Source organism: Ziziphus jujuba, chromosome 9 (assembly GCF_031755915.1).
Source record: "Ziziphus jujuba cultivar Dongzao chromosome 9, ASM3175591v1".
NCBI lineage: Eukaryota > Viridiplantae > Streptophyta > Magnoliopsida > Rosales > Rhamnaceae > Ziziphus > Ziziphus jujuba.
Window position 1 is genome coordinate 14,220,603 of NC_083387.1, and position 144,179 is coordinate 14,364,781.

At 31.7% G+C, this 144,179-nt stretch overlaps 6 protein-coding genes, 2 long non-coding RNA genes, 10 other non-coding genes and 1 pseudogene across 47 annotated transcripts; 6 read left to right on the forward strand and 13 right to left on the reverse strand.

Moving 5' to 3' along the window:
* The first annotated feature begins 387 nt into the window (after positions 1-387).
* LOC107426934 (endo-1,4-beta-xylanase 5-like) lies at positions 388-5,461 on the forward strand. Its single transcript, XM_048480319.2, is given in 9 exon segments — positions 388-613; positions 2,288-2,359; positions 2,665-2,711; positions 2,879-3,101; positions 3,202-3,368; positions 3,536-3,634; positions 3,719-3,749; positions 3,752-4,509; positions 4,845-5,461. Coding segments are annotated over 8 exon segments (1,734 nt in total). The 5' UTR covers positions 388-613; positions 2,288-2,292; the 3' UTR covers positions 5,187-5,461.
* Positions 5,462-13,210: 7,749 nt separating this feature from the next.
* On the forward strand, positions 13,211-42,700 carry LOC107426932 (endo-1,4-beta-xylanase 5-like; annotated as a pseudogene).
* Positions 42,701-47,737: 5,037 nt separating this feature from the next.
* LOC107426935 (ADP-ribosylation factor-like protein 8a) lies at positions 47,738-50,642 on the forward strand. Of its 2 annotated transcripts, XM_016037254.4 has the most exons (6): positions 47,738-47,898; positions 49,198-49,279; positions 49,382-49,414; positions 49,566-49,687; positions 49,917-50,078; positions 50,241-50,642. In XM_016037254.4, exons 1-6 carry the CDS (start codon positions 47,861-47,863, stop codon positions 50,356-50,358), a joined length of 555 nt encoding a protein of 184 aa, XP_015892740.2. In that variant the 5' UTR covers positions 47,738-47,860; the 3' UTR covers positions 50,359-50,642. The 2 variants fall into 2 exon arrangements, with proteins under 2 accessions (XP_015892740.2, XP_015892741.3); XM_016037255.4 differs by lacking the exon at positions 49,198-49,279 and having other exon boundaries at positions 47,782-47,898.
* Positions 50,643-55,480: 4,838 nt separating this feature from the next.
* On the forward strand, positions 55,481-70,307 carry LOC107426940 (uncharacterized). Of its 24 annotated transcripts, none has more exons than XR_009640864.1 (6): positions 56,018-58,053; positions 58,179-60,809; positions 61,687-61,736; positions 62,931-65,303; positions 65,872-65,954; positions 66,294-70,307. It is a non-coding gene; the product is annotated as an uncharacterized LOC107426940 (long non-coding RNA). The 24 variants fall into 24 exon arrangements; XR_009640865.1 differs by having other exon boundaries at positions 68,754-70,307; XR_009640868.1 differs by having other exon boundaries at positions 58,179-59,093; positions 59,461-59,527; positions 59,904-60,809; positions 62,931-70,307.
* TRNAP-UGG (transfer RNA proline (anticodon UGG)) lies at positions 57,705-57,777 on the reverse strand. Its single transcript has one exon. It is a non-coding gene; the product is annotated as a tRNA-Pro (tRNA).
* Positions 60,456-60,527, reverse strand: TRNAP-UGG (transfer RNA proline (anticodon UGG)). Its single transcript has one exon. It is a non-coding gene; the product is annotated as a tRNA-Pro (tRNA).
* TRNAP-AGG (transfer RNA proline (anticodon AGG)) lies at positions 61,232-61,303 on the reverse strand. Its single transcript has one exon. It is a non-coding gene; the product is annotated as a tRNA-Pro (tRNA).
* TRNAP-UGG (transfer RNA proline (anticodon UGG)) lies at positions 62,489-62,560 on the reverse strand. Its single transcript has one exon. It is a non-coding gene; the product is annotated as a tRNA-Pro (tRNA).
* TRNAP-UGG (transfer RNA proline (anticodon UGG)) lies at positions 63,303-63,374 on the reverse strand. Its single transcript has one exon. It is a non-coding gene; the product is annotated as a tRNA-Pro (tRNA).
* Positions 64,614-64,685, reverse strand: TRNAP-UGG (transfer RNA proline (anticodon UGG)). Its single transcript has one exon. It is a non-coding gene; the product is annotated as a tRNA-Pro (tRNA).
* TRNAP-AGG (transfer RNA proline (anticodon AGG)) lies at positions 67,072-67,143 on the reverse strand. Its single transcript has one exon. It is a non-coding gene; the product is annotated as a tRNA-Pro (tRNA).
* TRNAP-UGG (transfer RNA proline (anticodon UGG)) lies at positions 69,016-69,087 on the reverse strand. The gene has a single exon. It is a non-coding gene; the product is annotated as a tRNA-Pro (tRNA).
* Positions 70,308-70,384: 77 nt separating the features above from the next.
* On the reverse strand, positions 70,385-70,456 carry TRNAP-CGG (transfer RNA proline (anticodon CGG)). The gene has a single exon. It is a non-coding gene; the product is annotated as a tRNA-Pro (tRNA).
* A 400-nt stretch (positions 70,457-70,856) lies between these two features.
* TRNAP-UGG (transfer RNA proline (anticodon UGG)) lies at positions 70,857-70,928 on the reverse strand. The gene has a single exon. It is a non-coding gene; the product is annotated as a tRNA-Pro (tRNA).
* A 13,695-nt stretch (positions 70,929-84,623) lies between these two features.
* LOC132799395 (uncharacterized) lies at positions 84,624-86,127 on the forward strand. The gene is made up of 2 exons (XM_060811202.1): positions 84,624-84,922; positions 85,920-86,127. Exons 1-2 carry the CDS (start codon positions 84,624-84,626, stop codon positions 86,125-86,127), a joined length of 507 nt encoding a protein of 168 aa, XP_060667185.1.
* Positions 86,128-89,728: 3,601 nt separating this feature from the next.
* On the forward strand, positions 89,729-93,096 carry LOC107426938 (LIM domain-containing protein WLIM1). The gene is made up of 5 exons (XM_016037258.4): positions 89,729-90,003; positions 91,280-91,376; positions 91,850-91,896; positions 91,990-92,073; positions 92,726-93,096. Exons 1-5 carry the CDS (start codon positions 89,866-89,868, stop codon positions 92,960-92,962), a joined length of 603 nt encoding a protein of 200 aa, XP_015892744.1. The 5' UTR covers positions 89,729-89,865; the 3' UTR covers positions 92,963-93,096.
* Positions 93,097-95,717: 2,621 nt separating this feature from the next.
* Positions 95,718-109,070, reverse strand: LOC107426931 (uncharacterized). Of its 3 annotated transcripts, none has more exons than XM_048480377.2 (18): positions 108,662-109,070; positions 108,000-108,062; positions 107,090-107,183; positions 106,767-106,875; positions 106,647-106,685; positions 105,887-105,970; positions 105,709-105,770; positions 102,898-103,000; positions 102,498-102,638; positions 101,488-101,553; positions 101,312-101,368; positions 100,951-101,214; positions 100,084-100,167; positions 99,789-99,899; positions 98,400-98,470; positions 96,892-97,113; positions 96,616-96,709; positions 95,718-96,462 (listed from the first exon to the last, which is right to left on the reverse strand). In XM_048480377.2, exons 2-18 carry the CDS (start codon positions 108,058-108,060, stop codon positions 96,163-96,165), a joined length of 1,962 nt encoding a protein of 653 aa, XP_048336334.2. In that variant the 5' UTR covers positions 108,061-108,062; positions 108,662-109,070; the 3' UTR covers positions 95,718-96,162. The 3 variants fall into 3 exon arrangements, with proteins under 3 accessions (XP_048336334.2, XP_048336335.2, XP_048336333.2); XM_048480378.2 differs by having other exon boundaries at positions 101,485-101,553; positions 106,767-106,870; positions 108,662-109,069; XM_048480376.2 differs by having other exon boundaries at positions 101,485-101,553; positions 108,662-109,068.
* A 2,674-nt stretch (positions 109,071-111,744) lies between these two features.
* LOC125424344 (uncharacterized) lies at positions 111,745-112,705 on the reverse strand. The gene is made up of 2 exons (XR_007243195.2): positions 112,468-112,705; positions 111,745-112,259 (listed from the first exon to the last, which is right to left on the reverse strand). It is a non-coding gene; the product is annotated as an uncharacterized LOC125424344 (long non-coding RNA).
* A 1,034-nt stretch (positions 112,706-113,739) lies between these two features.
* LOC107426939 (telomere repeat-binding factor 1) lies at positions 113,740-123,260 on the reverse strand. Of its 4 annotated transcripts, none has more exons than XM_016037261.4 (7): positions 123,047-123,260; positions 121,524-121,706; positions 121,131-121,348; positions 120,702-120,786; positions 118,191-118,274; positions 115,053-115,403; positions 113,740-114,501 (listed from the first exon to the last, which is right to left on the reverse strand). In XM_016037261.4, the coding sequence occupies exons 2-7, from the start codon at positions 121,671-121,673 to the stop codon at positions 114,487-114,489; spliced, it is 903 nt and encodes a 300-aa protein (XP_015892747.1). In that variant the 5' UTR covers positions 121,674-121,706; positions 123,047-123,260; the 3' UTR covers positions 113,740-114,486. The 4 variants fall into 4 exon arrangements, with proteins under 4 accessions (XP_015892747.1, XP_015892746.1, XP_024933194.1 ...); XM_016037260.4 differs by having other exon boundaries at positions 121,524-121,711; XM_025077426.3 differs by having other exon boundaries at positions 121,524-121,719.
* Positions 123,261-144,179: the final 20,919 nt, after the last annotated feature.

Consider the following 144,179-nt stretch of genomic DNA (forward strand, 5'->3'; position numbering starts at 1 on the left):
TATATATATATATATATAATGGTTTTCCTCATTCTTTTTCTTTTTTTTTTTCTTTTTTTTTGGGGGGTTAGGAATACCATAATATTTTAACATAGGATAATGCCATAACCACCATCTAATTTATAAACAAATCTATTAAAAGTAGACATATAATTGATTAGTTTATATTTAATAATATTTATGAATTTTTTAAAATTTAATTATTAATTTTTAAATTATATTAATATATTATCTAATCAAATAATGACATGTATACTAATAGTAGCTTTGATAGCGCATGTAGTATTACTATTTCATTTTAAAGAAATGGGACATATAGCTTAAACTTATAACTTCAAAGGTGGTATGGATATAAAGGGCATATCCATAATTGGGAGATGATAATGGTCTGATCATTTTTTAGGTTTTGCATTTTTTTTTCAACCCCTATATAACAGTCTCTCCCTTTCTTCTGGCTGTGAAGTAGTTTTCATCTGCATGGTCTTCTATTGGTAGGTTCGAATGAGCTTCATCTTTTGGAAAAAAGTTTATGGCCAGCGACCGAGGTTCAACTTCTAATTTCGGGGCTTCGTCTGAAATCTGCTAATTTTTTCACTCTCCACTCCTTAAGCTGGTTTGTTCTATAATTTTGTATTTAATATATATAATCTTAATACATGGATTAAACTACTGAGAATATATGCTGTTTGGGATACTTTGTGTGCGTCAAATTGTACTGTATAAAGCGTTTTTTTTTTTTTTTTTTTTTGATAGAAGTATAAAGTGTTTTTGTTGTTTTTAAAAAGAAAAACTTTTTATATGAATATGTACTTTATCTTGCTTCTTTCTTAATTATGTGAAGCTATAGCTAGTACGTTTATAGAAAGAACTAAGAATATATATATATTTATTTATTACATAATATTCCCTCGAAAAATTCAGTTCCCATTATTTTATTATTGATTTTCAGTTTGTTGAAATGTTGAGCATTGTTGAAGTTTCGTTTAGAGAGTTTTATTTATTTATTTATTGGTAGATATGGAGAAATGTTTATACGGATTTTTTTTTTTTTTTGTTTAATCTTAGTAAACGATCTTATTTGTCTTCTAGTATAGCTAGTTTTACATTAGGACGTTTTGATATATTTCTTTATAGAAATAGGACATTTTTTATGTTATATATATTTTTAAAATTTTCAGTTATATGGATGTTATGCTGTCCTGCAGGAAGGAAAAAATAAATAAAATAAAATAAATATTGTATCATGCTCATTCACATATTCACATGTGGAGTTTATTTTTGTTACTATAAGTTTGTACACAAGGTCGTCCTGCTCTGCTCGTTTTATATGGCAATGTTAAATCTCTCAAAAACAAATAATATATATATATATATATAATTTTTCATAAATTTAAGTAGCAAATAATTATTTTATTTCTCTTTTTGTTTCTTTTTATTATTTATTTATATGATTTTGAAATGGGGAGCTAAAGTCCCGAGCAAAAAAACCAGAACTACACAAGAATTTCACGGGAGAACTACCTCAAATACAGTCATAAGGCAGCATGGAACCAGCCCCACTAGGAGTCTATGACTCAAATTAGCTAACCAATCAGCAGCCTTGTGAAAATAAACTTATACGATAAACCTGGTGATTTTTTTTTTTTTTTTTTCCTTTTACCAACCTGGTGAAATTTAAAATAAAGAATAATTACAAAAAATATTTTATTGTATTTGAATTATATCTCTCTCTCATTGTCCTTTATGACATCTTAATTAATTGCATTTTTTTTTTTTTCATTGAGACAATTAGAGTACTTTTTTGGGGGGTAACATTGATCAAAAACTTAGTGTCAGTTGTGCATAAAAGTAAATAAATTAATAATGCCACTTTATAAATAATAAGTTAAGATATATGTTCACCTTAAATTGGTATGGTAAGGGAAGCCTTAGCTGTTGCATAAATTTCTAAAGCACTATAAGGTAGAAAATAGCATAGAAAAGTCTATTAGAATATTAAAAGCCAAATTGTGGGGTTTTATTTTCATTAATTTTAGAAAAATGACCTTAAAATTTCACAGCAATATGTCTGAGGGCTATAAGTACGATATTAACAATTCCATACGTTGATCATGAGCCAAAAACAAGTCCATATGTTTGTTATTGTTTATACGACTTATATTCATAAGCCCCAACTGGTTTTTGAGTCTCTCTTCCACAAGTTTTCAATTACTATATATAGTCATATATATATATATATATATATATTCCTTCTCTAAACTTTCCTGTCTCTCAATCCTTTTTTCAGGAAAAATGTGTTTTGAACCATTAATGAAGGTTTTCACTGTATTATTGCTTTCATGTATTTTGCCTTTTTCAGGTATGCGAAAATCTCCCTGTTCTCACATATATGTGTATAAATATATATATATATATATATATATTACATACATATATATATATATATGGCAGAAAAAAAGATCTTAAAAGGTTAACAAAAAACAATATTCAATGCTTTAGGAAAAGTGAACTTAGCATTTTGATTATTAATTTTTTTTTCTTTTCTGTCAATATTTTGATTAGTAAGTTTAATAGGAATTTTCTTGGAAACTTTACTTTCCATTTATGGTTTTTACCTATTAATTGACCTTCTCTATAAACCTTTTGGGCTGATATATATTACAGGGCATGGAATCCATGCTTTCTCCTACAACTATTATGCTACAACAGAGGCAAGAAAAACTACTTTTTTTTTTTCTTTTCTTTTTTTCCAATTCATGGGCATAAGAAAGATTGATTTTATATGACTTTGTTACACTGATTATATGTTTGATATGTTAGAAATTTAATTTTAATAAACTAAGCTACTAATATTGAATAAAAGTTTTTTATCAAACAGTGTTTGGTAAAGCCCCAAGGAGCTTTTTATGGGGGGGGAGTTATAGTTAACCCAGAATTTGAACATAATATTGAAGGGTGGACGGTATTTGGACATGGTCAAGTCAAAGAACGAATAACAAAAGAAGGAAACAGGTTCATCGTGTCACACAGTAGAACACATCCATTAGACAGTTTCTCACAGAATGTTCAAGTTGAAGAAGGAAAAGTCTATAGTTTTTCTGGTAATTATGATCTTTATTTTCTCTTTTATAAATGTTCTGGAAAAAATTCATTGGACTTTTGGAACTACTCAGGATTTAAATTGGGAATCAAATATTTCAGCTTGGATTCAAGTCAGTGAAGGGAGTGAAAGTGTAGGTGTTATATTTAAACCTTCTAAAGGTCATGTGGTTCATGGTGGAAGAGTGGTAGCCAAGCATGGGTGCTGGACTCTGCTTAAAGGTGGCATGGTTGCAAATTTCACAAGCCCTGTTGACATTCTTTTCGAGGTGACAATGCATATTTATCAACTTATTTTTCTTTATTTTCTAGGAAAATCTTCAGAAATTAATTAACACCATTAGAATTTTCAAAATTTACTTTGTTTTCTTCTGCTAACAAAGTGTTATATATATATATATATATATATTTATATACTTTCCCCTGTATATCGCAGAGCAAAAATACAGCAGTAGAAATATGGGTGGACAATGTCTCATTACAACCATTTAACAAGAAGCAATGGAAATCCCACCAAGACCAAAGCATTAACAAGGTAACCAAAAAAAAAAAAAATAGCATACTAATGTTATACATATTTTGAAATTCCAAGCATTTTAATCAAGAATTAATCTTCCAGGTGAGAAAAAGCAAGGTGCAAATCCAAGTAACTATGCAAATAAAATTCCACTGACAGAGGCTGAAGTAACCATCAAACAAACGAAGTCCGGTTTCCCCTTTGGATGTGGTATGAACTTCCATATCCTCCATAGCACCGATTACCAGAAATGGTTTTCATCGAGATTCAAGTTCACCACTTTCACCAACGAGATGAAGTGGTACAGCACCGAGAAAGAACCAGGCCAAGAGAACTATACCGTCGCCGATGCTATGGTTGAATATGCTCAACAAAATGGGATTTCCATTAGAGGTCACAACATTTTCTGGGACAATCCAAAATATCAACCTTCATGGGTGAAATCCCTTTCTCCTGACCAACTACGAAAAGCAGCAGCCAAGAGAATCAACTCGGTCGTTCCAAGATATAAAGGGGAACTGATTGCTTGGGATGTAATGAATGAAAATCTCCATTTCAGTTTCTATGAGGATAATCTTGGTCAGAATGCTTCTGCAGAATACTACTCCATTGCTCAACGGCTCGATCCAAATGCGATTATGTTCTTGAATGAGTATAATACTATTGATCATAGTGGTGATGAGACGGCAAGCCCAGCTAACTATATGAAGAAAGTGCAGGAGATTTTGTCATTTCCTGGAAATGAAAATCTTTCACTAGGAATTGGATTGCAGGGTCACTTTGGTTCTTTTCAGCCAAATATAGCTTATATGAGATCTGCTTTAGACATGTTAGGCACAACAGGATTGCCCATATGGCTTACAGAAGTCGATCTAGATAAAATCCAAAATCAGGTATTTTTATCCCTTTTGGTGTATTAAAAGTATACAACACCACCTCTCATAAGTCCGACTTTTTAACAACAACATTACTAAATTGAGCTTTTAACATGGTATTGATCCAATTGCACGTGTTGGGCTCTCTTTTGTAGACAGCCTATTAAGTGGTTCACCCTATATTCGAGCCATACGTGAAAAGGATGTTGAAATATATAACGCAATTCCAGCTCACCTTTTAAAAGTTTAAGCTCTTACCAATGTTACCAGATTGTGGTTTTAACATGCTTTGTTTCGATTCAAGGAAAATTTTCCAACTTAAATTTTGTTTGAAATTTGCTTTTTCTTTGCAGGCTCAGTATTTGGAAGAGATATTAAGGGAGGGTTATTCTCATCCTGCAGTAAAAGGCATTATAATGTTTGCAGGTCCAGAAATAGCCGGTTTCAATGCCACCACTTTGGCTGATAAAAACTTCACAAATACTCCATCAGGAGATGTAGTGGATAATCTGATTGCCGAGTGGAAATCTGGTACCTCTGATCATAAAACAGATGGCGGAGGATTGGTTAGCCTGTCACTATTTCACGGAGATTATGATGTTATTGTAAGGCACCCTTTGACCAACTACTCAACTACTTTGAGTTTTAGGGTTGCAGAAGAAAAACCACAGAAAATTGTCCATGTTCATATTTAGAGCAACTGGAAAGTTTATGTATAAAATAATTATCAAGCATTAGTGAGACGTCATGGTAGAACGGACATCCACATGATATCTGCAAGTTAGTGGATGCACCTGATCAGCCTTATAATATATGTTATATGTATGCGTATGTATGTGCGAAGAAACATAATATTTACGTTAGTTGACACATTATCTAGCTATGGGTAATTTTATGTTAGAGTGAAAAATTCAAGCTTGTAAGAGATGGTGGGAAAATAAAAATATCTATTTGCATTTGGTGCTATTATATAATTTAAAAACTGATATGATATCGGAGATGGCATTGATATATTTATTTAATTCAGAACAAATGTTTCATATAAGATGAAAATAAGAAGTAAGAGAAGACTTTAAATAAATAAATAAAAAATAAAAAATAAATAAAAATAAAAAAAAGAAAGAAATGAAAAGGAAGAGTAAGAGAAGAAAAAAGAAAGAAAATGAAACTCGAGTCCATGAATTTGGGTAGACAAAATAAATCAAGAAAATTATTTTCTATGTATGATATATATTGCCAATGTCAGACGCTAAAAAAAAGAAATGATGGTGGGCATGTTTGACGTGGTTTTTGAAATGGTACTTATAGATTATAGATTTTAAAGTTTAAAAGAAGCTTCTAAAATGTTTGAATAATTTTTTTTTTTTTTAAAGTTTCAAACTTTCATAAAGCTTTTATCCAAAACTAGTAAAAATGCCACTTTATGTAAAACTTCACCAAAAATTGAGATACCACCTCCACAAGGTTTACTCAAGATGATAAACAGATCTCTTGAGCTTACAAAATAAATTCTTATTCTCCACTACTTGGAAGCCATATACACATTTGAATACAAAATTCCATTTACAAAGTAGTTCTAATATCCATATAATACAGCTCCAAATCAAATTATCCATAGTTACCTTAATGACTCTAAAAAAAATTTTTGTGGATTCATGAGAGAACATCTCTTTATAGTCAATTCCTTCTTCTAACTAAACCAATCGGTAACAAGTTCAATTTATACCTGTTAACTTGATTAAAGGAGTTTCTTTTGGTCTAACAGACCCATTTGCATCTACAAGTTTTGCTATCTTCAGGTAACTAAATCAAATATAAAACACTAAACTGCTTATTGGCTTCTTCACAAATAACTAGATCCAACTCATTCACATATACTAAACTAATGTTCCTACAAATAAACCTCATAATCACCAAATATAACAGATTTTCAAACCCTCTGTGACCTTCTCAAAAGGCACACATTACCTTTAGCTGTAACTAAAATATCTCATTTTATCTCAAGGGGTTTAATACTAACTACTAGTTACAAAATTATTGGATCAACAATACTTCTGGAATGAACATCAATAGTAGGAAGCAATACACTTTCCTTTCCCAAAAAAAAAAAAAAAAAAAAGAATTTTTGAACCCTTGCTCTCATCAAAACTAAAACACCTTTAAAATAAATAAACAAGTTTGGATTAAGGATACTGATTGTGAAAGATGAATAATAAAATCTAGAAACCTCAGATCCTTTATGAGAACCAACAAAATAATCATTAAAGGTTTTAGAGTCTAACTTCTTAATATCGAAATTATACATCATAACATTAACTTTATAAACCCATACACAAGAAAAGGTGTAAACTAGTTATAACTTACCATCCACAAGAAAAATTGCAAATTAAATTTGTCAACGCACACCACACTATATCCATCAAAGTGCAGTTCTTTCTTTTAATTACACCATTTGCTAAAGAGTGTTAAGTATTTTAAACTACATATTAATGCCACACTCAAACAAATAAATTACGAAAGATATCAGATTCTGTCTAATCTCATCATGTCTACCATAATATTCATCACTCTGTCAAACTTCATAGCCTTCAAATTCTTATTCTTTTAGAGCTTTATTTTCATCTTGAGCTCCTTAAAGACAACCAAGAAATCTAATTTCTCACTAATAATCTCAACATATCCATAATAAAATAAAGTTATCAATATAGGTAATGAAATATGTATATATATATATATATAATCTCTCAAAGCAAGTAGTATACAAAATACATAGAAGTTAATACTGTAACATAAACAATTATTACAAATGCTGGCTCATACTACTGCAACTATAGCGGTAACAACAACAAAACAAGGAAACTAACAACTTATAAGCCAAATTATCATAAAATATCACATAAAGTCTAAATAACTTATCATCTTCTATTAAGCCATCAATTTCCAACAGTTGATACTCCTTACCAAAATCCTTATCAAGGTCCATGAGATCGATATAATAAAAGGAAAGTTTCAAGATAAGCTCATTCACAACACTAACTCCATCATACATAATAGTGTTCAATAAATCCAAATAGTAGTGTTTTTCAATTTATCAAAATTGATTAATTTCCTACTAATCTCAAACAACTTAATAATGATATTCATAGAATATAATATATATATATATATATATATAATATAGAATCATGCATGTGATTGTCCATGACCATCACATAGCACTTATACAAGTGCTTGAGGTCCTTATACAACATTTAACCTCGGCAATATTATAAATATTTGGTATCTTTGGTGGAGCCAAATCTAAAGCTAAATCTAGCTTTACAAGGGTCAAACATTGTTTCAAAATTTTTAACAGCTTTTAATAATAAGTTTATTCAATTTTTATTATGGCATTCATAGGCAGAATATTAAAGATGCTCCCAACCATGAAATAGCAAATAACGAGGAAGTAATACATCATAAGAACTATGCAAATGCTATCTTTCTAACCCCCTTCACTCATATCAAAACACATAACTTCGCTAGGGTCCTTATAGCACAAAATACCCATACACAAGCCAAGGACAGTCCACCAAATCACCACAATCAAATGTATTGTACTAAGTCACCGATAGAATAACTTAAAACCTACAATTCATGGTATTTAATCAACTTTCACTTGCTATTCCAAGCATCCTACCAAGTAATTAAACCATCGATATAAAAGTCTAATCACCCGTATAGACCGTGGTTCGTAAGTGGGAGAGAATGAGTTACATTGGCAATTTCATGAAATAGGCAAGCCAAGTTTTTTTTTTTTATGATAGGTATATACTTAGCATCCTATCTACTATGCCAACTATAGGTTGACACACATAAATTAAACAAATTAAACCTCACTATAAGTGAGTATGTAAATTACATTTACTATGTCAACTTTTATTACTTGGCAATTTCATAATATGGACAAATTACATCTCACGACATGTGAATACTTAAAATTCCATACCATCATGCCTACTAAGTATTAAACCTCATGACAATTCATGGTTTAGACATACTAAATCTTGTGACAGGCAAGCACTTAGTCAATCCTCACCACTATATCAAACATAGTATAAAGCTTTTCAATGAGCAATTAACCAACAATATTTAATTCAAATCTTGGGCATTTTAATTAAATAAGCTGGGAATGGAGATAAGTTCATATAAAATAACAATAACCAAATAAATGAATGAATAAATAAATAACATAACATAACATGAAGTTTCAGAATGAATTAAATAAATAAATGAATTTTCCTTTTTTTTCGGTTGCTGACGTCAGCATACTGCATCAAACAATCTATCATTCAAGTCTTCCCCATTTTCCAAGTAAACAGGTTACATAACCTATAGTTTTGACCCACCGATTTCTCTCATATCTGGTGTCTGATTTCAATGATTCCACTGCTGTTTTATTTATTCGGACCGCTGCGACAGATTTCCAACATCAAATTGGCCAAGAGTAGCCCATAAGCTGATGGCCAAACTCAACAGTAGGTCAACCATGGATTTCACACTGTTGCCGAATTTCACATGATTTCAGGCCAAAATTTATGCCACTAAATCACTCCATTCAACCCAAAAATCAATTTCCAACGTAGCCTAGGTCATGAATTCACGCAAAACTGATTTTCCCAAAATTTTGCAAAAATACAATATACTGTGTAAACCATTTTATAGTGATCCCGATATTGAAATTTCGTAATTTTTTGCACAACTAATAATAATATGTATATGTTTATTTCAATTAAACGGCTTTAAAAGATCGAAAGCAGTTAATTGATAAAATCCAAAATTTAATTTTGATCAAATAAATATCGTTCATTATGCAGAAATAGAATCCCAATGTTTCCACAATACAAAACACATAAAATACATATAAAGATACAGTTTATTGATTTATGTATCTTGGCTCTTATACCAATTGTTAGTGCTACCATAACAATGAACAATTAATCATATATCAATTACAGTACTGTAAACCCAAAATCTATACACATACATATATTGTATTAGATGTACTAACCTTTTCTACACAACCATTGATTCATCATATTCTTTAAATCTTTTAACATGCAAAAAAAACATAGAAGTAACATAGGAGTAATGCTTAATGGATACACTCCTTTCTAACCTTTCTCGATTAAGTTTACACCAAAGAGGCATCATAGACGCCTTAAAATCCTAACCACACAAAATGTGTATCGTATATTATACTAGTGACTCATTCCCAATTTATTTATATATATACAAAATAATTAATAAATAGTAATAGTAATAATAATAATATAATACAATAGAATATAATAATAATATAATAATAATAAAGCAGGAAATAAGTCAATTGGGCTTCTAGAGAGAGTAGTTCTTTCAATCCAATGGGCCAACTGAAGTATTGAGAGTGTGTGCTCAAGGGCTCTCTTGAAAAGTTCAATATATAAGCCAGTCCCCGTACTGGTATAAACAAGAGTCATATGATTATGGCTAGTCCACACAAAATATCTAACACATCAAACCAATAAAACTGTTATTACCATAAAGATTCATTTCAAATCAATCCACAACCTATCAAATCATGAACTTTCTAGTATTCATTCCAAACTTTCCTTATTGAATCTCATTTTAATTATTTTATCTTATACAGTTAGCACCCCACTCTCTAAATATAAAGAGTTTCATTTTAGGAAGTAAATATTTGTTTCAATATCCCAGCCATATAACTTATTACCCCTTATGGTTGATTAAATGGATGATTCCCATTGCATAGTCATCAAGGAGCCATATATGCTTACTTTAAATCTAATCCGGTAGAACAATCTTAGCCACACATTCAAATTATATGTCTTAAATCCTGACCATTTAAAATAAGCTTAAAACCCTTACTTATTTTCATTTTTACTATTTTATTTTCATTTTTCACTAGTGGTTGATCCAAAAGGTTTCTCACAAATGCTCTCTTTGCTTATCTCTAAATCTCTCTTAATTCCTCACCTATGAAGAGATTCTCGTAGGACCAACTAATTTCCCTTAATTTGGTTGGAGTTTCATTCAAACCTTCATCCATCATTCTTTGAGTTCTTCATTTATTCCAAGTACATCTCTTTTCCAATCATGTTTGAAAATTTCCTATTTATGGTTTCCAATTATTTATGCTAAATTAGATGCTTCTAGATTAACATCATGAATGATGAAGATGCTAATTTAAACTCAGCCTCGTTAGGATTAAACAACACCATAACAAGAATCCATGGACCATCTAGGGAATCCTACTTGCTTTGTAAGTAACAATTGCCTAAAAAAAATTGAAATAGATATAAAAATCTATAACTTCTTCCATAGGGCAGAATGTCTCCATTAACAACTCAATCCTCGACCTAATAGAAAGCTATTGCAACGCACAAGTTTAGGTGACAAAAAGGCTTGGAAAGAGAAGTATTTCTTTGTCCTTACCCAAAATTGATAAGAACATCTTGGAATCGTTTAAGTATGATTTCTTGGGTAGATGCAATTTCATTCATATCATCCCTATCTATTTCATGCTCTCTAACCATTCTCAATTTTGATTTCATGCAAATAATCATTTGAACTACAAATTGAGGGGGCTAAATGAGACATAACATCAAATTATTTCGATACTCCAAGATTTGAATAAATCAAATCTAGTTTGAAAGAAATATGCAAAGAAATTCCCACAGGGTGTCTCAATCAAACCTCCTCCTATTATCAAAGTTTCTAAGATTGATTGGTTGAGACATTGCAACTTTATTGTTAACAACCCTCTTCCTGAATCGTGGACACAACTTTGGAGAAACCTAAGTCCCGATTTACTTGGCTTGAACATAAAACCCCACACATGAAAGGTTTAAACTGCTAAAGAAGCTAGGAGGAAAAAACAAATACAAGAAGAAAGAAAGAAGGAAAAGCTAACTTTAAAACCAGTGGCTAAGAAACCAAAGCTAAATCCTTCCAACTTTGATGAGAATCCACCCGTGCCCACACAACCGACAACCCGCTGGGGTGCTGACGCGATACAGATGAAAACCAGCCCGATCACTAGGGCTCAAGCTAAGAGATTTAAGGACAACCTAGATGCCTTTATAAAGGGAGTAATTAATTCTCAAAAGAGCTTCTCAATACTCAAAAATACAAGATCCGTTTTAAGCATCCAAGTGGTGGAGGCCAATACGAACCCGAGTAGCTGTTTTAGTACAATTATAGACTCCGGGCAGCGAGAAATGGTTCCAACACTTCATGGATTCGATGAATATCTTTAAGAAGTCATAGAATCAAGAAAAGGCAGCAGCTAAAGCATCCAAATAGGTGGTGTACGCATAGGAGGAAGTTTGGCCAATTTCACTGTATTTTGTTTCTGGCTTTACTGTATTTTGCTGAGTTGGCTTTTTCTATTTGTTCCAATCAAGGGCAACATGTGGGACTCAATGATAATCCGATTTGGCATCCTACAAGGCATATGGAAGCTAATTTGGAGCTTAAATTGGTCAAAGATTGGTCAAAGATAGCTTAGTCAAAAAGATAGTTATTTAGTTTCCTAATTTGATTTTAACTTTTCATTTTAGGAAATTAGTCTTTTATTTTATTTTTATTTATTTATTTGCTGGAAAAATAAACTTAGGAAAGTTACTATTTTATTATTTTCAATGTAAATGAATTAATTCCTAATCCAAAATAAAGGAATTAATTAATCCAAATTAGAATTACGAAAGGAGTGAGAATCGGCCAACAGTAGGTTTCCTATTCTTTGGTGGCCGATTTTGTCCTATCTTCTGAGGTTTTTTGTTTCAAGTCTTGAACCTATTTAAGGGTTATTTTTCAATGAGAATGAAGCTTGAATATTTTACAGAAAATCTATTATGAAGTTGAATTTCTCTTTGTTTTCTTTGAACACCTAAAACACCATTAGAGAGTGAATGTTTTAGTTTTGACTTATCAATAGGATATCCATCACTTATTGTGGCGTCTTTATTATACCAAGGTTTTTAATCACAAGTTGGTTAGGGGTTGAGGTCATTCCATTAAAATCTGAGATATCTGGGCTAATATAATATGAGTTTAGGCACGTGTCAACTTAGGTTCGTATCAAACTTACCCACCACTGACCAATATGTTGTCTATGCAAGAAAATTTTCCTACCAACAATCTTATGGCTAACCCAAATGGGGCAAATTGCCTCCATTTAAAAGAAGTAAAGAGAAAATTAATGAAAAAAATAGAGAAGATTAGAGTGATATGGCCGAAAGAAACAAGTTTTCAAGAAAACTTTGGAAACCATACATCCATTTAAAACTAGCCAGTGCCATCTTTGGATCGAGCTTCAATTGACTCAGTGAATGATCCAACTCTAAGGGGAAATTCTCTATCTTTGTTATTCATGGTGACTTCTCATCCTTTTTTACAGTTTGAAATATTTAATTGCATATTTGACAAATAAAAAAAGTCATTTCTTCCAAGCCTTCCAGAATGAAGTCATAGCATCTGAAAGACATGCCAAAACTAAGAAAGAATTGCAAAGAAAGAAAATGAATGTCAAAACCTTATTTGAAGGCTGATAACTTAGCTCATGACAAAGGTCAAAATGAAGAAGAAAAAGTTTAAGGCTAAAATCACTCATCAGTGAACCCAACTAGAAATTAAAAAGAAGAATGTGAAAAAAGCATTGAAGGCTGCTGATGATAGCATGGGAATTGGTGTCTTGAAAGGTCATCATGAGCTAAATAAGGACATCCTTATTCACAAGAAAGAACAATCAAAGTTAAACTGGTCCAAATTGTAGAACCAATCAGGCTTTCTATGATATCTTTTAATTTTGAAGATTCAAATGATGATAAGGTGACCGAAAAAAGGATTAATGATGGAGATGAAGTCTCCAAAGTGGCTAAAACAAGTGGTCCATCTAGAGCACAAGAAGTTGAAGAGATGATTAGCATTGATGAGGTTTTGGAAGATACAACCAAGGTTGCAATCAACACTATACCCAAATAGATTCTATTTTATGTTTTGACTTCTTTTTGTAGCCTTAATGGTTTTCTTTTGAACTCTTTCCTCAATTTAGGAACTAAATATCTAAAGTTATAATATGTCGTCATGTTATATATTTGGCAGTTGAAGTTGTTATATCAACCTTAATCTATTTCAATTTCATTATTTGGCTAAAACCACTTTGTATTGGCCAAAATGAAATGGTTGCAGCTTTTGTTCATGTTATTATGCTTCTATGTTATTTCCTATTGAAGCAAAATAGGAGCGACTAACATAGAATATGCCATGTTTTAATTCCTTATTTGTCTTCTTCTTTTTTTTTTTTTTTTTTTTTTGGCTAGAATCAAATTTATATTGGCCAAATAATAATATTTTATTTTTGCACTTTTTCCATCTTACTTCTAAAAAAATACCTAAGTGTCTTATGACTAATCTTGAAAGAAAGACCATCATAATGAACTATTATATGGCACTATGATTCATAGCTTTCCCAATCCAAGATCCCAATCTAAGATTAGTTCGCAGTTTTTCCGAATAACATCAGTATTCAGCTTATAGTCATTCCAACCTTAGGCCAGTTTGTAGTCATTCTGGTCTAAGATGAAATTGTCCTCTTCCTAAAATGCTTTCAATTTGAAGATTTTCCATTTTTCGTTTCAGACTAAGATGACACAACTTTAGCAATCACATATAAACAACCATAATGCAATGAAACAAGTATGAAATGAACAAGCATGTGACTACTATTTAAAAATTTGACAAAAAGTTTAAAAAACATTTATCAAATATTTAAAAAATAGGAAAGGTACTAGGATACCACTAGCCCCCCTTCAATTCCAAAAAAAAAAAAAAAAAAAAAGAAGGAAAAGAAACAAGCATGAAGGATGTAGTTGACCTTGTTAAAACCTTAGGGAAAACCTTAATAAGGAAAAAGAGTACCAACAGACACAATGAAGAAAAAAACACATAACCAATTATGTAGAAGAATATCTTCCAAGACATTCTAAATTCCAAGTGCAGGGGATCTCTTTCCTTTCTAAATTTTCTAACTATATGCTTTAGGATGAGGAATTTGAATGATACAATAGGGTCCTTCCCAATTGGGCCTAACCATCCAAAGTTGGTTTCCTTAGAGTTTTGAACACTTTTCATTGTATCAAGTCTCTGACTCAAAATTAACAAACAGATAGCAATTGCTTCTCTTTTTTCTTATGATTCGTCCAATGCATGGGCCATTAAAGTATCATTCTTCTTTTCGAGTTGGCCACTAGTTCGAACTGTGCTCTTAGAAACTTCTGTTGGTATATATCAAGACCCTCCTAGAATTCGCTACCAAAACTCTAGAGTAGCATTAACTAGTGGAACCCCATCAGAGGTTTTACAGAAAATCTAACAGCATCTCCCCTAAATGTTGGACTTAACCCAAGAATCTCTATACATAAATACACTCCAAAAATATAATTGCCTTATTTCTCCCACCTTAGTACACAAATTTTATATTTTTACATAGTAATTGTAAAAACATTATCATTTCACATGCATAAAAATAATAATAAATTTTCTTTGATTAATTTACACCATATATTTTAACAGAAATTAAAACAGCACAAATAACATAAATTTAATTCCCAAAAATATGTTGGAATATATATCACTCACCTAAATACATGGGTCACTCCAAATCCTCCATAGAACTGATCACTTAGTTAACACAGGTGCCTAAAATATCAACAAAAATACAATACCCATTAAAATAATACTTTTATAGGGTATTATATGCACTATTTATTCAAAGAAAAATTAACACAAACATTGACTAAAATTAGCAATCTATATACCAAAATGAAGCTTAGAGTATAAGGATTGCAAATTATGTTTTATTGTCAAAAAGATGGCCGGCGGTAGCCAGGATGTCACTTGGAAAATTTAGTTAATGCTCTCAAATCTCGCAAAGTAGCTGCAATTAAGCAATCAAACCTCAAATTTGGGTTCATGAGGGTCAAAATTAATGGAAAGAAGTGGCGGGTTGACCCAAAAAACCAGTGAGCGAACACCATCAGTGAAAAAAGTATCCAGTGTTGGCATGTCTGCCATCCATTGGCTAGGAAAATTTAAAAGAGGGTCAACTTTTAGTGAGCAAGGAAATAGAGGCTGTAGTGAGGCAAGATGGTGGTCGAAGAGAGAGAGAAATGGACCAGTAAAGCCAATAACTACCGTCACTAAAAATGGCCCAATCCTAATGCATTACTAGTGATATTGCCAAGATTTTTTATCGGCTGGTCGGGTTTGAGATGGTCTTCATAATGGGACAGTGGGTCTAGCTGGTTAATGACTAAAAAGGGGCAAACTAAAGGTGGTCAACAGTCTCTCTATCTCTTTCCTCCCTCTTGGTTTCTCTCCTCTTTCCCCTATCTCTCTTTCCAGATGGCCCAATAAAAAATCACCCATGGTGACATTTTACACTCATAAATTTTGTTAGGGTGCTGACATGTGGTGCATACAAGTGGGGATTCAATCATCATATTTTTCACATGTGTAAAAAATATACCCGGTAAAACCAGTCCCGAAAAATAATTAAAATTTTACAGTTCTATGACTTTTAAACCATAAGTCCAAATTAAGCATGCTGCTAGTCCACAAACTCATATCAATGAGTATTACACAATGGTATACAAGTTAAACCAAAATCCATACAAATGAAAAGTTAAACTTTGTCTCGCTCAATCAGCTTAGACCATAATTTGTTTTTATCATAACTTTTTAATCGCAACTCTGGTTTTAGTCTACGAACTCGAGTCGATGCGTACTTTTCCACAGTACTTTGGTCAAAGCAAAATTTGTTTCATAACAAAAAGTCAACTATGGGATCTACTTGGTCAATCCCAATCAACTCTAGTCAAACTCAGCCAAAGCACTAAAATTTCTGGTACATCTCGGTAGGGGTATTACAATCTACCCCTTTACAAAAGTTTCATCCATAAAATTTCGTGCTTCGTTGAAATAGATAAGGGTACTGGATCCGCATACTCATTGGGTTTCCATATTGTTTCTTTAACCAAATTATTCCTCCAAAGGACTTTGACTAAGGGAATGGTCTTATTGCAAAGCACTCACTCTTCACGATATAAAATATGCACTAGCTGCTTCACAGAAGATAAGTCTTCCCGTAGCTTGATGTTTGGTGTCTCAAGCTTGTGTGACTGATTGGAGATGTACTTCCGCAACATAGAAACATGAAATAAATTATGCATTTATGCTAGCTCATTAGGCAAAGCTAACCTATATTTCACTAAGCCAATCCTCTCGATTATTTCATATAGGCCTATATAGCGAAGACTTAACTTCCCTCATCAACCAATTGCATAACTACTTTCTATGGGGACAGCTTAGAAAATACTAAATCACTGACTTTAAATTCGAGGTCCTTCCTGCATATATCTACATAGCTTTCCTATTGATTTTGCACAACCTTTAGTTTATCTTAGATGACTTTCACCTTGTCCATGGTCATCTGTGAGTAATCAAACTTAACCAAATCTTCCGATTTAATTAGCTTTTCTTCACCCACCTCACTCCAACAGAATGAGGTCCTGTACTGCTTCCCATACAATGCCTCATATAGGGACATCTTAATGCTTTCTTGGTAACTATTATTTTAGACAAATTCTACCAATGGTAGTTGCTCATCCTACTTTCCTTTAAATTGCATGATGCAAAACCCTCCAAGGTCTAAATTGTCGGCTTTAACTGGCCATCAGTCTGTGGGTGAAAAGTGATGCTAAAATTCAGTTTTGCTCCTAATGCATTTACCAAATTCTAGCACAACCTTGAAATGAAATATGGATCTCAGTCAAATATGATGCTTATAGGTACCCTATGTAGACTCACTATATGGTTCACAAATAACTCAATCAAATTTTCTAGAAAGAACTATTCTCGCACAGGTGAAAAATGTGTTGATTTAGTGAGTCGATTGATAATCACCCATATACAATGATACCTCTTTGCTATGGGAGAGAGTTTAAATACAAAGTCTATAATGAGGAGCCCCCACTTCCATATAGGGATAAGTAAAGGTTGAAGTTGTCCTAAAGGCTTTTACTTCTCGACCTTTACTTGTTGACAAATCAGACACTTTGATATGAATTTTGGGACTTCTCTTTTCATGGCAATCCATTAGTAGCACTTTACCAATGTTTGGTATATTTTAGTACTCCCTGAATGCATCGCGTACATCGAACTATGTACTTCCTCCAAAACCTACCTTTTAAGCTCTAGTATATCGAGAACACAAAGCCTATCCTCGTACACTAGGACTCCATCCTTTCTAACAAAGAACTCCGGGTTGAGCCCTTCTTCCATCTTACTTTTGATCATTCTCCATTTAAGGTCTTCCATTTAGACTTCTAGAATAATCCACTAGCATTGGCCGCATCTAAAAACTTGTTAAAAATACACCAGAATGATACATATGCATCACTACTTCCAACTTCTTTAGCTCAATTATTTGAGGAAGTTAGACAGATTGTACTTAGGCTAGAGATTCAGTAGCTTTCCAACTTAAAGCATCAGCTACCACACTTGCTTGGATGGTAATCGATCATGCAGTCATAACCCTTCAATAGCTTCATCCACCTCCTAAACCTCATATCTAATTCCCTCTAAGTAAAAATATACTTAAGGCTTTTATGGTCAGTGTAGATTTGGCTTGTGGTTGCGTACAATGCCTTCAAGTCTTCAGAGTGACAATTACCATAGCAAACTCCAAATAATGTGTAGGGTAACTTAGTTCATGCTTCCTTAATTATCACAAAGCATAAGCAACTACCCTTTGGTTCAGCATCAGAACGCAGCCCAAACCCTAATGAGATGCGTTGTAGTAGACATTAAAACCCTCATTCCAATCTGTTAAAGTTAACATAGGCGCCGATGTCAGCCTTTTCCTTAGTTCTTGAAAAATCTATTGCACTTATCCGTGCATTCAAACTTGACCTCCTTCCATGTTAGTTAGTGGAATTGCCCCACTATCTTAGAAAACCCTTTAATAAAATGACGATAGTACCCTACTAATCGAAAGAAACTCTGTACTTTGGTCACTAAGATAGGGTGCTTCCATTCAACACGGCTCTCACTTTCTCATGATCTAGTTAAATACCATTTGATGATACTCTCTACCCAAGGAAACCCACTCTATCCAACCAAAACAGGCGCTTATTAAATTTTTCATATAGTTAATGCTGCCTCAAAGTCCGTAGCACCATTCTTAAATGTCTCACATGCTCTTATCTACTCTTTAAGTAAACTAAGATATTATCTATGAATAGGATGACAAACCAATCTAAGTACGGGTGAAATACCCAATTCATCAAGTCCATGAAAGCCGCTGAACCATTAGTAAACCTAAACGATATCACTAGGAACTCATAGTGCCCGTACCAAGTTCTAAAGGCAATCTTAGAATATCATACTCATTGATCTTCAATTGATGGTATCTAGATCTCAAATCAATCTTTGAAAACACTTTGGCCCCCTAGAGTTGATCAAACATGTAGTCGATCATTGGCAACGAATCTTGATTTGAAATATTAACTTTATTAAATTTCCTATAGTCAATACACAATTTGAGGGTACCATCTTCCTTTTTTAGAAAAAAGACTGGTGCTATCTAAGGTGATACTGTAGACTTGACAAAACCTTTATCCACCAATACTTACAACTAAACCTTTAACTCCCTTAATTTTGAAAGTGCTACTCAATGTTGTGGCAAGGAAATAGGAACAGTACCCAGGACTTAATCAATCACAAAATCGATTTCCCTTTCCAGTGGTACTCCTAACAGCCTTTGAGCATTTAGCTATGCCATAATGACTCTTTTGCAAGGCTGGTAGTCTCTAACTGACACCCTAAAGGGGTTGGAGCTATCCTAACTTAGGTAATAAACTATCGCGAGACAAAGGACTGTGTCCACCGAGTCAATAAGAACAAATGCATCATTATAAAAAATATTCAAAGTACTCATATTACATCAGGTGTAGCTAAGGCCTTCTATTACGTCATCACGAACACTCGGCCAGGATCCATTGGTTGTGGCCTCCGTCTCTACCTATGCTTCATTCTACAGACCATTGCATTAATCTAGACAAACTACCCGCAGCTTGATTTACTTATGAACTCTTACCCCTATAACCACTGGCCTGTTGAGCTTGTAGGCCAAAACCTAGTACTTCAATATCAATCGGTAGGTAAGGGCAATCTCTTTTCATATGGCTAAATTGTCCATACTGAAAGCATACGCCATCCCACTCGCATGGCCCACCATGCGACGTGCCACAAATTTTATAAGCTTGTCTAAAATTGGCTCCAAGATTGGATCTCTAGTAAGGGCTAGTACCACTGCTTATCGAATGATAGGCTATCTGTTGGAAACGGTGGCCTCTTCGCATCAAGTTACCTCAGGGACTTAGTCAACCATTTATTGTCCTCTATTGCTAAATGAACCTAAACTATGACTCCTTTTAAGTGACCCTTAGGTGGGGGCTCCCGAGTAGGCACCCTCAAATGACCTACACCTCACTCTGCATATCAAGATCTGTCTTTCAACTTTAAGCTTGGGATCTCGCACAAACTAGTAAGTTGGGTGCACTACTCTAGAAATATGCAAAGATATATATTCTAATTTAGGCCATCTATAAACCTTATTTTTTTGCTCACATCATCCGAAATAAGGTGGGTATAGAACTTAGATAGCTCCTGTAACTTCCTTTCGTACTCGAAGACTGTCATATTTCTTTGGTACAGCCTCTCGAATTTTCTTCTTTGTGACTCATGGAAAGTAAAAAGGCAATATTCCATTGTAAACACATTCTTGAATTGCTTCCAAATATGATGTCTCCTCATCTTTTTTGTTCTCCATCACTTCCTAGCATCTCCTTCCAATGTAAAGCCTGCTATTTTGACTTGGTCCTTATCAAGACATTACATCCCTTCATCTAGGATTTTTTCTATGTAAGTCAACCAAAAGGCCTACTATGGCCACCCCTGGACTTTCAGCTCCACTAAAATTTATGGATCCCAAACGTCGCACCCAATCCATGATGTACCTCATGGTATTAGTATTTCTCAAAGCTATAGTCAACTGCATGACAAGTTTTCTAAAAGTACACCTACTTCCAAAACTCTCAATCAAGTCCTCTCAAGAGTTGCATCTACCCCATCTACGCATCATGGTAGAACCTAGAGAAATAAAACAAAGATTTAGAAAAATATACCTCAACAATATCGAAATAGAAGGATAATTGACAGATGGATAACAATGCATAATCTCTAAGGAATACAACAACCCAAAGCTCTTATACCAAATTGTCAGGATCCTATCCCAGGACTCTCCATCGAAACCCTATTCTAGCTCTAACTAGAGAAAACCCCAGCAAAAGTTCTACAGAATATCCAAAGAGCTTACCCCGAAATCTTTGCACAAAAAACACACTCCAAAGATACAACCGGCTTATTTCTTGAACCTTACTACATAAATTTTCAATTTTTACAAAATAACTGTAAAAACATTATTATTTCACATATATAAAAATAATAATATTTTTTCTTTAATTAATTTACACCATATATTTTAACAAAAATTAAAATAGCAAAAATAATATAAATTTAATTCCCAAAAATACATTGGAAAATGTGCAACTCACCTTAATACACAGGTCATTTCAGATCCTCCACGAGATCAGTCCTTCGATTAACATGTATGCCTAAAATATCAACAAAAATACAATACCAATTAAAATAATATTTTTATCGGCTATTTGACACACAATTTACCAAGGAAAAATTAATACAAACCTTGAATAAAATTAACAATCTATATACCAAAATGAAGTTTAGAGTATCTGATATGAATCTAAGTCAACTTATTCCTAAACCCGTATTATATTAGCACGGATCACAATTAAGTTCATGTTTTAATGGTCATTTTAACCCCTAATCAACTTGTAATTAGAAATCTTAGTATATGATAAAGACGCCATAATATGTGATGAATGTCCTATTGATAAGTCAAACTAAAACACTTGATTTCTATTAGGTGTTTTATGTGTTTAAAGAGAACAAAAAGAATTCTTTCTCACAAATATTTTTCTGTATGAATAATGTACTGAATTTTATTGAGAAAATAAGTCTTTAAATAGGTTTCAAAAATAAAATAAAAACCCTAAAGGATTAGGTCAAAACAGACCAAGCATAGACAATTCCTAGTGTGCCCGAATTTCAACTTCCTTTCCTAATTTAATTTGGATTAATTAATTCTTTTATTTTAAATTAGAAATGAGCATTTAGAATGCCAATATGCCATTTAGAATGCCAAATAGGTTTAATATTGATTCCCATACATTACCTCTTGATTGGAATAAGTCAAACTTGCTTGATCAACAAAAGAAGTCAAAGTCAACACCAAAATGAGCATTTTCGGCCAAAAAGATGGGTTATGTGCACAAGTGGATTTTAAATGCTTTTGTTTCTACCTTGAGATGATTTCATAGTCTCTTGGTGATATCAATTGAGTTCATAAAGTTTTCAATCCATGCCTTGCTACCCGCGATCCAAAAATGTACCAAAACAACTTGCCGAGTCCATTTCCACCCTTGTAACTTGGATACACAAGATGGGCTTTGGATCTTTGGATATTGTCATGCTCTCTTGAGATTGAATCACTCTTTAGGTGAAGCTAACCAGATTGTCCTTGAATTTCCTAGCTTGTGCCCTAGTGATTGGTCACTTCTTCATTTGTAAAGAATCAACACCCAGCGGGTAGTTAGTTGTACGAATATGGATTGATTCTCATCAGTATCAGGATCACAAATTGAGTCTTACTTGTCAAAGATCTAGTCAACGATGGAAAGGATCTCACCTGAAAGACCCAACTAATTTAATGCTATCGAATCTCACAAACTAGCTCAAATTAAGACAATTAAACCTCATATTTAGGTTTAGGAAGGTCAAAATTAATGGAAAAAAGGGTGGTGGGTCGATTACGAACCCACTGAAATTGGAAAACTTAGTGAGCCACCGCTATAACCAAAAAAAGTCTCCAAGACCAACACGTTGGCCATCCATTGGCTGGAAAAATTTATGAAGGGGTTGGTTTTTGAGTGGGCAAGGCAATGATGGTGGTGGAAGGCAAGATGGTGGCTAAAGAGAGAGAAATTGGTTAGAAGAGCTAACAGCCGCGGCCATCGAAAATGACCCAATCCCAGCGCACCACCAGTGATCTCGCCTTGATTTTTGGTTAGATGGTTGGGTTTAAGGAAGTCTTCGTAGCGGGGTAGTGCATGTGGCTAATCAGTAGCTAGAGATTGGCAAATTGAAGGTGGCCAGCAATCTCCCTCTCTCTCTCTCTCTTTTTCTCCCCCCCCCCCCCTCTTTTCTAGTGAAAAGCCACCCATGGTGCCACTGTGCACTCACTGAATTGGCTAGGGCATTGACACATGGTGCATGTCAATGGGGGTTAAATCATCAGATTTTTTACATGTGTCAAAAATATACCCGATAAAACCATTCATGGAAAAATAATTAAAACTTTATATATCCATAACTTTTCAACCATAAGTCAAAATTAAGAGTGTCTCTAGTCCACAAATTTGTATCAATGAGTACTATATAATGGTATACAATTCAAAACCAAAATTCATGCAAATAAAAAATCAAATTCGAGCTTGCTCAATTAGACTGGATCACAAATTGTTTTGATCATAACTTTTTAATTGCAGCTCCGATTTTGGTGGACTACTAGTCAATAAACTACAATCAATGTGTTCTTTGCCATGGTGCCTTGGTCAAAGTGAAATTTTTCTTGCAGTAAAAACATCAATTATGAGGCCCATTTGGTCAACTCCTATCAAACTCAGTTAAAGCACAAAATTTTCTAGTACTCCTCGGTACAGGGTGTTATTATATAACTACTACAATACTATAAACCAATGGGAATATAGTCTCTCCAACTGGTGTTTGAGTTGTAGTTAATAGGACCATAATACTCTAGGTAATTCAAATGCCCACTTTGCTTTAAAGCCTTTGAGCCTCTTCTTCAAGATATTTAATATGGTTTTATTCATTGCTTCTGCTTGTCCATTTTCTTGCAGATGCCTTGGAGTAAATATCTAACTTGTATTCTCCATTCCAAACAAAACTCTTTAAATTTGGAGCTTAGGAATTGAAACCTATTATCTGCTATTAGAACTGTTGGCAACCCAAAATGACATATTATATTCTTCCAAAAGAACTGAATAAGATCTGTATCCTTAATGTTTGAATAAAATTTTGCTTCCACCCATTTGGAAAAATAATCAATGGCTACTAGAATAAATCTTTCTTGAGCACGTGCCATTGGTAAATATCCCATTATATCCAAACACCATTGAATGAAAGGCCAAGAACTTGATGCTGATGTTTATTCATTTGAAGAAACATGATGTATTAAGGTATATATTTGACATTTATTACACTTTTTAGCATAATCTCATGAGCCTTTTAAAAGAGTAAGCTAGTAGAATCCTTGAAGCATTACTCTTCTAGCCAAAGCTTTTCCTCCTAAATGATTGCTACATTGTTCTTCATGCATTTCTACTAAAATATTTTCAGCAGTAGGATTTCCTAGATAACATAGAAGAGGTCTTCCATATGATCTTTTATATAATTGTCCTGATAGCAAACACTATTTGGTAGCTTTCATTATTAATTTTCTAGCTTCTGACTTGTATTCTAGTTGCTTTCCTTTGCTGATGTAATTAATTATTTCTTTCATCCAATCAGATGGGTGTTTCATTTCAATAGCCATAATCCTTTCCCTCAGGGTTTTTGATGAGAATATGTCAATACCCGTACAACCGACTACTTGCTGGGGTGCTAATCTTGTAAAATTGAAGACGGGGCCAATCACACAGGCACAAGCTAAGAGATTTAAGGATAACCTGGTTATTTTCATACAAGGTGTTATTAATTCTCAAGAGGGCATGACAATATCCGAATATCCAAAGGCCGTTCTATGCATCCAAGTTATGAAGGCCGAAATGGACTCGGAAAGTTGTTTTAGTACATTTTTAGATCCCAAGCAACAAGGAATGAATTTATTGACTTATGAATGTGATTGAGAACTCTAAAGAGCCATAAAATCATGCCAAGGCAGAAGCAAGGCTGGTCATTCATCACATTTGCGCACAAGCTTTCATTTTGGCGGAAAATCTCTATTTTGGTGCTGGCTTTGGTCTTTCTTGTTGTTCAAGCAAGTTTTTCTTATTCCAATCAAGGGAAACATATGGGAACCAATATTAATCCTATTTGGCATCCTTCATAGCATATTGGAGCTGATTTGGAGCCTAAACTAGCTAGTGATTGAACAAAAACAACTTAATTGTAAAACTAGTCAACTAATTTCCTAATCTGAAATTTGACTTTTATTTTAGAAAACTAGTCATTTATTTTGATTTTTAACTATTTATTTGCTAGAAAAATTACTTTAGAAAAGTTATAATTTTATTATTTTAGTTGTAAATTAATTAATTTCTATTTTATTATATAATTTTTCTATAATGCGTATCAAGTATGCACCATAATTTCAGCATACAACGTTAAGCAACATGTTGCTTAATACCTTTGCTAAGCAACATGTTGCCTGACATTTAGCTATCAAATTATGATGCATACCTTGTATGCATCATAGCAAAACTCTATATATATATATAATAAGGATTTGGAGGTGAGCACCCATTCATTTAATCAAAAAAGAAGAAGACATAATTCATAATTCATCTTTTTGTCTTTCATCTGCATTCTCTTATTTTTCCTTTAATATACTTGGTCATCTCTTATTGAACATGAAAATATCCTTTGCACGTCAAAGAAAAATTTTCATGTTAGGCTTCTCGTTGATTGGTGTATTATTATTATTAGTTTTTGTCATATTGAATATTGTTTGAGAAATTCTTCTCACAATTCTAAAAGAACTCTATACACTATCATTTTTTACATACTACCATTTAAATATATAAAAAATATAAAATACCTTTATAGAATATTTCTAATACCTAAAATACTCGCAATTCATAATCTTAACTAAGTCAAAACATTTTTATTTTTTTCATAAATCGCCTACAAATCAAATACCATTGCACGAAAACTCTTCACGATGCTATTAAACGAAACTGATAGTCAGGAAAATTTCACAAAATTTTCTTTTCGATTAGAAAACTTTTGGGAAATGAAAAGATATGTTTGTTGGAGTATTTGGTCTCAAAATTATGAATGTCTTTAAAGATGTTCGGTCATATACTTCTAAATACATTAGAGATGTTCACTTACATATTTTGAACATATTTGAGATGTTCATATCTAAAGACATTCAAGCACATATTTCTGGATGCATTTCAGATGTTCAATCACATAATTATAAGTACATCTAAGATATTCATATCTAAAAATGTTCGATCGTATACTTTTAAATATATTTAAGATGTTAAATTATATATTTCTAAACACATTTGAAATGTTCAATAATATACTTCTAAACACAAATATGTTTAATTAATTAATAAATATCTTTGATAGTAATTTTAAATGGGGTTAAAAAAATAAAAATCTTATAATAAGACTGTATAGAGTTCGTTTGGTAGTGCAACTAACACTTCTCATGCTGTTTTTTTATGTCGAATGAATAAGAGGTTAACAAAAATATTAAAGCAAATATAAGAAAATTTAGAAAAAAAAAACATGAATAAGAATATATATATATCGATATATTTTTATTTATGCATTTGTTTAAAATATAGGAACGGTGGCAATTCCATTTAAACATCTTTTCCTCTGAAGTCTTAATTAATATATATCTAATTCCTTCTCCCCATACTTTCCTGTCTCTTATCTTTCTTTTAGGAAAAATGTATTCAAAAGTAGTACTGATGGAGATTTTCTCTTTAACATTCACCTTATTGTTTTCTTGCATTTTGCTACACTCAAGTCTGTCTTCCTCTTACATATTTATATGTACATAATATATATACATATACACCTATTAGGGTGTTCATTGGTTCAAAATCAATCTATTTTCGAAATAACTAATTTGATTCAATTGATAATTGGTTTTGTAATTTGAATTTAATCCAAATCAATTTCAACTTCAAATCCAATCCGATAGTAATTGGTTTGAATTGAATTAGAAAGTCGGTTTTGTACTTGGGATTGTGCAAATTCAGTTTTTGAATTTTAGATATTAGGTAGTTGAAAACATGAATTTTGGCATTTTGAAAGCTAAAATTTTGGCATTTTCGTAGTAAAAAAAAGCCAAATTTTTTATTTAAATCTCTAAACGTTTTGAAAAATGAAAATATTTGAATTTAGATCCCGTTGGGAACTGTCAAAGTTGAGAGTAGAATTAATTCGAGAAATTTAATTTCTTAGGATCTAGTTTCCTGAGAATTAATTTTTTTCTTGGTCCATTTGGTGAGTAATAGCAAAGTTGAGATTTATAAATAATTAAATTTAATATTATATAATAAAATAAAGGCAAATATGTATTTAAAAAAGTTTCAAAACTATTTTCTTTAGGATTCTCGAAATGATACCTATATAAGTGGAAACAACTTTCCTACATATTTTCTAATATTGATGGGAATCTAAATTCTTTGGACACACATTTTTCCACTTTACAATAAAATCCAAACAAAAAAAGTCATCACTTTTTTAAAAGAATTAGATTTACGCTAATATTACCTTTATCCAAACATGTCGTTAAAGTAAGATAAATAAAACAAAATTGGTTAAATAATATATCAGTTACAATTAATTTTTTGAACTAAATAATACAAACCAACATAAATATTAAATAAAACAAAAATAAATTTAATAATTATTTTTTAATATATATTTTTTAATTTTTTATATTTCAATCAGTTTAGTTTTAATTGGTTTCATTGTTCTTTTTTTTTTTAACAAATCAACTATTGATTTTGAATTTCTGAAACTAATATAATTTAATTACAATGAAATAAATGATAAAAAAAATATGATTGGATTGGATTGATCAATTTGATCAGTTAATTATTTTCTTTTTTCTTTTTTTTTTGCACATTCCTTTTTTTTCTTTTTTTAACAAATCAACCATTGATTTTGAATTTTTGAAACTAATATAATTTAATAACAATGAAATAACTAATACAAAAATTTTAATTCGATTGGATTGATCGATTTGATCAGTTAGGGCCTGTTTGGCCAGCTATTTTCATAACAGTTTTCTGTTCTTAAAAGTAGAAATTTGTTTCCAAAACAACAAAGTAGTTGTTTGGCCATTTGTTTCTAAAAACAAATCCAGAAAACAAATTAAAAAAAAATTGGGAAACATCAAAAAGATGTTTCCACCTGTTCTCTCACCTTTGCCTCTTTACTGTTCTCTCACCTTCGCCGCTCGACCCGCTCCTTCACTGGCCTTCGAAACGTTCTCCGCTCTTGGACCCACTCACACCAGCTAACCTTCATCGAACAGATCTCGAATAGCCAGCCGTTCCTTCAACAAATTTCGAACAGATCTCTGCTCAAGTTCACCGATCAGGTTTTTCTTCTCTTCTCAAATCTTTCAACATTCTATACTGTTATACTGATATACAAGTTGGATTCTGTATTTCTGTTGATAAATTGTGTTTGTAGTTTTTTGGATTTGGGTTTAATTGCTTATTATTGATTGTGAATTTTTCTTGGTTAAGTCTCATACCAATTTCACGATACTCTGTAACCTTTCTTTCTTCTTCTTCTTCTTCCAAGGTTAATGTTCTTTCCAAGGTTCAGCACTGACATTTGGTTGCACTTCTTGGATACTGCTTGGAAGGAAATGAGAGGCTCCTTGTTTATGAGTACATGCCTTAGGGGACTCTTAGTAGGTATCTGTTTAGCTGGGAAGAGGAAGGGCTTAAGCCACTTGAATGGACTAGAAGGCTTTCCATAGCCTTGGATGTTGCAAGAGGTGTTAAATATCTCCATGGTTTAGCCCATCAGAGTTTTATCCATAGAGATCTTAACCCATCAAATATTCTTCTTGGAGATGATATGCAGGCTAAAGTTGCAGACTTTGGACTTGTTCACCTTGCTTCAGAAGGGAAACACTCAATTGGGACAAGGCTTGTGGGAACTTTTGGCTACCTTGCCCTAGAATATACAGGTAAGTCTTTTCTATATGTACTTCATTTGACATTATAAGCTTTGTTTGTGCCTTTCTTTTATGCATCATTAGAAAAATTGTATTTGGTTGTGCTCAATCTACAATTATGCCAATTAGTATTCCATTGTTTGTCCCTGAACAATTTGTTTATTTTATATTACTAATGGAATTTAGTGAGGGAGTCAGAACACTTGAGAAAAATTGGAAGTAAATGAGAAACAACACTAAAGCCATCTGCGATGTTTAACTAATCATATTTGATGTTTATTCATTGGATCGTTTTTTGTCAGATGATTGTTTCCTTCTTTGGATTCATGTGAGTTACATGAATTGTATGTGAAATAATTGAATGAGATTATTCATTTCTTTTGATGCTGCTTGAATTATTCATTTCTTTTGATGCTACTTGCATACTATTGTTTTAAAATTTTGAATTCATTTTTACTTAGCAAGACTAGAAAAGACAAGGCATATGTTTTTATCTGTCACAAAAATTGAGCAACTATGTTATCAAATTTTTGTTTGGAGGTCTCTTCCATATTCCTTTTACTTAGAAGCTGTAGTTTTTTCTCTTTTTCATTTTGTATTTGAAAGGTTAGTTTTTACTTTTCTTAAAAATGAACAGAAAATCTTTCTTTATAAGCATTCTTTACAACATTGTTATTAAATGACAAAAATCTATGTATGTCCTATTTTTTAAGCAAATTGGTACATGTTAATTTTTTTCTATCTCATTAATTGGTCAATCTTCAAGTAACTAAAATAAAATTTTGTGGATTATGGGCATATCATCCTCCAGGTAACAAAAGTGCCATGTCATCATATGATGCCACATCACCATCCATGTCATCAAATCGTGCCACATCACCATATTGTTGGATTCCATGCATTAGGCTTTCTTTCATGTTGGCATCCTCTGTTCCAATCATATGGACCAATTTTGGTTCATCTTCAGTAATGAACTTGCTTCCTTGGGATGTGAACATCTCTTGGATTAAACCATTTAGTGCTTCTTTAAACCTCTTTGCTCTTACCTTGGTTATTGGTCCCGTAGAGATTTGAAATGGCTCTGAACTCCATCTTGGGGTGCTCCTGGTCATGTCCTCATCATTCCCCTCCTCTTGAAAAGGATTTGTCCTCAAATCATCACCTGCACAAAAAGGAGATAAATCGGTGACATTAAAGGTAGCACTTACATTATACTCACCTGGAAGATCTGATTTGTAAGCGTTGTCATTAATCCACTCCAAAACTTGAAAAGGTCCATCCCCACGTGACATAAACTTTGAATTTTGTAGCTCCGGAAACCTCTCCTTTCTTAAGTATAACCAAACCCAATCTCTTGGGTCAAACACTATCACAACAAGTCATATACATACAAGCTCATTTTGACAAAAATCACACTTTTTAATATTTGCAAATAATCTTTCTTTCCTAAGCACATCTAAAACTAATCTAAAATGCCCTATATGCTCTTCTAAACTCCTACTATATACAAGTATATCATCAAAGTACACAACCACAAACTTTCCAATGTAAGCACGCAAAACATGATTCATAAGTCTCATAAAAGTACTAGGGGCATTAGTTAATCCAAATGGCATAACCAACCACTCATACAAACCATGCTTTGTTTTAAATGCTGTTTTCCATTCATCACCTTCCTTCGTGCGAATTTGATGATAACCACTCTTAAGATGAATTTTTGAAAACATGCATACATCATACAATTCATCAAGCATATCATCTAACCTAGGAATAGGACGACGATATTTGACAGTTATATTGTTAATAGTCCTACAATCTACACACATTCTCCATGTTCCATCTTTCTTAGGGACTAATAACACAGGTACAGCATATGGGCTCATCCTTTCTCTAACATATCCCTTCTCAAGCAATTCACTTACCTGCCTTTGAAGTTCCTTTGTCTCCTCTAGATTACTCCTATAAGCCGGTCAGTTTGGAAATGTTGATCCTAGAACAAAATCAATTTGATGTTCGATCCCTCTAATCGGTGGTAACCCATTTGGAATCTCCTCAGGAAAGACATCATAGAACTCCTGTAAAAGAGAAACAATAGAACTAGGCAAAACAAATTCATCAAGGTTAGTTAAATGATTCATATATGCTTCTTTGTACATCATTACAATCATAGGCTTTTTACAACAAAAAAGCTTCTTCATCTCACTCTGTTTTGCATAAAAACTCTCATTTTTCTTTCCACTCTTTTTCTTTTCTTTTTCACTCACACTCTCATCCTCACCACTCTTTTTCTTCTCTTGGTGGTTGGATACAGTTTGATCTTGTTGTTGTTCAGCTTCTCTCCCCCTTTGTAAAGCCAATTGATCCTTAAAAACCTATTTATGAGTCACTGGCATAAGCACCACTCATTTACCCTTGAAGTTAAAGACAATCTTATTAGTATGACCATGATGATTCGTATCTCTATTAAATTTCCATGAACGTCCTAAAAGCAAATGACCAGCTTGCATTGGTACCACATCACAAATAACCTCATCTTCATAATCACCAATAGAGAATGCAATCTTCACTTGCCTATTCACCTTCAACTCTCCACAATCATTAAGCCATTATAGCTTATATGGTTGTGGATGCTTCATAGTGGGTAAACCTAGTTTTTCAACCATAGTAACACTAGCAACATTAGTACAACTCCCACCATCAATAATCATACTACATACATTATCCTTGACTTTGCACCTAGTATGAAAGATGTTCTCCCGTTGTACCTCCTTATCATTTTGTACACAGTTAAAGCTCTTCTAGCAACCAATGACAAGTCCCCACCAACTAGATACTTGTAATCTCCTTCATCTTCATCACCAACGTCTTCCAATGGTGGCATGGATTCATTGTCTAACTCTTCCTCTTTAGTTTCAATGTCTCCACTTTCCCACATCACCATGACCCTCTTATTTGGACATTGAATTGCAATATGACCCTTACATTGACATTGAAAACACATGATATCTCGATATCTAGTTGATCCGAATCCATCCGAACCCATACAACCGATAACCCGCTGGGGTGTCGTTCCGTTACGGATGAAGGTGGGGCCAATCACTAGAGCCCTAGCCAAGACGTTCAAGGATAATCTTGCTTTCTTTATACAAGGAATAAGTCATAGTCAAGAGGGGTTGGCCATATCTAAAGAACCAAGGCCTGTTTTACTCATACAAGCAATAGAAGCCAAAACGAGCCCGGGTGGCGGTTTTGGTACATTTTGGAGTCCGGAAAGCATGAAATGGTTCCAATTCTTTATCGGTTCAATACATATGCCTAAGAGGTCATGGAATCAAGTTAAAGCAGCCTCAAATGCAATCAAAAAGGGCTTGTACGGACAGCATCAACAATTTGGCCGAATTTGCTGTATTGCTTGCTGGCTTTACTGTATTTTACTGTATTAGCCTTTTCTCATTTTTCCAAGCATGGGCAACGTGTGGCACTTCATATTCAGTTTATTTGGCATCCTAAAAATCATCTAGAAGCTGATTTGAAGCTCAAAGAGGTCAAAGATTGATCAAAGTCAACTTGATCAAAAGGCTAGCATTTTTAGTTTCCTAATTTGTTTTTACTTTTTGTTTTAGGAAACTACCATTACTTTTTGGCTTTTATTTATTTATTTTCTGGACAAATAACTTTAGGAAGGTTTTTATTTTATTCTTTCCATTGTAAATTAATTAATTCCTAATTTAATATAAAGGAATTAATTAATCAAACTTAGATTAGGAAAGGAAGTATAGTTTCAGCCAACTAGGTTTCTTTATGTGTGTGGTCGGTTTTCCTTTGCTGTTTTAGTCTTAGATATTTGCATTCATATATTCAAAAAAAAAAAGAAAAAAAAAACAGAGAGAAGGTTTTGCGGCAACATATAAAAAATAAAAAAATAATAAAAAAAAAAAACTGCACTTTAATTTTTGATTGAGAGGTCACAGGTTTGGTGTTTGTTTTGGAATTGGAATTGCAATTTTGGTGCTACTGCAGTTGTTTATGTTCTGTGAGTGAAAAAAAAAAAAAGAAGAGGTAAAGCCGAATAAAAAATATATATATATATATTTCGGTTTGCTGGAGTTTGATTTGTTTGCTGGAAATTTGTTGGAGTTGCTGGGTTTTTTGATTATTTATTCAATATTTGAGTTGCTGGGAAATTATTTTTGCTGCTGGATATTTGGATTTTGGGTGCTTAAATTATTTGGACTAAAATTAGTTAAAGGATTTGATACAAAACTTGAATTACAAGAACAACAACCAACACTTTTCTATAATTTTGTTCTCTTTGATTCTTGTTCGTATTTGAATTTCTTTTTCTGGAATTTTATTCTTGAACTCATAATCTACTACCATCTGGTGCAGTTTTCAAAAATTCCAACGTTTTCCCATTACTTTGTGTTTTCTTGTCTAGAAAGCCGAAAAATTAGGATTTGTTGGATTCTTTCGTCATTGCCTACTTTTTGCTTACTGTTTGTTGATAAGTTTAATTAAAACATACTAGTGATCTAATTGCTGTTTTGTGGGTGTTTTAATTAGAACTTTTAGATAATTCATTGAGTGGAAAAAGGCAAGAGTGTTGAGCTTAAAAGAGGGAAAAAAGCCTAAACAAGTGTGCAAACACGAGTGTAGAGTCTTCATTTGAGTGAAACACGTAAGGGAGTGAAATTGTAAGGTCCTATTTTATTTCTATTGCATTATTATACTAACATGACAGAATCAAGAATGAGGAGAGGAGATCCACCTTTGAGGATCAATGAAGAGGAGTCCGTAGCATTCCATGGAGATGCCCAAGCTACCGGGAGTGGAGACCAAGTGGACATGAGAGCTGTTTTGGAGTCAATACAGCGGGTTAGTGCTCAAGTTGAGCATGTGAATCAAAGGATGGGAAGGCTAGAAGTTTCCCAAGGAATTCCGAACACAAGAAATAGGCAAGAATTCCATGGAGGACGAGGCCGAGGACGAGGAGGCCGTGAGAAACCGAGAGAGGAATTTGATGAGGAGCCATTCGGTGGAGACTTTGAGGAAGGTATGGACGAAACTTTTGCTGTCCAAGATAGAGCTGGCCGTGGAAGATATAGGAGGGAAGAAACAGATGACAATCTTAAATATCAAGATCAACATCCCACCATTCATGGGAAAAAGTGACCCCGAAGCATATTTGGAGTGGGAAGAAAAGATGGAGATGATATTTGACCGCCATAATTATTCAGAGGCTAAGAAGGTGAAATTGGCAGCAATGGAGTTTGGCCATTATGCACTCCAATGGTGGACCAATGAGCAAAACACCCGAAGGAGAGTTGGTGATGACTTGATTACTACATGGCGACAAATGAAAGGAGCCATGCGGAAGCGATTCGTACCATCACACTATCATAGATTGCTGCATCAAAGACTTCAATCTTTATCTCAAGGACATGGATCCATGGAGGATTATTACAAGGAGATGGAGATGCTTATGATGAGATTGAACTTGAATGAAGATAAGGAAGCAACCATGGCAAGGTTTCTTGGTGGTTTGAATCGTGAAATAGCCAATCAACTAGAATTGCAACAATATGTGGAATTGGAGGAGATGTTGCATGTGGCTATTAAATTAGAGCATCAATTCAAGAGGAGGGGTGTAAGATCATGGTTTGGAGGTGTTTCCAACAGTGGAAGGTCCAATTCAAGTGGCTGGAGGAACAATCCCATCTATGAAAGCAAGCCAAAGCTAAAAGTCAAAGAAGAAAGTTCAAACTGGCCAAGGAAGGAGACTAGAACCAAATCTGTCCAAGCACCAAAGAATGAGGTAAAATTAGATCCTAAACCTTCTAGAACTCATGATGTTGTGTGTTTTAAGTGCCAGGGAGGAGGACACATTGCTAGCCAATGCTCGAATAGAAGAATCATGGTGTTAAAGGGAAATGACGAGCTAGAATCGGAAAGTGAAGAAAGTGAGGATGAAGCCAAGCAAGAGGAGGAGGACTTGGAGGATGAACCCGAAACCTTGCAAGCATCCAATGCTGAATTAAACTTGCTTTCTAGGAGAGTACTTGCTGCATACAAAGATGAGGATGAAATTCAAAGAGAGAACATCTTCCACACCCGATGTGAAATTCAAGGTAAGATTTGTAGTATGATTATTGATAGTAGAAGTTGTACAAATGTAATTAGTAACATTGTAGTTGATAAATTAGGCTTAATAACTATTAAACATCCAGAACCTTATAGATTACAATGGCTTAATGATAGTGGTGAAATTAAAGTGAATAAACAAGCCAAAGTAAAATTTAATATAGGTAGATATGAGGATGTAGTTTTATGTGATATTATACCCATGATTGCTGAACATATACTATTAGGTAGGCCATGGCAATTTGATAAAGATGCTACTCATTTTGGTCGAGAAAATAGTATTGTTTTCAGGTTTAAAGGAAAGAAGGTCAAGCTGGAACCATTATCTCCTAAAGAGGTTTACAAAGAGCAATTACAAATGCAACAAAGGAGAGAAGCCGAAAAGCTCAAGGAAAAAGCAAGTATGGCACCAACGGCTTCACCATCCTTTTAATTAGGTAAGAATAAGGTTGCTGATCAAGGTAAGGTTTCTAAGGCTCATATTAAGTGGAAAGATCAAGGGAAAGCCGAAAGAGAGGGGAAAGAAAGTGGCAAACCGGAGAGCTTGGAGAAGGAAGGGAAATCCGAAGGTTTGCGCCAATCCAAGGGGGAAAATAAAAAAGAAAGAAAAGAAAGGTTAAGTAGCAACTTTTATTTGAGTTTAGGGGATATTAATAAGGTTATTGAGTGTAAGAAACCTTTTCTAGTCATGATTTATAAGGAAAATTATTTTAATAATCAAACTAACTTTGAAGAACTTGAATTGCCAAGTTCAATGATTTTTCTTTTGAAGGAATTTGGAGATGTCTTCCCAAATGAAATTCCAAGTGGACTACCATCCAATCAAGAGGGAAAAGGTGAGCTTGCTGTCCAAGGTAAGTCTTCTAATACTCAGGTTATGTGGAAAAATTTTAATAAAACCAAGAGTGAAAAATTTGGTGCAAAAGCCGAGAGTGAGGAAGGTGAGATGGCCGTGAGTGAGAAAGGAAAAGGAAGACAAGAAAGGAAAAATATAAATTTTTATCTTAGCTTTGGTGATGTTAATAAAGTAATTATGAATAAGAAACCATTGCTGACCATGAATTTTAAAGATACTTATTTAAAGATGTCTTTATTGCATAGAACTTTATCTGCATTGTTGAGAGCTTTACTTAGTGGCAATTTGAAAATTTAGGAAATATTGTTTGCTAACTTTAAAAAGTGTAATTTTTACCGTAATGAGCATGTATTTCTAGATTTTGTTGTAATAGTGTTTAACCCAGAAAAATTGGTTTGGTTGCACTTACGAAAGGAAAGGTTTCCTAAACGAAGAAAGTTAAAGCTCATGCCGCCTATGGATGGACTTTTTCAAGTTTTGGAGCGGATAAATGACAATGCCTACAAACTTGATCTACTGGGTGAGTATAATGTTAGTGCTACCTTAAATGTTGCTGATTTGTCTCCTTTTGCTGCAGGTGATGACTTCGATTTGAGGACAAACCCTTTTCAAGAGGAGGGGAATGATGCGAATCCGCCCGAACCCATACAACCGACAACCCGCTGAGGTGCCGATCCGTTACGGATGAAGGTGGGACCGATCACTAGAGCCCTAGCCAAGAAGTTCAAGGATAATCTTGCTTTCTTTATATAAGGAATAAGTCATAGTCAAGAGGGGTTGGCCATATCTAAAGAACCAAGGCCTGTTTTACTCATACAAGCAATAGAAGCCAAAATGGACCCGAGTGGCGGTTTTGGTACATTTTGGAGTCCGAGAAGCATGAAATGGTTCCAATGCTTTATGGGTTCAATACATATTCCTAAGAGGTCATGGAATCAAGTTAAAGCAGCCTCAAATGCAATCAAAAAGGGCTTGTACGGACAGCATCAACAATTTGGCCGAATTTGCTGTATTGCTTGCTGGCTTTACTGTATTTTACTGTATTAGCCTTTTCTCATTTTTCCAAGCATGGGCAACGTGTGGGACTTCATATTCAGTTTATTTGGCATCCTAAAAATCATCTAGAAGCTGATTTGAAGCTCAAAGAGGTCAAAGATTGATCAAAGTCAACTTGATCAAAAGGCTAGCATTTTTAGTTTCCTAATTTGTTTTTACTTTTTGTTTTAGGAAACTACCATTACTTTTTGGCTTTTATTTATTTATTTTCTGGACAAATAACTTTAGGAAGGTTTTTATTTTATTCTTTCCATTGTAAATTAATTAATTCCTAATTTAATATAAAGGAATTAATTAATCAAACTTAGATTAGGAAAGGAAGTATAGTTTCGGCCAACTAGGTTTCTTTATGTGTGTGGCCGATTTTCCTTTGTTTTTAGGGTTTTATTTCGTGGATTTGTAGCCTATTTAAAGGCTTATTTTTCAATAATAATACAACTTTGATTTGATTAAGAAAATACTTGTGAGATTAATTATCTCTTTGTTCTTTGAGAACACCTAAAACACCATTAGAGAATTGGTTGTTTTAGCTTGACTTATCAATAGGTTTACCATTCCCTATTGTGGCGTCTACATTATACCAAGGTTTCTAACCACAGGTTGGTTAGGGGTTGAGGTTCATTCCTTTAGAACTTGAACTTAATTGAGATCCGGGCTAATATAATACGGGTTTAGGAGCAGGTCGTCCTAGATTCGTATCACTAGTTGAAGATGAATCGGATTTACTTACTTTCTTGGATGAGGATGGTTCAGCCTTAACTTTGGATTTAGGCCATGTGGTGGCTTTATCTTTAAACTTAGGTTGATTGGGCTTCCATGTGGTTGGACTTGCTATCCAAGTGTTTTGAGTAATCCTAGGTCTTGTGGTACCCTCCTTTTGCGTTGTTGCTCTACTTTGATGGCCATATGCAACATCTCCTCAATCTCCACATAATGATGCAAGTCCACTTGATTTATTGTTTCCCTATTCAAACCAGCCAAGAAATCCTCCTCAACATTAGCCCTCATCATAAGGATTTCCATCTCCTTATAATAGTCCTTCACACTCCTATTTCCCTGAGACAAGCTTTGTAGTTTTTGAAAAATGCTTCTATAGTAATGGCTAGGTACAAAATGCTTCCTCATCAAAGCCTTCATCTCCTCTCATGTATCTATAGGTCTTTGACCAGCTCGCCTCCTAGAAAGTGTCTCTTTGTCCCACCATCTAATAGCATAGTCCGTGAATTCAACAGCGCCTAATTCAACCTTTTAGCCTCGGAGTAGTTCTGACAATCAAGTACCATCTCAATTCTCTTCTCCCACTCGAGATATGCTTCTAGATCACTTTTACCTTGGAATGATGGTATTTTAATCTTAATTCCTCCATAGTCATTGTCTCGGTCAACCTCTCTCTCCCATGCAATTGATTGGTTCCCGAACCAATGTCTTCTTCTTCTTCCTCATAGTCATCTCCCACTCGTTCTCAATCTCCCTTCTTAGAATATCTCTTCCTCTACCATGCCCATGAGCAAACCTTTGTGGAGGTCATTTCTACGGCATTTGGATTAATGATTACATCCTATCCAACCTGTCATGGATCTTCTCCATCTCCAACCGTAGTGCTCTTTGTAGTTCCCCACCATGGCTTGAACGCATAACTTCGGATCAACCACACCTGAAGTTTCATCCATGCTTTCTTTGTTTTTGTCTTATGATATGATTTTTCTGCAAAACTTGTTAGTAAAAAGGACCTTGCAACACTCCCTCACGTGTTTAGCTCAAATTCAAGGTCTCAATTCACTCATGTTTGTACACTAGTTATAGTTCGGCTTTTACCCTCTATAATTCTCACCTCTCTTACCTTTTACCACTCTAGTAATTCTATTTGGTTCTTTGCAAACTAATTTCAAACTAAAACAAACTAGCAAGTAACATTCTAAATAGACCTACCAAACAGCTATGAAAATAAGGCTACAGGACAAATAGAATGAAAAGTAACAAGAAAAAGGCAACGATGAAAGCTCAACAAGAAATTTGGCACAAACAAAAGAAACTAGAATGTGAGGAACAAATTGGAATGAGATTTGTAAAGTGGAATTAGTGAATATTCAACAAATCTTATTTTCGGTATTGATTTTTGGCTTGTTTTTGGTGCTTCTCAAATCAACCCAAAAAAAAATTCACTACCTGATTTCGCTTGAAATCTCGATAATTCAATACCACAAACCACAAGAACAAGAAAAAAAAATTTAAGAACGAATTTTTGTTTTTTTGTTTTTTTTTTTTTTTGTTTTTTTGTTTTTCTGGTTTTTTTTTTTTTTTTTTTTTTTGTAAATACGATCTGATCAGAATGAATGAAGAAGGACACAAAAACAAAATGCAAAGAAAAATGCAGCAACCCAAATGCAAAGAACAACCACAGAAATCAAAGATGCAATTTCTAACCTAATGCTAAAAATCGCCCAAAAAAAAAACCAAGAAAAACAATGAAACAGAAGAAAAGAAATAGATAGATCAAACCTGTAATTAGAAACTAGCTTTGATACCAAATTGATACGAACCTAGAGCAATCTATCTCTAAACCCGTAACAAAGATTGAATTAGACCGTCTAATTACAAGAATCAGTGGAAGACCGCGACCCGTTACCTATATTTGAGGTAACAACCTTGGTATGGTGAAGACGCCACAATAAGGTGCGGAATATCCTATTGATAAGTCAAATTTGAACTCCACAAGTAAAGCTTGAAAAGTTTGATATAGTTCTTAGAGAACCAAGAGAATCACTCTTACTTTAAATCAAAATTGTAATCTGAATTTTATTCATGACTTGTGTGCCTTTAAATAGGCAAAATAAATTACAAAGCTTTCCTAAATTTGCTAAAAATAATTATGGAATAATTATGGATGAAAATTAGGTTTAGGAAATCTAATTTTGATAGATTTAGGAAACCTAATGTGGTTAGGTTTAGGAAACCTAATTTGGTTAGGTTTAGGAAACCGAATTTATCTCCTAGTTTCCTAATAAGAATAGGAAAGTAATTTAAAAACCTAATAAAACTAAATTCAGAAAATAAAATAGGCAACATGCCAAAATCCAATAAAAACATAAAATAAAAACTAATATTTCCTAATTATAAAATTCAGCCAATGCCATGTAGGCACATATCATCCTCCACGTGACAAAAGTGCCATGTCATCATATGATGCCACGTCACGATCCATGTCATCAAATCGTGCCACATCACCATATTGTTGGATTTCATGCGTTAGGCTTTCTTTCATGTTGGCATCCTCCGTTCCAATTATATGGACCAATTTTGATTCATCTTCAGTAATGAACTTGCTTCCTTGAGATGTGAACACCTCTTGAATTAAACCATTTAGTACTTCTTTAAACCTCTTTCCTCTTGCCCAGAGATTTGAAGTGGCTCTGGACTCCATCTTGGGGTGCTCCTGGTCATGTCCTCATTAGATTTTGAAGAATTTGATGGATTATTATGCAATTCCATACACTACATAAAGAATTCATAAGAATTCAATGAAATCTTTAAAGTTAAAGTTGGATTTCATATTAATAATTTTTTTCACAATTTTACTTTTAAAATCCTTTCAACTCCATTAAAATCATCATTTTTTAAAATCTTTTAAAATTAATGACTTTTTAAATACATGTAGATTTTAAAATAATTCTACAAAATACTAATTGAATACATCTGGATTTTAATGAATTTTTATAAAATCTATTAAAATCTAAATTGAATATCATTGAACTTGTATCAAATCCTTTAAAATCTAAATTGAATACAACGGAGATTACCAAACATAGTTTACATCAAGATTCAAGTTCACAACTTTCGTCTATGAGATGAAGTGGTAAAGCACCTAGTATACATGAGGCTAAGAAAACTATTCGGTCGCAGATGCAATGGTACAACTTGCTAAACATAATGGGATTTCCATTAGAGGTCACAACATTTTCTTGGATGACCCAAAGTACCAGCTTTCCTGGGTCCATTCCCTTTCCCCTGATGAATTAAGAATTGTAGCAGACAAAAGAATTAACTCAATAGTTTTGAGATATAGAGGGCTAATGATTGCTTGCAGTGAAGAAAATATCAATGTCGATGGAAATGTCGAGGGTATGATTTTACAGCAATATCGATCGAAATGTCGATATCGATGGAAATATCAATAAAGTTACAGAAACTGTAAATTTTTAATTTAAAATACAAAGTTTTACATATGAGATAATTAATATAGTAAAATAATATAAAAATACAATAATTGGAATACAATAATCATAAAATATTCTATAAATATTACAAATTATTTATAAGTGAATAAAATATAATGTTAATTAGTACCAAAATATAGAAAATTTAACAGATAATAGTAAGATACAAGAAATTCTCAAATATAATCTCTAATACATTGTTAATTAGCACCACATTTTGCACTATCGTTCACATTTTTTTTTCAGTTTCGGCACTTTCACACTTTCATTCACAATTTTTCTTTTAAGCCAATAACAAAAAATAAAAATAAAAAAAATTCTTGTATTCTGCCATCTCTTTCCTCTTCTCTTCTCTCTGCGTATCCCCCTTCCTTTTCTCTCTGCGTATCCCCTGCCCTCTCTTTCCCTTCAGCCATCTCTTTCTCTTTAGTTCTCGGCTTCTCCCTTCTGACCGACCATCTCTTTCCCCTTTTCTCTCTTCTCAGCCGGCCCTTTCTTCAGTCTTCTCTATTCTAGGCCGATCTCAAACATACAAAACACACACAAGGCCGATCACAAACATACAAACACCCACAAACCAAACACACGGACACCAAATCAGATCACAAACACACACACGCAGTTTGGCCGAGATCTCCCAGAAATTTCCATCGACAATCTGCCGGTTTCTCCACATCATTTCTACCGTAACAGCCCAAAAACTGAAACCCTCACCGACATTGGACGATTCCATCAAATTTCTTCTATTCTGATGACAAATCGGCAACACCTAGGATAGAAACTTCTTCCCCCCCCCCCCTATTGGTGTCGAAGGCAGCTGGCAACCGAAAGTATCAACAATATCTTGACAGTTTCGTCGACTTTTGTTTCCGTAATTGCTTGGGATGTGATGAATGAGAATCTCCATTTTAGGTTCTTCGAGGATAAACTTGGTGACAATAATGCCTCTTCTGAATTCTACTCCACAACTCATCGGCTTGACCCAAACACAATCATGTTCTTGAATGAGTACAATACCATTGAACAGAGTAAGGATAAGGTAGCAAATCCGGATAGGAAGAAATTGAATGAGATTTTATCATTTCCTGGAAATGAAAATCTTTTAGCTGGCGTAGGATTGCAGGGCCATTTTTCTTCTGGTAAGCTAAACATTGCTTACATGAGATCTTCTTTAGACATTTTAGGCACAACAGGATTGCCTATTTGGCTTACAAAAGTAGATGTGGGTAAAGACAAAAATTAGATATAAATATATATATATATATATGAATAATTGAAGAAAAATTCTCCAACTTCTTTAAGCCCTTTTATATTTGGATTCAATGCATAAAGGAAAATTTAATCCATTTAATTTTGGACATGAAATTTGTTTCGTTTGCAGGCCGAGAACTTTGAAGAGAAACTAAAGGAAGGTTATTTGCATCCCGCTGTGAAAGGCAATATAATGTTTGCAGGTCCAAATACCAATAGTTTAAATGACACCACCACACTCACTAATAAAAGCTTCAAAAACACTCCATCTGGAGATGTTGTGGACAAACTGATTACAGAGTGGAAATCTGGGGCTGTCGATGTTAAACCAATGCAAAAGGATCGTCTGATCTGTCGCTGTTTCATGGAGATTATGATGTTATTGTAAAGCATCCCTTAACCAACTCCTCAACTAGTTTAAGTTTTAGAGTTGCTGAAGATAAACCACAGGCAAATGTTCATGCTCATATTGAACTCTGATCATGAACTAGAAGTTTCTTTGTTTAAAATTGTGCACAATTTATATAATGGTCAAAGTAGGTCAAAGCATGGTTCAATGAGAATTTTTAATAATGGCAATCTCATTCTTAATTTTTTAGCATTGAAATGGGCTAATTCATCCAATGCAAATATAATGCCAATATAAAATTTCTAGTACAGAACTTCAATGGAAAATGCAATATGGCAATTAAATGTCAACATTTTCCACCCTGATCGCCATCACTAAAGAGAAGGTATTACATCCTTTCTATACTGTCATTCAATATAACTTCTTATCATCACAACAACATTAAAATAAAACATATGGACCTTACAAAATAATTTGTTCAATATTATATTGCTTAATAATTTGTGATACAAATCATCTATTTACCAGTCATATAAAAAAGTTAAGTCAACATTGATGAGGATGCTATAATTTCCAAGTGGAAAATGTGAGCATATTTTTTTTTAAAATTTCACATTGAAACTTCTTAAGCTATAATTTGACATCAAAAATGGAAATTACAAAAATATGTCATTAATTGCAAGTACAAAAGTATTGTAATGTTATATTTAAGCATTGGCAACTCCTTTAAGCATCTCCATTTAAAATTTTCTTAGAAGCTAACTGAAACATTATATTGGCTCTCCTAAGTTGCATGTTTTTTTTTTTTTTTCTTTTTTGATATTGAAAGTGGGGGATCGAATTCACGTTTTCTACTTGGAAAATAATGAATTTTATGACTAGATTGTCTCATGAAAACTCAAGCCATGCATGTTGAAGTACTATCAAGTCTAAAGGATTAAACTATATATTGGCTAATTAAATATATATCTTAGCATACATTTTTGGATTGAATTTGTTGGTGGCCCATGAACGATTTAGCTCCAGCAGGTAGTTAAGGACTTGTATATGATCAATTAGCACACCCATGTATTGCAAATTTGCAAATAATATGTTTCCAAAAAACAAAAAAAAAAAAAAAATTTGCAAATTGCTTGTCCAGTCAATGCAATAATTATTTATTATTATTTGTTTGGTGATCCAGCCTATTAAACTATTGACTTTAAATTCTTTGACGCCAGGCTATATATACATCCTTTTCCTCGCCAAAGCGATATTCTTCAGAATTTTATCATTGAGATCTTATGATACACTAATTATAGAGACTGTTTGCATCTTAAGTTTCAACTTTCAATGATATATAATGTATTATTAAAATAATATAAAGCGAATTAGATTCTTATCAAATTTTGAAAACATCAAAAGTATCCCTTCATTGATAATTATTGAATTTTATATATATATATATATATGAACGTATATATCAAAATATACATCCCACATCACAATGATTTTTTCAGAGAATGATATCAAATTTAAATTCTCTATCATAACATCAAAAAAACAAAGAAAATCTGGCGAGGCAATTTGAATCTTGTTGGGATTGTGAATGTAAAAATTATTAAAAAGGACACCACATGAGATAGAGTTTATAAATTAAGAATCACCATATATCTTTAGTATTATTGGAGGGGTAAAAAAAAAGAAAAAAAAACTAAAATTATATATATATATATATATATTTACACAAACGTATATATTAAAAAGATAAGCAAAGTGGTAAGAAGAACGTAAGAAGAACAATGGCAGCAGAGAAAAGCCTCATGGAGTTCTAATGGCTAAGAAGCAGGACACCACGGCCAAGATGATGGTCATTGTAAGAGAAGTTACGTCGTCGAAAATTGCAGCAAACCTCATTTCTTGCAGGTCCCAAAGGGTCGACACAAACAAGCTTAGCCCCTCAAAAATCACTACCAAGATGGCCATTTTATATGAAATATGACCAGCTTGCTGATACACTTTCTCTGGAACTATAATTTTAGAGATTAATTAAACTAGCTTGAGATACAAAGAGAGAAAAACCAGTATGAAAACCCAAAGAAGAAAAAAGAAACTCAAAGATTGCGTGGTAGTAATAGTGGAAAGTAGTGAAGCTAGGAAATTCCTAAGGTTCTTTATTTATCAATTATAACATTCTTGGAGCTTTGCTTGAATACTTGATTTTTTCTGCTGCTTCTAGGATGCTTCCTAGTTGTTTTATTGGTCTCGCCATCTATATGTTGTGGGGCCATAGAAATTTCTCTTCCATTAAATTAAATTAATTTCCTCCCATCAAGGAAATTTTTTATTTTATTTAATTTTTTTGGTAAGGAATATTGGATTCCTTAATTTTGAACTACCGAATTAACATTTTGATTTGAAAATTTTGGTGTTACTATGTTGAAAAGAAATTGGTGTTATTTATTATATTCACTATTCGGCGTGCGGTTGGAAGTGAGAAAAACTTACAAGTTTCATGTAGCGGATATACTAAAGTCTCCTATATAACGGCCAAATAATTTTTTGGCGTTTAAACGAAGTGATCGAGATTATATCAAATAAAAATAAAAAAATAAAAAAACAAAACATAAGTTTAATTACTGAAAGGGCACACCATCTTTGTAGTTTTGACACTTACCGCAACGTCTTTTAATCAATAGTTACATTACAACTATCATTGCACAGTGGGAAGGAAGCATTCCATGTCTCCAGGCCTTCACCTATTATACATCAATGTGAACTTTATATATATTGGAACCACGGTGAATATGGTATGTTATCCATTAGTCTTTTGATTCCGATCATAATTATGAAAAGGCTGTGGCACAACATGCTATGTCTAACATTCCCTAATAAAATATTTTCGCATAGTTATACTGAAGATGAAGATTGAAATTGTGATCATATTACTTGAAATGGCTTTTACTATGGATTGCTCTTGGGACATCAATTGAAACTTTATATGTTTCTACTTTCGAAGTCACTAAATTAAAAAAATTAAAAAATAATATACATTTTGTTTTAATTTTTTACACTAAAATTTCTACATAATTTTATTGTAATTAGGGAAAAGTATTTTTGTTATTTACAATAATACCTCCCTCGTATTAATTAAAAAAAAATGGTTTTTTTGTCATTTATAATAATATGTTCGTTAAATTTACAATAATTCCCCCAAGATTGGAATTGTGATCATATCACCTGAAAATGATTTTTATCATGGATTGTTCCCAGGACATCAATTGAAACCTTATATGTTTCTATTTTGGGATTCATCACTAAATTAAAATATAAAAAACATATACATTTATTTTCATATTTTACATTACTATTTCCACATAAGGCTCTTAACCATGGATTTTTCCCAAGACATCAAATGAAAGCTTGTTGAAATTCATCACTAAATTAAAACAAAAATAAAAAATATATGCATTTTATTGTCATTTTTTAGATCACTATTTCCATAGAAATTTCTTTTAATAAATCAATAAAAAATAGTTTTTTATCTTTTATAATAATATCCCTTAACATCAATAAAAAATATTTTTTTAATCATTTACAATAATACCACTTTCCCAACTCTTACTATGGTGTTTTGAACTCTACCTTTCAGGTATAGATGTACGAAGCTTACTAATTGAGTCCAATTTACTTGAGCAAATTAAAATTTGTGTAAAATAAAGCTCCTCATTTGGAAAAGTACAATGGAGAAAAAAAAAAATTTTGATTGCCTGTGTTGTAATATCAAATAGCCTTTCCCTCACTCATATTTATGTTCAAAGAGTCGACCAAAAAAAAAAAAAGAAAAAAGAAAAAATTACAAAATACTCCTCTCAACGTTTATTCATGTTTCAATTTGCTTCATGAATTTATTTTTAAGCAATTTTCTTACTAAACTATTTTATGAAACTAATTTGCCCCTTTTTTAAATTTTTTTGGTTAAAAATTGATGAGATTGACTATAACATTCAAATCAACTATTTATATGAACAATATATGTCTAAATTACAGTTTTTTTTTTTAACAAAATTGGTAAAACCAAAAAAAAAAAAAAAATGAAATACAAGGCAAGGATGGGAGTATTTTACGGGACAAAGTGGGGCATAAGAGAGGGCGTTCTCTTCTTGCCCTGTCCCGTTGCCATTTCTGTGACAAACAGACTTATTGGCATCTTATTATTCATAAAAGAAAAAATAAATAAATACAATTAATAAACTTTAAAATTTGACGCTTCTTTTTGGTTCAAAAATATATAAAATTAAAAAAAAAATTCTCTCCTTTTCTCCATCTTGCCTAAAATACATTTCTTGAAATTCATTAAAAAAAAACAAAAAAAAAAAAACCTCTCATGTATAATATTTGTTTTTTTTTTTTTTCTAATAAACAATAATGTTATAACACCAAATTGTTTGCCAAAGTAACATGGGCAAATGACAAGTCTTTTATTTTATCATCTTGCATTTAATTTTTACTTATTTTTTTAACTGCTCATTTATTATATTCGTTTTTAACTAATAAAATAATAACATATTATTTTTATCGTTCATTCAGCGACAACTTGGCATCTTTCAGCCCTCCTGTTTGTGTTTCCTTTTTTCTTTTTTCTTTTTTCTTATATGAATTGATAGAATTTAAATTCAAAACTATAATTACTGCTTGAGAAAATAATGACAATTATTTTAAAAACTCCTTGCAAAATGGAATTGACAACCAAACAACTGTCTTAAAGAACTAGAGTTAGAAGTCTTACCAGACAGAACTACAGTTTGAAAGTCACCAACCAAACACAACGTGGCGCTGTTCATTGGCCCGTAACTCAAGACAAGGCCATTTCATTCACAATCCAAAAACAACGTCGTTTTAAACTCCCCCGGACGCTTCCAATTTTTCTAATCAGGAATCAGGATTAAACCGCCTTCTTTCTCAGTAATAGCGCGTGATCATTAATCATCAATAAAATTGTCACACGTTTTCCAAAAGCCGACTTTTGATTTTCACCGCCATTGAGGGCGAGTGGGAAGGACATTCAGAACATTCCTCATCTTGTCATTATCCTTTTTCCGCATTGTTTATCGTTTTGTTTTATCCGAGTAAAAGTTCCTGTTTCTTTGACAACGAATTGAAAAAAGAAAAAACAGTTCAGAGGAAGTGTTCTCGGAGCTTTACTTCAAAATTCTATCCCCAAAAAAAAAAAAAAAAAACCTTAATAAATAATCTACTTTTTCTTGGTTCAGTTTTCCTCTTTGCTTTTGCTTTATCTTTCTCGTTCCCAAATGGGGCTTTGGGAAGCTTTTCTCAATTGGCTACGAAGGTAAACTCTGCTTTTTTTTTTTTTTTTTTTTTTTTTGTGTTTTCTTTTCTTTGTTTGGATGCTGAGGAAGTTCAGGAACAGAGTGTTTAGCTATCTTGATATTCTTAATTTTTGAAATGATTAAAGAAATTTTAATTTCTCATTGAATCTGAGCTTAATACTAACCAGAACGAAAACGTGGCAGGATTTAGATTAACGATTTTGTTTGTTTCGTTTCTTCTACTTGGTTTTAATTCGGTTTCAATCGGTGAACTGCTTATATTACTGGTTTGATAATTGTTTGATTTTGATACTAAGTTTTGAAGTTGTTGTGTTTTCGTTTGATTGCTGAGAAAATGAGGCGAGGAGGGAAAAAAATGAAGTGAAAAATTTTGAATTTTGAATTTCAAATGTTAGAAATTTAGTTGGAATTAAATATATGTAGTATTAAATTTGATAAAGGAAAGCTGCCTATGTTCCTCGTTCTGATTAATATGTAATTGATATCTCGACTAATCCACTAGCAGCAATTGTCCTTTGAATCAATGCTAGTTACGGAATTCCATTAATATATATATACATATATGATTGTAAAGACGAAAATTGGAGCTTTTGGTGTCGGTAAGCCTTAGATGTGATGCTTAGGAATACTTCTGGTTGTTTATTTAGTTATTTCTATTCCTTCTATTGCCTAACAAAGTGGGCAATGCTTTGTCTTTGAAGGAAATATATGCAAGCATACACATGTATACACAAACACTTGCTTGCAAACACATAAATCCATATCTATGTATAAATGAATATAGCAGACTTTTCATCATGTCTGATTACTTTAAAATTTTTACAGCGTATGCATCTATTGTCACTGTATATGGTTGTTCTGTTAATTTATGGGATGTTTGATAATTGGTTGTGCTTAACTAGTATTAACTTATGTCCATCTCTTAATGACATTTCTTGATCTTGTTTGTGAGTCGTGTTTTGGTTTTCTATTTTGTTTCCTTTTTCATGCCTTATTTTGGCATTTACTCGGATCGGTTTCATAGCACCTGCAGGTGACTGAGAGTTAATCTTCCAAGAAGAACTACTGTGAATCTAATGGTTTTTGTTATTATGTTTGCAAGTCTGTCACTGAATTAGTGTAATTATTTGTTCTGCTGAAAGCTTTTACCACTCCTATGTTGCTTACAAATAAGTTATGAGAATTTATATGCCTTTTATTGTTGCTTGCTCAAGAACCTTTTGGAATTATAATGTCTGCTTTCCTACATATTTATGAATTATTGAGTTATGAAGAGGTGTATTTCCCCCTTCTTATAGCCTCTTTTTCAAACAAGAAATGGAGCTATCTTTAATAGGCCTTCAAAATGCTGGAAAAACATCGCTTGTAAATGTTATTGCAGTAAGTACTTGTATTTACAGGAGTCATTATATTTTTATGTATGCTCTTTTCTTTGCCGTTTTGGTTTGATGCTGACTTAGTTTCCGTTTGTGTATCTTCAAGACTGGTGGATATAGTGAAGACATGATCCCAACGGTATGCCAATTTTTCCAAGGTCTTAATATCTTAATGAATATGTCCAGGAAAAAAAAAAGGAAAAAAAATAAATAAATAAATAAGAAGGAAAGTGCTATTGTTTTCCTTTGGATATCTCTGATTTCACTTTAAGAATTTGTTTCGTCTACAGGTAGGATTCAACATGAAGAAAGTAACCAAGGGCAATGTGACCATAAAGTTGTGGGATCTTGGAGGACAACCGAGGTTTCGCAGTATGTGGGAGAGATACTGCCGTGCAGTGGCAGCTATTGTGTATGACCTTTTGTCATATGGATATTTTTATTTTTCCTCTTGAATTTCTGAATGACATTTTACTGAGAGTTTACCGACCCTTTTTTTTATCACTGCTAGTTAGATACCAGATATATTTTAGTTCTTTCTTTAATTTCAAATTGTTAACACTTTGCTTATGGATTACCAATAATAAGGTTCTGTAATTTAGTGACCAACAATTTCTTACACTGGTATTTGCATTTTTCAGTTATGTCGTGGACGCTGCTGATTATGAAAACTTGTCTGTCTCCAAAAGTGAACTCCATGATCTTTTGAGTAAGCCTTCACTGAATGGAATCCCGGTGCTGGTACTGGGTAACAAGATTGACAAACCTGGAGCTTTGTCTAAACAGGATTTGACACATCAAATGTAAGTGGAGAATCTAATAATGCCAATCTTATTATTGGAGGATTCCAGTTCCATTTTATATTGCTTTACTCATTACGATTCAGGTTTCTGACTTCTAGTTATATGTACAAAGTTTCTTATTTTATCATACATGAAAAGCATTTGGTGTTTTGCTCTATGCAGGGATCTCAAGTCCATTACTGATAGAGAAGTTTGTTGCTTCATGATTTCTTGCAAGAACTCTACAAACATTGATATTGTCATCGATTGGCTTGTAAAGCATTCAAAAGCGAAAAATTGAACCTCAGTGAGAGCTGTATTGTACAATTTACAGCCATCTTCTCCACAAGAAGGATGGAGTTTGAGCTTGTTGTAGTGACTGAGTTTTTTTTGTTCGAAGGCATTTTCTTCTTTGTTGTATTTAGCTCTGTTATGTATTTATTTTATGGTGATATGAATTTGTCTCATTGATGAGTAACTATGGTTTGAATTTTTATGTATAGTTTTCTGGTGTGAAATCGTGTAATGTAAAAACATGTTTCTGCCATTTTTGTATGAAGTGATGGCTTTTCTGAATTTTGAGAATATGATGTTGTAGGTTCTGTGAGGTGTTTTAGTTGGGAAATATCGTTGAATTGATGGTTTCAAGGTGCTAGAAAAATTTTCAAAGTAAATGCTTTTTGCAAGTAATGTTTTCTGAAGCAATTTACCATCTCTGTAAAGCATTTTCTTTATGTTGTTTGCAATTTGACAGAAGGGTGAGTTTGGCTTTTAAGATGTAAGAGGCGAATTTTGAGAAAAGAAACATAGTGTATAGAATAAAGTAGATGGTGGATCATGGAAGAGGAGAGAGATACGAAAGTTAAAAAGAAAAAAGTTTAAAACGATTATTAAAGGAAGTTTTCTTTTTATAAAAAGAAAAATGTACATCTATAAGAATTAATTAAAAAAAAAAAAAAACAATTGATATTGAACAATAATTAATATATTTGAATTCAAACCTCAATATAACTTTAGTTTAATAATTTTTCTCTACCATTTTCTTTCATATTACGTAGTTCAATGAAAAGATAAAAGATAAAAATAAACATTTACTTCATGAATTATACTGCATCTTAGTCTATTAAACTGCAAATTTGTCATACTGCCCTTATCATCCATTTTGACACATAAATTTAATGTATTTAAACATACACAATTTATGTAACTATTTTTATTCTGTTTTATTTTATTTTAAGAACTATGCATTACTACTTTTGTCAAATTTTTTATACATGGTTAGATTAAATTGACGTGAAAATAATATTAGTGGAAATGCAAAGGGTTTTGTATTTAAAAAAGGTAAGTGGCATATACTTGATGATGTAAAATAATTACCGATAAGAACAAAGTAACTTTATTCAAAAGTAAAATAATAATAATAATAATAATCTATATAATATATAAAAGAAGAAAAATATGTGCCACATACCCTTTTTTCAAATTCTCTTTAAAAATATTTTTTTTATTTTTATTTTATTTATTATTTATTTATTTATTATTTTATTTTTTATAATTATAATCAAATATATATAAAATCAATTTTTGACATACTATCCATAACAATCAAATGACATATGATAATAATTTTGAAATAAGTTTAAAATAAATAAAATATTTAATTTTACTTTATTTATCAAATAAGTCAAATACGTAAAATATATTTGCATATAGTTTCCTTACTTAAATATATTTTAAATATTTTTACATATACAAATATAGTTACATGAAAATTAATAAAGATATATCTTTATTTGAATATAAAAATATAATATCATAAATAATAATTGTTAAACATAATAAGATAGGATTTATTTTCAAAACAAATTATTTGATCTTATTTTATTATCCATTAATATATATTTTTATTATTATATTAGATAGATGGTCGAAAAAGACTAGATTTTGATCAAGTATATTCAGGCTAATAGTGAAAATCTTGGAGATCATTATCCAATAACGCAATTATTACGCTTTTTAAATTATATATATTTTTATTGTTATTATTATAATATTATATTATATTATTTTATTTTAAAAGGATACATCTATATAATATATAAAAAAAATAAACATATATTCTATGTGTCAGCATACCCTTTCTTCTAAATTCCCTCTCAAAATACTATTTTTATTTTATTTTATTTTATTTATTATTTATTATTTATTATCTTATATTTTATGGATATAACCAAATATATGTAAAATTAATTTTTGATGTAAATATTCATAACTATTAAATAATTCATAAAATTACATATGATAATAAATTTGAAATAAATTAAAAATATTTGATTTTATCTTATTTACCAAATATATAGTTATAGCCTAATTAATATATATATATATATATATTATAACAGAATTATGCATATATATGGCCTAAAATATATACATATATTATAACGAAATTAAGGTCTAAATATATACATATATATTATAATGGAATTATGGCCTAATATATATTTTAACAATGTCTACTAAAATGCACTTTGACATCAAATATTTGATTTTATTTTATTTACTAAATAAGTTAAACATATATAGTTATAAATTAGTAAGTGACACCTTCTGGTTATTTAAAATTTTGGTATTCAATATTTTATTTGTTTTTATTTTTTCATATTCCTATTTTAGTTATTAATTTTTTTTATTTAATTTCAATTTATTCTTTTTTGATAGATCTTAAACATGATCATGTTAATCATAAATATATACATGAGCCATGTTATGGATTTTTAATTGAAATTGACGATTCTGAATCAAAACATAATGTAGAAACTCTTTAAAAAATAGAAGATGCTTCTAACGATGAATCATTGATTATTGATTTACTTTTATCTATCTTATTTACCAAATATATATTTATGGTCTAATTAATATACATATATATGGCTTACTATTAGATGGCCTAATGTATAATATAACGGAATTATAGCCTAAATATATACGTACATATATTATAACGGAATTATGGCTTAACTGTGGCATAATATATATTTTAATAATATCTATTTAAAAAATATAAAACTAAAATAAAAAAAATTAACTATTAATAAAGAAAATGTTGTCTTATTTAATTAACCCTAAAACTATTTAAATTTTAATTATTTTACTTGAGGATAAATATCAATTTACCAACGAAATCACCCATTTTCATAATTATGTGATTTGTAAGCATTGTTTGTCACATAAATTTATTGATGCATAAATTTATCCAAAATATATAATAGTTACTTTTTATTGGCTTTTTTATTTATTAAATAAGATATTTTTATTAGTTATTTTTATTAAACATGTATGTAATAAAATATTTTCTTATTATTAAAATATTTTACATAATAATTTTACAAACTGATACATATTCATATATGGATAGATAATAAATGGAATTTCATTATAAAATAACAAGATTAAAATGCGATAACTAGATCAATCTTTATATATATACGTATTAACAAAGGAAACAAACGCTTAAAATGATTTACATATATAAATATAATTTTTTTTAAGTTGCATTTAAAAGATAATATTAAAATTATAATAACATATATATATATGGTCAGCTACCATTTATATTTTATTTTGTCAATGATAATTCATCAAAATATTTTTCTCATTATTATAATATATATATATATATATATGATAAATGAAATTTCAATATCTCAATTTATAGATTTCAATTATAAGATCGATCTTCTTATTTTATATGTTTAAAATCTACGTAAATAGAAATAAATTAATAATGGAATTATTATTATTATTTTTAATCTTAGAAGACAAGATAAAAAACATGTATATAATAAATGATTTTCTTATTACTAATATATTTTACCTAAAATTTCCATATACTAATACATATTCATATACATATACTTATAAATTGAATTATATTATAAATAGTCAGATTAAAATATAGTAATTAATAATGATATCGATTGCCTTATCAAGAAATTTAAGGTAAATAATGCATTTTAAAAATATTTTCCCAAAAATTTTTAAAATGTGCTTTGTGTTCAAAAGATAATTTTAAGATTATGATAATAAATATATAGCAAATAATATTGTATATAATATATATATATATATATTCAAATTATATTCTCAGTAAATAATATAAATACAAAAAGACAAAAACAATGATAAAGAATATTATATGTATTCAAATTTGAGACATAAATTTTATATACTTATAAGAAAATATTAAAAAAATTTATAATCTAAATATAAATATTTTTATTAGTTTTTATATTTATTTATTACAAAATAATAAAATTTTATATATAATAATTGATAATGAAATTAATATCTTTATTTATTATATAATAAAATATATTATTTTTATTAAATATATTTCACATAAAAATTCCATATACTAATACATATTCATATATATATATATGAATATATGTAATAAATGAATTTCAATATTCTAATATATAAATTTCAATTATAAAATTGATATTTTTATTTGATATCCTCAAAATATATATAATCATAAATAAATTAATAATAAAATTGATTTTCTTATTTAATTTTTTTTAAATTTTAAAATATAAAGTAAAAAATATATATGTAACAAAATATTTTCTTATTATTAAAATATTTCACATAATAATTTCATAAATTAATACATGTTTATATATAGATATGTAATAAATGGAATTTTATCATAAAATAATAATATTAAAATACGATAACTAATAATAAGATAGTAATAAGATTGATTTTCTTACCAATAAATTTATGTCGAATAATATATTTTAAAAAATATTTAAGATGTATTTATCTATATATATATATAAATATATATATATATATATATATATATGTTAATAACGGAAACAAATGCTTAAAATTATGATAATATTAATATACAATAATATTAACTAATAATAATATTAATTAATTAATTTAATTATATTATGAGTATTTAATATATGAAAATAAATTATTTGCAAGAAATCAAATTATTTTTGAATTTAAATTTAAATTTTATAGATGAAAAATATTATTTAAATAAATTAAAATTAAAATTAAATTATATAAATGAATTTAAATTTAAATTTAAAAATAAAAAAGAATTAGATAAAAAAAATTTTATATATGAAAAATATTATATTGAAAAATATTTTTAAATTTAAATTTTATAATTATACAGCATTACATGTAAGTCAACTTTACAGTTTTTAATAATCTTTTATAATATACATTTGAAAAAAAAAAACTCAAATATATTTAATAATAATAAAATTTTAAAATATAATTAATTATTATAAATTATTTTTAAAATTATTTATGATTATTAGATATAATATGCATGCAAAAATGCTAGTATTTATAATAATGAGAATAAGAATAAAAAATCCGTGTTTCGATAAACTTTCAAAAAACGATGCACGCGGCGCGAAAGGATAAAAAACAGAATGTTTTGGAGGGATTGGTCCCTCCTGTTCTTTTTGGCGTAAAACCGGCCACGAAATTCTCTTTTTCTTTTATTTTATTATTAAAATGATGATTCTCCCAGTCTTGTTTGGTTCTCAGGAAAGAGGAAGAAAATAGATTTCACTAGCTCATTCACTATAGGAAAGTGCATGCAATAGTTTCGAAAAAATTTCTTTTCTCTTTGTACTTTCTCTTATTTAGCTATCCGTTGTTTTTTTCTGGGCAGCCTCAAAGCTGCTGCACAGTATCAGTAGCCATCCTATTCAACTGTATTTCTACTATTTGACGAGCCACGTGTATGGTGGTAGAGGTCAGTGATTAAAGTGTTAAGCTTAATATCTTAAATTTTAATTTTAATTTCTTTATATATATATATATATATATATATATAAGAATTCTAACTGATTTTAGGAGCGAGAAGTGAAAATTCGAAGTAGTAAGAAACAAGTAATTTTAGATTTTTTATGGTACGATTTGATTATTCCTGTTTCGCAAATTTATTGTTTGGCCATGCTATTTTTTATTTATTTATTTTTTTTGCCGTTTTCGAAATTGAATTTCGTATGCGGATTCAGAAACGAAATTTGGGACTAGATTAGGGTAGGTCGATGATAATTTAATGCTTGCCATTTTTAAAATTTTTTTGGTGAATACTATTCATGGAGTAGGTTTGCTTTGGAAAGTTTATAGTCATGTGGTTGAATATGATTATTTCACAGTTCATGACTATGTTTATTGTACATTGAAGTTATGCATTTTTCTTTAATAATTTTGTTGGCTCAACCTGATTGAGTAATTGAAACACTCAGAGCTTCAATTTTTGGCTGACACCATAGCTCTTGCTGTTGCACACAATATGGAATGGTTTAGTTAGGGTTTGGGCACAATGTGAACACAAGGTTTCAGGTTTTATCCAGGCATCCCTTTATGATCTTAATCATAAGATTGCAGAACTTTGATTGAAGGTTGCAGAACTTTGGGTAAATTGTGTACATTGATATCTTAATTGAAGTTTGATTGCTACTGTGTCAGTATGGGTCTCAGTGGCCTCATGTTCTTCACTTCTCACTTTCATTAGTATGGTTATCTAGGTGGTTTGAATGAATTTAGCATATTTTATGTTAACACTTTGATTACTCTCGACATATGATTCATTCTAAGTAACATCGGTTTTATTCTGGGTTTCTTCCATAGTTTCTTTTCAAACCACCATCCTCGTTACGGTCTGACTGATCCTTGCTATTCTTACTCTATGATCAAGTGTTTTTGTTTTGGTTGCAGCCATGGCTGGACTGTTGATAATGAAGTTAAGATGAGCAATTTAATTTGTTGGGAAATTCTGAACCACAAAAAATTTCTATGCACTTCAACCTTATAAGTTATCTAAGCCTCACAGTTTGCTGAACCATATTCAGAATTTGGACACAGGATTAAATGTATCACCTGCTAATTATTTTTAAACCAGTAATTCATTATGTTCATGTTCTTAGCAAGCAAAAATTGATCAGGATATTTATGAACCTTAAGATATCAGTTTGAGGTTATAATATTTCAGTGCAAAAAGTTAGACACATTTTACTTCTTTCCCTTTGGAGAAGTGTCTGGAAAGGTTAGTGGATTAGTTATGTATTGAATATTTGGCTAAATGAAATTATCTGGAAGCCTGAGCAAAATCAAAACCTTTTTCCCAAGAGCAGCAGAACTTATAGGTATGCAGCTCACCTGAAATCAATTCCTTACATAAAGGGCATACACCTATGAGTCTTTGTTAAGCCATAGCAACTTTGATAATTGAATTTCCTATTAAAATGGATGTTTGTGGCAGGTAATTAACATATATATATATATATATATACGTATTCCTGTTTTAAAGTACTGCCAAAATGTGGCTAGTAGGATTGCATTTTCTGATTGCAACTATGTTTTAGCATGGCTTCCTTATTGCAAGTGGCTTTACCTTTATTTTCTTTGCATTTCATTGTATGAATCTTCTCAGAATGAATTTATGGGTTCAGTACTATCTAAGATTGAGATCTCAACTGAGTCAGGGTGACATATGCCTGACTTTAGGTGTTTAAAATAAGAGAACTAAAAACTATATGAATTAGGTTATTCCTAGGAAAACTAATACAAATTTAACATTAAAATTGTTGACTGAAGTGGAGCATTCCGAGAATCGAACTCGGGACCTCTCACACCCAAAGCGAGAATCATACCACTAGACCAAATTCCCATTACTTACCTACATTTTTAAATCATGATACTGATGAAACTTAAGATGTTGCCAATTTTAGATTATAATTCTGGTATTTAGAAGTTTGTTGCCCTTTCAATTCTTATCCACTGATGAAGTGTCTGAACAGGTTAATAATTTGGTTGTGTATTTATTTGATGTTAGAATAGATTGTCAGATTTAAAAATGCGCCAGGGGAAGAAGACTGAAATCCTTGACTTGGAATGATGCATCTTTGTGATTCAGCAAACTTGGCATGCTTATTGGGTAAAAAAGGTAAGACACCTATGTTTCTTCAGTAAACCTTGTTCTGTGTGCCTTTACTAGGTAATAAAAGTTTCAGAAATTGGATATGGTGTTTAGAACATGTGAATAAACGCAATGTTCTTGTTTTAACGCAGGGCTCTTCATTTTTCTTGTAGCAACGAGATAACATGGCATGGCCACCACAATACAAGTCTTTATAGCTTGTTTTGCACTTTATTATTGAAAGCTTGTCAAAATTTTATTTTATATGGACTTACTACCGTAAAAATACTGCAGGTCTGCCCCGCTTAAAGCATTAAAAAATAAGATAACTAAAAAGCTTAAGGATTACACGATTCCTATAAATAATAATAATAATAAAGTAAAATTATTTTAAGTGGAGCATTCCAAGAATTGAACTTGGGATCTCTCGCACCCTAAGTGGGAATCATACCACTAGACCAATGCCCGCCTCTGGCTTTAGCGATGTTGTACTGAAAGTAATATGTTCAAGGGTTTATTTCTTTTCCCCACCTTTTTTTTTTTGGCCCTCCCTTGTGCGGTCACTCTGGTTGCTTTAATGATCAACTTTTCCTTCTCTACTTTCTTCATTGAGGCTTATAAGGCAGCCTTGGTGTTATATCAAAACACTTGTAAAAAAATTGGTCAATGAGTGATCTATCTGAAATTATGTCTTTTATTTTACTGCTGGGTGGTGACTACCATGATGTTGTCAACATTATGGAAAATTACAATACAGTGAATGCATTGAGCTGCTTTTATAAGGTGTCAAATATTGGTTTTATGTTATGTTTTCTATATCAACGTCTGTTCACATGTTTCCAAATTTGGACAGGCTTCAATGGACAGGTAACATTTGAGTAAGATCATCTAATGTTTAGTGCTGGTTGCTTTTTAATTATTCTTTCCCATTGTCAATCTTTTTCACATGCAACTACTTTTATATGCTCATTTTGTATGGTGTTGTAATATTTGGTCTAATGTTTGGCATAGTAGATGGAAATAAGAAAGATCAGTACTGCACCCAGCACAGCTCAACTTAAATTTCGGTGATTTCAGCTGCCTAAATTATCTCCCTTTAAAAAAAAAAAAATTGTTAAGAAAAGATGGTCAATGTGATTTTTCTTTTTAAAATGTATTTGTACCTTCATTATCCACTGCATATGTGTTTTCAAATTTGCTATCAAAATCGAGACTTAGGCAAATGCGATAAAAAAAAGAAAAGAAAAAGAAGTTCTTGTTGAATGTTTATTGCAATATTGGCAGAATTTCATTTTTCTGGCATTAATGGGTTTACAGCTATATTCTAGCATGGGCACATTACTATTGGGGTCTCTAGATTGTGTTCATTTACTGCTAATTTATGTGGTTGTCTGGACTAAAAGTTTATGAATGCTTTACTCTCTAATATTGCAGGTCTAAGCTAACTCAGGACCCGGCCACTTGCTTAAAGCCTATAAAATATCGGAACTGAACCATACTGGTGAGTAGATTCCGGGAAATAAAATTTAAAATAAGCGTGAAACTTTTATACTAGTATGAAATAACAACAAAACTATACCAGGTCTAGACACCAAACCAAACATAAATAAAGTTAACATAAAATTAGCTAATAAAGCGGGGGCAATCTGAGAATCAAAATCGGGACCTCTTGCTCTCAAAGCGAGAATCATACAACTAGACCAAGTGCCCACTTATGAGTTATGTTTTCAAATCGTGACTCATGAACCTTAAATATCAATTTTAAATAATGATTTCTCAGTTTTCTAAAGTCCATAACCTTTTTACTTCTTATCCACTGATGAAGTTTCTGGACAAGTTAATGCTTCAGTTATTGTATTCATGTGATGCTAAAATAGATGTCCAGATTTCAATATTAGCCAGGGGAGAAGGATCAAAATCCTTTGACTTGGAATGCTGCAATTTAAGTTATGTGATTCTGCCACTGACCAGAAACAGCTCCTTAGGTATGAAAAGTGACACCTACATTCTTCATAAAATCTTGTTATGTTTACCTTTGTTACGCCATAACAGATTCAGTGATTGAATTTAGTTTTGACATGGATGTTTACAACATGTGCACAAACACAATATTCCTGGCTGAGAGTTTCATGAATGTGACTGACAGGGTGTTTCATTTCTGGTAGCAATGAGATAACAAGTATGCCTTTGGCATGACCAAATCAATATAAGTGTCAATAGCTTGTTTTGGCCTTTGGTTATTGAAATCATGTCGGAAGTAATTTTATATGGGTTCAGTATTATTTAATATTTCACGTCCTTAACTGGTACAAGGCCATGTCCCCTGCATAGAACGCATTATAAAATAAGAAAACTGAAAACTATAAGTATAAGGCAGAGTAGATTTTTCCAAAAATTAATTAAAGATAACATAAAAGTTTCCGAGAAGTGGGGCATTCTGAGAATCGAACTCAGGACCTCTCGCACCCAAAGCGAGAATCATACCACTAGACCAAATGCCCATTGCTGACTTACATTTTTAAATCATGATATGATGAACTTTAAGATATTGTCTTTAGATTATATTTTCCCAGTATTTAGAAGTTCGTTACCATTTCACTTCTCTCTCACTAATGAGTGTCTGGACAGGTTAATTATTTGGTTTTTGTATTAATTAGATGCTAGAATAGATCGTCAGATTTAAACATGAACAGGGGAGGAAGACCAAAATCCTTTGACTTGGAATCATGCAACTTAAAGCTCTGTGTTGCTGCAAACTTAATTTGCTTCATGGGTGAAAGAAGGTAACACACCTATGTTTCTTCATTAAATCTTGTTCTGCATACCTTTCTTAGATCTTACAAGTTTAAAAGTTTCAGAAATTGCATTTGGTATGGAAATGGATGTTTAGGATGTGTGAATAAACGCAATGTTCTTGTTTGAAAGTGTCATGTTAGAATGGCTTGCAGGGTTCTATTTTTCTGGTAGCAATGAAATAACATGGCATGTTAACCACAGTACAAGTCTCTACAGCTTGTTTTGCACTTCAATATTAGAAAGCTTGTCAAAATTTTATTTTATATGGACTTGCTACTATAAAAATACTGCAGGTCTATCCTTCTCAAAGCATTAAAATATAAGAAAACAAAATTCTTAAGGCTTACTAGATTCCTATAAAAAAATAATAAAAATAATAATAAAATTATTTTGAAAGTTGTCCAAAAGTGGGGCATTCCGAGAATTGAACTCGGGACCTCTCGCACCCTAAGCGAGAATCATACCACTAGACCAAATGCCCACTTCTGGGTTTAGCGATGTTTGTACTGAAAGTAATTCGTTCAACAAGGGTTTAATTTTTTTTTGGTCCAGTCACTCTGGTTGATTTAATGATCAACCTTTCCTTCTCTGTTTTCTTCATTGTGGCTTATAATGCGGCCTTGGTGTTGTATCAAAATACTTGTAAAAATGCATCAGGTGGTGATCTGTCTGGCTTTATGTATTTTATCATGCTAGTTGTTTGTGACTATCATTATGTGATCAATAATAAATTGCAGTATGGTCAATAGGTTGAGCTGCTTCCGTAAGGTGTAAAATGTGGTTTCAGTGCAAATGAGTCTTTTCAAATTGACAAAATTTTCAACATAGATACAAAATGACAGAATATTGTATTATGTTTCCCAGATCAACCTCTATTCCTATGTTTCAAAACTTGGACAGGCATCAATGAAAAGGTAACATTTTAATAATGATCATCTACTATTTAGAGCTTGTTGCTCTATGATACTTCTTTCTCATTGTTGAATCATTTTCACATGTAACTACTGTGCTTATTTGGTCAGTTGTTATAATAGTTGGTCTGATATTTGGCATGGTAGATAAAATTGAGAAAGATCAGTATTCCACATGGTGCAGCTCAACTTAAATTTTTGGTGATTTCAGTTGTCTAAATGATCGCCTCTTTATAAAAGATGGTTAATTTGGATTTTCTTTTCACAATCAATTTGTACCTTTGTTTCCATTGCATATTTGTTTTGAACTTGCTATCAGTTCTGATACTTAAACAATGTGAGTGAAAAAAACGTTCTAGTCAAATGTTTATGCCAAATAGTGGCAGAATTTCATATTTCTGGCATTAATGTGGTCTTGGGGTTGCAGCTATGTTCTAGCATGGGCACAAAAATATTAGGGTCTCTAGATGATGGTCATTTGCTGTTTATTTATGTGGTTGTCAGAAATAAAAATATATGAATACTTTAGTCTCTAATAAGGCAGGTCCTAAGCTGACTCAGGACGAGGTCACTTGTTTAAAGCCTATAAAATATTGGAACTGAATTACTAAACTGTACTGGTGAGTAGATTCCGGGACAATGTTAAAATAACCATGAAACTTATAAATTGGTATTAAACAGCAACAAAACCATACCAATTCGCATATAACTGACCAAGCATAAATAAAATTAGCATAAAATTAGCTAATGAAGCAGGGGCATTCCGAGAATCGAACTCGGGACCTCTCGCACCCAAAGCGAGAATCATACCACTAGACCAAATGCCCACTTATGAGTTACATTTTTAAATCATGATTCATGAACCTTAAGATATCAATTTTAAATTATGATTTCCCAGTTTTTGAAAGTTCAAAACCATGTTGCTTCTTACCCACTGATGAAGTGTCTGGACTAGTTTAAGGATTCAGTTATTGTACACATGTGATGCTAGAATAGATCACCAGATTTAAATATGAGCCAGGGGAAGGCTAAATTGAGATCTTTATTTAATTCCAAGCACTGAATGACTGAAAAAAGAAAGAGAGCTGAATGGTGCAACTTAAGTTACTTTTCTGCCACTGATCTGAAATCAGCTTTATAGTTGTGAGAGGTGAAATCTACATTTTCATAAAATCTTGTTCTGTCTACCTTTGTTAGGCCATAAGAGATTCAGTAATTGAATTTGGTGTTGAGATGGATGTTTACAACATGTGCACAAAACCAATGTTCCTGGTTGAAAGCATCATGAGTGTGACTGGCAGGGTTTCATTTCTGATAGCAATGAGATAACAAGTATGCCTTTGGCATGGCCACATCAATGTAAGTGTCAATAGATTGTTTTTCCCTATGTTATTGAACTCATATCAGAATAATTTTATAAGAATATTTAGTATTTTACGTCCTTAACTGATATAGGGCTGGGCCAACATGTGCAGAATGCATTATAAAATAAGAAAACTGAAAACTATAAGGAAGGGTAGATTGTTACCAAAAATTAAATCAAAGTTAATATAAACCTTCCTGAGAAGTGGGGCATTCCGAGAATCGAACTCGGGACCTCTCGCACCCAAAGCGAGAATCATACCACTAGACCAAATGCCCATTGCTGGCTTTGCTGATGTTTAAATTACAATTAGTATGTTCAAAGAGGAATTAATTAATTTCTTTTGCTTGTCTGGTCTCTCCTGTTTCTTTTATGAACATCTATATTTTTTCTTCTTTATTCCTAGAGACTTTTTATGCAGATTTGGCCTTGATGTTGACTAAATTAGAGTGATTATCCAAATGTACTATGTCTTACTGCTTGTTTCTGGTAACCATATTCTGATTCCATCAATATTAGGTAAAATTACAATTCTATTGACAAGATGTTAAAATGTTATTTTCAATGCAAGTGAAATTTTTAAAATTTACTGAAAATAAAAGATAAAAAGATTGATAACATGTTACATTATGCTTTATAGATCAGCTCCGAATATAAATCTTCTGAAGTAATCTGTTGCTCTATTCACATATTTTAAATTTTTACAGGCATTGTAGAAAAAAATAATTTTTAAGTAATTATCACTTGGAGTTCAGAGCTGGTTGCTTTTTAGCCTTGTTATCCATTGATAAATCATCTTGACAGATAACTAGTTTCTCTGTTGTATTTATTTGGTCTGCTGTTTTGATAATTAGAATGATATTTGGCATATTAGGCAGGAATGAAAGATCAGAATCCTTAAAGAATGGTCATTTTTGTGTGGCTTAAATTAGTCTCCATTTTTTTTTTTTTTTGGGGGAATTGGCTTAAACCGGCCTCCTATTTATGAAAAGATGGTCACTTCTGGTTTCCTTGTTAATTGTATTTGAATTTTATCCTTATTTGATCATTGCATATGTGGTTTTGAATTTGTTATCAAAATGGATACTTAAATCATGCTAATCAGAAAATAAATAAAATATATATATATATATATATATTCTCATGTTGTTTATGCTCAAGTATTGGCAGGCTTGAATTTTTCTGGCATTAATGCAGTTACAGCTAAGTATTTACATCTCTAGATTGTTTTTATTTGTCTATCATTCATGAGGTTGTCAGAATTAAACTATTGTGAATGCATAATTACCATCAAATAATGCATGTTTTCAGCTGACGTGTTACTAGCCTACCTACGTAAAGAATTCAAATATCATAAATAACTGTACTGGTCCAGATTCCTGGTCATAAGAAGCTAACAATACATCAAACTTGTTAGGGCTGTATTAAATAACTGAACCAAAACTGTATTTTATTAGAATATTACCATCCAAAAATAAATTATATATAGAAATAACATTTGATTAGCTAAGAAAAAAGGGGCATTCCGAGAATCGAACTCGGGACCTCTCGCACCCAAAGCGAGAATCATACCACTAGACCAAATGCCCACTTGTTTTGTAGTGTTTACTTCTTCCGTTTTTGTCTTGAAGTTCCCTCCCCTTTCCCTCACCCCATCTACATGTCTTGTTTCAAGAAATTCAACATGTGCTGCAATTGCTGCCTATGTTAGAGGATTAATTATAAAAGTTGTGACTAAGGACCGAATATAAGAGATATGGTCAAAATGATTCAGTTGTCCAAAAGTGGGGCATTCCGAGATTGAACTTGTGACATACCACTAGACCAAATGCCCACCACTGGCTTTAATAATGTTTGTACTAAAAGTAATATGCTCAACAAGGGTTTCGTTCTTTTCTTGGTCAGGCACTCCTGTTGCATTAATGATCAACCTTATAATGCAGCCTTGGTGTTGTATCAAAACACTCTTAAAAATGCATTACGGGTTGATTTTCTGAAATTATGTATTTTATCATACTGCTGGGTATCATGGTGTCATCAAGATGATGGAAAATTACAATACAGTCAGTACATTGGGCTGCTTTTATAAGGCGTAAGATGCTGTTTCAAAACAAAAATTTTAACCTAGATACAAAAGGACAATCATATGTTGTCTAGATCAACCTCAGTTCTCATGTTTCAAAGGTTGGACAGGCATCGATGACAAGGTAACGTTTGAGTAATCATCATCTACCATTGAGAGCTGGTTGCCTTTTAGTATTTCTTTCCCATTGTTGAATTATTTTTACATGCAACTACTTTTGATTGCTCATTTAGTTGGGTGTTGTAATGCATGATCTGATATTTGGCATAAAAAGATAGAAATGAGAAAGATCAGTATTGCACACAATGCAGCTCAACTTAAAAGTTTGGCGATTCAGTTGCTTAAATGACTCCTATTAAAAAAAAAAAAATGAAAAAGAAAAAGAAAAAGGAAAAGAAAGAAAAAAAGATGGCCAGTTTGGATTTTCTTTCTATAAGTATTTATACCTTTGTTTCCATTGCATATGTGTTTTCAAATTTGCTATCAAGGTGAATGATTAGACAAGTTGGGTAAAAAGAATGTTCTTGGTCCAATGTTTTGCCAAAAAGTGGCAGAATTTCATTTTCTTGCGTTAATCGGTTTAAGCTATGTTCTAGCATGCCCACGGTACTTTTACAGTCTCTAGATTGTGTTGATTTCGTGACATTGTCAGAAATAAAAATTTATCAATACTTCGTTGTTTAATATTGCAGGTCCCAAGTCAATTGTCTAATATTGCAGGTCCTAAGCTGACTCAGGACCAGACTTATAAATTATCAATCAGAACACTGTTCTGGTGAGTAGATTCCTGGCAATAAAATTTAAAACAATCATGAAATTTATTAAATTACTATTAAATGGCTGTCAAAACTGTATTGATTAGCATACAATAAACCGAATAATATAAATAAAATTAACATAAATTTAGCTTATAAATGGCAACCAAAACTGTACCAGTTAGCATAAAATAAACTGAATAGTAGAAACAAAATTAACTAGCTTTATAAAGTAGGGCTATCCAAGAATAAACTCGGAACCTCTCTCATCAAAAGCAAGAATCATACCACTAGATCAAATACCAATATTTAATTTCTTATTTTCAGTCTTGTTATCCATTGATAGGTCATCTTGACAGGTAAATCATTTAATGAGAGATTGGAATCCTTCAACTTTGGTGATTTACTTATAAATGTATTTGAATGTTATTTTTGTTTGACCATTGTATATGTCCTTTGTGGTTTTGAATTTGTTATTGAAATGGATACTTACAGCATGCACGTAAAAAATAATAATAATAATTGTTATTATTATCTTCCCATGTTGTTTATGCTAAAGAATTGGCAGGCTTGCAGTTTTCTGGCATTAATGCAGTTACAGCTAAGTATTGCATCTCTGGATTTTTATTTTTTTATTTTTTTATTTATTAATCATTCATCAGGTTGTCAGAAATAAACTATTGTGAAAACTTATTACCAAAAATCTTAATAATAATAATAATAATAATAATAATAATAATAATAATAATAATAATAATATTGTGAATACATTATTACAATATAAAATTGTAGGTCCTTCAGCTGATTTGGTGCTGGCCAAGGATTTAAAATTTTATAAATAACTGTACTGGTTAGAGATTCCTATGTACAAGAAGCTAATAATATATCAAACTTGTCAGATTGTATTCAAGAGCAGAAACAAAACTGTAGTCATTAGCATATTACTAGCCAAAAAGTGATAATAAATAGAAATAACATAGATTAGCTAAGAGAGCAGGGGCATTCCGAGAATTGAACTCAGAACCATTCACACCCAAAGCGAGAATCATACCACTAGATCAAATGCCCACTTGTCTTGTAGTGGGCCATCATCAAAATATTAGAGCCATCATCAAAACAATTTAGTTTTCCAAAAGTGGGGCATTCCGAGAATTGAACTCGGGACCTCTCGCCCCCTAAGCGAGAATCATACCACTAGACCAAATGCCCGCTGCTAGCTTTAATGATGCTTGCACTAAAAGTAATATGTTCAACAAGGGTTTAATTGTTTTCTTGTTCAGTCACTCCTGTTGCATAAATGATCAACCTTTCTTTCTCCACTTTCTTCATTGAGGCTTATAGTGCAGCCTTGGTGTGGTACCAAAATACTTGTAAAAAAAGGCCTTAAGGATTGATTTGTCTGAAATTATGTATTTTATCATATTGCTTAATGTTTGTGACCATTGTGATGTCATGAAGATGATGGAAAATTACCACAGAGTCAGTGCGTTGAGCTGCTTTTATAAGGTGTCAAATATTAGTTTCCATGCAAGCAATCTTTTCAAATTTACAAAAATTTTAACAGATACAAAATTACAAACTCTTGTGTTATGTTTTCTAGATCAACCTCTATTCACATGTTCCAAAGGTTGGACAGGCATCAATGAAAAGGCAACATTTGAGTAATCATCAACTACTGTTGAGAGCTGGTTGCCTTTAGTACTTCTTTCCCATTGTTGAATTATTTTGGCATGCAGCTACTTTTGTTTGCTCATTTAGTCGGGTGTTGCAATACATGGTTTGATATTTGGCATAGTAGATAGAAATAAGAAAGGTCAGTATTTCACACTGTGCAGCTCAACTTAAATTTTGGTGATTTTTGATGCTTGAATGACTCCTATTATTAAAAAAAAAAAAAAAAAAAAAAAAAGATTGTCAATTTGGATTTTCTTTTTGAAAAAGATGTTATTGTCCAATATTTTGCCGAATGTTGGTAGAATTTCATTTTTCTTGCATTAAAGAGGTCAGCTATGTACTAGCATGCCCACAGTAATATTAGGGTATCTAGATTGTGTTGATCTGCCGTTATTTTGTGAGATTGTCAGAAATAAATATTTATACTTCACTGTTTAATATTGCATGTCCTTAGCAGACTCAGTACCAGGCCTTTAAAATATCAGAACTGTTCTGGTAAGTAGATTCCTGGCAATGAAATTTAAAATAAGCATGAAACTTATTAAATGAGTATTAAATGGCAACCAAAACTGTACTGGTTAGCATACAGTATAGCGAATAATATAAATAAAATTAGCTTATAAAGTAGGGGTATTCCAAGAAACAGACTTGGGACCTTTCGCACCGAAAGCAGGAATCATACCACTAGACCATCGTGTTACCCCTTGATAAATCATCTTGAAAGGTAACTCATTTAATGAGAGATCAGAATCCTTCAAGTTTGGTGAATTTCTTAATAAGTATCTGAATTTTATCTTTATTTGACCATTGAATATGTTGTATGTGGTTTTGCATTTGTTATCATAATTGATACTTATACCATGCTAGTCAAATATATATATATATATATATATCATTCTTGTTGTTTATGCAAAAGATTTGGCAGGCTTTCAGTTTTCTTGCATTGAAGTATTTGCATCTCTAGATTGTTTTTAGTTTGTAATGTTTGTTAAAAGAACTTGGCAGGCTTGCGTTTTTCTTGAATTATTAATATGATTATAGCTTAATATTAGCCTTTCTAGATGGTGTTTATTTCCAATAAACATTGATGAGGTTGTCAGAAATAAACTAAAATAAGAATACATTACTACCTTTTAATATTGCAGGTCTTCAGCTGACTTTGGACCACCCCACCTACTTTATAGCATATAAAATGTGGTATGGTAAATAGCTATACTGATTTGAGATTCCTGGCAACTAGAAGTTAATAATACATGGAATTTAGAGTGAGATTCCTAGCAACAAGAAGTTAGTAAAACATGGAATTTAGAGGAGTATTAATAACTGAAACAACAGTGTATTCATTAGAGTATTGACATCCAAAAATAAATTATATATAGAAATAACATTTTACAAGCCAAGGAAACAGGGGCATTCCGAGAATCGAACTCGGGACCTCTCGCACCCAAAGCGAGAATCATACCACTAGACCAAATGCCCGTTTGTGTTCTTATTTTTAGATCCAATTCCTTCTATTCATTTTCTCTGTGTTTTTTCCCGTCCTGTTTTAAAAAATCTAACATGTAATGCATTTGTTACCTGTGTTAGAGACTTAAGCATAAAAGTTGTCACAATGGATCTAATGTGAGAGCTATTTGCTGAAAACAGTCAGTTGTTGCCTGTGGTGATTGGTTAAGTACCTTGATCTAACATTTGTATGAAAGCAAAAACAATCAGACAAGTAAAAAACCCGTTGCTTTGTTCACATATTTTAAGTTTTCTTATGCTTTGATTAATGATCTTGATAGGTAACGAGCTTTTTTTGTTCAATTGTTGTCTTGTTATACTGAACCGGCATTTAGCATATTAGGCAGGAATGAGAGATCAGAACAGTTGAGGTTTTGGTGATTTTTCCAGGGGCCTGAATCGGTCTCCTATTTATGAAAAAATTGTCAATTTGGGTTCTCTTATTAAAGCGTATTAATATCTTTGTTTGACAATTGCATGTGAGGTTATTGGAATTCACTATCATAATCGATAATTATGGCATGCAAATAAAATCAAATATGGTCAGTGACCTTAAGCAGTCTCCTATTTATCAGAAGATGGTCAATTAGGGTTTTGTGAAGTAGGGTTTTGTGAGTGCCTCTATTTGACCATTGCATATGCGGTTATTGAATTTGCTAGCGAAATGAATATTTTTACGGCATGCAAGTCAAAAGAATTATTCCTATCTCTTATTGTTTGTGCCAAATCAATTGTTTGGCTTGCATATTTCTGGCTTTAATGAGGATACAGCTATGTTCTAGGGTGGCACGTTAGCTAATGCTATTCATTTATGAATTGTCAGATATAAACTATTAGGAAGTACCATCTAACATTGCAGGTCTTCAGCTGACTCGGGACCAGGTCAATTGCTCAAAACAATATAAAATTATCAGAAAGTCACTATACTGGTTAGTGATTCTTTATTTATTTATTTAGTTTTTTGCGTACGATAATGGTTAGTGATTCCTGTAAACAAGATTAAAAAATGCATATGAAATTGATTGGAGCTGTATTAAATAACAATGTATTCCTAAGAGGCTAGGCCAAAAATTTAATTTGTCTTTAAAAAAACAAAAGAAAAATGGGGTTTGGCCAGAAAGCAGGGGCATTCCGAGAAACGAGAATCATAGCACTAGACCAAATGCCCGGGGGCAGTTAAGTGTCTATTTTCAGATTTCTTTGGTTTTTTTTTTTCTCTCGTGATATTATTCCTCCCAAAAATCAATTCAGTGCTGATTACTTCACTTTTGGGGCATTCCGAGAATCGAACTCGGGACCTCTCGCACCCGAAGCGAGAATCATACCACTAGACCAAATGCCCACTTTTTGACATGCACTGATAAAATAAAATTGAATGGCTTTGCCAGTCATTGAATTTCCTTTCTTGTAACGTTAGATTTGTTGTCAATGTGTTTGAAATGCTCTCCTTTGGTTGCCGTTTTGACTCCGGAAATATTATTGTTCACATTTCTGCTTAGGCCGGATCTATTAATTATTTGATTTGATCGTGAATTTGATTTCTTTAGTTAAACGTGGAAACCAATCCATTTGCGAAGCCTATGAGTTTGACTTGTGACTCAGCGCCCTATCAAAAAGCAATGGACGATACAATGTAAAAACAAACCACCACCACTCCTGTTATATTTCAACCTCTTAGGCCCAAGCCTCATCGATAAGCAGCAAAGTCCAAAATAAACATGTAAGTAAAAGAAAGAACTTCAGGGGCATTCCGAGAATCGAACTCGGGACCTCTCGCACCCAAAGCGAGAATCATACCACTAGACCAAATGCCCTTTATCTTTCTTGTGCCATCGTCCCCTATGAAATCCTTATGAATAGCGATTCACTCACACAATTTTTCTTGGATTTATAAAACCGTATCAATTATCAATTACATGTTTTAAAAAAAAAAAAAAATCGAATATTTTATATATTTAACACCTATTCGTTTTAATCTTAAATGGTTTAGTTGCTATTTAAAGACTTTCGTTTTAATCTTAAATGGTTTAGTTACTATTTAAAGACTTTTTTTTTTTTTTTTTAAACTTTTGAGACTAAATTTTTAAAAATAATATGGTGTTAAATAGACTTTAAACAATAAATACAGCTAAAAGATGTAATATTACATTTTTTTTTTTTGACAAGGCACATGTACAATTTATTATGACAAATCCAGTTTGGCTATTTTTTCATGAGAAATTCTTTGGGTACAGAGTACCAAGCTGGGTTACATGATGGTGCACATAGTCAATAAAGAAGTTCCATGTGTCTCCCTCAATCCTGCTCATTTAAAAAAAATCCATCTCAACATTTCCATCTATTTGACACCGTTCCAGACTCCCGTCTTTTTTAATTTAATTTAATTTTATCTTTGTTCTGTTCGCCCTGCACATTTATCCTCCATGAAAGAATAAAGTAATCTTACCTCCACCTGTAAAATGGAGAAGCTTGATAAATGGTTCAAGTAATTCTTTTCTTTCTAAAATCCTGATTTCATGAAACGAATATAACAAAACAATATTTTTTTTCTTTCCAAAAAGTTAACTCTACATTTAACTCATGATTCTCCTTTTTCAATATTCCGTTTGCATAATCAAACTTTTTTGTCTATCTTTCTTTGACAATAATTTTATGTTTTTATATGTTTATTCATCAAGCTAAAAATGAATTTAATAATCTTCATACATATTAAGAAATCTGATTCTCATGCTCATAAAGGATAAGGACGAACAAAGAAAAAGGGCACAATTTAAAAACCCTAAACAACAATAGGCATTCAAAAGGAATTAACAGATACGATCTTCAATTTAGTAACAACCCTAGACTTTAAAGTGATCTTCATCTTGCTGGTGATTGTTTTGTTGGAGGGTAGATCTCTACTTTTCTCTTATGGAGGAGAAAGAAAAGTGAGAGAAAAGAAGAAAAAATAAAATAAAATAAATATAGATTGAGTTTAGAAGGATGTTAAATATGTGGACAAGTTGAGGTGAATTATTTTAAAGGAGTGGGATTAATTGAAACACATCGAACTGCAAACTTCTATATTGGCTGTGCACCATCATGTAATCCAATTTGATACATTGTGTGTATCCAAGAGTTTTTCCTTTTTCAAGAAGTCTTAGTCAAATCAAATATCAATTGTAATTACTCGTATAAAAATAAAAAAATAAAAAATTAAAAAATTAAAAAAATTAAAAAATTAAAACTTTTGTTGGATAAGTTTGATCATGTTTAATCAATTGGATTGTATGTAGGTTTCAAATTTAACCTTTTGCATGGTCAAGTTTTATGTCTGATTGGTATGTTATTGTATAAAACTCGTCGATATAAATTCATAAATTGACGGCATGCTTAATTTTGAATTACAGTTAAAAGTTATTAGTCTATAAAATTTTGAATATTAATATTTTATCTATGTCTAAATTAATCTCAATTTTTATCCATATTTGATCCAAAGGTCTATATATGTCTAGGAATTCTTTCATTTGATTAAATAAATAAAAAAAAATATCCATTTTGTCCCTAAAAACTCCAGGATCACTGTAACACGTAACCCATCAAGGAATTCGACCTTGATTCTGGCCAAATAACTATGCATGGCCTAGCCACCATGTTGCCCATGAAAAATCTAACTATGCTACAAATTTTCAAAGTGATTAGACCAACAACATGCTAGGATCGGCTGTTTGAAGCCATTTTTGGTGTTCTGGTCGTGTTGTTGGAAAATTGGCCATTTCAAATCATGTCAGACCCCCTCCTTTCCTATTTGGACCATTTGAACTCATTGTCAACCTTTGTTTGACAAGATTCCTCTAGGTTTGAGAGACTTAACACTGTGAAGTTTGCCCAAATTTTTTGATGTATGTTTCGGTTACTTACAATATTTTTAAACTAAGGTAAGTATACCAATGTGATTCCTATTTCATGAGTTTTCTATTGGTATATGATTTTTTAATTTTGAAAAACATTTAAGTATATTTTCATTGCTGGATTAATTAGTTTAATATTGGATAAAATTAGATTGTATTCCAACAATTTATGACCAAATTGGTATCTGAGAATTTTCCTAAATGTTATTAGGACCTATTAGAAGGATCAATTTCATAATTAGACTTATGGTGCAAAAAACCTTAATTTTGGATATTATGTCATAAATATTTGCAATATAATAAGACTCTTTAGTGTCCAATTTATATAAGTTTAGAGTAATATAAATTATTTTAGAACATTTGATATGGACTGATGCCTTCAGTTATTTTTTGGAGCTTAATAAATATCATATTATATTATAGATAGTTATATTGTGTTTGGAGGTGAACTTGCAGAGAAGCAAAATAAATCGTCGATAGTATTTATGATTGGCCTTATATTTTCAATGATTTTGGGACATATTAGTATGATAGTTATGTGGTCTGAATATTTTATATGGTTTGAAAAATTAAAATGCTTATTTATATGTATATGGTTATATATATATATATTATAATTTCATGTGATTCTTGGAATGATTTTAATTGGTTTAGGATTTTAATTTGTTTATAATGCACTTGTAAATGTTGGAATTTAAATGTTTTGATATTTTAAATTAGTGTTTTACTCCAATTGGTACTAACTTGGTTTTGTGAAATAAATATTATTGGTTTTGAGAAAGTAAAATTGAAAAAATATATTTTTAGGCATGTTTAAGGTTTTTTTTTTTTTTTTTTTTTGGTTTTTTTTAGTCCTATATCTTAAGAGATATAAGTTTACATTTAAGTCTTAATAGTCTCTTGATAAGCCTAAGTCTTTTACACATTTTATTTGTTTTTTAATTTTTAAGATCTAAACATAAACATGTTTGTTTTTTACTATCCAAAATATCTAAAATTAACTAATTGACATTTTTATCTTTATAAAGGTAGAAAATATACAACAGCTTTTAGATAGAATTGACATTCGATTTTTACCTTTATCATATTTTAAATATATACAAGATTTTTGTTTTTATTTTAGATAAGAATTTAAATTTTTAAAAAAAATCTTTATCATTATTTAAATACAATAATTTATATATATATATATATATTAGAATTTAAAATATTATTTATAATAACAAAACAGAAATTAGAAAACATAGGACCATAACAAGAAAAAAAACAAATAAGAAATCAATAAAATAAAATATATATATATATATATATATAAGGATAAATCAAATCAAAAATCATAAAAAAAAAGAAGAAGAAAGCCAATGTAATGACCGGTTTGACCGTTACATCAATGTGTAAAGCTCATCGATACGAGTTTATAGATTAGCAATATATTAAATTCTGAGTTACGGATAAAAAGTTATGGTTCTGATAAATTTTAAACATCAATTTTATATCAGTGTCCAAACTAGTCCTAAGTTTTATCTGTTAGTTATCTAAGGCTCTATGTAAATGTTGAAAAGAGTACCCAATAGGAAACAAATCCTAAAATATCCATTTTATCCTCCAAACCTGAGTAAGTTCTCTTTGGATCCACGGATCCGAACTAGATTGTTTTGAACCCGTTTTACACCCAAATGGGTCATCACCATTTTGTTAAAATCCTGCCACCATCTCAATGCATGCGCTAGCTACCCTTGTTACCCACGTTGAGAAGACCACGTCGTCAAAATTTCAAGCCAAACCACCGGCAGATGAGCCGGGATCAGCTGTTTGAAGCCGATGGTGGCCATTTGGCCATTTTTCAGCTATTCTAGGCTGACCCATAACCATTCCCCCCATTTTTGGACCTTCTGAACTTATTTCCGTGGTCTTTTACCAAGATTCCTCATCGTTTGATAGATACATCAACGGGAAGTTTGGCCGAGTTTTGCGATGAGTTTTCCAACCATCGTGACACTTTTGGACCGTGGTGAGCACATTATTGTGTTTCTTATATCTTGGGCTTTCCATTGATATAAAAGTTATGAATTTTGGACATCGTTTGATAATTTTTCCATTTTTGGATTAGTTAGTTAAATACCGAGTAAATTCAGACTGCGTTTGGACAAATTGGTCAATTTGGTTAAAATTGAAGATGGATTAGTGAAATTAAATATTATTAGGACCCATTAGAAGGTTCAATTTCAAAAGATTAGCCTTCAAGTGAAAAGCTCCAATTTTAGATACCGAGTCCTAAGGGTATGCAGTATAATTGAACCGTTTGGTGTCCAATTTATGTAATTTTATAGTGGTATAAATCATTTTAAGACATTTGGTTCATACAAGTGTCTTTGGTTTAGTTATTGGAGCCTAAAAAATATTTTATTATATTATAGGCATTCGAGTTGAGCTTGGAGGTTATCCTGCAGGGAAGCAAGAGTCAGCATCTATAGTACTGTGAGTGGTTATAATTTTAAAATATTTTAGGCATGTCGTATAATATATATATATTTGAGTATTTTACATATACATATCGCTTCATTTAAATGTTCATTTTATGCATATATGAGAATCTACTTTTACATATATGTGATATAATTTTATATGACTTTTGATAATATTTTAAATAGTTTCCAATCTTAACGAGTTCATAAATGGACTTGTGGTATTTGAATATCATGGTATTTGAATTAAAGTCTTAAATCATTTTGAAAAACAATTGATTTGAGAAAGCAGATTGAAAATTATAATATTTTAAGCGTGCTCAATTATTTTATAATTTTATGTGCTTAAAATTAATTTATGGTGATATATATTTCACTGTAGTATTGTTGGTTTTAGTATGAAATGATGATTTGAAAATTTTGAAATATTTAAATAAGCATTTGATTTTGAATATTAAATTATGATTTATGATACAGTATCGTTTAGAAAAGTATAACCTCATAATATCGTTTTACAAATACTGCATTGTTTATTTTTAAATGATGTACCATATAATACCAATATTTCAGATCAGTATTTAATTATAGTGGGCGAATTTGCCACAGTGTCGTGAAGTTAGGTTCATCCCATTGGTTTATTATTACCATGGTGCCATGGGGTTGAGTTTATCCCGCATGTTTATTATTGCTATAGACCATGAGGTTGGATATGTCCCAATGGTTTATTATTTTCACTATACCTTTCATATACTAAGGGTCGTGAAGTGGGTGTATCTCACGGTTCACAGTTTGGTATATCATATGGTACATTATATATGTTTTGAGTATATTGTTGGTTTTCCAATGTTATGGTTATTACAGCACTTTCATGATTACTTTGTAAAATTGTGTTTATAATATTTTATGCTCAATATTGATATCTTGATTAAGATATTTTATAATATTATAATGATCGTTCATTTTATATTTTTTGCGTATCGATTTTATGATATTGAAGTGGAGTGCAAATTTAGGTTTTAAGAAATGATTTTTAAATGGGCAACTTTTTAAACGAGTGGAATGAGAGATTTTGAGAGAAAGTTTTACGGAAATAAATTATTATTTTTCTGTTATACTATGTCACTCACTGAGATTTATTTATCTCATGTTTTATTTGTTTTAAATTCGTTCTTCTAGGTCTAGGTAGTTAATAGCAGTCTACCTCCCACATCACTTGTCACTTTGTTCTTTCCATAACAACAACAGTATCTATCTTTCCTTAGTTATCTTTATCTTTCTTGATTTATTTATTATTTATTTGTACTTTGAAACTTTGTAAATACTCTTAGAATGCTCTGATCTAAGTATTGGACTCAGTAGAGACCATAGTATATACATGTATAGTTATGATCTGTAGTACATTAGGCTGGTTGTGGATTTTTATGCTGTTATAGTTTTATGTATATATTGAGGTATTAATGATAATGTATGTGTTCCTTTGTCCATGTTTTAAGTGAGATTTAATTCGATATCCTCTAGAGATTGTCTAGTAAGACTTCACCAGATGGGATGGTTCCCAGGGTTGGTCCTGTCTGCCAAGCATCACATTTGGTAGCAGCAGCTCCCATCTTTGTCTTTGAAATTGATGATTCGATAGGTTGAAGGTTTGTAGCATTTCCATTTGGTTACTAAGAAACCCTTGGAAAATTTGTACAATACAGAAGTTCTAATCATAATCACAACCATGAACTTGTCGTGGTAAGGCCACTTTTGCTTTTTAATGAAGTCTTTGACTATGTCAAAGGAGGTGGAAGTGCTGTATATAGCATAACTCTAGCTGTAACTATAGCTTGCATAACCGCCATATTTAGGCGGCAAAAAAGCTTCCTCTTTCTTTTGCCTCAGCATAAGATCGCCTTCCTCTACTATATATATGCTCCACTTCCTCCATTTTGAAATATAGAAGCAGAGAGAAAGAATGAGAGTATTAGAGAGAAAATTTTAAAATGGTTTTTTCTAAATAACTTGTATCTTTTCTTTGTAAGAAATAGTTATGTATGTTTTCTTCTATTATAAGAAGAGGATATTGCCAATTGTGCTCTTCTTATTTTAGAAAAAAATTATTATATTCTTTTACTATAATAAAATTCTTGTACAAGTGCCTCTTATTTTGTGTGTATTTTATTTGAGTATTTTTACACACAAATTTCTCACTTTTATAATTTTGATTTCAATTGTAATTGTGTGTTCTATACTACAATATCTTAACAGTTGTATCAGAGCATTAAGTTTATAGCTAGTTTTTCATACTAAGTCAGATCCAATTAGTAGAAAAGAGACATCTTTAACAATGACAACAAAGTACGAAATAGAAAAGTTTAATGAGAATAACTTTTCATTGTGGAAAATGAGAATAAAAGCAGTTTTAAAAAAAGATAACTGCTTGATGACAATTGAAGATAGGCCTACAAATTTCCTTGACGATGGCAAGTGGAACGAGATGGATGGCAATGCTATTGCTAATTTGCACCTAGCACTAGCCGACAAAATATTGTCAAATGTACAAGGTCAAATCACTGCACAACAAAATATTCTTAAAGAGAAGGCTTTACACTTTTTGAATGATAGAGTCAAATACTATGACTAATCATATTAACACCCTCAATATTTTATTTTCACAGCTCACAGTAATAGGGCAAAATATAAACATAGGTGAACGTACTGAAATTCTGCTTCACAATCTACTTAATTCGTATGATCAACTCATTGTCAACTTAACCAACAACATAGAAATTTTAGTCTTTAACAATATTGCAGCTGTAGTTCTTGAAGAAGAAATTTGAGTTAAGAGCAAAGAAGATAGATTGGAAAGCTCATGATAGGTTGAAGCTTTGATGATGACAAGAGGAAGATCAATGGAACATTACCCCAGTGGGAGTCAAAACCAGATTAGATCAAAATCTAGAAGTAAGAATAAAGTCAATGTCATCATTGTGGCAAGAGAGGGCACTACAAAAGGGAGTGTTGGCATCTAAAGAAGAATGAAGAAGCCAAAGGAAAAGTTGTTGAGTAGTCGAAAGTTCAAGGTTGTATAGCAAGTACCTCAGATGATAGTGAGATTTTATACAGTGAAGCAACAATAGTTGCTGAAGGCAGAAGAAGATTCACTAATGTCTGGTTTATGGATTTTGGAGCAACATGGCATATGACCCATTAGAGAGAATGCTTCCACTCATATGAACCTATCTCAGGAGGATCTATGTTCATGGGAGATGATCATACCTTGGAGATCGTTGATATTGATACCATCAAATTGAAGATGGAGAGAAATGTTGCATACTGTCTACTAATTAAAGATAGAGAGGCATCAACTTTCCAGGAGGCTACAAAAAGCCTAGAAGCTTCTCTGTGGATGGTAACAATGCAAGAAGAAATTGGAGCTCTCCATAAAATCAACACGTGGGATCTTGTTCCATTACCACAAGATAGGAAGGTTATCGACAACAAATAGGTTTACAAGATCAAATGAGATAGCAATAACCAAGTAGAGCGGTATGGTTCTAGATTGGTGGTGAAAGAATTTGCTCAGAAAGAAAGTATTGATTTTAATGAGATATTTTCTTTTGTTGTTCGACTTAAAACAGTTTGTGTAGTCTTAGCAATGTGTGCTATATTAGACTTGTATTTAGAGCAATTGGATGTTAAAACTACATTCTTTCATGGAAAACTTAAAGAAGAGATTTACATGCTCCAACCAAGAGGTTTTGAAGAAAAAGGAAAGGATAACTTGGTTTGCAGGTTGAACAAATCTCTATACGATCTCAAACAGGCGCCAAGATATTGGTATAAGAGATTTGATTCCTTCATCATGAGCCTTGGACATAATAGACTTAATTTAGATCCTTAAGCTTATTACAGGAGATTTGGTGATAATGATTTCATTATTTTGCTATTGTATGTGGACGATATGTAGGTAGGAGGCCCCAACAAAGATTGTATTAAGGTTTTGAATGCATAGTTCACTAGGGAATTTGAATAAAGGACTTAGGATCAGTAAACAAGATTCTAGGTATGTAAATTTATCGAGACAAAAATAATAGGAAGATTTGGTTGTCTCAGAAGAACTACTTCAAGAAAATATTGCAGTATTTCAACGTGTAAAATTGTAAGCTAATTTTTACCTCTCTTCCTATTAATATCAAGCTATCCTCAATTATGAGTCCTAGCAGTGAAAAATAGAGGATAGAAATGTCTCGAGTATTACATGCATCAGCAATGGGTAACTTAATGCTCGCTATGGTATGCACAAGATCGGACATTGCACAAGTAGTGGGAGCTGTTAGTCGATACATGGAAAATCCTGGAAGACAGCATTGGAGTGCTATGAAAAGGATTTTGAGATATGTGAAGGGTACCTTAAATACTACATTATGTTAGGAAAGATCAGACTTTGCTGTCTAAGGCTATATTGATTCAGATTATGCAAGTGATCTTAACAAAAGTAAGTCCCCCACAGGATATGTGTTTACTCTTACTTAAGGAGCTATAAGCTGGGTTTCAAAATTACAGTCTGTCATGGCTCCTTCTACAATGGAAGCAGAATATATTGCAGCTTCGTAGGCTAGTAAAGAGGCGATCTGGTTGAAAAGTTACGGGAGGAGCTTAGACAAAAACAAGAATAACATGACTCTATTTTGTGATAGTCAAAGCACTTTGCATTTAGCAAAGAATCCAGCATATCACTCGAAGACAAAACACATATGAATTCCATTTTACATAGTTCATGAGAAGGTGGAAGAAGAAAGTGTGGATCTATAGAAAATCCATACTAGAGACAATCTAGTGGATGTTCTCACCAAACCAATTAGTATTAATCAGTTTATGTGGTGTAAATCCTCTATTGGCTTAGTAGAAACATGAGTAGCATGGAACAAAATGGCAAATAGAAAGGATAGAAAGGTTATAACAAAAGTGACTTTAAATGGGAGATATATGGTGGTAAAGCCACTTTCGCTTCTTAATAAAATCTTTGACTATGTCAAAGGAGGTGGAAGTGTTGTATACAACATAACTCTAGCTGTAACTATAGCTTGCATAACCACCACATATAGGCAACAAAGCTTCCTCTTCTTTTTGCCTAAGCATAAGACCGACTTCCTTCACTATATATATGCTTCACTTTCTCCATTTTGAAATATAGAAGTAGAGAGAAAGAAGGAGAGTATTAGAGAAAATTTTAAAACAATTCTTCCTAAATACTTTTTTTTTTCTAAGAGAGAGGATATTGCCAATTGTATTATTCTTATTTTAGAAAGAAATTATTATTATTATATTCTTTTGCTATAATAAAATCTTTTTACAATTGTCTATTGTTTTGTGTGTATTTTATTTGAGTATTTTTATACACAAATTTCTCACTTTTATAATTTCTACTTTAGCTCACAATATCCTAATAGAACCAATGACGACAACCACAACAAGTCAACAGGATCTCTGAAATCCCTAACCTTGCTTCCAATTCGACTTAGCTAAATCTCCAATCACGATCAATATTTATCTCGTCCATCATTCTTTTCTTCATTAATGAATTGAGAATGGGGTGTAAGCTGTATGTATTCAAACTACAGAAGAGAGAGAGAGAGAGAGAGAGAGAGAGAGAGAGGAGTTCGATGAGTGTTTGGAATTCAAAGTTTAACAAGGGTAGTTTTGGGTAAGAAATTTCAAAAAGGTGTTACAAACTTTTTTCCAATTAAGACAAAAATAATTTTTTTTAGCTTTTCTTATTTAAGACAAAATGTATTAAATTAAATGAGAAAAACAAATAAAAGTAAAATGATTTTTTTTAAGATAATAAATAAATAAATAAAGTCCTTTTTAGATATAAGTGAGAAAAATAAACAACCCCTAAGTATTTTTAATTTCAAAGTGTTTAAAAATATTTTTATGGTGATCCATTGTAACGACTAGTATGGATGAGTGCGAGACACTAATAGGCTATCTAGTGTCCGACTTCACATCATCTGGATGTGGATCATAAGATGGTTCAAATGTAATTTTGATTACTTTTATGGGAACTTTTCAGAGCGATTGGTTTAAAGGTTCAAAAAAATTTCGAAGTTAAGCATGTTCAGGTGAGAATAGTCTAATGATGGGTGACCTCTGAACAAAAAAGGCCATACTAAGTACAGTTGATAAATTGAGGATAATATCGGTAGAGAGCAACATGTCTGTTAGTGGAGGTGAGGTATTACAAATGGTATCAAAGTCTGTACCAGTGTTTTCATTGGGCACTCAAAGGGGATGAATTGTGACAATCGATGTGAGCGGGAACTAGGTACCGGTAAGCTACTTGGTATCCAATCTCATATCGTTCGGGTGTAGATCAGAAGATAGTTCAAATGTAATAATAGACACTTGGTTAAAAAAAATATTGAAGTTAAACATGCTCAGGAAAAAGTAATACAAAGATGGGTAACCTCCTACGAATCTCTGAATAAAAAACTTTATATCTATTGTGGTGGTTAAACTAGGTGTTCCGAGATGCCCTGCAACACCTGGCAGCACTAAGTATATAAGTATGATACATTGTTTGGTTTTTTATATAAACAGGTTTACAATGTTTTTTATAATTATTTTTATGAAAGTAATGACATGGTTTTGTGCCTAGTATTTAAATTATAGTGAGTTGATTCATGATGTTTCGAATGGCTTATTATGAAATATTCATTTTATGATATTGATTTAAAGTACAAGTTGAGTTTTGTAAAATGATTTTAAAAATGGAACTTCTCAAAGAAGTAATAGTGTGAGGTAGGGGTGGGTAAAAAAGGGTCAAACTGAGTCGGATCGGTCAACCCAACCCAACCCAACGCCTACTGATCGGATTGGTTGGGCTCGGCTGGGCGGTTCGGTTATTCTTTGGCCAAAAAGAGATGGTTCGGTTCGGTTGTCGGTTTTAAAACTAAAAAATCATCAGACCTCCCGAATCGAATAAGATACGTTTAAATATTATAAAAATTATATATAATTACATTTTTATATATATAATAATAATATGTTTATAATTTATTAATTTTATATTTGATATTAAAAAAAAAAAAAACTTTTTATCTCACTCAGCTTAGAGTCTCGAAAGTTCTCTTCTCCCCCTCTTCTTTCAATCTCTGTCTTTAGTAAACCCTAGCTATCACTCTCGGTCACCACTCATTGTCTCTCCAGTTGACGAGCATCTCCTACGATCCTCTGCCGTCTCTCTAACGACGGTAATCTCTCTTATCTCTTTCTTCCATTCTCTTACTCGCAATCTCTCACCATTTAACCCTCTCTAGCATTCCTCTTCACTCCCTCTCTCTCTCTCTCTCTCTCTCTATCTATCTATCTATCTTTTTTACTTTCACTCTCACTCTCTCATTCTCCAATCTATCCATTCTCAACTTAAGGTAGTTGTCCGAAACCTTAGCTTAGACATCGTTACTCTGCGGTGGGCCGGTAGCTGTGAGACCATCAGACGCCTTGATTACCATCATCTAGTCACCAACCATCACGTTAATTCTTAGGTAATTTTGCAAATTTCTATTTTTCCTCATTTTTTTCTTTTTCAGGTTTAAGTTCTAAGAAATCACTATTTCAAAATTATATATTTTTCTTTGATGATCTCAATTCTGAAATATTAAATGTTTAATGACTGTTGGATTTTAATATTAAAGAGAAAATTGGCCGTTCAAGTTGAAGGATTCAAGGTGAGGAAGGTCTATGGCTTGTGGCTGTGTCGTGCTCATGGGTGGCTTTGTGGCCTATGTTTAAAACTGCAATAACTTAAGGTAAGTTGTTCTGTTCTCTCAAACTCTCACTGGTTGTGGATGGATAAAGTGTGATTGCATAAATAGACTATAAATTTTATTGTTTCTTTATAATTTTGTGAAGGAAGTAATCGGATTAGCTTCTGTGAGACTGAACTATTTGTGAAATGTTGAATTGTATATCTGAATTGTCTTTGAAACTTTTTTCTATGAAGTTTTGAATTCAAACCATGAGATTGCTTGCATTTCAGAGTCTTTGTGACTCCAACATTTTTAAAATTGCAATTTTAAACAGGTTAGCTTACATTTCAGAGTCTTTGCGACTCTGGACTCCTAAAGTTGCAAATTTTAAACAAGTTAGCTTTCATTTCAGAGTCTTTGTGACTCTGAATTTTAGAAATTGCTTTTTAATTGTTAGTTTTTTTGGAACTATGGAATATTGTGCAATTTCTGAATATTATGGAATTGAAATTGTGTAGTTGGAATTGTACAATTTTAAACAGGTTAGCGACTCTGAAGTTTTGAAATTGCTATTTAATTTGTAGTCTTTGTGGAATTGTGGAATTTTTTTAGTTGCTGTTTAATTTTGAGTCTTTATGGAATTGTGGAATATTGTATGTTCGGTCCTGAATTTTTTATGTATATTTGGTCATAGTGCATATTTGGTCCTAGATTTTTTATGCAGATATTGTATTAGTGCATATTTGGTCCTGGATTTATCTGGAAAGTGTCTAATGTGAATAATGCATGTAGTTGGCAAATTTTCATGTGGATGTGTATGATTGTTTGGTTTAGGAAAAATGTATTTTGTTGGTAGTTGCTATCAATTCCGAAAACATGCTAATTGCTGGTAGGAAAAATATATTTTGTTGGTAGTTGTTGGTAGTTTGGTTTAAGGATTAAAGGGCTTGGACCCAATGGTTCCATGTTATTATTTAAGGAAGTAAGACTATTATTTGCTGTTTAATTTATTGTAATTTCATTTGATTGAGATTGTGGAATTTGTGGCCTTGAACTATTGTGTAATTGCTGTCTTGTTTCTGTTTGTTTCCTTTTATGTAAACAGTATCCTAGTTATGCATGATATGGATCCAGATTCCCCATCATCAGTTAATGCACCTTCCTCTCAACCCCCAATATGTCAAAGTCCATCACCGTCGCTGTCAAAATCTACACCTTCTGATGCCAAATCTACATTACCTCCATGACCTCCATTAGGGGGAAAAAAATCTTCTAGACCAGCCAGTGATGTATGGGATCACTTTGTCAAAATAGAAGCTGGTGATCCTGATGACCTTAGATGTGAATGCATTTACTACCATAAGGTTTATGCATGTGGTTCTAAGAAGTGTGGAACTAGTACCTTAAGGAACCATATGAAGCAATGTCAGAAAAATCCTTATAACGTAGATGAAAAGAAGCAAAAGACCATAACTTTTGATAGGAAGTCTGATGGTAGTGGTAGCAATTTGGTAGCTAATATTTTCAACAAAGAGGCATGTAGGATGGCATGTGCCAAAACGAAAATTTTGGATGAGTTACCTTTTAGTTTTGTAGAAGGCCGTGGATTTAGACACTTTTGTAGTGTTGCATGTCCTAAGTTTGATCCTCCATCTAGAAGAACCATTTTGAGGGACATTTATCAATTGTATTTGGATAAGAAGTTGGCTTTAAGGTTAATGGTTGTTGCAAAGCAACAAAAAGTTAGTCTTACAACTGATACATGGACTTCTATTCAAAATGTTTGTTATATGTCATTGACTGCCCATAATATTGATGATGATTGGATGTTACATAAAAGAATTTTAAATTTTTGTGTGGTTCCTAATCATAAAGGAGAGGCAATTGGAAAGCTAATTGAGGTTTGTTTGCATGATTGGGTTATTGAAAAAGTGTTCACACTAACCCTTGATAATGCAAGTGCAAACAATAATGTAATTGCATATCTTAACCAGAAAATGATACATTGGAAAAATTGTATATTGGATGCTGATTTTTTGCATATTCGATGTAGTGCATATATTGTCAACTTGATTGCGTGTGAGGGTTTGAAAGAATTAAATGAGGCAATTGCTAGCATTCATAATGCTGTGAGATATGTTAGATCTCTCCTTCTCGATTGAAAAAATTTAAGAAATGTATAAGTCAAGAGAAAATTGATAGCAAAGCTTTAGTATGTTTGGATGTTCCAACTAGATGGAATTCCACATACTTAATGTTAGAGTCAGCTTTGAAATTTCAAAAAGCATTTTGAGAGAATGGAGGAGGAAAATGGACATTATGTTTCCTATTTTGGAGAGGATGATAATGGTAGAAAGAAGGTTGGACCTCCTTTAGCTAGGCATTGGGATGATGCCAAAGCTTTTGTCCAATTTCTTAAGGGATTTTATGATGTGACTTTTAAATTTAGTTATTAAGGGATTTTATGATGTGACTCTTAAATTTAGTACCTCTTTACATGTTGGCTCCAACATATACTTCCACCAAGTTTCTTCCATACAAAAACAATTGGATGATTTATGTGTTAGTGAGGATGACCGGTTGTGTGTTATGGCAAGGAAAATGAGAGAAAAGTATAATAAATATTGAGGTTCCATGGAAAATATCAATAAATTGCTTTTAATTGCAGCAGTGCTTGATCCAAGATATAAGTTGGATTATGTGTCATTTAGCTATAGGATGCTTTATGACACTGATCAAAGCATGGTTACTGAATTGACAAATGGTTTGAAAAAGACTTTAATGAGGCTGTATAATTGGTATAATGAAAAAGAAATGGGTTTAGATAGTAGTTGTCAATCTTCCACTCGTGTTGAGTCGTCTGGAACTAGTTTGGATAGTAATAGCAGTGGATTAGAGCAAGCCAACTATGCTGACTAGATTTGGATTGCTTATTTGAAGAAGAGAGAACAAAGCCAATGTAAGGAGGTAAAAAATGATTTGGCCAACCATTGTGAATTTGGTTTAAATAAGGATTTTGATATCTTAAATTGGTGGAGGGTCAATGGAAAGAAATACCCTATGTTAGAGAATATTTCAAAGGATGTCTATGCCATTCAAGTCTCCATTGTGGCTTCCGAGAGTGCTTTTAGTAGTGGAGGTAGGATAATTGATCCTTTTAGGAGCTCTTTGATTGCTAAAATGGTGGAGGCTTTGATATGTTATCAAAATTGGCTTAATCCTTCTCCAAGTTTGGACAGATTTTTTTAGAAGAGATGGAGTGTTCTGAAAGTTTAGATGCAGGTAATGTAATATGCAATTGAGATTATTTTATGTTTGTATGCAAATCATATATATTTTTTTAATATTTTTATAATATTTGCTTCTGTTTGCCATTGGGTGTCATTCCAAAACCAAATAGTAGCAATGACTCTGGATAGCAGCAACAAAAAGGATTGATGGTGCATTGAGTGGAATTAGTGGATGGACTTGAAAGCTTTAGACAATGATGAAAGTAACTCTTTTTGTTTTGTTTTTTATTTCTTAATAATCATCATATTATTAAACTAATAATGTATTAGTTTAATTTATTTTGGTGTCATTTGTGATTGTAGGCTTTGTAACAGTGGCAGTAAAGGATTTGGTAGTGTTAATTGTAAGCTTCTTATATTTTTTCCTATTGTTTTTTTTATGTTTACTATCAATGTATTACTATTTCTCTTAAGTCATTTGTAACACTTGCTTATTAGTTGCTTTCATAGTAGTTGACATTTTTTTTTTTTTTTTTGATTTCTGTCTCTCTGGGAACAAATGGGGATGTGGAATTGTTATTTTGATGGAACTAGTTTTGTGTCTTCGTTTCATACTGCGCTGGATAGTTTTTGAAAAATTTTAAACCTTTAAAATAATTGAAAAGCAAAACTACTGAAGGTAATTTTTAATTGGATATTGGACAGGCAAAAAATTATAGTTTCAAAAATAAACCTAGCCCGATTAGCTGAAAGTATGCCCAAAATTATAGGCCTCAAGATAATTTCAGGCCTCCTAATTCGAAAACAAGCCTAAAATCAGAGGCCCAAATATAAGCCCAAAGCTGAACCAAACCAACCCTCTTATTCGGTTAAATGTCCGGTTTTCCACTGCTCCACGGGTCAGTTTGGATTAGTTTCTATGGGTAACCGAATGATCGGTTCGTTTAGAATTTTCGGATGGATCCGATCCAAACCGAACCGTATCCACCCCTAGTGTGAGGTTTTGAAAGAAAAAATTACAATACTAAATTATTAATATCTTAGATACTATACTGTGCCATACGTTGAGATATCTTTATATTATATTTTATTATTTTTTTAGTTCGTTCCTTTACATTTAGGCAGTTAGTAAACAATTTTTGCATATCACTTCTTTGTTTTCGTATTCCATGGTAGTAAAAGTATTTTTATCTTTTTGTGTTTATCTTTATTTTTTTAACCATTCTTATTATTGTATAACCTAAATTTATAATTTCTTTTAGAAGGCTCTAACTAAATTATGGATATGCAATAGTGGCCATAGTTATGTGATGTGCAGTAATGGCTTGTAGTATGACTAGCTTTGTTAATTATAGTTGGAGGATATGCACTATTTTGTATCTATCTATATGTTGGAGTATTATATTTTTAATTGTATGTGTTTGGTTGTCCATAATTTTATTGAGGTTATATTGGACTATTCTTAAAAATAACTCAATGGAACTTTCCTAAATAGGATCATCCTAAGTTCATAAATAATTTTTTAGAACAGGTCCTATCATTAATAATAATAATAATAATAGCAGCAGCAGTAGCAGTAATAGAAGAAGAAGAAGAGAGAAACATAGTATTATACCATGCATTCATGTCGTGCACTCTTTAAATTTGCTAAAAGTTGAAGAATTATAAGGCATTACAGATACGAAATAGTTAACAAGAAGATGGTTATTGGTTAGCAATTAACCCATTTTGTTTCTGTTTTATTGGATTCAATATTAGAATTTTTTTTTTTTTTTCAAAACAGATTATTTGTAATCGCATCAAATAGATAATTTGCAAAATAATAAAATTAGAATATCTGTATTGGAGAATTATTACGCTCAATGTACCAAAGTGAATTTAATATCTTTCCCTGATAATGCTACCATTTTGATAGCGGGCCAATTCATCATGCGCACACCAAATTGTAAAAAATTGAGATTCATCGATGTAGAAAAATTAATTAGTTTGTATTATTTACATAAAAGAAAGAAATTATTCGTGCATATAAGAAAGTGAGAAACCAGGAGGAATCCAGTTAGGTCCTTCATGATGAAATTTTGCTAATTGGAAGCTTCAGGTCCACCACCTTCGGAAAAGAGAAAAACATCTTTATGAACTACACGAGATAACAAACAGTCATTCACCCCAAAATAAATAAATAAAGAGAAGATAACTAACAGTTTATGCATAATTATGGATTTCACTTTTTTAACTCTTTTGCTGATGAGCGAATGTGATGATGATCTTTATACATTCCTTTTAAGCATTAATTTGTAAAAACTGCCCAAAATTAGAAATCAAGGTTCAAATCCAATCATCGCTAAGGCAAAATAAAAAAGGTGGAAAAAATGAAAAACAATTAATTAAACATAATTATTAAGGCTTGCAAATTAATATAATCAATATATGTTATAATCATGCTCCAACTTCTATTGTTCCACAACCATTTGTTGATTCTTCATAACAACACTTAACTCCTCTTTTGGAGGAGAAATAAAAAGAAAGGGTGTGAGGAGCGATTGTGCAGCCAGAGTTAAAATGCATGTTACAAAAATATGAAAATGATAATAATAATAATAACAATAATTTTGTGAAGGGGTAAATATGCATTTTGACCTCATTAATTACCTTTTTTTTTTCTTTTTTCTTTTTTCTTTTTCTTTTTGTACTTTGCCGGCCCCTAAACTACAAAACTCCTAAAATTGTCTTATACACTATTTTTTTTTTGGTTAGTTTAATTTAATCATACAATTTTTCTAATTAATTTGACAAAATTAGTAAAGTACACCATTCAAAAATAAAATAAAATAGAGCACGACAAGATCAATGTATGATTAATTTTATAGAATTTATCTACCATAATACATTATTCAAACTAATAGTCTGACAAAAAAATAATAGATTGTGACACAATGCTAATGATTTTGATGTTTTTTTTTTCTTTTTTCTTTTTTTGGCAAGAAATACTTTTGTAGCTTAAGGGCAAATGCCAAAGAAAGAAAAAAAAAAAAATAGTATAATATAGATTAACGGGTAAAATGTGTTTACCCATTTTGTGACTGAAAGAAAAGTAATACCAAACAGAAAATAAGGAGACGAAAAAGAGAGAGATTTTTATTTTTTATTTTTATTTTTGTAAAAGAAAGAGAATAGTTAGGGTAAAAGGATATGTGTATGGTATGGAACATGTTGCTTTAAATTCGGACAATATGATTGCTAAATAGCCACAGCCATGAATTAATTTTATTATGCCCGGAATTCACTGCAGCCCATGCTATTCATCCTCAACCTGTTGGTGTTTTTTTAACCTCTCCACATTAAAGAGTGGATATGTTAAGGATTTGAGCTTTGTGAGGATCTTTGAGGGCTTGTTGGTTGGTGTGGCTGATTGGCTTAATAGGAAGCGATGGCCAGCTTTGCAGGAACCTCACAGAAGTGTACGGCCTGCACCAAGACGGTGTACCTGGTTGATAAGCTCACCGCCGATTCCAGGATTTACCACAAGGCCTGCTTCCGATGCCATCACTGCCGGAATACCCTCAAGGTTTATTTCCATTATTTAATTTGCTTCTTCTCTACCCTCATTTTCTTAATTTCTATCATTTAATTGTATATTTGTAGCAATTATAGATTTTTTTTTTTCACTTTTTTTTCAATGAAAGTTGATCCGGTCTCTCTTTTGCATGGGTCATGGCTTTTTATCCCCGTTTCATGGGCATGCATGTTAAAGTATATATTTACAGTTTTTTTATTATGCAGATATTTATAAGTTAGATATATTTCACACAACATGTTATAGTTTGATATGTTTTTCAAGCAATATGGTGGCAAATCCATATCAGGCTTCTGAAGCCCGTGTACAAAAAGGGTTTTTTTTTTAATTTTAATTTTTAATTTTTTAATTTTTAATTTTTTATGCTTATACCATAGGCTCTGGACAGAAGAAAAAAAATGTATATAGGAAAATTTTACAATATAGATATCCTCATTTATTAAAATATGAATACCGTATATTTGCAATCAAATTAAGTGGGAAAGTTCTGATGCCATGTAATCTCTCGAAATTATACAGTATGTGGATATTCACATCTTGATGTCCATGTATTTGTTTTTGAATTACTTGTGGTTAGAATACCATATAATTTATTGGGATTATATGTAGTTAAAATTTTTGACTATATATAATTTGGTGATAAATACACAATATTAGCGTAGTAGAATTTTTTTATATTCATATTATTTAGACCTATTGGTACTATTTCCAATATTTATCAATATTTTTTGACTAAATGTTTTTAGTCATAATAAATGTTGTTATCATATTGTGGCTAATAATCTCACGATTAAAATTTTTTAACTACAGTATACTGTGGCTAAAAGCATTTGTAGCTAGTGTAATTAAAACTCGTTGTTGTAGTAAAAAATTATTTGTTTTGGCCAAAAATCATTTTAGCTACAATAATTCATCATGACTCACTAATGCTTATTTTTTTCAGTGATATAACAAGCCTCTTATCGTGTCAAATTCCTACACAGATGAATTTATTTGGGTTTCTTTAATTGAGTTGGACCTACCTTTGAAAATTAAATCTAAATGATTAATTCTTTAAGTTGTATAACATTATCAAGTCCAATCTGAAAGTATAATTGCATGTAAGCATGGGTAATTAGGATGTCCAAAGTATGGAATTAATTAGCATAAATCTACCTATATGGCTGGCTATATCCATTGTAGTTGCAATTTAAAATCTGTTTCTGGATTGGAAATTAACCAGTGATTATACTAATTAAATTCAGAAAATTGTTTTCTCCATTTGCAGCTCAGCAACTACTGCTCCTTCGAGGGGGTCCTCTACTGCAGACCTCACTATGATCAACTCTTCAAGCGAACTGGCAGCTTAGACAAGAGCTTTGAAGGTAGACTTTAACAATTTGGAAGAATCTCTTTGATCCCTTAAAATTTGCTAAAACAACATCTAGCCCCAGCACTTAATTGATGTCATAAAATTTCACTTATCAACTAAATTGACTCATAAAAAAATCTGTTTTGCCTTTATACGGGTGGAAAATAAATAGCCAATTAATATATATATATTTTTTTCATATTACAATTACAAAATGTAATCAAGTAACATATAAAATGAAAACTAATACTATAATCTTCAAATATTTTATTAATTAATATTTTGTCATTTTTTATTGTGGGTTACTTACTAAATGAAGTATAAAAAAAAATCCGTATAAAATGCAAGCCAATGTTCATTTATTATTAAGGACAATATGAAATTTGTTTAATTATTTTTACATTTCAAAATTCCATTCGCTATTAAATGAGTTATATACATTTTTAGATTAACCCATTTGGCTTTTCTTGTTTAATCCTCTTTCAGGGACTCCCAAAATCTTGAAACCAGAAAGAACAACAGAAACGAGTGAGGTAATTGATGGTTAATATATTTAGATTTTAATTTTCTCCTGTCCTAATTTATTGATGAAATATATTAACTTGACGTATTGTATTTAATCACAGAATGCAAAGTCAATCTCTAGCTTCTTTGCGGGAACCAGGGAAAAGTGTGTGGGGTGTAATAAGACCGTTTATCCAATAGAGAAGGTAACAAATTAATTAACCATACACTAAAGAATTATACATATAAAAATAAATAATTCCTCAAATATGCATATACATATTTGATCTTCTAAGAATTATCATCTCTTATCCTACAATAAGAGACATTATATTATATGGGAGTGTTTGTTAGTGCTTTTAAAACTTCAATAAATGCTTCTAAAAAAACATTTATACTTATATTTGGCAAATAAATAAGTATTAACGGTGCTTTTAAGAGATTAATATTTCTTTTAAATAAGTTGCTCAAGTTGGAAAAAAAATAAATAAATAAACATTCAATATATTAATTAAAAAAATATCATAAATAAATTTAAATGTATATTATATTGTATATAATAAAAAATTCTACCACTAATTTTATAAAATACTTATTAATGTAAATTCTACACCAAAAAAAAAAAAAATAGTGCTTATAGAAAAAGTATTTCCAAACACGCCTAACAACTTTCTAAAGTTAATATATCATCAATATTTATTTATTTATTTTTTTTTATAGTTTTAAATTTATCGATGGGATATAACTCGTACCACTTATTACGTTATTATGTTGTCTATTATAGAAAGGAAAATAGTTCCTGCTGTTATGCATTTATACTTCATAATAACAAAGGTGTTAATTTTAATGCTTTTGAAGGTAACCGTTAATGGAACTCCATACCATAAGAGTTGCTTCAAATGCACACATGGAGGTTGCACCATAAGTCCATCAAGTTACATTGCTCATGAAGGAAAGCTCTACTGCAAGCATCATCACATTCAACTATTCAAGGAAAAAGGGAATTACAGCCAGCTTGAGACCACAATTGATCATCAAAACAGGAATTCCTTCACTGAACAAATCACTACCGTGGAAATTGTTGCTGAATCATAATAACTGCCATTAAAATTTTTTTTCCTTAACCTATATTTATGGTATACGTTGCTTTTGTGCATGGTAAAGAAAAGATCTTTTAATGTGTATAGCTATATTTTTGGTGTCAATCTGATGTATTTTGGGGTCCCTAATTTATTGCTGTTGGATGAGCTTGATGAAATTCATATGTCTAAACATTTGCTTAAGAATGAAAGGGTATTTTTTTTTTTTTAATTATTAAGCGAATTCATCATTTTTTTTCATAACAACAAAAAATCTGTTTGGACGAGGAAACAAAAATTAAAAAAAGAAGAAGAAGAGGAAGATGATGATGATGACTAGAATAGCAGTCATGGAAAGAACCACAATTTTCAATCTATTGTGTTCGTAGTATGAGAGGAAAGATTATATGTTTTATTTCCTTTAGTTTCAAATTATTATTTGATCAAAAATATTAGAAGAAGATTATATGATAATCATACTAATACTGTCATCTGTTTAATTTTTCCATGTGAGAAAAACAAATATTAGAAGAGGATTATATGATAGAAATTCTTTTTGCAATTCAAAATAAACTCTATACAGTATCATAAAATTTTAAAAGATCAAAATATCCTTATTTATATATTTATTTTTATTCTTTCTTCCTCCTCACCTTGCCCATCCACCGTTTCAAGCTCTGCTAGAATTACCAGTCCCAGTTTTCGCTGCTTCGATTCTACAAACTCTTTCCCTGATATAATTCCCAATCACAAGCGTTACTTCTTCTCCAACTCGATTTTCAATTCCACTCCCAGAGAAAATTCCAAAGCTAGCATGGGAATTTCCATCAATTCCAAGCCTAACGTCGTTGCCGGTCCTGCTGGCTACGTTCTCGAAGATATTCCTCACCTATCTGATTACATCCTTGATCTTCCTGCAATTTCTCTCTCTCTCTCTCTCTTAATGGTTCGTTTGGTTGCCGAGAAACTCTATGGAAAGAAAGGAAAGTGAATTCTTAAAATTTATATATGCTCTACTGACTTTCAGTTGGTTTCTTATTTTGCCATGGAGAGATCTCGTCAACCAACGGAAGAGCAGGTGAAAATGGAAGATTGAGATATGTCAAATGAAAGGGAAAAGTGAATCTACGATTACAGGAAATAACTGAAGGCACGTGATACCATAACCAATAAGGGTGTTATAGGAATTTAAAAATTATGGAACTGTTTAAAGTATTTTCTGCAGTGCATCTAGCATTTTCCTAATCATACTAATACTGTTAGCTAAGCGTAACCGCCATTTTTGGGAAAATTTTTTAATACTGCTGGAGTAGGAAATGCTCAAAACTCCTTTTCTATGACATCTGTTTAATTATTCCACGTAAAAAAATATTGCTAACGGCAAAAAAGTCACCCAGTGAGCTTCTTTTTGGGTTACGTTCTTTTTTGATCTTTTTCTGAGGGTGGGGGGAAAATAAAAGAAACCAAAAGCAAAATAAAATTCAAAGATGAAAAAACATACCCGTCAAAAATCATGCCTCTTCCTCTTCTACAGTATTGAACAACATTTGTAAAAAATAATATTTTTAAATTGAATTTCGGGATAATTGTCAAAAATTATTGGTGTCTCTTTCTACATAAATAATGTTTTTGGTTCCTCTTTACTCTCATATTGAATAACTAATTTAATTTGAAAAAGAAATTTATATATAATACAATTATTATTATCATTATTATTATTTTGAGTTGTAGCCTTATTATTATTCAAATGCCTTTTTATTTTTAACTTACTAAAAGTATACTGCTTGCAAAAATGAATGATTTTACCATATTTAGTCAAATATGGTTTAGAAAGTACAAAAAGGACAATTGAAATCCATGGCTAATCTATTTGCATAAAGATCAGAACTATAAGTTACATCCCAAAAAGAAATACAAGAAACTATAGAGAAATGAAAAAAACCCACAAAATTAACAATTGGAAAAGTCCTGTTATTAAAAAAAATTAGATAAGAGAATTAAGAATATGATACCTAAATGAAATAATCGTGGAAGAAGAGGTGAAGCAGATTGGCTGAGACATTATTGTTCACGGAATACAATTTGACGATCTTATAGTAAAAGAGAACGAGAAAGAGAAAGAGTAGGATTTAATTACGACCGAATTCACAGTTTCTTACAGTGAGAGAAGCAATAGCTACTACAGCAATTTTTAACTTTATGGCCTGGACATCTCTGATGGTGTTCATTTAGATAAAAAAAATAAGTATAAGCAGAGAGAAAGAGAAAGAGATGGGGATGAAGAATGAAAGAGAGAGAGAGAGAGATGGGGTTGAACGGCAATGAAAGAGAAAACAAAAAGAAAATGAAAAAATAATTAAATGGAGACAGGAGCTTCGAAGCGAAACAATGGAGTGAAGAAACCGAGCAAATTTTTTGCATTTACAAAGCTTTCTGACGTGGAAAATTGAACAGGTGTCATAAATATAAAAGAAAGAGTTTTGAACACTTCCTACTCCGGGAGTATTAGAAAATTTTCCCCACTTTTGAAGCTATTAGGTTTGAGAGATTGGAAGGGAGGGTAATTCCATTCACTTTTCCTCTATCCTCTCTAATCCCTTCCCCGCCAAAGAAACTGCCAAAACAATTTTACAAATTCCATGGGACTAGGTAATATTGAATTTGGGATTATTCACTTGGTAAAATAAAATAAATGGCATTTGCTGCCATTCACAAGCCACATATGACACAGGTGATATACCATCTGCTAAAGATATTAAAACCAAAGAACCTTGAAAAGGCTATGAAAAAAGCTCAGATTCTATGCCAACAAAATAATCTCAACCCAAACTAAAACCACTGTACATTACATGAGCAGCTGAGAAATACTTTTTGCTTTTGTTTTTCAGGGATTGAATACAGACAGACTTCTTCCACCCAAAACACCATCCTTACAATATAAATTGTACAACATAATATGTGCTCCAACCTTCCAGACACCCTTCATTACATGCACTCTTTATGTTCACCTTCCTCATGCTGCCTATGTTTCAATATTCTTCAAACTGAATCGCCTTTCAATCCCGCCCCTCAGACCCTTTTACAGTCAATTACTAGAAAGTTAACAAACATGTTTGGCATCAAAACCATCGTGGAGGAGCCTTTTAGAACTACCTCCAGAAAGTTACCAATCATGCTTGAAATCACTGACTACCTTGATAGACATCTGCACCCATGTCAGGTATTGCTTTTCATTGGGTACTCCTTCAATATATGTGCTGCAAGTATCAAAAGCTCCACCATCTCAAACCCTGCAGCAGATACAGAATCAATCTTCTCACTGCTGGCGTTCCCATAGCTATCACCCGACTCATTGCTGATATTTTCACCATCAAATCCAATTTCTGCCTCCGCTGACCAACTAATTGGTAGGGAGCTGCCAAGTGCAGTCTTCACAAGTTTTGCCTCATTTATAATCTCATCAAGACTTTCTGACATGACAATACCTGTACTTTGGGAAGTCACCGATTCTTTGGCCTACAGAGTAGATACATAGCAGAAACAGTTATGACACTCCTTTAACACTTTATGGAAAACAAATAGAATACCATTTCTAAAAGGGGATAGAAAGGGAAAACTTCCTTGTTTTTGGAGAATCAATAGCACGTCACAAAGGTATGAAAGACTGACCTTCAAAAGAGACAGACGGAGCCTGTGAATTGAAGTAATCAGATGCTCCATACTTTCCATGCTCTCCTTGAGGCTTGCATTTTCAATTTTCATTCTAGAAAAGGAAATGAAAAAACAAACCAACAGAAATAAGCAAAACAGCAGAAGAAAAGGCATGTTCTAAGGACGCACATCTTCTATTAGGTCAGTGGACTTATTAAGAGGGAATTTGCATCCGAAAAACCCATCAACAGGATAAGAATAATGCAACTCAAATTACATGAATTGTTGACAAACCTTGCAAAATCAATGCTATTGAATCTCTTGCTAGAGAAATTCCCTTCTCCATCCATGTGGACCTCAGCTTCGTTTCCCCTGAAGTCTAGGGTTCCAACCCAACGTTTCAAATTTGCTTTCTTCAGCAGGTTCCTTAACCTTCCGTCTCTTTCTTGAGTATCAGGTTTCTTATCCCCAATTTCAGCCGATAAACTTTCTTTATCCACACAACCACCAAGTTTTCTGCATCAATATATCAAACTGTAGTTAGCAAATGCTTTCAAGACGTCATTAATCATAATAAGAAACAACTAAAAGCTAAAAGCCTAAAAAATTTTCAAAAACGAAAACATAAAAAAGAAATAGAGATCAACTAACTAGCTTACTGATAAATTCAAATTCTTACTGATAAATTCAAATTTTCCACTGAAAACCTTTACCACATGAATGAATATAGGGAGAATTTCCACTTTCACCCAATGAACCATAGAAAAAGGGCATTGCCAATGGATAGAAGTGAAATGGAGGGAATCAAGCAACAGGAGGATAATGCCATGTCATAGTCGATACCAACAGAAAGGATTTTTACTTGCTCATCTCCATAACTAAAATAGAATTTCATACTATGACAAGTTTCGTACATGGATTAATTGATCCAATATTTTGCAGGTATATAAATGACATTAACTTTCAAAGATTTAATACATGCATATGATCACAAACACACACCCCCACACAAAGAACTGCTAAGTTTTTGCTTCAAAGGATATATTCGAATGTAAAATTCAAGCATTTATGAAATTCAAAGATTGAAAGCTTTTCAGTAGTTATTTAAATAACTGGCCCAAGAACATGTAGAACAGAGGGAAGCCTAATATTCAAATGTGATTTGATAAAGAAATGCAGTACAAGAAAGGGTGGAATAAAAAATTTTAAACATGTAAAAGCAATAAGTAGTGCTAACAGTGTAAATTATGTAGTCTATTAATAGCTTCAATAGTTATTGAAAGCCTTTGGTGAAATGAATTGCAAGCACTTCAGAAAGACAAAATAAGAATAAATGAGGCTCGGTCAAACTAGTACATATGGGTTGACCAATGCACTGTTAAAGAAAGCAAGTTGAAAGACAAAAGTTCCAATCAGGAAAACAGGTAAATTCAGAAAATTCTATAAACTCTCAAATCTGACACTATAAGAAACTTCGGTACATTAACAATCACAAAATTTCTAGCAGCCTAACATTAACTGCCTCATAAAATTTGTCATTTTCACGTTTAGATGCTAGAGCTACCAGATACTATCAAAAACTTTAGGTTGCGAGGCCAACCAACACGCTAGTAGGCACATAGGAATGTCTCTAATTAGTTGCTAATTTACCCAAATCTAATAGAGAAGCAGCCAGAAATAAAATAATTACAACGTTTATTTTTGGATAAATTTTTACTAGTCACAATTGAATAATGAAGGCAGTTATAAAAATAAGTGTGTAAATTATAGTCAAACTTCTGCGAAGAAAGAAGAAACCTTACTCTTTAAGCAGTCGGTATTCCTGTTTTAAGTGTGCCAACTCCATTAGAGCTCTTACTTTTTCATTAGTAACCTGAAAGAATAAACTTAATATAGTCAATAAATATTCAGTCATTATTGGGCCCTAGTAATGTCTGGAAAAAAGGATAACCAGATTATTTCACAGATGACCAAAGAATATAGACAACTAATGGCATGGGATACTAGAATCTAAGGAATGAGAGCCAGTGCAATTACTCCACATATCCATGTTGCAAGTAATGCATCAATATTACTAGAATTACTTACTAATTTGAAATTCTCTAGCATAAGTAATCAAATTTGCAATTATTTTTACACACAAAATTCAATACAAGTTTACAACATGAACATGTACAACTGAACATATTACTAGAATTACTTACTAATTTGGAATTCTCTAGCGTAAGTAATCAAATTTGCAATTATTTTTACACATAAAATTCAATACAAGTTTACAATGCGAACATATACAACCGAACCTAACATGTCATACTTCCAAGCAATTTAATGACTTCCATAAAATGTTCAAATTGAGAGAGAAAGAGAAGAAGCATAATGCTGGGAGTTTTACAATAATAGACATAAGAAGGAAAATATATTTTTCTCCTTCATTCAACAACTGGATTTCCTATCATGGTTCTAAGTTCTAACAAATTCGCCATTTATTTTCATCTTAAAAGTTCAAATTTTGAGAGAGAGAGAGAGAGAGAGAGAGAGAAGAAGAAGCATAATGCTGGGAGTTTTACAATAATAAACATAAAAAGGAAAATATATTTTACTCCTTCGTTCAGCAACTGGATTTCCTATCATGGTTCTAAGTTCTAACAAATTTGCCATTTATTTTCATCTTACACTGAAGAAATAGAAAAGAGATAAGGACAATTGGATCTATGTAGATAAACTATCCAATGACCAGCCTTTATGCTTGTGTAGTTCAAAAGCCTTTGATGGATCCACAGCTTATTTACTTATTTTGTCGTTATTTAGAAATCCCAAATTTCCGTTTTTATCCAAACAAAACATACAAGTTAAAGTTACTGTTACTTCTATTTTCATAATAATTCTATTGGGTCATTTTTAAATGTGTTTGCTCATCTTTTATTTACATACATAGCAACACCCAGAATGGAACCACATAATTTGTTCTTTGTTATTCAAACAAAATAAAAGAAGTAAAAGTTTCTGATTATTGTTTTCATAATAATGGGTCTTCTTTAAATGTGTTTGCCCATCTTATGTCTGCTTAAACTATCAACCACAATGAAACCACATAAATTCATAATCTCAACAAAATATTTTGCAGAAATTTTGAAAGATAATGTTAAAATTTTGAAATTAAATGCTAGGAACAAATACTTTACAGAAACTACCTGAAGTAAATTTCTCTGGAGCTCCTCTATTTTTTTCTGGAGAGCTGCATTCACATTTCTGTCCAGTAAATATCTTTCCTCCTGCTGTGATAAAAGCAATAATGTTGCAACCTAAAAAAACAAAGTTCCATAACTGAGTGTAAACAATGTACAATGCCCACAAATCATAAGCATGCAGCAAACAATGAAATTAAATATATTAATCAAATCCATAATAGGACATGATTAAATAAAATAAAAATAAAAAAAGGTTAAGAATTAAAAAGAAAAGGAAAAAAAGAAAAAAGAAAAAAACCTTCTCTTGCAATGCCTGTGCAAGGGCATCAGAAGCATCAGCCTTCACATGAGCCATAATGTCTGATAATCCAGCGCTATTCCTCTGCATTCAATGACATACTGGTAAAATTCATAAATTCGCCTGCATAGGAACCTAAAGGATAGACAATTATATCAACACTTAAAAAATTCTAAAACAGGTACAGATCATACCATTGTAGCACCATTATTCCATCAGAAATTAAATTAAAATTAGATAGTAAACAAATACCAATTCCAAGATGAAGTAAAATGTTACAGAAAAGGAAGAGAATTGTAACTTAACATGTTATCCCCCCTCAATTGTAACTTAACTTTTTATTCCCCCCTCTCCCACCCCAACAACGGCCCCAAGGTATTTTAATTGTTCTATGAATGTGATGTTGTTCATATCAAACCACATAAAAGGAAAAAATAGAAGGAAAGTAAATGGGCAAAACAATCTTCCTCACAGATATAACAGATCATTTGGTTCATCAATCATTACATATCATTTAAGTGCTGCCCCTTTTACATCATTCATTTTGTGTTGCTGCTTCTTCTACAGAAACATAACAGGCATAAAGAAATAATTTGTGTTAAATGACTACTCCAGCTACCTGATCCAGAGGCACCTTACATGTCCATGCAATCTACATAACACTACAGCATTTTAAGACAAACAGAAGCGGAAAACATATGGTACAAAAACAACATTAACAGCCTCCCCTTTTTTCTGGTAAAAGCAGCCTCTCCTACTTATTCCAAGGTGTCAACAAACTAATAGATCAAGAAAAAGCAATGAAATAAGAAGGAAAGAAAGCTACGAAAACAAGAAAGTATGCATTGGATTCGGCAGTGAACAGACCTCAGAAAGTAAGTCATGACCCACATCAGTATTTATATGAACATCTCGGCATTCATATTCATCTTGGTTTACTTCTTTTGGAGTAGACCCCAAATCTTGAGCTCTGCTTATATCAAATTGCCTAATCTTTTCGTCTATGCAACCAATAATGGATTTGATATGGGTCATTCCATCACCAAGTAAATTCATTATGTCAACTTTATGACGAGAATGGTAATTGCGTAATCCCGCAATCTCTTTCCTTATCATTTCATCTGCAAGTATCTGCAATTTTTTTAAATAAGAAACAAAACTTTATTAAAAAATAAAAAAAAGAACAATTAGATTTGCAATCAATTTAACATTCGACACAAATACTTACTCTCTTCTTTTCCAATTCAAGAACTCTCCTCTTTAAATGATTTTCTATTTCCAAACCCTATAAGCCACAAGAAAATTAGGTTTTAAAGTATAGAAAATACAATTCTTCAAGACTTACAAAATAAATAAATAAAAAATAAAATAGCCTGAGTATGGAGAAACTAAGATTCATACCACCAGCAGCTTATTCTGAAGTTTATCTATAGAGTTCCTCAGTGTCTGCAGCTCTTCTTCTAAGGCACTCTGTCTGAAGACAAGTTACTTGATTTCATCCAGAAAATAAAATCTTAAACTAAAGAAAATTAATATCTTTTGACCCAAAATTAGGCAAACTGTTTCAGCATGCCACTTTTTGACAACTTACATCACTCGACATTATATGCACAATTTGCAGGATCAGCAAGTTCAAGTTGAATGTAGAAATTTACATCTCAATATAGATACTAGATCTCAATGCTATACTAAGCTAATTTTTTCTTGCATGCGCATGGAAACTTTTTTTACCTTTACACCCAAATTGAGTAAACAGATTATCAATTTATCTTTCTGACAAGATAAAATAATCATCATGAGGCGGAGTTTAATACTATAAACAAATATTGGTTAATTAGCCTCTCAAACAGCAGAACTAACATTCTTATGACACATCCAACATTGTTATAAGACCTGATTAATTAAAACATGGAAAGTATTCCACATCTCTCATCATAGAAAAGAAGATGACAAGAACTAGAAATGAGAAAAACCAAGTCCAGATAAAATAAATAAATAAAATAAGAATAAGATACTGACTAGAACTTTGAAACAATTCGGATGACATAAAGAAAATTAACAAAAACTGCAAGGGGAATACAGAAATTAGCATTTCCAAAAAGAGAGGTCGCATGTAGAAGCAATAAAAAACTGATTTTTAATGGAGAATACTACATGATAAAAATACTAACAAACTCCTAAACATTTTTCATCAGGTCCCTTTAAATGAATTTGTGCGCTAGAGGGAGTCACATACATCGGAAAAGAAAAGGAAAACAAGATAAGAAGATTTAATTATCATGTCTATACTTTAACTACATTATATAGTATAGTAATATTTTACCTTGAAAACAGAAGACGACGACCTCAAAAACAATGATAATTATGGACCATAAGCTGCAGCAATCCCAAAATTAAGGGTTATGAAAACTTACAATATATTTAGCTGTTGATGCATCATTGTAACTCCATGTTTCCATAGGATCATCCAAAAGAATTGCGCATTTATCATCCCAACTTACATCCCCATATACCTCAAGGGAATGCCGTTTGATCTCATAAAACTTGTTAATAACCTGTCATGAGATATCACCTTAAGAAGTGAAAACAAGAAAAGTAAAAGAAGGGGGAATGCTACACAATGCAATCCAAAAAATAAATAAATAAATAAAACAATTTGAGGAATGGAAATTACATATGAACCAATTTTTTGGATCAACATACCAATTCCTAGTATGCAATGCTATTTTAACTCAGGTAACTACCAAAAAGATTTATACTCTCAAATATCAATGCTACATGTTATACCTACAGAAAGAGAACCAGAATTATCACCTTCTTGAAAGTCTCATTTTGCTCCTCTTCCATCGTTAAATCAACCTGTAGTTTCTCAGTATATTTCTTCTGTTCAATGCAGTCCGCTGAGAGCTCTTCTATCCTGCATTATCAATAACATGTACATCTACATTTAATAACTTTCTATCAAACTCAAACAAAATTGACCATCCAGAAGATTAATTTCAAACCACAATATACAATGAAAAAGCATTTCCACAAATAAAAAGTAAAAAATCCAGAATACGGATAGGCCACAAAATGAATCCATATGGGCAGTGCACTGATAACATTGGACAACTCTTATTTCAAGAAATGAGCAGGCTTCAGTTTTTTATGAAAGGACAAATTTAGAACTCAATCCCTATGCAACAGCAAGCAAATGTTTCCCTGAAAGGCATGCAGAGAGAATAAATTGAGAAAATTATCTATTCCTAAGAGTATCTACTATCAAGCCGTTGGATTCCCAACAGTGCAGCGGCTAATAGGCTACAACTAAACAATGATAAAGCACCAACCCGAATTTCCAACCTTTCAAGTCATCCACAGAAGAAACTGAAAAATGCCTTACTATTGAATGGAATGCTTCTTAATTATTGTTTCTTGCATTTCATAGTCCTATTGTTTTAAACAAACAACTCACTGAATTAACAGGAAGGTCACGAATATTGATCAAATAACAAATCATAGAAAACAAGCAGGGAAAACTAAAGAAATTAACAGCAATCCAAGAATCAATAAAAGCATAAAATTACAGTAGATGTGGTTTGCTTCTGACAAAGTGAGAGCCAAAGTAAATATCAAAAGGACAAAATGCCTCTGTGATATTCCAAGTCGAATAGACGATAGACTTTAAAAGAAATTTCTCCATCAAAGGTATGTAAACAATTTGTCATTCTTTATGATACAAGTTCTAGCCTTCCACCTACTAATACCTAGTCGGAAGAGAATGACTCAATACAGTATGAACTGTGTCTAAGGACATATTTTTATTGTCTGGAGCTTCTTGTTGTTTCCTTAGGAGTTTAAAGGACGCCTTTAAAGGCTTCAAATGACGCTCCTAACTCTTAACTCCTTGAACAATGAAGGACGCATTTGAGTGCCACACCCATGGCTCACTTCACTCTCTTTCAAGCTTATACTTCTAAGTTCTACGCTAGTTCTTAACAAGTTTCAGATATAGAAAGGAATGTATCTGAACAAGTGAATAAAAAATTTAGCAAATGACTATCAAGATTGTCCACACTATAAATACCTTTTCAATTACTACACTAAAGGAAGAGGAGAAACAAATGAAAAATGAAATGACACATAGGAATTGACCCCTGCTAAGAATACCATTTCCAACATATATAGAACAATACTACTAGACAAATGGATAGATAGATAGATAGATAGATATGTATGTGTATATAAATATATATATATAGAGAGAGAGGGAGAGAGAGAGGGAGGGAGAAAAAATGAAAAAAAAAAGAGCGTAAACTTATTCTTTTTCTTTTAATGTACTTTACAACTTTGTCAATCTCGAGTTTTATGATGTGAACCACGTGCAACGTGAATGAAGATGATTCTTGTATAGTTTCAGAAGTTTAATTGTAAAGACATAGGAGTTTAGAGTTAGATCAATTTCCAAGTTGATTCTTCAATTTAAGAGTAATATGAGCTTATACGTGCAGAAGCAAATGTGGAATACATAAGATTCCAGTGCAGATTTTATCAATAACTTATATCAAATATAGATGTTTACAGGAATTCTTAGGATTTGGAAATCTTCTCTTGAATGTCAAGTTATCAGACACAATGTTGTTATATTTATTGAGTCCTATTCCTAACAATATGAATAGGTAATAGTAGCAGTTACAAAATATGTTTCCGCTTTAAGATATTCAAGATCTAGACAATGGAATATCCACTGCTCTGAATGAAACAGAAGAGAACTAGTATGCTTGCTCTCCCTCCATCTCTGTGCGTTCATCACAGGTCACCATTGAAGAGAAAATTGAAGAGATATTCTCTTTTACTGCATATCATTGACTGAATGGTAGTACATTATATAGACAACTAAGATTACATAAAAGGAAACCATTCTAAATTAGCTATTCACATAACTAATTACTAAACACCAGCAATCATAATATTTCTGAAACTAATCAAGGAAATTAAATATATACAGAATGTCTCAACATTTTGACAACTTTTTTTGCCTTAGAACTGTCCTGATCTATTAATTTCCCTTTTCTTAAAAATTAAAACCTAAAAACTTTACATTTATCCTCCATTTTAGCTTGCATCAAGCCCTAAAACAACCTCAATTTTTGTATGTTCGGCTGTCCTTGATTTCTAGCAACCAGTTCTCTTCAAGTAAATTTGACGTATGCATTTAAACCTTATGCTTTTACACTGTTAACCCTAAACCTATTCTTTAATCATCCAGACATCAACCCCAATTGTTTCCAACCCTAAAGCTCACCAGACATCAGTTTAGGCAGGTTTCCTGCATTAACTAAAGATAATTAAACGATACAGAAGAAGAAATGGGTGTTCTACAAAAGCAGTTAATTCCATATTTATATAATTATATCAACTTCACTCTGACAGTGTGTAGTCACTACCATTACTCCTTTCTGGGATCCCACTGATTATTTAACAATCATCAAATTTAGTCAAAATATAATACCATTGATAAATTGACAAGTGCCTACAAAATCTATTGATTAACTCAAGTAGTATCCAAAGTAATGTTTTCTAATGTTTACTCACGTTAATCCACGGATAGGAAAAGCATATGGAAAGTTCAAATACTCATACCTCCTCTGTAGATCATTGAATTTTCGTGACATGAACTCCTCTTTCTCCTTTGCCTTTTCAGCCTGTTACAAGCCATGTCACATATTCAACATGTTATTTTTCAAATATTTAAAAAAAAAATGCACAGAAGAAATTTCTTATGAAGCACCATCAATCTGAAAACAATTGATAACACAACCTCCATTATTGCATTATCCCGTTCAGCAAAAGCAGCAGCTACACAGCCTTGAAAAAATTTAACCTGCTTCTCTGCTTCCTTATTCTAGGAAAATCAAATCAAACAATAAGACCCTTCTATCAATTGTGAATATATAATTTGCATTGATTATCACATACCAAAAATAAAAATTTTCTTCACAAAAATAAAATAAAATAAAATAATACATATATATATATATATTAAAATATATTAAACCTTCCAAATCAACTTTTCCTCCATATCATCTTCAACTGACTACGTGTATGTTTAAATGTTTTTAAATATAGTCCACACTCAGCTTTATCATAACCGTCTCTTACACTAAGCCAATACCACGCTGAAATGAGATAACCACAGAAATCTTTTCATCACTATCTTCCTCAAGGCAACATGAGAATTATCAAGCTCAACCCCAACCAATCTAGAAAAAGCATAACCAAACCACCTCTACAACAACCCCACCCCCACAAAAAGATAATATATAAAAATGAACACATATAGGACAAAATTTCATCAAAATACTCTAAATGTTTCTGACAGACAGTTAAAATTGGAATATAACTTCCGGGGTTGAAATTGTTTAGTTATTATTATTATTTTTTTTTTGCATTTAGTTGCCCAACTTTGATAATACCCAATAAAAATAATTTTTGGCTAATAAAGGTTGTATAAGATTCTAAACGCAAACATAAGCATCCAGAAGAAGAGAGAAAAAGAGGAACAGTGAAGAGAGGAAAACCTTTACAACTTCTGCATTGTGAAGATCAGCGAGCTGGCTCTGAAAACAGGAAAGCAAACCTATAAGCTTGTTAAAAGGGTTACAGCTACTACTGGAAAAACTAAAGGTTAAAAATCTCACTTTTATTCTGTAAGCTTCTGAAAGCTCCTCTTGAAGATTCAAACTCTCTCTTGAGCAAGCAGATAGCTTCTTTTTTAAGTTCTCAATCTCTTGTTCCAAGCCAGCTGTCCTAATAGGGAATTATTTTTGATGCAACAACATATTTACTTATTTCTTAATAATAGCAAACCAACGGTGCCCCCTCTCCCAACCAAGCCAAAAAACCAAAAACAAACATTAAAAAAAAAAAAAAAAAAAAAAAAAAAAAAAAAAGGGGATGGAAGGACACCGCATAGCGTAAGGGACAAATGTAATTGCAAGGACAGCAAAGAAACTAATAATACCTTTGAAAATGCATTTTAGTAGCCACAAGTAGGTAGCTAGGTCCAGCTTGCTGCAGACACAACTGTTCAATGTCTTTGCGTAATTCATCACGCTCTACAAAATTTTAGAAGCCATATGTGATCTCATATGGTTAAACATATCTCACACTTGAACATATCTAAGGGTGAAGAACTCATTGTTAGCACTATGCATAAAAAAAAAATCTATTTGATGCACATTTAAGTTACCCTTTCCGCTTGTTGAAATTCTCCACTAATCACTGATAGTAAGAAATAACTTTTGCAGTTTGAGTAAATTTTCTAAGATTACCATGTTCCTTTAACAATTCAATTTTATTTTTATTGAAAGGTGGCAAGATCACTTAACCTTACAAGGCTCATATAAGCAAAAGACTTCCAAACTTTAGCAATTGGTTTGAAAAATGAAAAAATCTCCATTTTCATATACTTTTAAAACCACCTTAACATAAGCCACCCAAATACATGATAGAAAATATAGGATTTATCATGTTCTCCCTGATTCTAACCATCACTTCAATAAATGCATTATAAGATTGCTTACGAAACTCCACTTTTCCTATATTCCTTTATCAGCACTGTTACACGAACAGCAATCCTTGATGCACTCAAGAGTCAAGCCTAGCAAGTTTATAAATGCCTTAACAGCGCACTCTCCCTAAGTAATATTGAAAATTATTGTGCTTTTTAAAGTAATTGAATAACCCATCAAGTGAACATTAAAAAACTTGCTGAATTAGAAAAATTTTCGTTTATATACATTATACAATAATCAGATCAGTAAAAATCCAATTCCTTCTTCACAAACAAAAAACACATACAAACACGCAGCCATTACACAGAAAATGAAGTTCAGGACATGATTAACGGAACACCGGAAACAATTACACACCTTGTTCCAGCTGTTGGATGCGAACCATCAAGGACGCGTTATCGTTTAAGTTCTCATCCATTTCTGCAAATAAATAAATAAATAAAAATTAAAAGCACAATAATGAATCACAATCAAACACAGAACCGCAAGAACAACAAGATACATGATGAATAATAATCACGGCAAGATTATTAGTGAACTGACTCCAGTATATTCAACAATTTTGTTCAAACAAAACTAAGCACTTCGTAGTTTTATGCTCTACCACTTCCTTTGAGTTCAGGATTAAATTAAAGAAAAAAAAAATCAAAGTAAAATAAAATACAAATAGACTTGAAAATAATTTTAAAGGAAAAAAAAAAAACACAAAGTTAAAGATAATAAACTGGAACTTAAGCTCTTTCTTTAGGAAGACCATAAAATTAAGGGAAAATTTTTTCCAAGAAAAATAAAAATTATTCAACCTTCAATCTTCATAAACTATACACCATAGAAACTCGAGTCCGTTCTCTCAAATCCTCAAAAAAGAAAAAAATAATAACAAATAAAAATAACAAAACAAAAAACAAAGACAATAACGTTTTTGTATATATAAGCGTACAGAAAGTATAATCAAGAACAAAGCGAGAAAAAAATTAATAATAATAAAGCATGAAAATTGAATTGCAATCATTGTGTACCTGAAAATTAAGCGAAAATCAACTAGTCTGCTCGATCAGATGATGAAGTAACTCAGAGAAAGAAGAGAAATTCAGAATTCATTTGCGTTTATGAGAGGGAAGGAAAAGCCACATACGACGACCAGACATCCCTCATCGAACGACGACGTTTTCTCTCTCTAATCTATTTTTCTGTTTCTCTTTCTCTGCAACTGCAGAAAATTGCTTTCCTTTTGGGTTGGAATTTAAACAGTGGATTAGCAGCAAAACAGCAACAGAATGAAATGGTGGATTTCCTCTCTGTTTGTGAAATTCCTTTTTCCCGTACTCTCAACGCATTTCATTTACCAGTCTATTAAGGAAGCAAGCTAATCATTTATTTTATTTTTTTAATTGAGAATTAAATAAAGCAATGGGCCCCCATCAAGTATCTGAAAATGCACATCCTTCGGAAGGATTCCTTCCTCGTTGTCGCCGTGTTGTTTGTGCCTACGGATACTATGTTGGGGATTTTTTTTTTTCCTTTTTTCTTTAATTAGAAAATTTGAGATATTATCTTTCTTTTCTTTTTTATTTTTAATCAAATTTGCGATATTATCTGTCATCTCTTTGATCATGAAACATACTTCGTTAATGAGTTTCATATTAATATATCAGCAAAAATTTTTAAAAAATAAATTAATATTATTTAATAAAGTCATATAATAAGCTGCTAAATCGAATTAACTCCAAAAAAAGAAAATGGTTATTATTTAATATTATTTTTGTTGAATTTTGAAGAAATATGGACTGGCACTCTATAATTGCCAGATAAATGTGAATCAACTGTTCTAGCATATTTTTTGTTACTATATTACTTGATAATAATAATGATGATGATTGGATGAAAATTTATGGGACAATTATCATTTTGAGTAAAATCCAAACTAAATTGTAGAAAAAATAACGTAAACTATTTGTAGATAAGACCTTTAAATAAATAAATAAAATAAAATTCAATGCAAGTCAATAAAAATATTTGAAATATTATTTTTAAGTAAATATTATATTTTGGGCAAATAAAATTGTAAACAAATTGATGTATGTGGCATTATTGATATGTTATTAGCTTTTACATAGTTATTATAAATATATTTTTTGAGGGAATATAAATTTTGAACATACACATGCAAATTAAATTTATGTTATCGATCTAACATTCATCTGCCCTCCTAATTGAGTTTAACCTCCAAGTGGACCTTGTCAAATAAGATGTAGCCAATTTTTGTGAGAAACAAATTATCCACTTCCTTTATTTATTTATTATTATTATTATTATTTTTGTAGTCAGAAGTGAGTTTTTATTCGGGAAACTGTATATTTCTGCTAACAAGATAGTTTTATTCAAGATTTCAAATATTTAAAATTTTTATTGAAAGTTTTTTGAAATTTTTATTTTTTTAAAAGGTTGAAATTTAGATTTCAAATGAAAATTGATAAAATTTTCATAATATCTATTAAAATTTTTAAAATTTCATTAAAATTTTCATAAAAATTTTTGTCAAAATATGTACATCAAATTCTTAATAATTTAATTAAAAAATCTCTAATATCCATTTAAATTTTAAAAATTTTCATTTAAATTTTTGAAATTTTAATGGAGATTTTGAAAATATTTATAATTTTTTTTTTATGTTTTTATAAAAAAATTCATAAATACTATTGATGTTTAGTAAATTATTTTACCAAATTAATTTTAATGATTTTTTTTACCTTTTAATTATCTTTCAAATATTTAATTATATAAATAAAACAAAATGAATCAAATAGAATAACATTGATAGACTCTATTTATTCATAAAATATACATATATACTTGCTATACATTTTATATAAGTTGGATTCATTAGAATTTCATAGTTACAAATTAATACTTAATTATATAATAATAAAAAATAATAGCATGGAAATACAATATTAAAATAATTATATTTAGTACAAGATCCTTATAGTTGGCATATTAATAATTATATGAAAATAAAAATGAGAAAGATACCAATAATTTTCAACCACAAAAAAATTTTATAAATATTGAAATGATTTTTATCAAATATATATATTTTTGCATATTTTTATTAATAATAATTTATTTTTTATAATTACTGTTTACTATAAATTAAATTAATTAAGAGAAATATAATATCTATTCTATATTGTTGTAATTTTTATAATCAAGTTAATAATAATTGATTAAATAAGCTTATTTTAAAGTCTCAATAAAAATTTTAATTTTTTAAAATAAATTTCTATATTTTTGTATGTTTTTATTGATATTTGATACTTTCTAATATATCCATGGAAATATTTATATTTTGAATTTTTAATATTTCCATCAATATCAAAATTTTAAACTTTGGTTTTATCCATTTACCTTTAAGTCAATGTTTTAAACATCAAAATTTTACTGAAATTTTATTTTTTTCTTAAAGGGTTGAAAAGAAATTTAAATTTCAAATAGAAATGGGTGGAATTTATATAATATCCATAGAAATTTTTGAAAATTTACCAAATTTATATAGAAATTTCTTCAAATATTCACATCAAATTCTTAATAATTTAGTTTAAAAAATTCATAATATGCATCGAAATTTTGAAAATATTTATTGTAAATTTTTTAAATTTTCATGAAAATTTTAAAATTTTTTATCATAAATATTATTAATGTTTAATAAATTTATTTACCCAATTAATTTTAATAATTTTTTTTAACCTTTTTAATTATGTTTTAAATATTTAATAATACAAATAAAACACAGAATGAACTGAAATTGAATAACTTTAATTAGGGATGTGCATAGAATCCGAAGGACAGAGAAAACTGACCGACCGACCCACACATATCGAAATTTTTCGGTGACCGATGATTGATCGGTCGGTTGACTGCCACCGACAAAGATAAAGCAGTCAGCTTCGATCCCTCAAATCCCATAACCGTCGGTCACCGAAACTGACCAACTCTTCTGCCATAATATTTTTCCACTTTTATATATATTATTATAAACAAAATAAACTAAATCTGTTTCTTGAAATTTGGCACTTCGAAGACACAGAGAGAGAGAGCATGCGAGGCAGAATAAGAATGAGAGAGAGAACATCATGATAAAAGAGAAATGAGCAAGAATACTGCCAAGCTCGTACAGAAAGGTGAGCACAGAGAGAGAAAAGAGAAAGAGAGGGAATTTTGTGTATTCGTGGAGAGTAGAAGAGCTTCCAGGACTCGTTGGTTTTTTATTACATGGCTAACAATGAGTTGGTCTCATCTGCTTAGGCTTCTTGCTCATTTTATCAAAGACAAAAGAGTTTTGTGGAGGCTCAAAGTTGATGTGCAGTAATTTGTCTAAACAAAACTTTTGACTTGGCTTGTAAAAACCTGTGTGTAATAGCAAGAAATCAATTTTTACTGAGTTTTGATTCTCTGCAAGATCTTTGCTCTTTCTCTTGCCACTTTCTGCCAGCATAGAAAACAATGCATATCAAATCACCAGTAACCAACCTCAAAGATAGAACCATACCTCGTATCCTGTTATGTCTCAAATTCTTTTGCACGGATGCATAGAAGGTGGTGACTCAATGTTAACGTCTAAAAAAAAGAAATGTCAGGGGCACAATAATAATGGGAGCTACATGGAAAAACAAGGATAAGCTCTTTCTCTGGCATTTTTTGCTGAGTTTTGATTCTAATCGAAATCGACCGAAACTGATCGGTTAATACTCGATCGGCTTCAATCGGTTTTCCATAACCAGAAAAATGTTGTCGGCGAATTAACCGATCCAATAAATTTGCTCACCGATTGGAACTCGACCAATGACGACGGGAACCCGAGTAATGACTACCGAAACTGTCCGATGAACACCCCTAACTTTAATAGATTCCATTCATTGATGAAGTATATATATAGTTGCTATCTATTTTGTATAAATAGATTTTATTGTAATTCCATAATTACAAATTAAAAATGGACTAAAAATGTAAAATAATGATATAAAATAATAACATAAAAATATAATATTATATAGAATTGGTATTAATAGCATTTAGATGAATAACATTAAACAAATAAAAATAATAAAATATATTATATTAAATATTAAAGACAATCATATTTAATATAAGATTTTTATGGTTGATATATTAATAATTATATAAAAAATTATCAATAAAAAATATATTTTAATAATTATTTTTCATAGCTCGCATTTTAAAATAAAAATGAAAAAGAATCTTGACAATTTTTAACCATCTAAAAATTTTATAAATATTGAAATGATAGTTATTAAATATAATAAAATTATAATAATTATTTTATTTTAGTTAACAAACAATTTTATCAAATATATATATTTTTGTATATTTTTAATAATAATAATTTATTTATAATTATTATCGTTAAATATAAATTAAATTGATTAAAAAAATAATATCTATTTAATTTTTTTAACAATTTTTATTATCAATATAATAATTAATTGATTAAATAAATTAATTTTAAAATTACATCAAAATTTTTTATTTTTTAAATAAATTTTTATTTTTTTTTAAAATTAAAATTTTTTTTATTAATATTGGATACTTTTTAATATTTTTATAAAAATTTTGATATTTTAAATTTTAAATTTTATTTTAAATTACACATCATAACCTACTTTAGATATATATATATATATATATATATTTATTTCTTTTCTAGGGTTATCTATTGATTTTATGTTTTTTAAGGGAAATTCGGTAATGCTTTAAATATCAATATGGGCAGAAGTCAAACATTTAATTTTAAACTGTTAAACTGTAAAAATCCACTGTTAAAATAAAATATTTTAGGCTACTTGTTTTGCAAAGGACTCTTCACTTGTAAAATTTCAAACCAATAGCGCGCAACCGTCTATCAACAATACTCCTTAACAAGTGATACAATAATAAGTAAAATTCAATACAGATTAATAAATTAATTGTATTTCATATAGATCAATAAATTAATTGTACGTAATATTGTAGATCATTTTACCATGCTCATAAAAAATAAAAAGTTTATCTTTATTCACCCAAAAAAGCATTAAAAAAAAAAACATAATATAAAAATATATTGGGTATCAAACAAGTCATATCCTCTTACAAAATTAAAACTAAAAATCTAGTTGAATAGATAATAATTTTGGCACTCAAGTCAAAATGCTACAAAAACTGAATTAGACTCTTTTTAACTATTTTATATCTGATTGGTCCAACCTAATCATATTTCTGATTGGTAGTTCAATCCAATCAAATCAGATTCCAATTAACAGATCTATACTCCCAACAATTCAAGATCAAACTTTTTGGTAATTACCGTTCAAGATCTATCGTCATACCAGACATTACCCCCAGAGTATCTATAACCCAGCTTCACATTTCCATCTAACTTGAAAGCTCGAGCATACGTTTTTTTTTTTTTGTGGATGGAAAAAACTAAGATATACTTGGGTTGACAGGGATGTATCATAGAACAGTCATAACCATACTCCAATCTATGCACTTTCCTTATATGCAATCAACCCCCAAGTTACATGACAGACTTCCCTATCTCGATAAAGTTCTTATTTTCTATATTTTTGTGCATCAATAAATATAACACCATGATGAACTAGAGAGTTTCTGTAATGATATCAACTATTTCATAAACTAATTCCAATTCATCAGCATCCACCAGTGAAATTAAACCTACAACAATGGCCTGGCCCTAACTTAAAATTACAGACTGTGTCAGCAAAGACATGTCAATCCAAAAGATTCTGGTCTATGTGCTCTTTGTGATCTTCTATTGAATTTGCAATCAAGCTCGGACCATCTGCATGTATTTTCAATAAAATAAATAAAAAAAAGAAGAAGAAACATATAAAATTCCTGCTCATAATACATACAGAATTACAAGAAATATTGATATCCCAACATGACCATAGATCGACAAAGAGAAAATTAGTGTTGGATCTCTTAAGCCATTAGCATAGGTTTTCTGCCTATATACCTGGTAAAACTTTCCAATAAAAAGCCTTTATAAGGGAAGTTATTCCGATATGCTGTTCCAAAAATTCATCCCATATTCAGAAAGTAAAAAAATTTGAGCACTCTGGTTTTCAGCTCTGTAGTTAGCTTAACCATTTAGCACAAGAAAAAGAGATTCAAATATGTTCACCCTGGAAAGAACTCTACATGACAACAAGGCGGCAAAAAAAGAGCACTTACAATGTCTAACCGAGCATGCAGCTTCTATCAATTTTTAAAAATAAAAATAAAATAATTAATTTCTAGAATCAAGGTCTCACTGACTTTTTAGAACCAAGTTTCTAAAATAAAGGGTAAAATGAAGGAAAAAAGGACAATCTAGAATAAAAATATTACCATCTTTGGGGCGTTTCTCCCTTTCAGGGTCTTCATTGCTGCTTCTGCAAAAGCTTGTGCTGCTTCTGCATCAGCTTCTGCAGCCTCTGCCTCCTTTGCTGCTTCTTCAGCTTCTGCAATGGCAGCCTCTGCCTCTGCAACTGCTAGGGCAGCAGCTGCAGCAGCCTCTTGTGCCGTCATGGTCCTCATCTTGGCTAACTCTAAATCAATCTGGGATTTCAAAAGCATGGTGGATTCGTCCTTTTCAAACTTTGGAGAAACTCCCTGCCGTCCATCCAACAGTAACATGTTGGAGTTCCTTCTTCTATCAAAAACTGCTGAAGCAGATGCAATCCTATACTTGCGTTTGACCTGTGAAAATAGAACACAAGAAACAAGACCCCTATCAAACCCTCAACAAACAACATGGAAAAAGAAAAAAAAAAGTTTCAGGACCGGTTTCCCAGGATGGTTTGATCAAAGTTCTACATTAATATAGCCCTAAAATATCTTGCCAGTTAAAATAACCAAACCAGGAATTACACAGGCTAGGAAAATTGATCGCAAATTGAACGACAATTATCATCCTGTGTATATATCATAACACCACAAATAAGTAAAAAAACCAAGCAGGCATAAAAGATGGTAAACCAGGAAATTCACAGACATAAAATAACCAAACCAAAAAATTCAGAACTACATTCAATTTACCAAATTGCTGATCAAGTTCTACTAGTACAGCAATAAAAGATCCAATTAAGATCACAAAACCAGGAGCTTCACAGGCTAGATGCATTGATTCTAGAACGAAGAACAAACATTACCCCAAGTACATATACCACAAATAAATCACATGTACAGGCATGAAGCGCCATTTATATTATGTATGCTGATTCCCATGTATGATACTAACATACCTAGAATAGGATCAGACAAAATCCTTAAAAATATTAACTCTGCCGCCATCTCATAAACTATTTTCTAACAATTGGATAATGTTTTATTATTCTTCTTTTCAAAATTAAATTGAATGCTTCAATTAGCCATATAATATTCACCAAATTTCAAGTTGATCCCACAAGAAAAACCAGTCCATTGACCAAATTAGTACAATACAGATGGAACAGTTAAAAGGAAACTTACAAGTATTCCCTTCCAAGGAATTGTTCATTATTACAATCTTAAGCACCGTAGAAATTCAATCCTCTTACAAAATAAGTAGGTGAGCAATATCCCTAGATTGGTTTGTAAAATTATTAGTACATGCATTTAACTATCACATGTTTGGATAATTAATTACAGACGTATTTGATGCATTAAAAAACATAATATAGTTGAAGCAGAGGCAATCTTTTTCCATTTTATCTAGACCAATTTAAGCAAACATCAACTACAAAGCACAGATGGACATTAAGCAGAAACTATAAAGAAGGATGACTTCTTACAGTATCAAAACCAAAAAGAATTATATTTAGCTTTAAATGGTAACCCATGTTCAACATAAACAACAAAAATGATAATAAAATACAATTTTTTTTTATTTTTTATTTTTAATGTCAAAATCATGTTTTCATATCATATTCCCTACCCCTTTACCCATATTCAACAGGGGAAAAAAATGAAAAGAAGGTGGACAATAGCAGTAAGAAGAATGGTCAAGGAGAGCAAAAACATTACCAACTTCGGTATCTTCATCCTCCCTGCGAAAATTTAATGGCAGCCTTATATTCTCTATTAAGCTTAATCCCGAAAACCTAAAAACCCTAATACCCAACAGGCAAACCTTGAGGAGGAGGTGTAGGCAAAATGAGGAAGGATAGAAAATAATAGGTATGAAAATAAAGAACAATAATTTACCAGCTCAGAAATTCATTAATTGATTAAAAAGTCAAGCTAGAGCTTCGTTTTCTTGCCAATTAAAACATAGAGGATACGAAACTTTTTCAAAAGGAGAAAAGGAAAAATAAAAATATAGAGAAGGAAAATATTTACTACATAAGAATTCAATGCTTTCATCATTAATTCAATATCAATGTCTATCTCTCTTCCCATCCCTCCCATCCCTCTCTTCTATCTCTACGCCCTTTATAGTAACAGATGTAGAGAATCAACCAACCACATTCACCAAAAGCCTACACAGCCAACACATGTTAACAGAACATGAGGTCAAAGGGCAAAATTAAAGTTGACCTTTCACTGGTCGAAGATTAACTTGAATACTTGATTTGTTACTAACCCCGGACCAATGTGAGTAGAAAGTAAAGGAAAGAAAGAAAACCGCCAAAACATGTGCGATACAGTGGATGCTGCCAAATCATCTGCCACTTCGCATAGTCCTCACAACAATATTGGAGATTAACAAAAAATTAAAAAAAAAAACCCACCCAAACATGTGCCATGCAGGAATAATGTGCTGTCAAATCAGCTGCTTGAAATCTAAAGACCAAATCATTATATCTACATCAAAACTTTATTGGACCAGTCATGTTCCCTTGATATAAATGTTTTCTCCAAGAAATCCTCCAATTAGTCAAAATAGACTTGAAATAAACTAATGAAAAATAATTCAACTAGATCTCCTTTAGAGACCAGAGAGAGAGAGAGAGAGAGAGAGAGAGAGAGAGAGAGAGGATCACCGTTACTGTGGACCTTCACCTCATCATGATGCCCAATGTCAATAAGATATTGCTAAGGAACTTACACACAAACTGATATCTGACAACCTATCCCTTTCTAATAGATTTTTCAGCCAGATATCCATAATCTGGATAATTATTATTATTAATGCTCATGCTCTGGGCCCAGTAGCTTTTGGAGTCCGTCCTATCTCCTCTTCAATTTGACTACTCTAGATTCTAAAGTATGGGCATCCAACTAATTAAAATACTAAATAACAAATTAAATAAAATTCATGGCCTAAACGTCTAGCAAATTAGATGAAGTTGTTAAAAGGAGAGATAATAAAGAAATTAGGACTAACAAGATCATTCAAATATTTAACGTTGATTCGATCCCATTTGTGAATGCATAATAATTGATAAGCTCTGCCTTTGCATTTTATAAGATATATTTTAAGACCAGGGCCTTCAATTTTATATTGGTACAGGCCCAACCATTTTAAAATTAGCACATCACACATTTACTAAAATTAAGATTTACCTTAATCAGTTTCCCACTTGCTGTCAAAAACTTTAACTTTGCTGACAATAGCCTTTTAAAGTCTGGAGGAGCCCAATATTGTTCCTGTACAAAAAATCTCAGTCGCTCAGCAAATTCTGGAACCATAAATAGGAATATAAATGACAAAACATAAAAAATTGCAAAGTAGTCAAGGCCCATAGATCAACAGCAAGGACCACATAAGTCTATCATTCTAAGCGATTTTCGAGCTGATATGGACTCAACAAAATGTTACATCTAACTGATGTTACAAAAGAAATGAAACATGTGGAGTTAAAAGGTAAATAGTCATGGAATTTACAGCTAACACAAGCATAGAATAACTGAATAGCAGTTTCATGGCAAAATCAAATTTATGCTGTGGTGCCACAAGCTCAACCACGAAGCTATATTATTGATCATTCTATTAAGACTAACTAACTTCACATGAAATACCAAGAATATACTAAAACGTAAGTATATTAGATGGCATAATCTATAATAAGTCCCTCAGTCCCCCTCTAGTTTTGATCAGCAGAAAGCGTCTACTTTACACAGTACAAATATGACTTATAGAGATAATCTAAGTCATTTATTTACCTTCCATAGAAACAAAAGCTCAGTTGACTGGATGCACTTTTAATAAGACACTTTAATGGTAGTGGAGCTTAATAATTGCCGCTTGTGATTAACACAATTCCTATTTTGCGTTTGGCAATAAAAAGCTCTACCCAAAGTTATTTGATTGAAAAACACACTTCCCAGCATTCAACAGCCGAAAAATAGATATATCATGAGGAAAGCAAATAGAAATAAAAGCATGGCCATAAACCCACATTTGAAAAGAAAGGATTAACGTCATTTACCTCTCCTGAGGTTTGACCTGAACACAAATGATACCCAGTGGTTTCAAAAATCATCAACCTTCCCATTCTTAAATAGTCATAAAACTAGCTTCCCTATCATCACATTAACACCCCTTAAATTATCATCATCCACACCCCCTAGAGGGGTGTAAGTTAACATTCTTGAAACTAATGGAGCTCGGTTGAAATATAGGAAAACCTCAGGGGGTGCAAATAAAATTATTCCAAAAAATGAATATCCACTATCGCAATTAACAAAAGTTGAAAGACAGTAATTCTGTGAAATTTAAAAATCTCATTCCAACCCAACCACAAAAGGAATGATTGAACTTAAAAATAAGTATGAAATACGTTCACAACAACATATTTATTCAAAAGAAGCTAGGGTAACGCAATTCCTTACGTGGCCTATCTCGTAATTAAATGTGAATATTAGTGAACGAGAAAATAAAAATCAAGTTTGTCGGCAACATATAACAGGAATGACATTTGGTGTACTTACCCAAACAATCCACCCAAATATGGAATTTATAACCATTCGCGACTAGTTTTAAATGATGATATACATTTATCATTTGACCAAGTAGATAAATATGCAATGGTAATGCCAAATGATCCCTTTGCCTTGACCATAGAAACTTAATACTTTAATGTTATAGAAAGAGTTCTTTATTTTCCTTCTTTCCTTTCGGAAGGGGTTGTTTCAACACAATGTTCTAGGCAGAACCTTTGTTTTCAATGGGGATAGGAAGCATTTTGTAATTGTTAATCTACTAATAAAATTATTATACATAAATTATTTAGTGGTAAAATTAACATCGTTTAATTTTATCCCCTATACAAACAACAACCATATCAGAAGTGTGAGTTTTTTTTTTTTTTTGCTCCCCTTAAGACTTCAAGAATTGAATTATGATATTCAAGATTTTTTTTTTTGGGGGTTTTTTTTGTTTTTTTTTGTTTTTTTTTTTTGGGGGGGGGGGGGGGGGGGGTCTCTAGCTATGACTAATTTCAACCTTGAAAATTGGCAATTTATTCACATTTCTTCCCCTGTATGTTCCACAAGCTTCTTAGTAGTTTCAATAAAACCAACAAAACCAGTGTACCTATCCATTTACCTCGGATCATGGTCCGACTTATGCATGATAAATCATAATATATGATCTGGTAATGGCATCATAAGTCATAACATATGGAAACTTACACTCTTTCAGTACGCTGTAAGATGTAGAGAATATAAATAAATCAGATTGTCAATCTTCTCTAGAACTGGAAATTGTCATGGAATCCAGAACATGGTCCTCTGCTTTAATACAGAGCTTGCAGGACCAAACAACAAAAAAAAAACAATAATAATAATATAATAATCATTAAAATGATTAAAAGAAAAAGAAATTCAATGCCAAAAACCACAAGCTTTGCATATTTAGTATTTCTAATTTTTTTTCCATAGCTGGTTCAAAGAAACTGTCATCCTAGGGAAGTAAAGTTCATGCCTACAATTTTTTTTTTTTCCCAGGGCATATTCACTTGAATCAGCTCTTGTAAGACCAAATACACTGGAATGTCCCAAGGGGAAAACAGATATAACAAATAAGAATACTTCAAATACAGGTCAATGATATTGTTGAGCAATTATGACTACCTCTATATATGTAGTAATAGATGTCTTATTAGAACCACCAGGCTCCTTCAAGCTAGTTATAGCCTCCATTATAAGATTGTCCAACCTATTAGCATAAGTAACAATTACAGTGTCAAAACTAACCACATTTGTTAATAACAAAAATTATCACATAACCAAGAAAATCCCCAGAAAAAGAAATGGTAGCCTGATTTAAATCACATTAGTAAGATCAAGTTGATGGACTTATTTAAATAAACTGAAGATTGTCAACATATCTCAGAATTAACAACTCCTCTGATGACCTTTGACTGTGACACTAGTATAAGGAGAAAAGGCTCTTCTATGGAAGTCGCTCTGTTAAATAGCTTAAACTCATAATGGTGACTTGTGATATAGAAGGGTGACACAACTACACCAAAATCCACAAACATAAGAAATATATCTAACCTTACAATAGACCTTTTTGAACCAGAAAACTGCTGCACATCACTAGAAATTGTAAGAGGCTTGGCATCCACAGATTCTTCATCACTCTGAACAGCTGAACTGGGAGCTGTTTGGTTTTCATCTTGTTTAGGGACATGCTGCATCCTTCTAAGTGCTATCCTTGCCTTCTCCCTGGAGCCCCATCCATTTGCCATAACACTCATATTTCTCCACTTATCCTATCCACCAGAAATGCCAAATTAAATTAATCACTCTATACTCTTATGTCAGTTAAGCACAAGAATTGTGCTTTCAGTAAGCTATGAGGATATAGGTGAAAGCAACATGACATTTGAAATTTGTTATTATTTATTCAAATACAAGTAAATAAGCGTTAAGAGTACAGTACTATACCTTAAGATCAACATTTGATCGCAGATACAAAACACCACTAAATTCTGGATCTTTAAGTATGGTACGCCATTTTCCGGCGCCATGCTTTACAACTCCAGCTTTAAGGGCTGTTTCTTCTTCTGAAGTCCACTTTTGCTTAGGAGCACCCATGACTAGTAGTAAAAATGAACTTCACGAAGAAGTCTGATCTGCAGAACTAGCGCTCAAAATTAGCATAAGCACTGAACAGATATATGCGACACCTATAAAAAATGTAAGAAAAGTTTGAGATACCTGTTCTACATTACAAAACTTGGAACAAAAATATGTCGTTAGAAAGAGACAGAGACAATATAATAGAAGTAAGGTGCAAGTGTTCACCAAAAAAAAAAAAAAAAAAAAAAAAAAAAAAAAAAACCCAAAAGAAGCATGACTTATGGCACTTACTCTTTAAAATTCAAACATTAATAGTTTTTCCAGCCTAATTCTCCAGTTCAGAGACAGTTATATCCTATTCTGTCCCCACTACCAATTATCTCATTATAAAGAAAGCACCTAGAGAAACAATTCAGAACCATGTTGCTATAAAGGAAGCATTGATAACATAGTAGCTAAAAGGAAAAATATTAAAAGAGGAAACAATCTTCTGGCACATCAAGTCACATTCTACACCTTTGCTCCATAATAGTTACTTTCAATATTTTCCTTCTCAATAAGCAAGTATATCCCTATGCATATGGAACTTAATCAAACCAAATATTATACTATAATAAATTATATTAATCTTTTTTCCTTTAATGTCTACTACTTGATGGTTAATTGAAGTACAGTAAATTCAGGCAATCTAAATATATATATATATATATATATGCTGATTCATACAAACTTGCATATACAAATGTGAACATACATGCATAACACAACAAATATGTTAAGCTACCATGAACTCCAAAGAGACGCTTAGAACTGAATCCAATTAGATTAACCCAATGTACAACATTATTTTTTAAAAATATACACTATATTACATCAATGATTTTCTTATCTGGTCAATCGATAGTTTAGTTTAAGCACTTCTGTCACAGCCCTCGGGTTTGCTCAATTGAGCAGGGCCTCATTAAAAGAGAACAGAATGGTTCTGACATAAGTCCTTAGTCAAAAAACAATCAATTCTACCTAATAAAATATTTTAACTGAACATATAGATAAATACTATGCAAACCTGAACAAAAATTAAAGAAATGGATAAAGGCAACCAATTCATCTTCTTTAATGTTTGGTTTCCACCAAAAATAAATAAATAAATAAAAATAAAAATAAAAACAAACGGTAAATTTTACGACTTTATATGTCTTATTCTCATTATTATTTCGGGTTCTTTCGAAAACAAAATGGAATTATAATCAAACACACAAAAAACACAAAAAAAAAAAAGAGAAAAAAATGGGCTAAATAACAAACAGTAAAAAACAACGGTTAAGTTCGGCCCTCTAATTTTCTTAGGTATCGAAGAGAGAACTGAGAAAGATCAAACGAACGGTTACCGGTACGGTTCCGAATCGCTCGGTTGGGACTTCGTTCTTGTGTTCGTCCGAGAAGAAGATTAGTTTGACTTGAAGCCCGTGGCTCCACCAGAAGGTCACCGGCGCGTGGGGTGGGTTCTCAGATGTCCGGGAGATTGGGGTAACTCTGCGGTTTTGTTTGGGAAACCATGGGAACAAAATTTTTGGAAAAGGCAACGGGGAACACGAACGCCGTTTTTGCGAATAAAAATCCATATTCCACCGCCGAGGTTTGGTTACGTAAAAACGACGCCGTTTCAGAAAAGTTTGAAAGAGGACATGTGGCAGCGACAAACCCTTCCATCCAGCCAGGTCCCAAAAATCACTCCCCACGTGTCTCCTCTCCTTTTGACATGACTACTTGCACACGTGTCATACCACATTTTTGGTTCTTAATTTTTTTACGAAAATAAAATGTATGCATACCAATAACAAATAGATTTTTTTTTTTGGGGCCAAAAAAAAAAATTATTAAGAAGGTTCAAAATTACAAATATCAGCTAAAATGATATCATTTAACCATTTAGGCTCTTAGATATTGGGAAGCTCGAACATTCAGAGCATTTGTTGAAATTCTCGATATAGTGTTTTTTAATGGAAACTAGATTGGTATATAAACAATTGGAATGTTTACAACTGAAACGAATATGAGATGTTGTTTTGGTGTTGATCGTGTTGAATTAGGAGGTGGGCTAGCCTTGTTTTTGAAGTCATCAGTTTCAATCCAAATTTAATCATATTCGATGTGTTATATTGATTCCCTGATCAATCATCCAACTATGGGGATGAAGGTGTGCATAAGACAGCTATTGTATATCAAAATTTTGCTATGATTTGGTGAAAGACTATCAATCAAAGAGCAATTTAAGTGCAATTGTCCCAAATGTTTCATCTTCCCAACCCAATGTGCTTCCATTTGGAAAAAAGTTCGTTTGACAAAATTTGATTTATTTGTTTCTAGTACGACTAATGTTGATCATGTTAAATATGAAATTGATCATTATTTGGAGGAGCCGATTTTGCCTAGATCTAATGACTTTGATATATTGGCATGGTGGAAAGTAAATGCAATGAAGTATCCTACCTTGTTTAATATTGTAAGAGATATTTTAGCCATTCTAGTATCTACTGTTGCATCTGAGTTTGCATTCAGTACCAATGGAAGATTTATGAGTCCACATCGAAGTAGACATCATCCTAAAATTTAGAAACTTTGATGTGTGTACAAGATTGGTTATGGGCCAAAGTTAATGGTATGAAAAATAAATTTTATATGTTTGTTGTCTTAAATGTTTTTTGTATTTGTTGTTAACTAATTAGTCTTATTTTTGTTAGCTTCATCTTCTTCATCATATGTTGGAGCTTGTTCTTCTACTATGAGTGATATAGAAATTGATGAGGAGGTAAATTGAATTTATTTATTACAAAAAATGTGTATATTTAATTGTTAAAAAAATTATTGATATTAGTTAATACTTTTGTTTGTTTTTGTAGCAATCAACGCTTACGGAACATTCTTCCATGGAGACTTAAGGAAATAAGAAGATTTATTATGTGTGTGTATTCTTATAAACTTTATGTTTATGTATTTGGACTATATTGCATTGTATTTTTTTAAGCATGTATTTTATTATAATTGTAAATTTGGACTTTAATGTATTTTATTGTATTTTTATTTTGGACCCTAATGTATTTTATTGTAATTTTATTGCATTTTAGTCACTTAATTTATATTTTATTCATAAAAAATATTCTTATATATAAATTTTTCAAAAAAATATATCAATTATAAAAAATGGAGAAAAATCGCCCCTCTTATCCTCGACAGGGGAATCCCCGTTCCCACCCCGCATCTAAAGAAACGGGAAAAATCACGGGAATGGGATGAAAAATTTCCCTGTGGGATGGTGATGGGATTTTAAAAATCCACCCTGCCCCGCCCCGATGACATCCCTAATCTAGCGTGTGGGCAATGAAGCCTCCATTGGGGTATACAAGGATCCTTGGATTCCAGGAAAGGATTCTTTGCATGTTCTCTTACCACGATGTCTGCTAGACGCTGCCACAGTGGATCAATTACGCACAGCAACTGGAGTGTGGAACGTACCATTTATACACTTTGTATTCAATTTAAAGGAGGCTTCGGTAATTAAACATTTACCTATTGGTAGTTTTTGGTGTACAAATCATTTGACTTAGTATTTCCATTTGAAGGGCATCTATTATATTAGACTAGGTTATTGAGTGGCTAGGAAATTGGGAGTTGGAGGATTTGGGGGGAGTTCTAATATTTCTTCTTCCCAAAGTTGGTGGCAAAATCTATGGCATCTATCTATTCCAAATAAGGTTAAATTATGTCTTGGACGTGCTAGCAATGATGCTTTACCATGTATGTATAATCTTGCTAAGAGACTTTCAAATGTTCCTCTTGTATATCCCATCTATACAAATGCTAATAGAACAATTTTTCATGCTTTATGGGGTTGTTTTGCTATTAAAAAAGTTTGGAAAGAGTTTGATTTCTATGACAACTTGAAGGGTAGTCTTCATGATTCTTTCCTCTCTCTTTGCAGCTCTACTTCCTATTGTCTATCACCAATGCAGCATGAACAATTTGCTTGGATCATTTGGAGTTTATGGATAGGCGAAACAATTATGTCCATGGAAATATGGTTAAAAGTGACAAGTGCCTTCAGGATGGAGTGGTCGGTTTACAGAAAGAATTTAAGGATGTTAATAGTTTAATTATTACACAATCCATGTGAGCAGGCATAATATCTTGAAGTCCACCAATTGGGAATCATTTGAAGATAAATGTGGATGCTACAACTCGGGGTGGGTTTGGTCATGTGGGTATTGGTGTGGTGTTTCGAAACTGCAGAGGCGAGTTAATGGGTGTCCTAGCATTGCCAATAAAAAATTGTTGGAGTTTGCCTTTTTAACAAAGAAGAAAAACCTATGGCACATATAAAAAATAAATAAGGCGATAAAGGATCTTTTTGTCTTAAACCTCTCTAAAGACAAATAAACCCACAAGCAGCATCATTCACCAAAATAGAATATGAGACGGAATGAATATATTTCATTATAAGATCAACCTAGCTTTTAGCAAAACCCATCTCTAACATCCTTATTTTAAGAAAACTCCATTCCACCCTATCATAGGCTTTATTCATGTCTAATTTCAAAGCGAGTAATAATCAGAACCACTATTTTTGCTATTTATAAAATACATTTTTTTAAATGCAACCATGACATTATTCATTATCTAACGTCTAGGAACAAAAGCACTTTGTTCTTACGAAATAGCATATGGAAGAACTTCTTTTGTGCTATTAACCATAATTTTGATAATTAGTTTGTGTAACACATTACACAAACTTATTGCACAATATTCAGAAATCTTAATGAATGTTTTAACTTTTGGGATTAAAACAAATAGAGTATGGTTTATATTACTCAAATCACCATTATGATTAAGAACATCCAAATAGCATTCAATAATTTTTAGGCCAATCAAATGGCAGTAACGTTGATAAAATATAGCTAGAAAACCATTGCTTCATAGTGCTTTGGTTAGGTGCATTTGAAAAAAACTTGCTGTAATTTCATTTGAAATTAAAGGTCTAGAAAGCTTCCTATTCATATTAGTGATCATTCTTTCTTAGGCCCCATGTATTAGCTTCATATTGAACCATTAGAAGAAAACAAAGAAGCAATGTATTATATAAAAACCTAAGGTATCTGATCTCTTCTTTGATCTTCTCCTCCAGCTTCATTCATCACACCTTTAGTAATCGTCTTTATATGATGAAGTCGAGCATGATAATGAAAAATTCAAGTATTTTGATCTCCACTCTTTAACCAATTAAGTCTTAAGCATTGGTGCCACATATGCTCTTCCTTTTCCAATAAACAATTGATCCTTTGTTCCACATCGCGAAGACAATTTAAATTTTCCTTTGTGAGCCCTTGATGCTGTATCTTGGATAACAGACTTTTGTTATAATCCAAATCTTTTTTAATTTTATTAAGAGATAGCTTATTCCAACTGTTAAGGTCAACTGAACAATTATTAATCCTATCTGTAATATCCTTCATTGAAACTGTATTCGGTATAATATTCCAATTAGTCGTGATAATCTTCTCATATTGAAGATCATCCATCCAAGCTGTTTCAAAATGAAATGTTTTCCCAAATCCCACTATGTTATCACCTTTTATACCCTTCAAATAAAAAAAAATTGGCAAATGATCATATACAGATGATACAAAATGTTGAATTTGAGCTTTTTGGAAACAACAAACTTCTTTCAATATTAGCAAAAGTTTTATCAACTTGTGCTTTCACATTTGCATTTCCTTCTTTATGGTTATTTCAAGTATATTGGTAACCTTCAAAAGGCAGAATTCGCAAATGGCAGAAATCAACGACATCTTTAAATCGATTTATCTGATATTAAGCTCGATCAAGACCTCCTAATTTTTCATCATAATACAAAATTTCATTAAAATCTCCAAAAACAAACCACCTAAGAGAGTTTTTGTCATATAATCTTTTTAACAATTGCCAAGAAACATTTCGAATTGCACTATCAAGATGCCTATAAAAACCTATTGTACGATAAAAGCGTCTTATTTGATCCTAAACAGGAGCATCTAGATGTCTTGAAAAAAAAGACCTTACATAAATATGAATATAAGGTTTCAAATACAAAGCTAGACCACCTCTAAGCCCAATTCAATCAACTCCAACACATTCTGCCATACCGAACTTTAAATGAAATTTTTCTAAAAGGTTAACTACCAACCTTGTCTCCATTAAAAATATCACCTCAGGCTCTTCTTGCTTAAACAACTGTACCAGTGCTTGAAATATTTATGGGTTCCTAAGTCCACGAACATTTCAACTGAGAGTTTTCATGACAGCAGCCTCCACCACATGTTCATAAAAAGATTCATTGCTAAAATTTCCATCAACTTTTCTTTTTTTATAAACTAGATCAACAATATTTTTAAACACCTACCTACCACTCTTGTCTCCCGATACTAAAGCATTTGCCAATTCTTCATTGAAAACCAATCCTTTTTTAGCCATCCTCGTTTGCCGTTTCTAACTTTGTAAAAAAAAACACCTGATGTAGATTCTTTAGCAGGTACCATTTCAAATTCTGAAATTGTTTCTTTTAAATTATGTCCATCAGTCCTTGAAACCTTTGGTATCTTTGATAAAAATTGATCATCAGAAGTAATTTGAGAATTTGCTTTATAAGACTCAATCCTCAGTGTCTCAATATTCACATGCATATATTCATCTGTCACTAAATTATCTGCTACTTCATTCACCTTATGCAGATTAGAATTAGAATTACAATTATCATTTCCTAATATATTTGCCTCACAAAATCCCTTCCATTATTCAAAATAGGAGACAAAACCCTAGTCATAAAAATTTCATCAAATGCTTACTATCAATGGGAACAATATCAGACACAACTTCACATTCGTAACCTATTTAGAGCCCTTTATTGATGTGTGCTTCAAAACTATTAAGGAACGCCTTTGGCCCATGAAAGAAAAATAGAAAAAAGATCAGTCAAACCCGTTCGCACCCAACTGCCATATTGCTTTTAATCCCCATTAACTTTTGATGTACAATCCTTCCACAAGTGTCCCAACATACCACAAATAAAACAAAAATCATGTGATCTCTCATATCTAAAATCAATCCAGACATCATCTTTTTCTCCTTCCAATTTCAATTTCTTTCCTTGATGCAACGGTTTAAAAATATTTATCTTGATTCCCACCTGAAGGAATTTCCCCCAGCAATTACCATCTTCATAGAATCAACCAACTATAACACCCTCCCCAGTTGTTGACCCAATCATTGTACCAACTTCTCTTGTCATGCAAACAGGAGGAAGATTATAAATTTGTACCAAAAAAGAAGCATGAGAAAATGTAAAAGCATTTGGAACACAATTCCCATAAACCTCATCCAACAACACCAATGCCTTATCAAAATGCTAAGGTGCACCTGTAAAACTCTCTGCTTATCCTACAAACTATTAAATTGAAATATAAAAGCATAATCTCCAAGCTCACAAAATGGTATAAATTGTGAGCTTTTCCATAATGTATTCATCATCTCCATAAAAGCTTTTTTGCTAGAGTGTTGTTTCGAAAATAATTGCACCAACAAACAAAGCTTTAAGTCTTCACGTACAAATTGATGATTGACGACTACTATGATTAACAACCAAAACCTCTGACTCATCAATAGTTAACTTCAATCGATTTCGAAATATATGTTCAACCTCCTCCATCTAAGTATCACCCTTTCAAAACAAAATAAAATCAAATTTCTAGATAAGGCATTAAAATGGATTTTTAAATTTAAAAGAATACTTATAATAAAAAATATTGTGTTTTTTACTATTTAAAAATGTTTAAAAAAATGATGTTTATGTCCAAAAAAAATTATCTGATGTTGAAAATATTTTTTTCCAACTAGGAGTTCATGACTTGTCAATGTTTAACTTTTTTCTCTATGATTTTTAACCCAAGGATTTAAGTTTTTGTTTGTTAGGATTTATATTATTTTTTGGTCAAAAACTAATTGTCTCCAATTAATTATTTTAGGCTTTTAAAACCGTTAATTATATTAAATACTATTCCACATCCTCTCAATGATATATATATATACCTCCATCAATAAGAATATAAAAATTAATAGTGGATCTTGTATCTAAAAATCATTTGCTCTTATGTAGATGTGATAAACTGACTTGGTAATACATAAAAATTCATTGTAACATGATTAATAATTTTGACAGATTAACAAAATGTGTAATAGCTTAAGCGATAAAATGTTTTAATCCTAGTTTTTTTTAAATGAAAGGATAAAAATTCATAAACTCCCCCTTTAGTTTCAAATCTTTTCACAATTTTTTTTTTTTTTTGGTTAAAAAGATTTGCATCCTCCTAGTCCTATTTAGTAAATTCGGAAATAGTATGCATATAATACACACAAGTATGTGTTTTTGAAAAAAAGCTTCTGTGTTCTGTATCAATTACAAATGTATAGAAAACAACGTGTTTTTCCAAAGGAAAAGTTTAAAATACGAATGAAACGTATATCGTATTATAGAAGTGATAAAAGCATGTATTTTTGAAAAAATAATTTTATCTATATTTCCTCTTTAATGAAAACATGAAAAAAAGTGTATAAAAATATTTTTTTAGTTTTATTCTATCATTCTTTTAATTATTTATTAATTTTAATTTTTTTAGTATATTAAACTATTATTATGTTACTAATAGTTATATTTTTATCATATATATAAAATATAACTGATTTTAATATATAATTAATATCTGTATTTTTTGTCCCTTTTTTTTTTTAACATATTATATTTGTATGTTCCAAGTTTATAAACTTTTTATTTACGTATTTTTTGACTGAATTTTTCTTAGTAATTTTAAATAAATAAAAGATTTATACACGAACATATTATTTACATATTTTTGCAGTGCCTTATTTAACTAACTATGATCTTATTATAATTTCATTTTCTTTCAAATAGTTCCTTTTTTTATTTTTTTTATTTTTAATTCTGTTGGTGAATACTTTCACGTAGTTTCTTTCCTTAAATTTTGAAATTTAACGGTCAACATAGTTTAATTTTTTATAATGACAAAAATACGATTGAATTTACATCCTCTTATTCTAATTTCAATTTTCTCTCACACAGTTTCTTCCCTTAATTAAATTTTGAAATTCGATGGTCAACATAGTTTAATTATTTTTTATAATGACATAAACACACTCAATAATTTTATCCCCCTACTTCGTTATTTTTTTAATATTACACTTTTATTATGAAAAATATCAGTACGATCTCCTCACATTTTACTTTCATTTCAATATACCAACATTTATGAAAGCTCTTATAGCTAGAGTTACAAATTGACGTATTTACCTTTAATTTCATGAAAATTTTCTTATTCATTCTTAAAAATAAAGAAAAATGAAAATTAATACATGAAAAAGAAATAGTTTCAAATGCAATAAATGTGGATAAACTTAACTTTTAACTCGTATTTGAAAAAAATCATAGTTATTATATTGCATATAATTTGTTATCTTTTTTTTTTTTTGGTGATAAATTTGGCAAGGCACCAATATATTAAAGATTTAGCAATTTTAGACAAAGTGTGAATGTGTGTGTGCGTGTGCATAATTTTTTTTTGAATACTTAAAAATTAGGGGAAAAAAGAAAAACTATAAAAGTGGAAAAAAAAAAGTTGGTTAAATGAAGGGTAAATGGATCAAATACTAATTTTGTTAGTATAAGTTTTAAAAAATAGTGCTATATTAAAACTAAATCAAAATATAAGAAGCTATATTGATGTTTTTAATAATAAGAATGCAATGTTGTAAAAATAGCAAAATAAAAGGGCTTTAGTGATATTTACACAATATTGAAAAGTATAAAATAATTATTCTATTTCCTTAGAAGTTATATTATAAATAAGTTTATTTGTTAAAAGATGATCATAAACTATAAAATTCTACCCTTTGACAAAAAGTAATATTTAAATTTGTTTATTTTTAAAATATGTTTATTTGTAATTGTTAAAGCATTATCAAATGACTTTCTATTTATCTTACTCTTTATTTAAAATAGCCAGCCTTTAGATAAAGGCTTCAAGAGATTTATTATTTTAACATTTTAATATAAAAAAGTTGATTTAACTCTATGAATATAAAGAGCTAAATTCATTTTATATTTCAATTTTATTTTATATTAATTTAATATATTACAAGTTTCAATGTCATTAACTTATTACTTGATAAGGAATTCATAAAATAATGTTTATATAGTAGAGAAATAAAAGTTTTTTTTTTTTTATAAAAAAGAGATATAAAAAGCATAAATAGAGAGTATTATATGATGATATTTAAAATTTTAATCTTTATCTTTGAAGAAAATGCTCTTTATTATGTTAAAAAAATTAAACATTAAACTATGTTTACCTCCAAATTTTAAATTTAACTAAGAGAAGGGGACTATGTGAATGAAAGTTGAAACCATTTTTTTTTTTTTTTTGCTTTTTGGAAATAAAAACACAAAGGGTGTATATGAAAAAACCATTTGAAACTAAGTTTGTGTAATTTGCCCAAAAGAGATTTCATTTAACATTCTACTTCATTTACGTGAATAACAATATACAAAGCATATATTTTATCTAAATCCACATGAGGTTTATATTATTATAGCTTAATCTTTTATGTTTTGAAAGTTATAATAAGAATCTTTATATGAGGCAAAGATGATATTATTTTTAAAGGTGTAAATGTAAATGAGACAATACAAATGAGAGATAATGATTTTTTAAAATCTAAAGAGAAGTTAATGATATTTTTGAAATTATAAATATCAAAATATATTAAATCGAATCTCAAAAGGAATGGATGAAATTAACCCAATTATAAACATATTTAATAATCAAAATAAGTTACCTAACAACGCCAAAAAAAAAAAAAAAAAAGAAAGGGGACATAAAGTTGGCACTCTCGAACCCAAATCTCCAATAAACAAATTTTATTAAAAGCAAGAAAAATTACAAGACAAACTATGACTAACCAATCAAAGAAAAGTCCACCTTGAAGCTAGGAAACCCAAAACCTAAAGAACAAAAGGATAAAATTAAGCTGAAAGTCTATAAGTACATCCACGAGAAAATCTTGTATGCCACCGTGTTACCAAGTCATATTATACCACTTCCGCTAATGTGTTGCCATTTGTTAGAACATTTACTTTGTCATTCGAAAACATCCAGCTCACCGATTTTTTTGAAGATATAATATTTATTTTTTCTACTGCCCCTTTTCTCTTTCGCAGGTAACTCCATGCTTGCAATTTCATAGGTAATTCCATCAGATGTGAGAGGAAGAGATGGGGGTTTCAACCTGATAAATCAATCCACTGACATCGTTTTTCTTTTGTTAACGAGGGAGTTTCAACATATCCAAGCCCATTTGGATCATCAGGTGAACCTATTCGATTCGAATAAGGGTTCAATGGGCTAAGTGGCTAGTCTTTGTCTTCCACAGCTCTACAACTTCTCAGAGTGTCAAGATTCAGACATGTAAATGGCTCATATATCTTAATCTCTCCCTTTAAGACAAGACTCGGATCTAAAAATCGAAAAAATTCTGATTTGGGGTATTAAAAATCTTGCAACTTAAATAAACAAATCTAACAATCACTAAATTATGAAAACCAAAACGACAACCCAAAATAAGCCGTAGAAATGGAAGTAGAAAGGAGACAAAGTCGTTTAATAGATCAATTGTGAAATTTGGTTTGCTGAAGCATTAGATGGGAGATCCACACTTTGTACCCTCCTTTCTCTTCGTTCCACGTCTGCTGTTATATCCGGCGATTGCTAGGGTTACCATACTGGGAGTTAACTGCGAGGTTGCTAAAGAGAAGAGGGTTATAGAAAAAAATAATAATAATAAAAAATAATTACTTTTTCGAAAACAAAATTTAAAAAAATAGTGAGCTAGATATTTTAAATAGCGAGGTAAATATTTTTAACAGGTGGAAAATATTTAAACATATGTCAATGAAGCAATGGAAGAGGTATGCTCTGACATGACGCAAGATTTTCTAGTACATCCACACATAAAAGTGATCATGATAACCAATAGAGGTTGCAAAAATATTTAATGATCATTGAGACTCTTAGTAATGATTTATTTACATGAAACAAAGACTTATCAATAATTTGAAAGGGGGAAAAGAAAAAAAAAACTAATAATCCCTAAAAGGAATAAAAATTAAAGTAAGGTTAAAAAAAATTAGAGTAATAAATTCTTGAGTTGGAGTATGTTTAACGAAAATAGCAATATAGGCTTTAGTGGCATCTTATTTAATTTCATTTTAATTTCAATTTTCCCTTTCTAGATACTACGGTGGTACACGTATGGAATTTTATTTTCTTTCCAAAAAGTATTTGTTTATCTATTTATTATTTTTTTAAACAGAATCACCTTACCAAAAATACTTGGGAGAAAATTCTTAGTGTACATACGTAATTTTGTGGTCAGCAAAAAAAATAAATAAAAAGAACGTAATTTTGGACCATCCAAACTCCAAAATATAGATAATCTATATAATATATAAAAGAAAAACCGTATACGATACATGTCAGCATATTCTTTATCCAAATTCCTTTCAAAAATACCATTTTTATTCATTTTATTTTATTTATTATATTAATTATCTTACCATATATGAATATAACCAAATATATATAAAATTAATTTTTGATATAACTTGCCATAACTATTAAACAATTGATATTACTACATATGATAATATTTTTGAAATAAATTTAAAATAATTAAAATATTTCATTTTATCTTATTTATCAAATATATATTTTTATCCTTTTAAAATTATTATTATTATTATTATATTATATTATATAATATCTCCCTCTATTAAGTGGTGCCGGAATTATATATTACTTTCATTTCTAGAAGGTATTGTGGCTTCTTATTACTTTCATTTCTAGAAGGTATTGTGGCTTCTTTGGCTAAGTGTATATTATATAATATATAATAAAAGAATTATGGCCTAATTATAGCCTAATATATATATATATATATATACAGTCCGTCTATGGTGTGGACGGTCCTCATGCAGACCACAGTATTGGTGACGGTTTTTCATAGTAGTGGTGACGATTTTCTAAGAAACCGTCGTTAATACTATGAAAAACCGTCACTAATACAGCGGTCCTCACCATAGAATTGCTGTATATATATATATATATATAATAATAATAATAATGTATAGTAAGATGTACTTTCATATATAATATTTGATTTGATTTTATTTACCAAAAAAGTTAAACATATTTAGCTATAAATATGTAAGTGACACCTCTCAGCTATTTAAAGTTTCGGTATTCAATATTTTGTTAGTTTTTAGTCTTTCATATTTTGTTTTAGTTGTTCAATTTTTTTTATTCTTTAATTCCAATATATATATATTTTTTATGGATACTAATATGATCATGTTAATCATAAATATGGACGTGAGCCATACTATGGATTTTGATTAAATTGAAGATGCTGAATCAAGACATGATGATAAAAAAAAAAAAAAGATGCTTTTGATGAAGAATCCAAGATATTATTCAGATATGGTCGTTCTAGCAATCAAGTGGTGCCAGAATTTTCTGACTTTGAAATAACTTCATTGAATAAGAAGTAACTTAAGGAGATTAAGCGTTTATTCTAGATATTATATTTTTTTTTCTTATTAAGCTTTTTTTTATTGGGATTGAAATAATAAAAAAAAAAGAATGTTTTTATTTTAGTTAGTATAAATTATAATATAGCTTTTTTGAAGTAGACAATATTTTTGTTTTTGTAGTTGGTTAATATAATTATTTCGGTATTCAATATTTTGTGGTTTGTTTTTATTGTTTTAGCTTAATTTCCCTCTATTAAGTACCCTTAATTTTTTAAGAGTATTCGGAATAAGAACAAATAATTTTTTTATTCGTCTATAGACAACTCTCTAATCGCATCCAATTGGTAAGATGTGTACTGTGGATATTATGATATCACCCATTATATATGTTTCAACTTTCTGCAATATTTTTTTTTAAATTTTTTTGGAAAGGACTCTCTCAAATTAAAGATTCCAGATTTAACTAATTGGATAATCTTAATTAAGTATTAATTTATTTCCTTTGAACATTAATTTTTTTCCTTTTTAATTATGTTGACTGTTAATTAATTTAGTTGATCCAATTAAGTAAAAACTTTATTAGCCTTTTTTATATTTAGCATAATTACATATAATCAGCATCATCGAAACTGAATTTTAACTTCTAATTAATTAGTATTAACTTAACATTTAAAATAAGTTTGACTTCATATATATGATGCAAATTAATTAAATTCAAAAGTAAAGTCTAATTTCTAACTAATTACAATTAATTTAAGGGAAATATCTTTATCCTTTAATTATGAAAAATAACATATATTAATTTAAATAGGAACAAATTTCCTAATGATAATTAGTTCTGAACAATGATATATGCAAAATTAGAAATCTTAGTTATAATTTTCCTTTCTAATTGAGGTGTCTTAATGCTGTGGTCCTTATAGCTTATATCCTGAATAGTAGTTATATTTTCAAATTAGTTTAAGGTTCCAATTAGCTTCTTCAAAAAAAAAAAAAAAAAAAATTTCCAATTAGCAGTGCATTTTTCCCGGCAGTAATTCTTCATAGTATGTTATAATTTTTTATGATAGTGTTTCATCATAATGTATTAAATATTAATATTTACGAAAACAAAAAGACATACTTTAAATTTGTACACAATAACAGAAAATCTAATAATTAAGCTATTATATAAAAGAAGAAAATCATTTTAATATGTATATAACAATATATGTATATATTGTTTACTGTTACTTATATGTATATATAACATAGTTTTCTTCTTTTTGTTTTCCTTCCTTTTTTAGAATATATAATTTTATAATATATATATATATATAATTAAAATAAGGAAACTAACTACTAATAAGAAAAATATTGACCTATTTAATTAACCTTAAAACTATTGGTATAATTATTTTACTGGATGATAAATATCAACTTATCCCACAAATAACCTCTTTTCATGATTATAGTTTTAGGGATAATTAATCTCTTTCCATGATTATAGTTTTAGGGTTAATTATTTTAGGGTTAAATATCTTATAATTTGATTACTTGATTATCTAATAAAAAATATTGTGTATATTTTTATCCATGATTTTATTTATATATTGTTTACCATTCTTTCATTTTTAGAATATATGTATATAACAATATATGTATGGCAATTTTACACTTAGAAAATTGGAAAATTGCGAAGTATAAAAAATAAAATATCGAATTGTAAAGTAAATTGGTAAAGTAAAGTATAAAAAGTAAAGTATATCTTGGAAAATTGTAAAGTATCAACTACTAAGTTATATATATATATACATACCTTTACTTGATTATCTAATAAATTATTCCCCATTTCTATGAACTTAAAAAAGTAAAAAAATATAGAATATTTTTTATTAAATAAGCAAGTAATCAAATTATGAGATATTTAATCCTAAAATAATTAACTCTAAAAACATAATCATGGAAAGAGGTTAGTTAATCCTAAAACTATAATTATGAAAAGTGGTTATTTATGGGATAAATTGATATTTATCCTTAAGTAAAATAATTAAAATTTAAATAGTTTTAGGGTTAGTTAAATTGGTCAACATTTTCCTTATTAGTAGTTAGTTTTCTTATTTTTTTATTATTTTTTTATATTTTCAAAAAATTATATATTCTAAAAAAGAAGGAAAATAAAAGAAAAATACTATATTATATATACGTATAAGTAACGATGGACAATATATACATATATTGTTAAATTTGTAAAGAATGACTTTTGATTCCTAAATTGACGACAATATCTTCTTTCTCAAATTGGATCTATAAATTATTTTATTACTAAATATATTTTACAATTAAAGTTTGAACAATTAGGAATAGAAAAATAATAATCTAATAGGCAGCATTACTCACATTATAATAAATTTAGTATTTATAAGTTATCGTTGAATGCCTTTGCCTCTTCATCTAATCCAATTTAATTATTTTTTATATATTTGTCAACTATTAATAGTAGGTTGTACAATGTCTATTGTCTAATCAAATTTATTATTTTACATTTACTTTTTATACTTTATAATTATGTTAAATTGAAAGTTTTAGTTTAATATTATTTTTATGATTCTTTATATATGATTTGATTACAATTTTTTTTTTTACAATTTATTATCAAAATAATATAAGGCAATTATATATGCCGTGCATCGCACGAACAAAAATATGTATGTTAAAATATAAATATTAAATATATATTAAAATTTGTTATTCTTAATAATATATGTTTAAAATATTGTAACATCCCACATCGGTTGGAGAGGGGCACGAAGCGGTCTTTATAAGGCTGTGGATACCTCTCCCTTCAGGACGCGTTTTGTGAGCAAAACCTTGAGGTCAGGGGGGAGAGAGGGTGTGAACCCTGGGCCAAAGAGGACAATATCCTGATGCGGGTGGTCTGGGCTGTGACAGTTGGTATCAGAGCTCTAGGTTCTAGTATTCCTAAGGGACTGTGCATTGTTGTGCATCCTATCCGTGTTTAATCTCTCGTTTTACCCGTGTGAAAGCATTCTTTCTGTTTGTCTCGAAGTAAATTCGTTGCCCGAGTTTGAATAACTCTAATCTTCGAGGGTGTCAATGAGGATCATCTAGCCTAACGGGAAATTCCTATGGCCTAGTCGATGGTCGAGGATGCCCTTTTCTTTTTGAAGGTCAAGCTTATCATCGTGAATGGTATCCGTTTCGTTCATGGAGAAGAATGATGATTGTCTAAGGATGTGTGTCGATCGATCGATTTCAAGGCGTCAAAATATTTTCCCGATCGATTATCAAAATTAAATACTTTTCAAAGTGGTATTTGAAATTAAAGGTGTTTTATTCAAGTATTTTTGGTTTGTGTTCGTACATGTATTTGTATGTTATAACGTTTGATACTATACTGCACCATATGGAGGCGGCGAACCAATGTGGTCCATGTAGAGCTAGCCCCATGATCATGTTGCCTACGAGTCCAGGGGATTGGACGGCCAATATAGGCAACCACCCTGGTTTGTATTGGTAGCAGAGTGTCGGCGACAGTTGGAATCATGGATTACGTAACATGTAGAAGGTGTTGTACGTACCTCCATTACAAGCGTGCATATTTTATTTTATGCTATGGATTTTAAGATATGAATTTCAATGTGGAGTTTTAACAATTGCCTATGCAAGTTAGGTATATTTGAAAAATATATTTTATTATTTGTTTTATGTTATGGTTTTTCCAAGAGCGACTTAAGGGTTAAGTATCGCCAGTCGAGAATCCAAAGCAGGGTATCGTTGAGTTCAAAAAGGAGATCTTAAAGGAAGCACGCGATTCAAAGTATGCGATACACCCCAAGGGTACCAAGACGTATGGAATGCTCACTGGATGACATGGTGGTTTGGCACGATAAAGGAAGTTGCAAGATCCGAATAAAGGTACTTAGGTCACCGATAAGTAAAAGTAGGGAGATGTAAATATGGATTTCGTGCTTAAACTATCATTCACAAAGAGAAGGTACGACAGCGTTTAGAGAATCAAGCAAGCTCCGGACAGCGACTAAAGTTCTACTTGGTGGTTGATGAGGTTAATGAGATGAGGATGATTCCTTAGGCATGGTTGGATGTTTAAGCATGGTTATTTTTCATTCTAGAAGCTAAGATCTTGATATCTTATTTCCTTGGAGATTTAAGGTTCGTATTGGTGGTGCTTTATCGATTCAAGGTGGTTGATATTGTTGGTGATAATTTACAATGATCAGGAGTATGATTTTTGGGACGTAGTTAGAATTTGAGAAGTGTGGAATACTTTATTGGGTTAAGGATCTAGTGATTTGTTCATAGTCTTGGTGGTGATGCTAGAATTAGGATTTAAATTTCTTATTGCTTGAGGTGTGGATTCATGGAATTTATTTGAAATAAGGGAAACTTAGGGTTTTCAAGAATGATATTTGGATGTTGAGAATTTTATTCATGACCTTGATGAATTTAGTTAAAAGAAAGATTGATGTTTGTCGAGGTTAAGACTATTGGTTAATCAATGAGGAGCAAGGGTTTTATAATTGTAAGTACTAGGAGGGTAATCGAAGATAAGTGAATTAATCTCAACCTTAACTTGGTGATACCAGTATTTGAGGAAATTAGACTTAAGTTCTAATCTAACCTTTTAAAGTGCTGATCGAGTCACGAGAGTTGGTTGTTGGTTTAAGGATGCATACTTTAGAAGCACCTTATGGTTAGCGTTCGACTATGACCAAGACTTGTAGATCGTGTTCTCGTGGACCAATTTGACTATCCTTAATTAGTGGGCATGAGAAGGAAAGTTGCACAAGAGGGAAGTTAAAGTCACTATTAGGCGAATGTAGTGGCAGATGCTTTGAGTAGGAAGGCTACTGGATCCCTTGCTCACATCCAAGTCATCCAACTACCTCTCATGGTGGAGTTGAAGAAGATGGGGGTGTTAATGCATATGCATCCTTCAGGAGTTCTTATGGCTAGCTTCCAGGTACGACCGGTGTTGGTGGATCGTATAGTAGAGACCCAAATGGAAGATCCTAAGTTGAGGACAATTAAGGGCAAGGTACAAGAAGGTCTTGATCCGGAATTTTCCATAAGGAGGGATGGAGCCCTCGTGTATAAAGGACGACTTTGCGTTCCGGATATCCCAGGACTCAAGAAGGAGATTTTAGAGGAGGCGCACAGCTCGATGTATGCGATGCATCCTGGGAGTACCAAGATGTAACGGACGCTTGTTAAGTATTATTGGTGGATTGGTATGAAGAGAGAAGTGGCAGACTTCGTATCAAAGTGTTTGATTTGTCAACAAGTGAAAGCAGAACGACAGAAGCCTTCGGGACTACTCCAACCTTTACCGATTCCCGTGTGGAAGTGGGAAGAACTCAACATGGACTTCGTATTCAAGCTTCCTTCCACACCTAGAAGGTACGACGGCATTTGGGTAATCATTGATCGTCTCACCAAGTCGGGACACTTCCTACCGGTACGAGAACGTTTTTCGCCCTAGAAGTTAGCCCAGTTGTTCGTGCAAGGCATACGTGGGATCAGTTCAAGATGGCCTTCTCTACTGAGTTTTGTCCTCCTGCCTACCGTGAAGCAAGAAGGAGAGAGTTCGAGGAACTACGACAGGGGAACATGACGGTGACAGAGTACGAGAGGAGATTCCGAGAACTATCAGGATTCTGCATGCACCTGATTCCCGACGATCACACGAAGAAGGTGAGGTTCATAGACGGATTGAAAGAGAGCATCGGCTACACCCTTTCTGGATCAGTACATCCCACCTATCAGTCCGCCAGGGATGCAGCGCTCGAGCTAGAGAGACAGGAGGAGATACACAGACCCTCGAGGCGCAGATCATTCGAAGGTTCGTATAGCGAAGTACCTCGACAGGGGGCAGCTAAGAAGAGCCATAGCTCAGGCTCAGACAGTGATGGGTTAAGCCCACGAGGCAGATTCCAGAGGAGAGATAGTTATCGCATGCCCCAGCCAGCTCGCCATTCGATCAGTGTGGATGCAAGCTCGTATCAGCAGTCACGCATTGGTTCTCCGCGGGTTTGTCCACTTTGTAGGGGGAATCATTCTGGGCAGTGTCAGATGGATGGTTTATGCTTTCGGTGTGGGCAGCCAGGCCACATAAGGAGGGATTGCCCTTATGGTAGCAGCAGTGTGCTAGAAGCAGGTTGACGGACACAGCGTACGGGGATATTTCCAGGACAGAGTTCCCAGGGGAGTCAGCCAGTAGGAGTTTCTTCGGGATCAGTACAGCCGTCTGCAGGATCGAGTCGAGGTAGAGGAAGGAGAACCCAGCAGACAAGTCAAGGCCGGGTGTTTGCTATGACGCAGCAGGGAGCCAGGACTACGCCCGACGATTTCACAGATCAAGGGATGGAAGCAGACCTGATCCTGTTGGATCTATCCGGACTTGAAGTAGTGTTGGGCATGGATTGGTTGGCAAGGAACTACTTAGTCGAGGAAGCAACGTGGGAACCCGAAGCACAGATGCGTGAGCAGTACCCGTATCTGTTCCAGTGACGTGCGGAAATTTCGAGGACGAAATTTTTGTAAGGGGGGAAGGCTGTAACACCCCGTCCCGAATCGCACCGGAATCCGTGCACGTTGACCGTTGACCGTTGACCAAAAGGGGTCAAAAGTTGACTTTTTGACTCGGTAAGAATTTTGAGTTGACTAGGGTACCGTGGCGAAGTGCATGACGCCCTGAGTTCGTAGACTAGTAGCACGTCGAAAACGGAGCTACGGTTTGAAAGTTATGGGCAAAACAAGTTGAAGTGTAAACTGTCTAAAAGGTGCCGGGAGTTGACTTTTTCTTGTGATGTAATTGTGAGTTGACTCTTGTATGGTTGTAAAGTACTCGTCGATACGAGTTCATAGACTAGCGGCACGCTTAAAACGGACATCCGGTTAAAAAGTTATGGACGTTTGAAGTTTACCGGATACCGTATTATTTTAATATTTTTTTTGGTCGGTGAACAGTGAAACGCCACGTGTCAGTTTCTGATTGGTCCACGTGGCATGAACAGTGTCACGCAGGGTTTTAATTTTGAAAAACTCTCGGGGAAGAGAGAGAAAGAGAGAGAAGAGAGAGAAAGAGAGAGAGGAGAGAGAAAGAGAGAGAGAGGACCCGCCGGCCGCCGGCCATTTTCACGTTTTTCCGGCCTAGTTACTGTACACGCGCCGGCCAGCCAGATTGCCCACCTCATTTCCGGCAAAACCTCCAAATTTCACGGCGAACGGCCGCCGGACGCGCCCGGATCGGACGTCCGAAGTTTGGCGGCGATTTTTCCCCTCCACCGCCGGCCACCGCGAATCGGCACTATTCCGGCCGATGTACAGTACACGCGCCATACACCCAGCATCCTCTCCTCAAGTCCGGCCTACCCACCAAAAATCACGGCCATCGGACCACCGACGCGCCGGGATCGGAGCGTTTTCCGGCGAGGGGTCGAAAATCTTCAAACGGTGATTTCTCCGCCGTCCGACCTCCGTTTTGCTCACCGTCGGTCCCGTTGGATTGCTCTCCTCACGATCTACAAATCTGCAAAATTTCACAGCAAACGGCCACCGTCGGAAATTACTGTTCCGGCGACGGTTGCCGGTGACGTGGCGGCCGCCGGAAATCACTGTTCCGGCGAGTACCCCGAAAATTCCGGCCAGCTCCAGTCCGCAGTGTTCGACCTCCTGAACCCAAATCCGACTTCCGTTTCCACCAATTCGCGACGGTTTGGGAGAATTGCGGAGCCGAAACCCGAAAAGCTTCCCGATAAAATTCCGACCCCGTCGGGTACGATCATCGGAAATTAAGACCGGATCTGTGATTAGCATCACTCGAGCTTCGATTCGGTATATAATTCGTAAATTTTAGTTATCGTTTGGTGTTCGCTCCCCGGGTACCCATTTAGGGATTACCCGAATAAAATATTAATATTTGTGGTTTTGGTACTGTGGATGTTTTAGGTGCACGTGCAAGTAGCGGAGTCAATCCTACGGAGGATCTTGATTGAGATACGTGCACAAGGTGAGTGACCCACCTTCAAATTAATTTTGGGGAATTTAATTGATGAATATATTATGTGTGAATTAAATATTTGGAATTTAATATCTATGTGCCAAATATTTATTGGATTTATTGTAGAATTATTTATGAATTTATTGGATTTAAGAAAATGCGAATTCTACAAATTTGTGCCATGTGGAATTATTTTATGGTTTTGAGGATTTTGAAATTGGTGTGGTTTTAATGGTAAATTGGGCATGATTTGATTTTCAAATATTTCAAAGAAAATATTTGGTTATATTGGTGATTTCAATTTTTATGAAATATGCCCATAAAATATTATGGGATTTGATTATGATATTTCGAGAAATTATTTATGCTTGGAAAAAATGTGGATATTTGAATTGATGGATTTGGGAGTTGGTGGATTTGAAAATCATGGAATTTATGGCATTGATTACAAAGAAATTGTGGGAAAATTCCCGGTTCAAGCGGATGGATTATGCCCGCTATGCTTATGAAAAATGTGAAATTTGTTTTATAATTTAAATTGTGGATTTTATGATTTTTAGATGCACCGTGCACGTACTGGTGTTCTGATTATGTGATATGGTATATGTGATATGGTTAGTGTGCACACGGTTGTGATTAGCGCGCAGGTGGGTGTGATTAGCGCGCAGGTGATGTGATTAGCGCGCAGGTGGGTGTGAGTAGCGCGCGGTTGATATTATGAGGGTGTCCTGTGGATGCCATCGGAGAGGGCGGCCACCCCCCTTTGGCCGGGACACCAGGTTAGCAGCGGCGCAGTGGGACGCCACGCGAC

Excerpts from the sequence above, each read along its gene's own strand:
- LOC107426939 (XM_016037261.4), bottom strand. The coding sequence starts at position 121,673 with ATGGGTGCTCCTAAGCAAAAGTGGACTTCAGAAGAAGAAACAGCCCTT. Across the intron at positions 121,349-121,523 it reads GATCAAATGTTGATCTTAAG|GATAAGTGGAGAAATATGAG; the intron begins GTATAGTACTGT and ends TCTGGTGGATAG. Across the intron at positions 118,275-120,701 it reads CTATTACTACATATATAGAG|GAACAATATTGGGCTCCTCC; the intron begins GTAGTCATAATT and ends TTTTTTGTACAG.
- LOC107426931 (XM_048480376.2), bottom strand. The coding sequence starts at position 108,060 with ATGGATGAGAACTTAAACGATAACGCGTCCTTGATGGTTCGCATCCAA. Across the intron at positions 105,771-105,886 it reads GGGATAATGCAATAATGGAG|GCTGAAAAGGCAAAGGAGAA; the intron begins GTTGTGTTATCA and ends GGCTTGTAACAG. Across the intron at positions 97,114-98,399 it reads GAATACCGACTGCTTAAAGA|AAAACTTGGTGGTTGTGTGG; the intron begins GTAAGGTTTCTT and ends ATATTGATGCAG.
- LOC107426938 (XM_016037258.4), top strand. The coding sequence starts at position 89,866 with ATGGCCAGCTTTGCAGGAACCTCACAGAAGTGTACGGCCTGCACCAAG. Across the intron at positions 91,897-91,989 it reads GAACAACAGAAACGAGTGAG|AATGCAAAGTCAATCTCTAG; the intron begins GTAATTGATGGT and ends ATTTAATCACAG. Across the intron at positions 92,074-92,725 it reads CCGTTTATCCAATAGAGAAG|GTAACCGTTAATGGAACTCC; the intron begins GTAACAAATTAA and ends ATGCTTTTGAAG.
- LOC107426935 (XM_016037254.4), top strand. The coding sequence starts at position 47,861 with ATGGGGCTTTGGGAAGCTTTTCTCAATTGGCTACGAAG. Across the intron at positions 49,280-49,381 it reads CGCTTGTAAATGTTATTGCA|ACTGGTGGATATAGTGAAGA; the intron begins GTAAGTACTTGT and ends TGTATCTTCAAG. Across the intron at positions 49,415-49,565 it reads GTGAAGACATGATCCCAACG|GTAGGATTCAACATGAAGAA; the intron begins GTATGCCAATTT and ends TTTCGTCTACAG.
- LOC132799395 (XM_060811202.1), top strand. The coding sequence starts at position 84,624 with ATGAAGCAATGTCAGAAAAATCCTTATAACGTAGATGAAAAGAAGCAA. Across the intron at positions 84,923-85,919 it reads GATAAGAAGTTGGCTTTAAG|CTATAGGATGCTTTATGACA; the intron begins GTTAATGGTTGT and ends TGTGTCATTTAG.